The sequence below is a fragment of the Megalops cyprinoides genome, chromosome 13 (genome assembly GCF_013368585.1).
Source record: "Megalops cyprinoides isolate fMegCyp1 chromosome 13, fMegCyp1.pri, whole genome shotgun sequence".
NCBI lineage: Eukaryota > Metazoa > Chordata > Actinopteri > Elopiformes > Megalopidae > Megalops > Megalops cyprinoides.
In genome coordinates, this window is record NC_050595.1 from 11,153,831 (window position 1) to 11,298,009 (window position 144,179).

The 144,179-nt window shown below is 45.6% G+C and overlaps 3 protein-coding genes across 7 annotated transcripts in view; 1 reads left to right on the top strand and 2 right to left on the bottom strand.

Moving 5' to 3' along the window:
* The first annotated feature begins 21,418 nt into the window (after positions 1-21,418).
* LOC118788286 (ATP-sensitive inward rectifier potassium channel 11-like) lies at positions 21,419-23,010 on the top strand. Its single transcript, XM_036544244.1, has one exon. The coding sequence runs from the start codon at positions 21,850-21,852 to the stop codon at positions 23,008-23,010; it is 1,161 nt and encodes a 386-aa protein (XP_036400137.1). The 5' UTR covers positions 21,419-21,849.
* A 3,456-nt stretch (positions 23,011-26,466) lies between these two features.
* LOC118787745 (MOB kinase activator 2-like) lies at positions 26,467-89,424 on the bottom strand. Of its 4 annotated transcripts, none has more exons than XM_036543380.1 (5): positions 41,690-41,805; positions 31,477-31,637; positions 30,137-30,230; positions 27,243-27,367; positions 26,467-26,818 (listed from the first exon to the last, which is right to left on the bottom strand). In XM_036543380.1, the coding sequence occupies exons 1-5, from the start codon at positions 41,803-41,805 to the stop codon at positions 26,550-26,552; spliced, it is 765 nt and encodes a 254-aa protein (XP_036399273.1). In that variant the 3' UTR covers positions 26,467-26,549. The 4 variants fall into 4 exon arrangements, with proteins under 4 accessions (XP_036399273.1, XP_036399277.1, XP_036399274.1 ...); XM_036543384.1 differs by lacking the exon at positions 41,690-41,805 and adding an exon at positions 88,972-89,424 and having other exon boundaries at positions 26,550-26,818; XM_036543381.1 differs by lacking the exon at positions 41,690-41,805 and adding an exon at positions 61,294-61,466 and having other exon boundaries at positions 26,550-26,818.
* Positions 89,425-101,954: 12,530 nt separating this feature from the next.
* Positions 101,955-144,179, bottom strand: part of LOC118787772 (dual specificity protein phosphatase 8-like) — a 54,469-nt gene continuing 12,244 nt past the window's right edge. The window contains exons 2-6 of one of the 2 annotated variants that reach the window (XM_036543442.1): positions 141,878-142,016; positions 107,328-107,494; positions 105,903-106,062; positions 105,491-105,614; positions 101,955-105,235 (exon numbers count right to left, since the gene is read on the bottom strand). In XM_036543442.1, coding sequence (XP_036399335.1) covers positions 104,128-105,235; positions 105,491-105,614; positions 105,903-106,062; positions 107,328-107,494; positions 141,878-142,016 — 1,698 coding nt within the window. In that variant the 3' untranslated portion in view covers positions 101,955-104,127. Of the gene's footprint in view, positions 105,236-105,490; positions 105,615-105,902; positions 106,063-107,327; positions 107,495-115,003; positions 115,513-141,877; positions 142,017-144,179 lie in introns of those variants that run through there. The other variant, XM_036543443.1, reaches the window with a different exon arrangement.

Below are 144,179 nucleotides of genomic sequence, written 5' to 3' on the forward strand. Positions count from 1 at the left end.
CGTCAGGTCTACATTAATGATACATTGAAATGTAATTATATGGACCAAATACATACACATTAAATTACACTTCCCATGAATTCTCAATGATCTATACCATGACAAAACCCCTAATGATGTGTTATGCATTAGTTTGGCTTTGTAAGGTTTGTGACAAATGTACATCTCACATACAGTCCTCCCTCACAGAAACATATTTCTTTGTAATTACTGAGGGAAAATAGGATGTTATCTGAGTGGGATAAAAATTACTTTCCCTGAAAGCCAGTCAAATGAATTCCCCCCTTTTGCACGCTCCTGCTCTGTCTCTGACCCTCTCCAGGCCACTGACCTTTGAGTCATAGATACGCATGGCTGAGTGAGGTAAAGCCTGAGTGATTCGAGCCATCCCACACGGGCTAATGATAGCCTCTTATCTCACTTTTTCGACATATGGCAAGTGGTGCGGACAGGCTGTAGTATAGCAGTGTTCACCCCCCCCCCCCCTCCTGGGTCGCGGTGACATATGACATCGGAGGCCCCCTCGGACCGAGCCCAGCGCAGAAGATCAAGAACCTCATCTCTCCCCTCTCACATCTCGCTGTAGCCCATGGTGAGGCGAGACAGAGGGGTCAATTGTTCTCCCACCCAGAAAAAAATCCCACACTAAAACGAGTCCTGAGATAGCACCTTACGCACTCACTTCAGTTTATCTTATTTTCAGAGGACAAAGATAACCATTATTCAACTGAGTTACTGTACCTGGCCTAGGTAAAATGTGATGTTGGGAGAAAATGATATTTATCAATGTAAGATGTAAAGCCTCGCGGGGGCTAATACCATGTTCTTCTCCACAGATAACATCAGTCTCTTTACACAGCTGAAACTGTGCTGAACCCTACCTGTGGCTCTTCGCATTGATGGCTTTAGTGATTCCTCTGATGATGCGTTGGAAGATATTGTTTCTGCAGCTACAAGCGCTTCCTTTTAAGAGTATTCAAATAAACAGAAAAGAAAAAATATTAATATTAACTAAAATAAATTGTTAAAATAATTGTTTTGATCACAGAATCTCCTGCTGGTTGTAAAGAGATCAACCTATTTGAGGCAGAAGATCCTTAAGATAGTATTAGATTTACATTGCCACAATGTAAGTTGAATACACATGGAATGCCTTAGAAACAGAGGAATGTGTCATTTGCAGCAAAGCAAAACTAAGCCCTTGTAACTGAACCGGCATCATTTAATTAATTGTGTTAACGTTTCTGCCCTTTAATCAAAATGCAGAGAGCCCTCACAATCTACAGGACCAAGCTGTGCTCTCAGGTGTCGGATTAATAAAGCAACTGATTAAAATAGGAGAAATCGAAACGCCTCGCGTGCTTGTTTTTTTTACTTAACTCCTCACAGATTTAGGTCTTGACCAAATCAAAATGTTGATCCAAGAACGAAATGAAGAATTAGAAACTCAATGGCAGGTTTTTGTTCTTTTGGCATTGGGGGCAGAGGGGATAAACAGCCATTCACCCAATCCTTACATTACTATCATTGTTGATGTTGTATATTATTTTAATCTACACCTTTGTTTAAGCATTGTTTGTGTAACTTTTTCAAAGTTTAGTTCTGGACAGGTCAGGAGGCTTGTTTGGAAACCTGTTTGGTTTGAATTTTAAGTAGTAACTGTACACTTTCTTCATCAGAATGCATTTTCATTAAAGCTGCAACAGATCACACGGCTTATCACAATGAAATGGCACAGTCTAACCCCCCGGTGCAGGAGACCTCTCATCAGATTGTACACACACTGCTACACATGGGACGTGCACAGCCAGCACAACAATCTCCATTTTCAGCCCAGACACCTGAAACCTGTCTGGGTGGAACTGAAATGCAGGGTTGCTTTCATCCCAAAAATGCTCCATGAACAAAGCTCATGGAAGGGAGCTAAACTACTGCATGCCAATTTATGCCAACTATAAAGTAATATGACGTAGTGCATTACAGTGTCAGATTGAAAAATTACTCATAAAGTAATTTATTTACCTTCACATAACATTAGACTTTTTCAATGTCTCCCTGAGGCCTAAAGAAGCGAATATGGGACCTAGCCTCACCCACAAATACTAATGAACGATGTGTTCTGCTCCTCTGTTGAGTCTTTTTTTTAACCCTCTATAAAAGGGTACTAGTTTGCTGAACTTCACACCTCCATCCGTGCCATCCAGTTGAAGGCACACAATCACAATGACAATGTTTATATTTGACCCAATGCCATGTGTTATAGCAAGGAAAAGGAAGCAAAAGTTGTGTTACTTTATATTCTAGGGAGATGGTGCTGTTCAACCAAATAATTTCATGTGAATTAACCTGGGGAACTTCCCTATTAAATGTAATGACAATATACCTTCAGCAAAAAAGAGACCACATATAATATGCTCAGTGATCCAGGAGCTATGTTATGGGGAGTAAGAAACCTGAGAATAATTACTCTTAAAAATTTGTTTGAAATGGTAAAACTTTCATGTCATGCTCACTTCAGTCTAATAAGATAATTATCAGTATGCTAAGGCGAGGCTGGGATGATTTTTTTTCTTCTTGTACAGAACGAACTCAATTAGATTTTTAAAACTATTCTATGCATTCAACCCATTTAACGTGGTTCCTGGTACTTGCACTTAATGCATTTAACGTGCTCTTTCAATGCAACGTTTCAAATCAGTAGCTCTGCTCTCCTACCTGCGCTCCTTGGGAACCAGTATCCCGTTTCGGCAGCATTATACTGCTGCTTTTGCTGTTGGAAAAAAGAGAACAAGGCATGGTTTGTTCCTCGCAGGCAACACGCTCTTCAGCTGGTCAAAGGGAACACATACTGCGCTAGAAACAAAGACATGTTTTCCTAATATCACCAGAATAGGAGATAAATGAACATACTTGACCCTTTTTTGTTTTACCGGTCCTTAGCTATTTAAAAATAACGGTCACAAACTTCCAAAGCAAAAGATACAAAAGGCAGCAAAAGAACATTTGAAGATGAAAAATAATTCCACAGCACAATTTTTGTACTGATATATGTACTGGTGTACTGGTATATTTTGGTAAAACACCATGACTACTACAATAACTATGAAAATAATAACAATGATACTACTGGCAATAATGATTGTTTTGTTCATCAATAGGCTACTACAGGCAACGTTAGGAACAGAATGTCAACAGTGAAATTAAACTACACCATAAGCGTTCAAGTGATATAATTACTCAGTAAATAGTTTAACTTACTTCCCGAGACCATGCCAGCTAGTTAAGTTGACGCTGTCAATGCTCCAGGAAATAAGTGCTGAAATTAGACGTAATCATAATCATAATGCATCTCTATAGCTAACTTTCACGTTATAAATAGTTTTTTTTTCCCAAGATTAAATCCATCCATATTGAGGTTAACATGCAGCATGTTAAAATTTCATTTAAAAATTAGGAAACATGTAATAATCAGCGCAAGTATGTAAATACGTGAATATACAAAATGCGAATACATAAAACCTAGATACATACTACCTGTATATAATAAATAAACGAAGACATGACCGAAGCACTATCTAGTGACTTACCTTGATATATTAAGACAAAATAAAATAATAAAAAATATACATTTCGTTTTATGGCGCGAGCTAAGTTAGGCTCCATCCGTGATTCATATGTCCCACGTCTTTAGTGGAAACGAATTCTCCCCCGCCAGAAACGAAAAAAAAGGACTTAGCTACACCAAAGACACATATTTGTAAATTGCCAGGAGGTTTGGTGTCTTACATCGCCCTTCACTCCTTCTCTATTAGATTTGAGCGCATCTTTGCTCCTTAGTTAAAGAATGTCTACTCAGGTTATTAGCATAATATATTCAGACAGGTAACCGCGGTGTATGTAAATGAGGGAGTCCATTCGTTGCTTCGAGAAACGCGAACCGATCCTTCTCCGGATAGAACGGTGTCTTAACATATGAGTGATCATGCTGTCCTACATTTTAAAACGTCAGTATTCTGTTAAGTGGATGAAATTGAAGACACGGGGCTTCCATGGCAAAAAATAATACCGTCGTTTGGATTTAAGCGATATCTCATTTAACTACTTCGGTTGAAGGGGCGAGATGTGTCACTTCGGTTAATTTACCAAGCTTGAAACGTGAGTAACAGTTCGATGAAAAACTATCAGCTTTGCACCCGGCGTTTTTGGTTTAGGGATTACTTTTTACCAAAGAAAAAAAAGAATGAGACCCATTGGATTTATGTCAGCATTCTTAACCTGCACGATTCTTAACCCGATTTCACGAGGATTAGTCTTTACCCGGCCACAGCACGGGGGTGTGCACAAACTGTTTGACCGTTGTTTTTCAGCAGGTTATGTATGAAGTTTATTTTCTCTGAATCTGAGCAAGAACGGGCCACAGGGGGGATCTGTTCAAATACAAATCCGAGTACAAGTGTCCGCTGATGTAGCGAGTACAAGACCGTTTATCGATACTGATCAATTATGCGAGACTCCATCTCTTTTGCTTCCAACTGTGTCTGAAGGCGATTGCTCACGCCAACAGTCCACTGCGCAAATAATTTAACTCGGATGGGCAAACGACTAAATTCATAAATTCACTCAAATCATAAGTAAAAATAAGCAGATCTGCGCTGTTCTTACCACTCCTGGACAATCAAGTTTAGGTGTACATGCTGGGCTGGTTATAACAATGATTATACTCCTTTGTCTACCTTTTTTGTTGTTTTTTTAATTATATAGAATTAGAGGGAGTAACTGTATTCACTTTCATTATCACCATCACATCAATGCATCATTTCCACCTCCCTAGAACATTTAGGACAAGTGGACGTTGTTTTAAGCGTTTTTTTTTTCTCTTTCAACTGAGAAATTACCTTAGCTAGAATTTTTCTGTCATGGAACTTACATTGACAGAATGTTAAATGGCTCTCCCACGTTTTTTTACATCAAATATTGTTTGAATAATAGATACTGATTTTACTAAGCAGCTGCCAAACCAAACCTGTTAGCCTTAGTTTATTTCCTCCACAAGCCTGTCTGGAATTTAGGGGAAAACCTGAAATTCTAAGCTTTGCTAAGAGAGCACTATGTGACATACCTTTGTGCTGAAGCGATGTTGTTATTGACTTAATAACGGAGCAAAAGGAAGGGCTTGAGGTAGCCTACTGGTGATGCTCTCTTTATTCACCTTAAATGGATTTGTATTGTACGCAAGGTGGCAACACTAATCAGAAAACATGTCGCTTTTACGCGTGAATTAGGTATTGTAACGGCACTGTCCGATGCACTGTATATGAAACAAACAGAAGGGGAAACATTCCTGATAAATGAATAAGACAACACAAAACAAAGGCATCAGCCCAAGCAAAGCTAACTGCTCAACGCAAAAACTCCCCCTCCGCGGCAGCCACTCACCTGATTTTAAATGCTGCTATTAAGCAGGTGTGGCTCCTTAACCAATAGCCTGCCAGACAATTACAATCACAGACAATTACAAGGTGTTTGCAATGAAGCTGATATAATGCATATCTGTTATTGGCAAGCAGAAATGAATTGTAACACATTTTACACCAGCATTTAAAAAATAAAATACAATGAGCTCATTGCTAAATAAACATTGTTGGCCAACAGTTCTGAGTATAAGTAAAGGCTTTCCACAGGTATGAAATATAATTTAAAACTTACATAAGTCCATGGGCAGCATTGATACTGGTGTGTATTGACACTTCAGAATGGATATTATTGCTTGTACAAGGTGTTTAAATCTGCCTTGTGTTTTCTGACTTTTATGTTTTCTGGAATAAATTTAATTAATTGTGAACCGTATCACTTTACCCTTTGCAATGCTATTATGATTAAAGTATAACATTTTTAAGAATTTCTATTGTGCTTTTTTTCATCAGGGGTATGAAAATGGAGGGCAATATAGCTAGCTAACTAGGATATCTAGCAAGTTAGTTCGGCATAAACAGCTAGATATCAAGATGATTAATCGCATCATCATTCCCATATGTTGATACATGCTGTACATCATAGCTACCTGGTGCTTATCAGCTGTGCATGTATCCTTTTCTCCCAGGTACTGCTCACTCCGTTTCCTGGCTCTTTTTGTTAGCCTCTATCTCTCCCTGTTTCTCTCTCTCACTCTTCCTCCTTCTATTTTTGTAACCCAAAAAGTGTATGTGAACTATTGTCATTTTTATAATGCGATACGTCTGCTTTGCATTAATGCATTTTAAATGTATTCGCAATGGATACTTTGGCTGACCAACATATTTTTCAGTATGTTACAATTTTTTTTTTTTTTTTTTGAGGGAAAATGAGTAAGGTGATGCCTGATCATGCTTGATCATGTATGCTGCATGCTTGGTCATGGGATTGGCCTGAAATGAACATTCAATCATTCCCTCCTGCTGTCCCGGTTTGACCTCACCTGCTGGCACATATCCTGCCCCAGCTCCAGGTGGCCCACACACACTTCATCCCAGAGATGTCACCCTGAGCAGGCTGCAGCAGCATGAGGAGGGACTGACCAATGAGCAAGTGTCGAGAGGAGCGGAAAATGCTTTGATTTGATCTTCCTTTGCTTGTAATTGCCATTTTTCAAGTTCACTGGGCCATAGCTAAAGAGCAGTAGTGAAAAGTAGTGCTGCATTGTGTTTGGTATGCCATGTGGAAACTGGCCAAGCCTGGTCCATCATGTACACCTGCTCTACACCTGTTTTTAAAATGATTTTTTTATTCAGCCTCTCAGAACACTCTGCTATGAGGTCAGACTGGTTCAGTTGGAGTTCTGATTCTGCACACAGAAAGTCCACTGAGGAGATTCAGCAAGGCATGCCTTGGTATGAGGAAAAGACAGTTGAGAGGGGAGCATGACTGACAGATGAGGAGTAATTAACCTGGAGGCTGTCTGTGTTAATAATGTACACAGCCTGTGGTCCTTCTCCATAGTATGATGGATGTGCAGGAAATGATTCATCCATTAATCTGTGTCTCAAATGACTATAAAACCAGTGGAGCAACCCATTTGAAATTGCTGTCTGCTAATGCAGCAATGAATATCAGCAAGTTATGTGGCTGTGTCTGATAATTGAACACATGGTTTATCACTGATTGCACAATCCCCCAAATTCTCTCTACCCCTCCTCATCACAATTACTCTCAGTCGTGCAGGAGGCTTAAGGAGGTGTCTCAGGACTGCAGCCCTTACAGACTGGGACCAAGGCCAGGAATCTTGCATCAGTATCTCCGGTCCTTAAATTTGAGTGGAAAATTTATACAGTGGTTAATTTTTAGAAATTTTGTTATAAAAAGTCACTGAAAAATGTTTTAAAAAAACAAGACTTGGTTGAATTTGTTATTGAAAGTTATGAAAAGTTAAAGCTCATTGAGGTTAGTCTGAACAGGGCCATAAGTGCACAGGGAAGGCTGGAAATGGGTTGTGATGTCTCTCTTTAACAGAATGTCTCAGAACTCGGGCCTGCAGGTGAGTGAACCAGCATCGCAACAGCATCGCTTTATTCATCTGCGGTCATAACTTTTCTTAGACATCCACTTCTCTCTCATGTGCATCAGTTTTGCACATTATATTTGTTTTTCCCTGCAAAACCTTTTGTGTACAACCTTACGCAAGCTCATCATGCATTACCGAAGAAAAGACAGAGGCTGGGGACAAATTGCAGCAGCCCCTATGCTGGTATAAAGTATGGTCCTGTGTGAGGAGGCATTTTCAGTGTTAAAGCTCACACAGGGAAAGCAGGGGCACTTGGGCTCAGGTCATTGACCCTCCCCAGTAGCCTCAGTCTGACCCAATCTTAGACCAGGGATAGACAGCTCATTGTCTCACAAAACTGCTGTTTCATGTCGCGGCCAACTGTTTCTGAAATTTCATCCATTGGGGGTATTTGCAGGAGAATTAGTTTGCTGAATCTCTCCATGCCTTTTGTAATCTTTTAAAAATGCAGCTAATCGGTCCAGATTTGAGAAGGGGTTGAGGTGGAAGGGGATGGAGGGTGGGGGGTTCTTAGGAAGGCTTTATCAGCTTTTGAAGCGGGACTCATTCCTTTTTTATCTTTGTTATCCACCATAAGGTATTTCCTGTTGCCGTTAGCTGAGTTGTGAGGGATTTCATACTCTTCCCTGTGTGCTATTTTTCACAATGTGCTTTTGCTGTGATCTAATGCTCAGGGAGGATGGCTTATGAAGTATTTGAGGTGATGTAATACTACAATGATCCAGTAGATGTCACAAACGTGTACATGCTGCAGAGACATACAGATTTGTACTATGTGCTTATTGTACGACATGACAGTAATGCTTGTATTGATGTTAGACTAAGTTAAAAATATAAAGAAATGTCCTCATATTTAGTATTTAATAAGTGTGTGAGGAGACTCACCACAAACTGCTGCACTGCATTAAACATTTTGATTTAATTCAAAGCACCGTTAATCCCTTATTTCAGGTCATTTAAAACATTTGATCACTCTTATCTACAAACAGAATGTCCTTGTAAACCATGAACTTTCCTTAAACCGTGGCTCAAAACACTATTTCCAGGCCTGCTAATGATTTCATTAAAAGCCCCTTATACAAAACACTCTTTTACACGTGGATCAACAGGGCAACTGAGCCAATTTGAACAAATTACTGAAAAAGGATAAAATATGTCCATCTCTACAGCTCTGGTAGCGGTGACTGTTATGGTGTTTTTTCTTCTCCCAGAGATTAGGGATGAGATTGTGGGAATCAATGGCTGTTCTGTTTCCTTCTATTACCACGAGGAAGTGTTCAGCTTTATCCACACCAATAAAACTATGCCTTATACCCTCCTTACACTGAAGCATCACAGAGACCCTTCCTCTGCACTGTCTGTTGTATACCTTGAAACTAGACCAGATCAAGGGGAAGACTTATGGTCTGCATGCATGGATTGTGTAGCTGAGATGATCTCGAAGGCAAGCGTGTAAGTTACATCCCAATAACATTAACAGTCTCAGTTTATCCTCTCAATAGAACTGTTGCTGCATTTTTTCCTAGGGATGTTAACGCTCAAAAGCTGACCCCACAGCAATCAGAGACAGTGGAGGAAGAGGAGCATGCAGAGGAAGAGGAGGGCAGCGTAATGAGTGAGGAAGGTCCATGGTGAGGAGCTGTAGTCCTTAGACACACGCCTACCAGCAGACAGACACAGTCACCACACCAATGCTACATTTCTTCTGAAAAACCAAATGCCATAGTTTACCCTTGCACTTTCTATTATTACCATTGACAGTAAACAGCTCCTCATTTCCCAAACCCCCACTATTGCATTTTTTTCCTCTTTGTAATGCCCCATTTTGTTGTCATTTGTAAGCCTTAGCCTCATTGTGGAAAGGGCCAACTGACAGAATCACAGTTTACATCCTCCACTTATGGTTGGTCCTGTTTCAACATCAGTGAGATACTGTACATTTATGGGGTACTTAAGCTGGCTTTTAGTGTTTTTTATCAATATGAAGAACACAATGCAAATGGTACACTGAGCATGGACTTTGTCTGTTGTCTGGTATATGAGCACAGTTAAGTACACTTCATTCCGTTTCATATTCTGTTTAAAACTTGGGGCCAACCTTATCTGTTTATCTCATTTATCTCTTTATGTCTGTGTTGACCTCTTATACAGAAGATGACTCGTGTTACTGGTTGCTTTTTATAAATGGTTTCAGTGGCATACATGGTCTCTGGTATGAAGCAGATACAGTTGTCTATATGATGTCTCGATAATGTATGAATGAGATAAGAAAAATAAGTTTGATGAAAAAGATGAATGAATATGTTTGGCTAAAGCTCCTATTTAAACATGACTGTTTATTCTTCCATGCAGCTACTGTGCAAGAATTTAACCAATGAGTAGCTTCTCACTGGAATGTGAACAGAGATGTTTGAAACAACTCACATGTCAGAAAGGAAATGACCTGATGTCTGTTATATGTAAGCAGGACTCCCAGAGAGTGCTTTGATAAAAATCTTCAGAGAAAGAGAGAGAGAGAGAGAGAGAGACAGGGCCGTGCATTGTGCACCTGGTTTCATAAGCGGTAATGTGACCTAGGTGTCAGAGACAGAGCAGGAGGACCTGGAGGAGTCAGAGAAGGTGCAGCGCTGATTAGGGCAGGGTCCCCTGTGGTGCATACCAGCCCCTCACATAAATGAACTGAATGGCCCCTGACGTGGTCCTGAGCGCGCCATGTGTATAGTTGTCTCTCTCTGTTTCGCGAACCCTGGCGCCTGCTTTGTGCAGAGGCATTTCTGCAGTGACCGATCTTTCCACAGGAGCTGAGGACTATAGGAGATGAAGAGAAAAATCAATAAACTATGCACGTTGGCATTTTTTTTTTAGTTTCAGCAGTGACTGACTGGAGTAATGTTACCCATTTGCACCAGCAGGGAGCGCTGTAGAGAAAAAGGCAACTGTCTGAGGGCACGATGCTAATACAGCTGGAGTGGCAGCAGCATTGTGGTGTGGAGGAGATCTTCGAATGTCTTGTACGTGACTATATGTGAGAGTAAGAGTGACTCTCCTGTGAGACTGACACCCTCCCTCATTACTGTATGGCAATTCCTTGAGCAACTGGCCATCCAAAGGGCTTACAATGCAAAGGGTGTCATGTGGAAAGAAATGACGGCACTGCAGTAGAAGCGTCACATGATTTATGCTTTATGTGGAAAAAGTCATGCAACTGTAACTGGCTAATCATAAACGGCTCAAGATCTGATAGGCCACCTTAGACCACAGGCATCCGGCTACCTTATCTCCTGGTCCCAAATCCCCTTAAGGGATTTTGGTGCTCAGTTGCAACTTTTTTTTTTTTTTACAGAATGAGCATAGGTAAGACTCACAGCTGTACCTCAGCACATACATATTTGGTAGTGTCTTCTTGGAAGGTGGGAATTCAGTCAAAGCTCATGACAGAGTGTAGACTTGGGATGCTGTATTTCCTGCCCTCATACTTATTTCTCTCCCAAGGGGGTGACGGCCCATTGACCTGATCTGCTTGGAAGAGAATCCGTTGAAAAGGCTTGTGTCCGCGCTGGCACAGTGTGAATGAGTCTCTGTCCGCTAGGAACAACAAAGCTCCCAAATAATGCTCTCTCATGCAGGACGTTGTCAGTGATCCTTGCACATGCAATTTTTTTTAACTTTTGTTTAAACAAGAGATATCATTTAGATTAAAACCTCTTTTTCAAAACAGAACTGGTCTACAAAACTGCAGTGACAATGTGATGTGTGCCTTATATTTGTTCCCAATTTTTGGGTTGGTTAGTTCCAGAGACACATACACGAGTAAGTTGTATTAAAAAGATGAAGAGAGTTGGACACTCCAATTTCTATTTATTAAAGGTGATCTGGACCAATATTTTGTTTTAACTGTAAACATGTAAAAAGATCCTAGCGGTTATCTGTTTATAAGGTATTTGGATTGATACTACATTTAATAGTATTAATTAATAATTAAATAATTAAAACTTTAATAATTAAAACTTTTCCTGGACTCTATGTTTTTTTTTTTTGCATGTGTTTAGAAGACACAGATCCATTAACATAAATGAAACACAAAGAGATGGATGTCAGGGCCAGGATGAGAAGGCACTAAGTTGACATCTTGAGGTTGTTCAGCAGATGCGATTGGTTATGGTACTGCTTTGTGAAACCTGAACCTGACTTTAGTCACCTATAGAGGGCAGTAGTGTCTTTTGACCCTCTACATCTTCTATTGCCAAACCCTCAGATGTCTTTATTACATGTAACTAAGCATTTTAGTTTAACAGTCTAATTAATCAGTTGTGTATGATTAATTTAATGTGTAGTAACTACATTCTAGTGTATGGTCACTGAAGTACTCAACCTCATCTTTCTTCAGATGGTTATCTGTCTGCTGGTTTATTGTCTTGACCATTCAGTGAATGTACAGTATTGCATTTAAAGTCAATGAAAGAAGTTGTATGACATTTTGAAGCACACTGTTGGGTTTTTATTCATGCCTGTTGATGCAAAAAATTATGTTAATGACTGACTATACATATATTGTTTTGTGACACTCTTGCCATTGTGCCTGCATTGTGGACTCAGAATAAAGTCAGAATATGCAAATAATAAGATGCAGTCGAGGATTTTGGGTAAAACCTGGTAGTGAAACCTGGTATTGACAATTAGTACCATGGTAATGCTCTGACATCACGGAAAAACTGTTTTCAGTTGTTGTCTTGTCGTTGTTTTGCCTGGTGAATTGGTCCGTCAAACAGCAAAGCCCACAAATGTATGTCTTCCCCCATGTATTTGGTGTGAAATAAATAGTCTGCAGCTGTTCAAGGAACCTCATTAACACCAGTGCTCCTGGTATACGTCCACAGTTGCAATGAAACTCTACAACCCTGAGTAATGACTGTTTTGTAATGCTGACACACATGGAGAGGTGTTAGTTAGCTGAGATGTTAGATTTTTTCAAAGCCCAAACTCTCAGGCAGACGATGCATTAATAATGCAAAAATGCTAAATATAGCAATGCTAAAATGGGACTTTGTATAAATACTTTATCTGAGACTTCTGGTCTCAAAAGGTGTTGACAAATCACATGAATCTGTGCATTTCCAAGTAGACTAGGCTCCATGAGAAGTAATTACATTCTTATCACTATGAATTTAGCCCTCACAGACACCTTGTGGTAAAGCTAATTTAATCTTTTTGAATCTGACACTTGTGTTTTAACAGTGTCCCCAAAGGTGGGGTGCTAATCTCCTTTCCTTAGGGAGGTCTGTGTTACACAAAGGGTACGTGAGAAACTGCAGCCATTAGCAAGGAGTGTTGTGATGTCTGGAATTGCATTGTGGAAGATGGCTGAGGTTTTGCTTCCCTGCCAGGCACTGTGTGGGTGCATAGAGCACTGATGTTTTACTGGCTTTTTCCATTCTCCTGCCGGTCAGATACAGCAGCTCTTTTCTGCCAGGAAAGGTCACCAGTTCCACCTGTTACCTCTCTGGTCAACTACCTCGAGCTGACATGACATTTAGATTTACCTTCACATTTTTGCAGATACTGTTACCCCGAGCAATATATAAAGCAATAAAATATATGACCCACAGAAATGGAGTACTTACAGGAAGTTCATCATGCTTTGTAAATGTGATTGTTATTATGGGAATGCGTGGCATTAATATTGGGTGCACCTGCTCACCTTGGTCATACAGGGGTCCTGGGCCTCTTCCCCTCCTAGAACCCCTAGAAGGTTGGTTTGAAAGTCTTCAGAACGCCCTTTAATGTTGTCGTCTTCTTAGGCTACTCCTGAACCAGCTTCTGTAGAAAATAGCCTACAAAATTTCCACATGGCATGTTTCCTGGAAGACCATTGAGCAGTTGAAAGACATAATTGTGGATTAACTCTCACCAAAGGGTGTACTTCATCTGCTGCCATCATGGAGGTTCACACATGCAGGCCCTCTGTAAATAATTTCTCAAGTTTTATAGAGGCATACATTGAGCCACTGAGGTTGTTCAGATCTGTAGTAACAAATCAAAAATGTTCTGGCAAGATCAAATGGTTCGTGAAAGCCAATACATGCTATACCCAATTGTTCTGGGGAATGGTTTGTAGAAAGGACTGAGAAGAGTTACCATGGTCTTTCAAGAAAATATCTGTAAGAGAGGATAAGAAGTTCTAGCATAGTCGCAGTGAAAAAATATGTTTAACGTGAATCGTTATGTGTCAGCAGTTCTTGGTTTTTGTTTGTTTTTAATAATGCAGCACATGACGGCTTGAATTGTGGCCATGCCCCTATTAAAAGGGTTTATGGCACAATTACCTACTTACCAAAACTGTAATTACCACTGGCAGTAAGGGAATAGTGGAGGAAAACAAATACTGGAAACCAGACATCTGGCACGGCAGCGACCAGTTTTCCTCAAGTCGATCAGAGAGATTCCAATGCTCTTTGATCCGCTGATCACACACAACATCACCTGATTGACAGCTCTTCAATAACAAACCGATCACGAGCACAATTTTCCAGTCAAGCCTGGTCAAGTACTTGAACAGCTTGGCTTTTGAGACGTAATTCTAGTCAAACGTTTCCGGTAAAGGATGGTGCCCATTATAAATAATGTGACCACATCAGAACACTCTCCCGGTGCTTATCTAAATTGAAGCTATCAGGAGAACTATAATGAGATGGATAGGCTGGGCTTCTTACCAAAGACGGGCAGAAAGGCAGAGCCACATTCAGGATGTCAGTGGCACTGCGGTGACATATCACAGAGCTCATCCCCTCTTATTAAGTCAAAATGAGTGCCAAGGCTGAGGCCAGGCCAGGTCCTGTTGCCCCTGGCAGTCCGGCAGATAGCCCAGCATCCAGTCGCGGGTGCCTGTCTGATTTGGGCTTGCATGCCTGCTCTTGGCGGGATGAGCAACCCTTTCCTCCAATTTCATGGGGTATAATGGCCCTTGATTGGGACACTTAAAATATGTTTGCTGGGCTGGCCTACTGGCCTGGCCTGGAGGGCTGGCCTACTTTTCTGCAAATTATGAGACAAGTTCAATGAACTTGCATATTAATAATGATAATCTTAGCATTTCTATTTGTATCTGGGTTTTTTATGACGAATGTTGCATTACACAAATTTAGTTCAAATAAATGTGAAAAGACATGCATATCTTGTTTATTTGTGCTTTGTGCGTGTGTTTGTGTGTGGTTTGTGTTACATTACACTCACCACTTAGATCCTCCGAGTCAAATAGCAGGAAAACAGTTTGGTTACGGACTAGAGGTATTATTCATTTGCTTTTGTACTTTTATGTTAGGTTCCTCTTATTGCTTCTTTTTCTCAATATAATTTAATTCAGCTGCACTACACATAGACAAAGAGCATAAACAGTCATCTTTTCAAGAGAATTAAATGACTTGGGTTGTAAAACACAAATCTACAAATCTAATTAGATTTTCAGTATGTGCTGTGACAAAATATGGCATTACTATAACAGCCAGTTGAAAGTAATGCTTTGTATATCAAACCGTTTCACTTTCAAGTAGTTGTGCTACAGAAATAGAAGGTAGCTTTTGTATTCTTGGTAAAGGTGTTGCTGTTAAAAGGGTAACAATCTACTTTTGAGCTTTGAAATACTTTTTTTATTATTTCAGTTGTTACCTTATGCAACAGTAGATTAAATCTGTGTACATGTATAACTGGTATACTAACAGACACAAGGTTTCCCATGTGAACTTGCTGACCAGGCCAAATGTCCTTAATTCTATTGTTGCAAAAGTAATTATAGAAATTATCGATCTGTTTTCCCCAGGTAAAAGCTGTCATTGTGAGGGTAAGCCTTACTGACATTGCCACAAGGGGACCAGAAGGAGACAGGATAGAGTGTCACTTCTCTATCTCAGTCATTCTGACTGATAGCTCAGGGCATGTTCACAAATAAACTCTTTGAGGCTTCTTTAAAAGAGTGCATCAGTTTTGTTTTTTTACCATTGAATATCCTGCTGTGGGTCCATCTATCAAAGACACTGTTGACTTTTGACAGTGTTGTTTCTTTCTTTAGAATTGGACTGTTACTCTGGCACAACATCACATTGTCTGAGTTGCTAAGAGGGGATTATGAGATACTGAATGCAGACCAGGTCACTAAAATGAAGAGCTCTTCAGAACTATCTCCTTGCTCTGTCTGTCATATTCCTCAAGTGTATTCTTAACTTGCTTGAGTGGCTGTTACAAAATAGTGACCTGGTCATTGATTTTTTCCTTTTGCAGATAATAGTGTACTGTTAATGTGTGTGTGTGTGTGTTTGTGTGTGTGTGTGTGCGCGCTCACGTGCATGTGTTTATGGTGGAATGCCAAATACTGCAATTATCAAAGCTAAAGGTCCCTGTAGTGGGTATTGTCCCTGTAATTGTGTTGTCCCTTTAGTGTGGTTGTCACTGTAATGCTATTGTCCCAGTGGTAGATGCATTTCTATCTGCAGAGACAGAATTATTCCATTCCATTGGCTCTTCACCAACAGTGCCTCTGGGGGGTTATCTTTGCCCAGCCATCAGAGGTCACATGTGGTGCAGATCCAATATCTAACATGCAATCAACTTTTTACGGGAACCCCTGATTGGCGACTGGACGCCTGTGTTGGCCTGCGTTCTCACATAAACACCGGGAAGCTCAGCATCAGTTTGGATGCTGTGCTGTCCCAAAAGCTTGGGCCATTCTGCGGTATTCTGTTCTCTCTCTCTCTGCCTCACCCCTTATGGAGAGCTCCTTAACTCTGCCTCTGCCTCTGTGGTGACATGGCCGAGGAAATCAGATGCTTTAGAAAACCTCCTCTTCCCCTGTCAGTGCCTCATACTCTCAGTCGAACAATGCCTGTACAACAGTGTGGCCAGTGTTCCTTATCAGGAGGCCAGTCTGGTCATTCTGGCGAATGGAGTGCTTTCAATAAAGCCTAGTTAATAGCTTGTCTCTTTTCCCTTTCGATCTCACTCTCACTCTGTCTGCATTTGACTGGCGTATCTGAGGGCAGAATCAGTGACATCATCAGACAGCCGTGTATGGGCTTTGATTCTGCATGTCCAGCTGTTTGATTCCATCTCTCTTTTATAGCAGGTGTTAATGAGACACTATTCCTCACTTGCATGTAGGGAACCTCCATTTCTGCATTTGACTCACAGCTCCCCGGGCAGGCTGAGGGTAATCTGGGGTGTTACATTGTATCAGAAAAATGAATATGCACTGTTACAGGCATTTCAATTGCCTTCCACATTTCTGTGCCCAAGTCCTGCATGGCTTCCGTAGACTGAATTGTGAACCTGACTCAAAAGTGCAGGTCCTTGTCTGTTTATGATGACCTCATCTAAGGTTTGGACAATTATCTGAGCGACCACTTGATGCAGTAAACAACCCCAAACTTGTTGGGGCAGAGCACTGGTGTTGGGCACTTTCAAGCTGGAAGCCCTCCCTCCTATACCCAGAGAGAGAGATGACTCCGACATCCTGTCCCAATCTCAAGAGAGCTCTTATTTTTAAATCATTCTGAAATAAAAGGACAATGTGATGTCACATGATTGTTTAACTAGCACACAATATCTGTCTAGCTTAAGTGTCTGCAGCTGCTTGTAAACAGGATGCTGTTATCTGGAACAGCATGAAAAAAGTAGCCATATTATCAAAATAACTGTACGCACTTACCATTAACATAAATACAAGAGAATGGTGTGACAGGCAGTGGTCTGTGCAATACGTGTCAAATCTCAGGATGTCACCTCCTCAGCCAGGGTTGCTGTCCTCTCCAAGGCACTTTGTTTATGTGACTTATCTGTAATACACCGACAGCATGATCAGACACATCGCCTGTTGGACATATTTTGTCAGTGTTGTTAACTCAAATTTGAAAAACCACATTGATTGACTTCTGAAGTTTGCTCCATGGAAAAAAAAAATATGAAGCTATCACATAACTCTTTGATGACCAGAGAGAATATTGTATTGTATTGCCAGACTATTTTGATTATGAAGATTATTTATGCTTTTCAGACTAAGGCTAGTAGTTTGTTTCCAAGAACACCGAATTATCATAGATGACATTCATTTCACAAAACTGCCTCCCCAAAGATTCTGATTTTGAATGTCCATCGTATTGAAGGATCTGATATTCTATAGCGTGAAAGTCCAGTGAAATTACATTCCCTGGAGCTGTTTGTTGGGGCTGTTTAGATTCTGCATTTTATTCAAAGTAATGATAGTGCAACCAAAAATTCTGACAAATTTCTTCATATACATGAAGACTACTTCCACCCATACTGAAGTGTGAGTGTTTTTGGTGGCTTTTTCGAAAAGGAAAGGAGACAAATCTCTCACATCTCATATCTTGTTTCCACTACATTTATCTGTCTCAGTAAACAAACTTCAGAACATCAGAAGCGGTTAACATGAAAAAAAATGTTAAGTGCTGAAAATTCCATTTGTTCAAGTGCAGGTCCCCTGAGACTTGCTGGTATAAATAGACTCCAGGTTTCCCATGAGACACAGCATGTCTGAAGCATTAAAGCAGATCTACACATTAGATCTTACAGTGGCTGGAAGATGTAGAAACACAATCCCTTCCTGGTGTTTGGTTGCAAATGCCATTGAAAGCACAGAATCTCAGCTTCTATTTTAGTTACCACAGTTCTCAGCACTCAGCAGTGCCACTCCAGGTCTCATACAATCCTATGTACAAGTGTCATTCACAGCACAGCGTGAGAGATGCTAGACTTCACTGAGGTCAAACTTAAGGTCCCTGCCCTATCTGGGATCTTTAAAAGACTCAATATGCATAAAACAACAACAGCAACAAACTAGCATTGTACCATACTAAACAAGGGTACTGAGGGACCAAGTTACGAAGGGTACAATTTCAATAGCGTAAAAATGTCTCATACCTGAAAGTTGGCGTCCTCTGTTAGATGTACATTGAGAGTTAGTCACACTATCAGCTAAAGGCATGCGAGACAGTACACTGGAAAAGATGACCTGAGGCCGTTGTTCCTGAGAAGTGGCCTGGGATGACCTGCTGTTATTAATCAAAGGGATGTAAACGACCTGCTGGCATTGCCTGTAAAAATTCATATACTCACTTCTGAGCTCTCAAGTGTCCAAAAAGAGGCTACTTACAGTTTTAAGTTCATTGTCAGGTAAGCGTATGATATTATGAAATAATTCAGTGATTAATCAAAGGGATTACCTTTTTAGGACATTGACAAAATGCTGGGTCACTTCCTCATCTTAGAAATGCATATGGCACTTGATCTCTGGAAGAGAGAAAGGCCTCTGAAAAGATTTATCTTTGAATTGACATGCCTGCTATCTCCACGTCTCACAGCGCCTCGCTGTGCTGTAGGTGGTGGTGCTGAGGGGAGGGGAGACTCCAGCCGGGGGCAGTGTCAGCTCTCCTGCCTGGCGCAGGCATCGGAGCGGAAGAGCAGTGAAGTGATGACACGTGAAGCCGCCGCTTCTGCAGAGCTGAGCGCGGTGTGAGTTGGGGTAGAGCCCTGCAGCAACGCACTGTCTCAGTGGCTCCTTTCACTCATGCACATACACATACACACATAAACACAGGCACACACACACACACACACACACACACACACACACACACACACACACACAGGCACACACACACACACACACAGGCATACACACACACACACACACACAGGCATACACACACACTGCCACACACATGCAGGCACACACACACACACACACAGGCATACACACACACACACTGCCACACACATGCAGGCACACACACACACACACACAGGCAGGCACACACACACTGCCACACACATGCAGGCACACACACACACACACACACACACAGGCATACACACACACTGCCACACACATGCAGGCACACACACACACACACACAGGCATACACACACACACACACACACACACACGCATACACACACACGCAATGACACACACACACGAATAGACACACACACACACATACACATTCCGCATACAGGCGCACACACGCACAGGACTTCCTGTCACAACAATGGCTACACTGCTCTCACGTTTCCCTAAAGAAATGGAGCATGTCTTCATTTAATGGGGCATTCAAACCTAGGACAGTTTCTGTTCCATCATTGCTTCCATTTAAGTGTTAAATGAAGAGCTGGCTGTGCATTATGGCCATACCTCAGCACCTTGGACAGAGATCTCTGGAGCCCCGATGTTTTAACTGTGTATCCACTTACAGCCCAATTTACTGTTGGCTTTAACAGAAACATTCCGCAGAAAGTTGAGTATCGCTGACACCACTTCAATTCTGTATAACCGTTACTTTGTTCTGTGTCTCTGTGCAATGACTCACACACCTTAAGCGACATTCAGGTAATTGCAACTTAACATTGAACAGCTACCACTTTCCTTATGGAGCTTTCAGTTGCAACGAAAAGTGGCAATTATAGCAAGCTATAGCATCAAGCACAATCTAACTTTCAGACATTCCAGTTGCCTTGAAGTATTGTCTATTTGTAATTCCTGTGCCTTCGGAGCAAGAAATAGCAAGCAATCTTTTCTTATGTATTGAACTGTCAGTGTTCACTAAGTGGGGTCATGTTCCTTCAGCCAAAATTCTGTCAGGAGTCAGCAAAAAGCCCATTCATTGTGCTGAAAATAATGTGTTCCAGGGGTACTCTGTAGGCTGCTCTGGTTTTCAAGGGCCTGAATGTTTTCTGTTAAGTACCCTTACATAACCAACACATTCAGACCTTGAATGATGATGATTGGAATTCTAGTCCATGAGGATATTTTAGACACAAAAATGAGGAATGACATGAACAAGGGCCATTTCAGTTCTCAAGCAGCAAGCGTGTTGTTCCCTAATGTTATCAGTTGTGGCTGAAAAAATCAGTTAAAAATGTAAAACATACTTTTGAAAAATTAATTTCACATTACACTACAGCAAGGTTTGCAGCTCTCACAATATGGATATAAATATGTATGCATCCATGTGTAATTATGGCCTTCAGAAAAAAATTGTGTATATTATATAGTATATAGTATATAGTATATAGCAGTTTCTTCTTCATGGCAACATGTACGAAATCTCTTTTGATATCATATTGTTAATTGTTTTTACATGCAAATTCTGAAATCCTTACTAAGGCTCTACCTCTTCAGATAATCTTGTGTTTTGCTGGACTCAGCGTACGAAAACATGAGACCACTGAGGAACAACAGCGCGCAACTCTGTGACTTGTCTGCGCAGCCAAGGTCGAACTCCGAGAGAAACAGACCTGATTTACGCATTAGTTTCTCATACTGCGTGCAGAAATGGTCCTCTGTAGAAAAGGGGATGGTACTCCTAGAACTCTGGAACACCTTTTGGATGGAGTCACGGGGGGTGCTGTAACAAAGGCTGTCCATCCTTGCGTCATTGCGATCCATTGGGTCACTCCCGAGAAGTTCTGTTTGGAGACATTGGGATAGCGAGAGAGCATCACGATGAGTTAAATCCAACTCACAAACTGTGTTGAACCCGACTGCCCTTACCGGACTGTAAGCCGTTAACTATGTTCCATTATCTGCGGTCCTGCGCGTCGCTTGTTGTACATACACAACATGAATGCTGTGATGCTTATTCATTATACAGTGACAATGATTATCAAGCGCTTATAGTGCTGATATCTTATGTTTGAATGAGAAAATTTGACATGACTAAAACTGAATGAGATATGTTTCACAAAGTCCGTGTTAAAGTATGCATTTTTCCCCACAAAAATCTTACCAGAGCACGCATTCTCAGACACTGTACCTACAGTTCTGCACCCTAGAGCGAAAATTCCTTCCACTAGAATGACATTACATGGCGTTTATTGCGATCATTTCGTATTACGTCACACTTTCCTGGTTGGTTTTTAATTATGGACTTTACCTCGATTTGTTGGTGAACTTCACGTCCGTACTGTTGAATTTAACTGCTTTAACCTGTAGGGTTTCAGGGAATACGCACCCGGCTTGCTATCTGCTTGTTGGTGACTGGCGTCAGCAGCTGCAATACTGAAAGCGGAATCCTCTCCTGGAAACGCTGCAGCTTCGAAGCGCCTGATCTGGCGATGGAGGCTGCACGAATACTTTTAGAAAACAGATGACAACACTTCACCCCAGTCAACTGTCACTTGGAGGAACACCGTCACGGATGAGCAAGGTCCGTTTAGACCACACTGGAAAGGGTGTCCCTACACCGCAGTTTACCAGTCTATTCGATGACTCCATAGAGGCAAATCGGTCCTGTGAATAGCATGGGATGGCTATGTTGTCCAGAAAGGGACTTATTCCTGAAGACTACCTGCTGACGCGTTTAGCGGAGGATGTCTTGCAACCCAGATTCAAAGCTAAACCGAGAAAGGCTCGGTTTGTGGACAAGGACGGAACCTGTAATGTTGCCCATACGAACATCCGGGAGCAAGGACGGTTTCTGCAGGACGTCTTTACCACCCTAGTGGATTTGAAATGGCTTCACACACTTGTAATATTTACTATGTCTTTTCTATGCAGTTGGCTGTTGTTTGGTATGATTTGGTGGCTCATAGCTTTTGCCCACGGAGACCTATACCAGGAAAGTGAAGATTTCGTCCCGTGCGTCACCAGCATTCATTCGTTTTCCTCGGCGTTCTTGTTTTCAATCGAGGTGCAGGTGACTATTGGTTTCGGTGGGCGCATGGTCACCGAGGAGTGTCTCTCTGCCATCATTACACTGATAGTTCAGAACATCGTCGGGTTGGTCATTAACGCAGTCATGCTAGGGTGCATCTTCATGAAGACGGCTCAAGCCAAACGCCGCGCGGAGACGCTTATCTTCAGTAAGCACGCAGTTATCGCCATGCGGAACAACAAGCTGTGTTTTATGTTCCGCATCGGGGACCTGCGCAAGAGCATGATCATCAGCGCCGCGGTCCGAATGCAGCTGGTCAGGCGGACCACCACGAGTGAGGGCGAGGTGGTTCCCCTCGACCAAATAGACATTCAGATGGACAACCCGATTGGAACGAACGGCCTATTCCTGGTGTCCCCTCTCATTATTTCCCACGTCATTGATAAAAATAGTCCCCTTTACGAGCTGTCAGCAATGGACTTTCAGCGTGAGGACATGGAGGTAATAGTTGTGTTGGAGGGTGTAGTAGAAACAACTGGCATCACTACCCAAGCTCGAACGTCCTACCTGTCGGAGGAGATACTATGGGGTCAACGTTTTGTGCCTGCAGTCTGTGAGGAAGACGGAATGTACTCTGTGGATTATTCTAAATTTGGAAACACAGTTAAAGTACCAACCCCTACTTGCAGCGCTAAGAAACTTGATGAGGACGGGGTTGTTTCTCGATTAAAATGTAATGAGACCTCACCCAAGGGCTCGGTGAGAAGACGACAGCCGCCTTTACGCGTCAAACAAATGAGCATGAGCCAGTAGCCGTTTTTTTTTTTTTTTTTTTGTTTTTGATAACGTTAGACAGCAATTATTAACCGTATACTTTTTCAAGCGTCTTAATAAAGCAAATATTTACACTGATGTGATGTTTTAGCACAACAATTACTCTAGTTTTGAAGTGCTCCTTTCATTTGTATCTGTATGTACTCTGTGGGCCACAATACATGGTCGCGCAACTTAACGTTTAGGCTGCTGAATTCTTGTACGCGCACGGAAAAGTTTCTGCGCCTGTGCCACTTACTGACGATGGACGGAGCTTTGTAGTAAATCCCATGAAGTGCAATCGTCACACACTGTTATTGCTCGTCTCAAGTTTCAGAATAAATACATATGCATGCATATCATGCTGTGCCAGAAGCGAAATGCATTTTTACAATATCATTTTGGTATCTAATTTTGTTATCAGTCAAATGTTGTGACGTGGGGGGTGTTTAGGTATTAGATTATTTAGTCTACTGTTATCGTAAAGCTACCCTATTTTTGGAATTGACACGGCATATGCCTGTGGGCAAGTCTGTGAATGCCATTGAGAACATTACATAGGTGATCACAAGGAGAGATAATGTAAATACACTCTACATGATGCTCAAGATATACGGCAACATCATGAAGTTACCGTGAGGCCAGGAGAACATTAACCACAAGACATCAAATCATGCTGTTGTTTGTTCCTGACTTCCGTAGTGCATCATTATGTAAAACGTATTCCGACCCCCCCCCCCCCCCCCCCCCCCCCCCCATCATTTAAATAAAACTTTTATTTTCTATAAAAGGAAATTACATTATGTGGGCCGATTCATCTTTAGTATTGCATTCTGACGATAATCCCTAAGCAACAGTAGTCGCAGTTCATTGGTAGATTGGTGCTTCAATGCAATCGTAATTTAGCCATTTGTCATTTCAGTTTCAGCTTTCACTGTTGCCAACTTCAGAGGCAACGACCTTGCATCTACGAAAGGAGCAGGTAGCCTGGCAACATTTAAGCGTTGCGTTGTGGGCTGTTAGGCACATCTCATCCCTTACACTTTGACTCAGGCTGGCACTGAGTTCACAGTTAAGCAGAGGAACCTAACCAAGCGTGATCACACCGCGCTAATGGTGCAGAACACTAGACGCAAATATGTGCTGCAAAGGCTAGAAGCAAACTACACTGTGCATCACCAGCTTTGCTTTGAATTTTTACCTTTCAAAAATAGTTGCCCTAAAATTAAAATACAGGTAAACCCTGGAGAGTGCTGTTATTTGTACTATGTGTAAACACACGTGTATAAAGGATGTGACCCAGAGTGCAAAAAGGAGGTTAAGATAAGGGATGGCATGGAATGAGTGTGTCATAGGTGAAAAAGAAACAAATAGACTTGCCCTGATACCTGTTTCCTGGTCTTTTTTTGATATTGCATCATTGCAGCCAAAGGCACACAGAAGACATCCACCTCTTGAAGGAACCGTTGTGATAAACAGTGCTCTTATGTACAACAATCAGCGCCACTTAACTTTTTGGTCGTCTATTATAGCTCTTGGACTTATGACAATTGTTAATAAATACAATATTTTGGTACAACCTGTAATAAGCAGTTGGTTGTGGAAACCTTACGAACACTCTTGATTCTTACATTCTTCTTGATTTTTCCCTTCTGTGCAACACTTCCATCCAGTGGACGACGGTGGTACTGTATTATTTTGCCACTTTTTATATAGGAATAAGTCAGTGGTTTACATTGGAGTACTGCCGCCGTGTGGATGGATTTTGTATTGACTCGTAATTTTGATTATCGGAGCCCTTTGATAGAAATTCAACAAATTACCAACTTCACACATAAACCTACAGGAGACATTTGATTTGTTCATCATAATGATACAACTGATCCAAAAAATGTCAATAATTACACCAGAGAAACATGAAGTGGCATTTTCTTTTATTAGGTTATAATTTGCAGATCTTAAAATATTAAATTGCTTTTAACTTAGATAATTAAAATACATAAAAATGAAAGCCAGAACTGAAGAACCCTGCAAATGTCAAAACAAATACAAATAAATAAAAGGAAAAGAAATCCAACCCTCTGTGACAGAGGCTATCCCAACAGAACCCGCTGGCGATCGACACATTCTCTCGCCAGGGGGTTCACTTTCTTCCACTGCTAGACAAGTGTGCATATTATATAATAGCGGTGTTTCCATTATTCCATGAAGTCTTGTCCTTTTTAATCATTTAAGTAGAATTAAAAAACAAAGATCAGGATATCCTTAAGGTGGGGTGTAGTCACAATACAGGGAAGTGGGCGGACACCAACATGATTTTGTTTTACATACCTCCCTGAACCCCACCACGATCCCCTCCCCCGCCCTTCGCCCCCCCCCCCTCCCCACCCCTCCCCACCCCTCCCCATGTCTCTGTAGCTCAGTCTGAGCACTGCAGCAGGTGGGGATGCGGTTCCCAGGGCCTCCTTATACCCCAGGCTGCCTGACCTGAAACACAGCACAAGCAGGTGTGTGCATCTGCAGACAAGTGGCCATGTCTTTGTCTTTGTGAGGAGCTGCATTGGAGGTCAGGAGCCTGGAGGACAACAGGGGTTGTCTAACCCCCCACCCCCCACCTGTTCCTCCCCTCGGATTCTGCTCCCCTCTCTGTGAGAGATATGATTCAGTATCTCTCTATCGTCCTCCGTGTGACTGCTGTCAGCTCTCTTATACTCCTTTCCTAAAGCAATGACTCAGCTGTTAAAAGGGGTAACGGGGGGTATTCAAACTACAGTTACGAGCATAACACTAACGAAAAGAGAACAGCACTCTGAGCTGCTACTTCCCTCTCTGCGGCAGTGGTGCCATCTTCTCTCAGGTTCTGAGCTGCAAGGCCTCTCAAACGCGGTGTTTTTTTTCCCCCAAACTACGATGACAAAATAAAATGAAAGACAATCTCCCTCCAAGGAGGCAGGAGGAGTCTTACCAGAGGACAGGATGGTCACCATCCCGTGGAACATCATCCCGAAACCCGGGGGGGGGGAGAGACGGGGCGAATGTGGCAGGGTCCAAGGACACTATGATTAAAAAGTCACTCGTTTTTTCTGCTTTAATAACATCGTTACGCAACAGTGTGTTAAAAGAGGCGGCGGCCCCCCACCCTGATGTTGACATTAGGAAGTGAGGAGGGAAAAGAGAAGCGAAACAGAAAACAATGTCCCCAGAAACGAAAAAACAATTAAAACTCGGGAAAGGGAGGGGGGTAAAAAAAAATCAAAAACAACCGAACAAACAAAAAAAGAACAAAATGAAACAAAATATAACAGAACAGACATGGTTGCTTCCTACTGAAAGGGCTGGGTATGCAGGCAGGATTTGCCTCAAGTGGGGGGTGGGGGGTGGGGGGAAGCTCACGCCATTTCCCGCTGGCGTGACAGACCCCTTGCTGGCTGGGTCCTCAGAATAGCAATATTTTTGGGTGTGGGGGGGGTCTCTAAGCCCCCCGCCCACACCCTGGCTGGCTCCATCCCCTCCACGCTGGGCGGCGGGTGAGGGACAGCTCATCTTTCCGTCACATGGTTTTGTGCGGCGGGCAGGGGGAGGCTGAGCACCTCGGACAGGTCGTCCATTATGGCCGTCTCCTTAGGGTCCACCAGGTTGAATTCCCTTATAAATACGATGAAATGTGTGTACAGAGTGTTCAAGTGTCCCTGCAGGTCCAGTGCCACCGTCTCCTTGAAGTGGGCCCAGTAGATGTGCGCCAGCACGTGGAACAGGTACCTGCAGATCTTCTTCACCAGCGAGTCGAACGAGTTGGGGAACTCCTTACCTGGAATGAAGAGCAGGGCGAGGAGGGAGATAAGGAGAGACAGAGAGAAACAGAGGAGAGGTGTCAGATGTAAGATATTCTTCACAGTTGTGGAAACCTCCGACAGAAAAGGCCTTCATCTTTACATTAATTTATTTATATTAAATTAACATATGTTCTCAGATGGCAAGGCGACAATGTAAGATACATGTTAAAAATGACATACTGGATGATGTTCAGCATACATTTTGCACTGTTGAACTAATCAATCGTGTTTAGATAAGACTGCAAAATCATGGAAAATTTTCCAGAGCAACGGAACTGAACATAGGGGGGCAGTGTTTCATAGAACTTACCACAAGTTTGGAAACCATGAACCAAGTAATACCTGTTAACTGCAGTGTTCCGAATTGAACACCGGGGGGCAGTACTTTGTTAAACTCACCATATTTTGTGGGAAAGATGTCTTCGTCTGTCACCAGCTTCTGCACCATGCTCATGACAAAGTCTACATACTGCGGGGCTGTGCACTTTGTCTTCTTCCCCTTTTCATCATACCAGTAGTATATCCTGCGACAGAGACAGAGAGACAGCAGAGTCAGACCACACCCAGGCTGAACAGCATTATGGGCCGATGTCTGGCAGTCAACCCTTCAGAGAGCAGATAAAAGCCAAGGACACTGGCACCACTGTAAACACAGGAAGACAGCTGCTTGATGGCAGAGCTTCCAGGAACACTCTCCCTAAAAACTACTTGTGCTGCCTACTGCGATTAGACCAGGAAAATTATCTGCCACATAAGCAAGTTTATGTTTATGGGATAATCATTAACCAAAACCGATGCCACTGCCAATATCTGGTTGAAAAGGAAACATTTCCCTTTTTACATCCTGACCGGAATGAAGTCCCTTTCATCATAAACAACAGTAAACCCTGAACCCGCTATCACATACATTTTTAGGAAGGCCAGGACTGCTTATGGATTTATTGCCCAGTCCAAAAGTGCAACATGGGTAATAACTGCTGCTCTGGTGATAACTGATGCTTGGACAAAAAGCTGAGAGAAGAGAGAGCTGAAGACTTGCAGTCATTATGAAAGTTCTGGAATGCAGTCTGAGGTGTCCACGCTGCTGACCGCAGAAGAGTAGTAGGGTCAGCTGCCCAACAAAGTGAGGGGATTGTGCTGAACGGGCGAGACACAAAACAAACTGGACGGAGCGGAGACGAAGAGGGACAAAAGGAACCATTCTTTCAGCTCAAGGAAATGCTTCCAGAAATCGGGCGCTTAATTACGCCTGCGGCTCTTCTTATCAGATCTGCAGGCTAATTCTAGTAAACTGCTACTAGACTGGCCGGTGTTCTTGCACTGATATGTGTAGACTTGGCTCGGATCATTAACGGAGCTTATCAGAGGGGCCTGAAGGAGGGCCTTCAGCAACCCGCTACAGACCCCAGGGACGTGCCCACTGGGCAGGGCCTGGTGCCGTCCTGTCTGAAGCAAGCCGACCCAACAGCCCTGAGGAAGTTTCTTTAAATAAAATTAACTGAATTCATCCACAGTTCCTTGAGTTGTGGGACATTCAAACACTCCCAGCCTCCTTGAGGAAGAAAGAAGGTGCCCATTAATGGCAGCAAAACATATAACCACCTGTCACCCCCTGAGGGAGTGTAGACTACATTCATTTTGGGGTTTTATTAAAAAAAACATTTGAAGAGTTTCATTCATCGTCCTCATAACTGATTTGTTTTATTGTTTTTCATATCTAGTAAAATTTCTAGCACTATTCCTGCTGAAAGAGTCATTTTCCCTTGGCAACACAAATGTTCCTGCGTCCCGCCAATAAAGCAATGAACTCAACTGAAACAGAGAGGACACTCAGCTTGTGTTCCACCATTGAAAATGTAGAGCCTATAATGGTTATTGTGACTAGAACAGTTGGGTTGGGATGGCATGCCTGTGTGCCAGAGAGAAGCTCACTGAAGCTCACCTCCACAATGCATGCAAGCAAGTACGAGGACAGCCGTTACATGTCTCTGTCGTGAGCCGTTTTATTAAGAAACCAACTGCCCTGCTGTTGTGAATGGGGATCAGCCGGTGCTGTGTAAAGACAGAGGGCCTAATGCGAGAAGTTAGAAACACCATCTTACAGTGAGTTAATAACTGAGCAGGATGGCCCAAATGTCTGCTGTTGGGAGTTAATTAAGCCTGTCTATGCATACCCTCCCCTGGTTCCGATGCCCTCAAACGACAGCAAAAAGGCAGGTACATCAGATCTCTCCACTTAAATGATGTTAAATGATGATTTGAGGGTGAAAATCTAGAATATGCTAGAACGTCTAAAAGGATGCAGGTGTTTAGGAAAGTTACTGAAGGTTCACCCTATTCAGGGTTCACCTGACAGCATGGTGAGCAAGTGGTTCTGCTATTTGCATCCTGCTCTTCTTTAATTTGGCTTTTTCCCTCACCTGTCGCTGTTCATGATGACTCTGTGGAAAGCGTGGTTTGAATTTGTGGAGGATCTGGTTTTTCCGGGTCTCACAAGTTTATCTAAGAGCAGCTTTCATGCTGGAAGCAGGCTACGCTCTGACAGGGTAAACCAGTTGGGTATACGGCTTAAGTAAATGATCTCTCTGACTTGGGGGCTGGAGGGACTTTTATCGAACGCCCGCAACCGTGCAGTTTATGGCGGTCTGCTGCAGCTGGGACAAACGCTTCCTCAGTGCTGTTGAGCCCTACCTCTTCGCCAAAGTCCTTATGTTTTATTTGCATTGGATACGCGTTCGTGTGACAACACAGGGCCCGCGACAGTGAGTCACAAGCAGGAAGCGGTGATATTTTCCAGCCTCTTTGATGCTGACTGCTGTGGAATATCCCCTTTCTCTCCCCCCGCCCCACCCAGGCAGCTCGAGAGGGCGGGGCGGCTCAAACGGAGCCAGGCGCCGAAGCCAACCTGGCGGCCACAGCACAGCAAGAACTCCCGCAAGCTTCGTTAAGGGCCGATTCTGGCGCCCTTTTGATCCTGGCTCTCTGAGGAGTCTGCCCGCGTCTGTGCCCAGTGCCCATTTAAAGCCCTACGCATTAAACCAAAACAAAACCAGGAAAAACCGAGTACATGCTTGAGCTGTCTTCTGGAGGTCACGCCTCACAGTTCTGCTCAGCGACAGTCTTGCTCCTGAGACCGGAGCTTTGAGCGAAGGGGGGGGGGGGGGAGCCACGTGCACCAGCACCGGGGCTGGCTGTCCCTGTTCTGGGTCATCTGTCAAGCGGGGTGTTGTGTTGCTGTCTCACTATCGCTTGGGAGAGAAGGAGGCGCTCAGGTATTAGGCAGGTGTACTTACGTATTGCAGGCTGTCATGGCTTGACACGTCTCCCCGGTACAGAACTCTGAGATTGTGCTGTACTGCAGGTTTATGAGATTGAAGAAGGTCGTCGCTGCAAGAACAAGGCAATAAAGACAGAAAGGTACAGCGTGAGACAAGGACTCTGAGACGCCACACACACAAACTCACGTACATACACACACACATTCACAGAGGAACACATACACACGCACACAGCACTCGGTCCTGTGTCTTCTGGGCCTCACCAGGGACCTTTTGTGCTTTATGTCACAGACACGTGAATGGAGACTGCTTGATATGGACCATTGCAAATCCTACTTTAACACCACACAAATGCATGGATTAATCCTTACAAATGGGGTGAACCCAAGGAACCAAACTGTGCGTTTTCCAACTCTGTGTGTGTGTGTGTGTGTGTGTGTGTGTGTGTGTGGTGTGTGTGTGTATACTTTTAATGCCCATCTTGTATTACGGTGTTATTATTACACAATAGTCTTTAGAATGAACTTCTGACACAATAGTGACATGAAACAGGAACAGTGTTATTATTATCCTGTTCCACAAGCTGCTGTTTAACCACACTTGGTAAGCCTGCAAGTATTGCTTCAATTAAAAAAAAAAAAGAAGGTACATACTTAAAGCAAAAGGGTTTGCATAACGCATGGCATCAGTTGGGGAACACCCATTACTGTGCTTCATTTTGACTTGCTGAACTTTTGTTTTGCATTAGAGAGTGTTACATCACTGCAAAATGAGGTCCTGAAACCTTTTCCCTCCTTTTCAGTTATTTTCACAACACAGGAAGTCTGAAAAATGCTAAATATGACCAACTTCTCCTTTCATTATTTATATTTTTGTAATTTTTCCCCTTTGTCACTCCACTTTAATAGTGGCCAGTTGAGTATTTAAGCTCATCACCACCAAAACGGCAACCACTGAAACCACACAGGAATGCAGGGAGAGGCGCATGCAATCCTCCAATATACATACACATGCATGCCTTCTGTGACTTTTTCATACTACATCCCACAGCGCACCAAGAGGCAAAAGCCATCAGAGTAGACAGGCACATCCTCCTGACACAGTCTGAGTAACTTATAGGGGCTTACAAAATCCCAGAGTGTCAGGAGTGGAGTGAAAAGGGAACCCTGCCTGACCTACCAGCGAATCCCTATTCTCAGTGGAACAAAGCCAATTTGTTCCGCCAGCATGGGTCCCATTTTAGACCAAATTCCCCTTACACTGTAAGGATAAGCTTGTCAAGATGGAAAAAAGGTCAGGTGATAAGCATATAGCCTGAATGCTTTACAGAACTTGCAAATGAGTTGGTGACATACTGTTGCTGGCGAGCCATTCGTTGAGGTCGATCTCCCGGGGCAACACCACTAGCTCCTTGAGGTCGAAGTCGACGACCCGTACTTTGGTGTGCTCTGGCTCTAGGTAGTGCTTCTTCTCCTCGGTGGGCGGCCTCTTGCCATTGGGCTTCGTCTTCGACTTCCTGCATGAGACACAGACAGGGGAGCAGAGTCAGAGGGGCAGGGAATAGGAGTGGCAAAGCAGAGGTGTTACATCACACACCGAACAGAGATCCTCTGTCCTCCCAGATTCAGCTCCATCTATTGACACAAGGAGCTGCCGGTGAATATTATTATAGCTGCTCCCAGCAGAAAAAATATACACTCGCATTCTCACACCTTCAAGGAGAAACAGTACCATCAGTGAGTTACTTAATGCAATGATTGAATAACCCTCATTTATCCCGGTGAGACAGAACTGCACAATGAGCTGTGGGTCAGTCCAAGGGCAGCTGTTTCCCACAGGGTTTGAAGGTGTCCATAAATTGACACAGAGAGAGTACAACTCAAACACTACCCACATAATGCATTAGGGATCTCGTGCTTGAATAATTGAATATTCCGTTTCCTCCATATAATTATCGACCACAGGTACCAAACTGCATTGTGTAAAGGCCGTCTAAGTCTGTCATGGGATGCATGTGGGCTTGCATTAAGCGCTGTGTAACCGATGCTGTCCTCGAGGGGTGGAAAGAGGCCATAAGTTTCCACACTGGACCTGAGTGCCGAACATTGGTCCTTGCTGCTAATGCCAAGGTAAACTCCTTTGACTTGCAGTGCTATTTTCAGGCGTCCCGGGCCTTGACTGTGCACCCTGCTGCAGATTGTGGAGCAGCGCGCGGAAGTGAAGGAGCTCAGCCAAAAGGATGCACGTGTCACACAGTGCACAAAGGACAACAACGGACTGTCCTGGCGCAGTCTGTTGAAAGAACCCCTCTGACTGGTTAGGAACCGTGTGAGATGTGCGATTTGTGCCTTGTGTAATTTCGCTGTCCATAGACTCCGGCCTTGTTGTTCTTGTGCGTTGATCCCCTGCTGCTGTGTGAACAGCCAGGGCTGGAGGCCCCTAAACACACAGCGCCCCCCCCCCCCCCCCCCCCAGGTTTTTTAGCTGACCCCCACGCACAACCACAGTGAACTCCTCCTCTTCTCAACCCCCCCATCCACTAACACGCCGAGGCCACAAGCTGGCTCCGGTTTCAGCTCCAAAAGCTACTGTATCTGCAACCCGCCATCTGTGTGCGCAATCGCTGCTGAAAACCACCGTGTCCAGCAGCCTCTCATTCTTAAACGAGCAATCTGGACGCCATTATGTCATGCACAAATCACAGGGAACGGCGACGCAGTTCTACAGCCCCTGAGGGATCTGCTCCAGCCCAAAGGCCGCAAATCCACCATCTGAGCAGCTCTACCTCTGGTTTGGTTCTCTGTTGGCTGTACTGAGCTCAGCTGGGATTTGACCCGATCCACCCCCGTTCTCCCATTCTCTCTCCCGCTCTCTCTCTCTGCTACTATGTGGGTTGTTTGAGGACAAAGGGGGGGGGGGGGGGGGGGGGGGCTTCAGATCCCTCTCAGGATTAATTTATGGTGCTTTTGTCGACCCCGATTTCCGGCCTCTCAGTCCACACCCTCCGTCTAAACACAATAATCCCCCACGACGTGTTCTTGGCCTGTTCCTACCCCTCTTCCTGCTCATTCAAACAAACCGCTCTCCGCTGCCCGAGACCGCGGCACAAGGAAGCCTGGAAGAGGCCTGCTCTTTCAGCCTTAAGCCCCTGAACACTCAAGTCTTTCTGCAGATGCCAACACACACAATTGGGAATGTTCTTTTTTTTTTTTGACAGAGGAAGGGAAAAAAGGAGCGCGGTGGAGATGTTTAGCAGACAAGCTGTGACTGGTGTGTGCTTAACAGCAGCAGAGCAGCACAGGGCTAAGTGGGGACTTTCAGCAGAGCGCCTGCTTGAGGAGCAAGGCAAGACTGTATTTGGGAAGGTATGCGATAGAGTGAGCGGCACCTGATGCCTGCAAACCTTCAGCTCACTTTGGAAAAATTTCGCTAAGAACTCCGCACATGATGAAGCAACGTTTTGCCCTCCATCCCCCCCTCTCACCCCCCTAAATGGCGATGTCACATCTTGAAATGTCACGGGGCTATGAGGAGCCTAAGGTTCAGACAGCTGTGGTCCCTGTGACCACCCGGCAGCTCACGAGTGCTGAGAGACACCTTTGGGGTGGCCACGTGCAGCTGGTGGAGCAATGAAGAGATGGGCCACTGCCAGTCTGAGAGTTTAGCTGGGGGGGGTTGGGGGGGTTGGGAGGTCTCAGCAGCTCGTAGAGTTCTTGCCACTGACTGAATGACTGACTGCTGCAGGTGGGAGAAAATAAATCAGGAACGCTTCAGAGTCCAGCGCCCCCTGCTGGTCTGGAATACTAGCACTAGGGGTAAACCTAGCACTTTTCAATTGCAAACACAAAGGGAATTAAGCATCTAAAATTTTAAATTGAATCCAAGTAAAAAAAAAAAAAGTTGAACACTTATAAAAACACCTAAACCAGGAAACATTAAATGATGTTACTAACTAAGCTTCTCAATACTCAGGAAAGAGTCCATCTGAAAACATTCAGATCCTAATATCCATGAATATGCATAGCATGAGTATGAATGAAGAATATAAATATGTATGAAACAGAACAGGCCCCAAGCTGAAAGCATCCCTACTGAATCATTCACATCAAATCATCTAATATCTATGGATTATGACTCAATTTTTGTCACCGTTTCACTATACCAAATTGTGAAAAGAACATGCCAGCTCTTGAATGATCAACTATAGATCTGTATTTAATAGCAAAGATTCACACTGACTTGATCAATTTCTAAACATATGGGAAAGCCACTAAAAATAAACAAATTACCCATTATACTGCTGTGATATCATGAGATAAATTCAGCCCTGATTACATCAATGTTTCCAAAATAAAAAGTATTCCAAAATAAGCAGACTTGAGACTATGACGCAAAAGTAAGGGCACTCCCTGAAGTTTGATATGAACTTTCATCTCTCTGGTATGTTTTTGTAAACATTTTCATAGTTAAAGGACGCAAACGTTTTCACATCCACAGAGCAGATGCTACTTTTGGGTTAACAGCATTTTGCTCACACGCAGGGAAAGCTGGTTGCATTCCACTGGGATTAGGGCAGACTTTCTCTGCATGTCCCATTCTGTCTGCTTTCCCGTGCCAGGCATTCTGGAATTCACTCTGCAACTTTCACCCATTCAGGGAAGGCTTGGACGCACAGCGCCGTGGACACGGAGGTAGAGCAAGGTTCTCTGCATAGTTGTGTCCGCGTACTGAATCAACAGCTGACGGTGCAGAAGCTGTCGTTTACATTTACATTTACATTTATTCATTTGGCAGACGCTTTTATCCAAAGCGACTTACATAGGTTACAGTTCTTTACAATGTTATCCATTTATACAGCTGGATATTTACTGAGGCAACTGTGGGTTAAGTACCTTGCCCAAGGGTACAGCAGCAGTGTCCCAGCGGGGATTGAACCGGCAACCTTTCGGTTACAAGTCCTGCTCCTTAACCACTATGCTACACTGCCACCCAGTTTACAGTTTGCTAACTGAACTGGAGAAGGCCAAAAAAAAAAAAAAAACGTATGAGCAACCAGAAATATTAGAAGAGATCAGAAAGACACGTTTCAACAAAGGTGACTTTTAATAGGTGGTCATGTCATCGATATTCTGGTGACTGGTGATTTATAACATTGAGCCTGAGGAATCCCCCTTCTGCTCACCGCTTCATATGCCCATTGGCTGTCCATGCTTAAACACAGCATTAAACATGTGACTCGGCGCCCAGCCCAGCTCGGCTGGGCATCTCAAAGAGGACTCAGAAACACATGACGAGGAGATAGAAGGTGAAGTGCCCGTGACCACGTTAGTCACTCCTGCGATTCCGCCATGTAGCCGCTGTCTCAGATCTTACCCACAGTTCCCAGCCCTGTCTGAGCCCCTCCTGGGAGACGCTGGGATGGTTTTGGCTGCCGTTCGCAGCCTTCTATCCTGATATCGAGGCACGCATGCCTTTTATGGCCAGGTTTTCTCTGGAAGAGACCATTACAGAGAGGGAGCATGGTGCTGGTGAGGGGCCTGGATGGCAGCTGGCAGCAGGGAAGCTCTTTTTATCCTAAAATACACAAATGGCTCGCAATTTGAGCAGGGGGTGGTTTTTGGCAATGAGAAACGTACAGGGAACACTTCGTGAAAACATAAGATTTGTGATAACTGCAGTTCACTCAAGTTAATTGGAATTAAATGATTTTCCCACAACAAATGCACAAATATAGACGTTCCCCTTACACTAAACCCAGAGCTCAGTGCCAGAATTACACGCATGTGTTCTGTGGAGTGGGAGAGACTCCGGTGGGATTTCTGTGCAACAGCCTACCTTTATGACCCAATCGTGCCCAGTTGGAGATTAAGAGAAGTAGATAACTCCCCCAGCTCTGCAAGAGACACTCTGTCTTCTTAATGTTAAGAACAAGAAAAAAAGAGCAAAAGTGAAATAAGGTTTCCCAATCTGAGCCAGACAGAAGCAGCTGCTGTTAGTGCTCCAGCTGCCAGACGAAAGACAGAGGGGTGATTTACTAGCACGTAAGTCCCCATAAGGGGACACTTCCTCCTGCTATGCTTGTGGGCACCAGCCCCTTCCTCCCAGTCAGACGGCATAAGGAGAGACCCCAGCTCAGTCCGTCCAGGCATCAGCCCCTTATCCACTGTCCAAACCCAAACTCGGAAGAACTAAGGCTACTGACCAGCCTACTTTTTCCACTGTCTTTTGGAAGGGACACAAGGGAGCCAGATCGGTTAAGCAATGCTAGTGACCTTGCTCATGCCCTTCAGCCAGGAGGGGCTGAGGCCGGAACTGAGGAACGATGCAGTTTTCTGTGTTTTAATATGTAACAGCTTAGAGCAGTCTGCTTCTTTTAGATGACCGAGTTATCGCGCTAGTAAGGTTGTGAGAAGTTGATCTGTATGGCACCAGAAGTAAAGAAGCAAAGACACATACTGAATTTGTGTTACCGAAGCAAACTGCTTCACAGTGTAAAGTCGGGGGCCACAAAAACATGAGAAAAACACAGGATTGTTGGGCGAGTGTTCACATCTCTGGTCTGACTGCTCAAACAAGAAAGCCTCTCATCCTTGGAGAGATAGCTGGACCAAGGAGAGGCGGCAGGGGAGGTCGACCACAGCTAACACATTTCTTCAAGGTCAACCTGCCCTGGAAGGAAATGTTTGGTGCCCGAGATGCATCAGAAAGGAACGTCAGAACACTAAGGGTGTGCTGGAAATGGCTGATGCTCTCCACAGTACACTGATAGCTGTGGGTTTCAGTACGCACACAGCTTGTTGGAGCATGCCTGAGGAAACCTAGTATTCTCCCAAATGCACTCCTGCTCTGTTCTAGTCCCTCCTTGGTATATACACTGCACTCATAATACAGGCCTGAATTAAAGCACAGGCACCACAAAAATATGAGCCCAAACCAGGCTCAGTGGTCTATGATTAAGACAAATTAGGTTTTTTTGACAACCTGCTGAGTAAGCAGCGACTAAAAATAGGCACCACACAGTAGTTGAGCCGCCTGGCTGGCACAACACTGCCTAGCCTGCATGAGATCTGTTTTTAATTAGTTCAATTATGGCATTTGGGACGTGATTAGGGAAAACGTCAGAGGCCCGGTTTGTGTAACTTACACCTATTAGCGGGAAACAAAAGATTCCTTCATCAAACATCGATTTCATCAGCGAGTGATGTTAAATCATGCTGTCCACTTTTCCAGCGGGGCCTTCAAAACCCACCCAGTGGATATTTTCCTTGAAAACGCCCTGCTTACCTACCAAGAACCGAAGCACTCAGAAATTCCGCTGGCTGCACTGACGTGCGTTCTTCTGGTTTAAATGCCAAGAGGAGAAAATAATCCAGATTCCATGTTTTATTGCTATGTTATGCAACCACAAACATTTGGCAATTCTTCTCTTCCTTTTAAAATATCCATTTATTGACTCCCTTTTTCCTCCCTTGTCACCGATTCCCGCCAAGCCCCAGATTGCGACACCAGGACGACGTGAAATGGTGGACTGGCAAAGAATCTGACCATTAGTATAAGGACAGGATTACATCAGTCTGAGGCTAAGCACTGCACCCAAGGACCAGCAGAAAACCAGATGACCTCGGTGCTGTCAGGACCAAAATATACAATAACTACAACAACCTCACATGAAAACCATGTTAGAGTTCATCAGTAAATCTACAGAGACTACAGAGAATGTTTTGTTGGAGGTAACGCTTTCTGTTGCCCAAACAGCCTAAATTATCACTTGCTCATTCTCAATGATAGAAACAGGCCTCTACATTAGAGAAGAACCTGCGGGTAAAGGCATGGAGCGGAGCTCATCTAAGTTTCCATGCAAATGGGGTAAAAAGCAGGTTTGAGGGAAACATGCCCTAACCTGTTTCCCATTTGGGAATGTTAACTATTTAAACACTCCAGAGAGATTACAGGCCCACGCCTGCACTGAACGACCTTTACAAAAAAAAAAAAAAAAAGAGACAAAACAAGATTAGGTGAAAATAACCAAGAGGAAAACAGTTTCCAAAAATAGGTAAGTGTAATGCGGTAGAACCAGAATCAACCGCATTGGAGAGGTGGTTCCTTAATAGCATGGAATTTTTTTTTTTTTTACATTGTAAAAGGTACCTACTGGAAGAGCTTCTACTCATCACTGAACAAACCATCCTATTACAATCGACAGGCTGATAAATACTATCACAGTGAATGGAATAAACCCAAAGGTAGCAAAACGCCAGAGACTTTGTGCTGAGTTTTTGGGGGGGGGGGGGGGGGGTGCGGCCATTTTGTGGACTGGATTGGCTGGCTGGAGATTGCGACTCGCCCACCACTGCCTGAACCCCAGGGCTCTGGAGCTGCTATTAAGATCCCCATTATAGAAACACTGAATGAGCCGTTTTTCCATGAAAAACCACAACCCGAAGAGCGACGCCAGATACGCCAGAGCCAGGCCTGCTATTATGGAGCTAAAATTGGGGCTGGATGACCTCCAGAGACTCTCGCAGCCCTGTGCAGAATGTCAGTCGCTCTCCCCTGCATGCGCTTTCATTAAGTAGATGACGATGCCCACAGAAACGCACAAAGAGCAGGGACCCATAGTTTAGCCTCATTAGATGTGTTAAACTGTAAACCTGTTTCTGTCCTGAGCTCAGAGTAAAAGAAAACAGTCAAACCCTTTCAATTCACCCCCTTGCCCTTCACACACATTACAACGGAAAAGTGGCTGCTCTGTTAGCAGGCAATGGTGCAGCCAATTGCTCCATTGGCATCAAATTCAAATGACAATATACGACAGAGCTGCAGTCAGTTGTCAGATGCGCTTGTGCTGAAACGCAAACGCCCGACACAGCTCTCTCTCCGAAGACCTTCAGACTGGTTTATCAGCGAAAGGGGCAGTAACTCTATCAGCTGGCACTGGGACATCAGTCACTCAAAAGCACTTGATCGCCGAGCTTTGTGTGCATTTACGTCACTGATGCCGACACTCCAAGGCTACTTTATCAACAGCCTGTAAAATTCAGGCCCTCTTTCAAACGGGATGTAATGTACTCTTGAGTGAGAAAAACAACTGCTGTTACCACAAAAAAAGGAAAAAGTCAGATTTTTTGACTCCAACATGACATCCAAGTGGATGTCCCTCTTGAGCAGGGGGCCCTTCCCTCCTTGCACTTGCGGCTGCAGCATGTCAGAAACGACACCGCCATGTTAAAGGACGAGATCAACCCTCCAGAGATGGTACGCTGGGGTCTCAATCATAACAGCAGCCACCCAGGACAGCAGTGCTGGCCTGCTTTTAGCATACAGTTCATCACTCAGTTCCTTCCCCACAGTCCCCTCCTACCCCCCTTTTTGCATCACTTCCTGCTGCCACACACATTAACACCTGTATGCGAGCCTGTTCAAATGTAAACACCTCTCTCTGTCTGGGAGCTGGGGACGCAGTGCCATTTCAACATCAGTTAGCATAACTGCGGTGTCACGGCCTGACCTGTTTCTTTTTTGCCTCTTGGCTTCTCGAAAACTCGGCCATGTTGATTTAATGTAAGGGTGGAGCGAGATTATTGACAGAAGGTGGAGAGACTGCAGTTTGAAATGGCAACCGGTTGGACAACACAATACACAAAGAAAAACATTACAGCTTGGTTCATGACTCAGTTTCCTTTTAGCTTTAAAGGTATCTCTTTGTTATCCAGTCTTACCTCAGGTTTATGACACTTGAGCCAAATAGCATTACTCATATGAAGGGAACGTGCAAAACAACACAATGTCACTCCTGCATGAAGAAAGTTGGGGCTAAACAGCTCCCCACCATTGAAGTCCTGTGCAGAGTTATAACCAATTTGATTTAATTTCATTTAAATTGCCAAAAAGCAGGTATGGCACTGGATTATGATTTTTGATAAAATAAAGAGTTGATTTTAGTCAATATTTGACGTTTCGACACATGCTGTTATCTTTCTAGACTTTGTGTCGGGCAACTGTTTAAATCATTATGATGTCATAATTGGCAATCACTCTATCCACTGGATCAGTGGGGAAGTCAGCTGCAGTGATATGGTCAAAGGCTGAGCGCTGAGATTTGAGATGAACTTTCAGCACAAGATGTGCCGGCCTTGGGAAACTGATGAGGTAAATGGGACTTTTAGACTCAGAGATTAGAGAGAGTGTCATGTGTAGCCTTGTGCATCTCACCACCTCACACGTTATCTTCACACAGTGACCACAGAGCTGCCCTTAATTTCAGTAACCTCTTTCAAGAGCACACCACTGCCCTGAAAGATAAGGCTGATCTCCACATCTCCAGACTTTCTTTGTGGCACATCTGGCTGTACATGAGGTGGGCAAGTTTCATCCTGAGTGGTCAGTAAAAACAAATACTATAAAAACTGTGTCTAATGATATTTTTTGTAGAACACATGACTGTTTCCCAGCAACCAAAAGGAAAAAAAAATCCTTGTATTTTTTAATATTTTAGCTGTGTCTATCATCTGGGGTAGCATTCACTGGGAGAATGGTGTAGAAGAATTACAGCTGATGTGATTATTGCACAGTTTCACATAGACAGCACATAATCAAATGCCAATACAGAATGGTTGAAAGCATTCTCTTCACACATCTGATAGAACCCAGGGCCTTTAATTATTCAGTTATACACAGAACTAAATCAGAACAATCTTACTGTGCTGAGCAATGAAAGCAAGCTATTCCACAGGCAGACTGAGGGGAATACTGTGAGGGGAAGTTCAAATCAAACACAAACTCAAACTGCAGCAGGAATTTGATTATCTGATGACCCAGTTACTGAAGGCTTGGGAGACAAGTGGACTCTGGAATCTGTCCCATTATTACAGGGACATAAATATTTTTGCCCCATACAATAACAAGTTTAGGGAAATGCCGCATATCTATATTGGACTGTAAATCAACAGGTTTCCAGGGAAGTAGCCCTTCTCGCTTCAACAAAAAGGACACATAACCTTAACCAACATGTCACAAGTTTTTATTTATGAATGGCTTCTCTTCTGCACTCAGTTGCATACAATGCGTTTTGAGCCATCAATTGTCATGTTAAGAATGCAGCCAGATCAAGCTTGGTGAGATCAATGTCGTTGCTTAACGCAAAGTCAAAAAATAGGATGAACCCATTAAGACTTAGCCATCGTACCAATTACAACATTGTTGTTAACTACTGTGTAACCATTACAGACGAAGGGTTGTCGGAGCAATGCGCTGTCTGGAATATAAACATCGTTTAGTACCGATCGTGTGGTGTGTAATATGTTCATGTTCTCTCTGTAACAGAACAAATGTAAGCCTATCATGCAAAAAGCTTCAGCGAGAAACGGTAGAGAGAAAAGCGCACTGAACACAAATCGCCAAACTCGACCCGCACCACTCGTTCATGCGCTTTCGAAATGGAAACTTCCACTTCCAACACCGACCACGCTGCCCTGTCACGCGCCGCTGCACGGACATTAAGACGCATTAGCAATATAACCGTTTAAATCAAAACGTAAATAAAATGCAAAAAATATCTTTAAGCGTTACCTCAAAACTCTGCCAACTGCCTGGAGGACCATTTTGCAGCTTAATCCGCTTTTGGGACTTCTTTGGGAGTGCAGAGCCGCGCCGTCTCCGGAGAGAGTACAGTGATCTCCAACCATGGTAACGCAAACAGCTCGGGCGGAATGAGGCTCCTGACCGCTTGCGCTCACTCGCTGGGATGAATGCGAAAACTTTCCTTCTTGATCCCAACTACAAATGCAAGTGTTTTTCATTTGCATGTGGACCGCCCCCGTTCTCTTACAGCCAATCGGCATGGAACAGGCGGAGCCATAGTTATTTTTTTCTTCGTTTACTTTGGAAGAACTTCTCCTGAGGCGCCGCGCAAACCCTTACTGTAGTTTCACCACCAAACATTTGTATTTACTGAAACATTTCTAGTTGAAAAATGGTGGGGAAAGACAGTACGACTTATGCTTAATTCTAGATGAATCTTCCAAAAGATGTTTTTTTTCCGTGACACAGGTAAATCAGAGAAAGTGAAAACTTGTCTGCAAACGAGCTGCATAGCCGGTCCCAATTTGCTGTTTACGTTATCGCCTATGAAGACAATGCGATTACATCCTTCAACATTACAGAAAAAAATGCCCAGGTATTACAGCAAAGCCCTTTCTCCTCTTCAAATGAAATAATTGGACAGCCATTTAAAACGGACTACCATTGTGGATGCAGCCAAATATTTGATTATTCAAATATTTGACCATGAGACCACTACATATCACTTGGATCATTATGGGTGTGAACAACAAAAAAAAAAAAAAAACTTTAAAATGCAGACCTGTATTCTTGCAATATTTACAAGTATTAGAACCATACATAATTGATTTAGAATTTTCACTGTTATGCATTATGGTGTTAGTAAACAGAACAAATGACTGTTTGCAGGGAGTCTTTATTAAGAGAACTGGGGTTGGGAGGAGGATGGCTGCTTGATTATTCAATCTCGGTAAAAGTAAATATTCGAACAGCAAATGAATTCAAAATGGACATCCCTAACCATCATTCGAAACTCGTTCTTGCTGGAGCTGCTATGTCAACCTCAAGGCCTCCTTCACAGAGCCTGCTGATATCAGGAGTCAGAACACATGCCACGGGTTTGGCTGACCGTCTGGACAATTACTGGGATTCAGAATCAAACAAGAAAATGAACCACTTGACCTAGTTTCTTCTACGGCTGAGATGCACCTCTGAGTGATCTGCATTTCGCCGCGCAGAATCCCGTTGGCCAAAATTGTGCCGTGCACACGTGTTTACATTCACTGTGGAGGGGCCTCATGCCTCATGACATTAATTTAGGACTGGGTATCCAAGGACTGTGTCTAACCTTGTTCTCGGGGGAAAATTGGCCTCATATTTCCAGCACCTTTCTTCTTCGTCTCTCATCCATCTCATTTATCACAGTGGCTGTCCCCTCTTTCCTTTGAAGTGCTTCCTTTGGCTTATCCGCAGTGTGTTCAATGTCTGCTGTGTTCAATGAGGCCCACATCTCTGCAGGCAAGTTGATACAGTTACAAATTTTTTTTATGACGCTTGTTATTCTCAGTTGATAAGTAAATAAAAGGCTGGATTTGTTTTTTTTTTTTGTTCCTTGAGAAAAGCACGTTATAACACGGCTCAGGTTAGAAACTGCTTGTCATCCATGCAAGCAACCCAGTCAGGTCCCTCACCTCAGTCAAAAGCAGCTGAGCCTGGTTTCCAGTGAAATGATGCACAGCAGATTTTGGCCAACCATACTGGTTAGAAGTCAGATAGTGATCTGAGGGTATGGTGATCTTACATCAACAGGTTGACCTGTCTTCCAACCCGGAGTATTACTGTGGAACAGCAGAGGAAAGCAAGCAGGCAATTTGCTGGGGGTGCTCAGCTAATGCCACTTGGCTTCAGACGACCACCTGATTTGGATAAAGGAGGGTGACAGAGAGGGACGCATGGTGGGAGGAGCAGAAGGGGGAGGAGGAGGAGCCAGATGGGTTGTGGGCGGGGTTATCCAGTTCTTCAGACTGAACACAGATGCTGGTGGGTACAAGGACAGGGGGGTCAGCGCAAGGTGGGCTCGCTGTCTGACAGCTAATTATAAACCCACGTGGCCATTGAAGGATGAAATGTGCACAGACTGTGAGCAGTGTGCTGAGTTAAGCTTCCCACTCTACTGGATCTGTAACCTTCGAATTCCACATCCGCTACAGTGAGGGAGGGTAGACTTTACTGGGTCCACATGATAGTTCTTTCTGACCTTGTATGTTGCAAGCAGATAAGACTTGTGAGAATTTGTCAGTGTGGAGATCAAGAGAACAAACTACCACTACGTCTGAAAACATACACACATACATATATACATAATTTTTTAACTAAGTATGAAGTGACTATTTTGATGTCCACTGAGACAACAGGATGACAACACTCCCCTAAGGGCAGATTACAGTTTAACATCAAGAGGAACCAGGAGCACTCCTGAGGATCAGTGATCAGTGACCGGTACATGTGATCTGTCTCCGTCAAGTGGCTGATGACGACATATACGCACGCAATAAACTATTATGAAAACATGTCTAATAATTTTTATTACTGACCAAATTATCATTGTCACATTTAATTTACAGTGTATTTCACACTTCCCTCTCTTTCGCATGTCGAACCTCATTTTGCATGCCAGCAACCACTGCAGTGTTGTTGGGGTGAAGTCCCTTGTGGGCTCAGATTCATTATGCAGTGAGTATTCAAGTCTGAGGATAAATTGCAACATCCCCCCGCCTAATCCTGACCAAAAAAAAAAATCAATGCCGCTCTAGCTGGTGCACTGTAAAACCTGCATATTCTCAGCACCGCTTACAGTGCAACAGCACTGTACTGCCATCACAGTAATGTCATCATGGCATGACTGTCGGCAGTTGGTGGGGCAGGAGTGCCACGAAGGCTGCCCCCAGGCTTCACAAGACCTCCACAAGGGTGAGCAGACCCCTCTCTCTGTGTCTGTCTTTCTTTAATGGGGTCTGGATGTGGGCAAGAGAGAAAACATGTCCCACTGCATGTCCCGAATTCCTTCACTGCCCTGGTAATGAGCTCACACACCTGTCTGTTGTTACAGGAACTGCAAAGAAGGGCACACACAGGAAAAAAAGGGAGACTAGGGGACCCGTGAGACTGAAGAGGGTAGACCAGCTTTACGCTATGCACATGTGCCATTCTATCCTTTCTGTCTGTAGTTACCATCCCCTGAGCCCCTTCCTTATCACTAACTGTGGAGTGACTGACAAATTTGAACCTACAGACTCGTATGCATTCTTTAACGATGTACCTGATACTCTGTCAGGAGGACAGTTTAATCCCAAAACCTATTTTCAGTCACTGGAAAGAGGGAAGATATGATCTGAAAGTAAATGAATATTCAAGAGGCACTGTGACTAAAAAAAATAACCCTGCACAAAGCTCATCCTGACTGACTAGCCAAATGCCCACTGCAGACTAAGTATGAAACTAAGGAGAAGTATGAAAAAATATGAAATAAAGCGTAGGAGCAGGAACTAAATAAAGCCTAGTAAAGCATTTGTTTTTCCTGACTATAAAAGACCAAAAGGGTTGAAGAAAGAAGAAATGAATTAGGAACAAAGTTCCCCCAAAAAAACCCCTCGGGCTGCTGGTGTGTTTATTACTTAATTGCTTTCATGACTGCACTTAAAAGGTTTTAATCGTATAATAAGCAGCTTCAGTGTGCAGGAGGGAGAGAGGAGAGGAGAGGAGGGCTGTCAGTACATGCAGACGACGCTGTGAGCCAGGCCCTGGGGCTAGCACACCATATGGATGAACCACAGCAGATGCTGGCATCGTGCAGGATGGGGAGTGGGCGTCCACGTGACCCGCCCATGTGTAGAGAGCCTATCCACACTCCTCCCTCTCCATCGCTGCTATGGAGATGGAGGCGTGGTCAGTACCAAATAAAGCCATCCATCTCTCTCCGCCCTGACACTAAGACATGGAGTGCCAGTGCTCCCTCTAGCGACGCTCGCCACTTATGCTGGTGCTCAGAGACCGGCAGGTGTGGATGGGACCTACGGGTTTTAGGTGACAGCTCTGTCATCCTAATTAGAGGACTCTGTGTACTAGAGACCGGTGTCTTCTCATGACACAAGAACCAGCTCGTCAAGGGGACGTCCTTACACATCGACCCGTGAACACACAGGACAACAGTCAAACATCATTTCAAATTCCAACATGGTGATCAAATTCCAACATGAAATTCCATGCAATGCCCGATACTGTGCGCAGCAGAATTTCGCAGATGTTTTAAGCATGCACCGAACACTATGTTCCTTACGCTGTTCATCAATGCGGCAATGGAACCACTGTGACAGCTCTGAGAAGTGATTATTCTTCTTTAAATTTCATTTGGGGGGGGAAACATTTTCTCATCAGTTGGGCTTACGGAAAAGGCATACGATTTCTCAGAATTCCTTTAAAATGAAAACCCAAATACTTTTCCTCCAAATGGGTCTGAAATGCTAATGTTTTCACCCTCCGGCTATGGTGGTGGCATTAAGCAAGAAGGGTCACCACGGGTCGGCCCAGTTCACAGCTCTAGCCAGGGCTTAGAGTGCATTCAGTAATGATCCCAACTTAACGTGCATCAGATGAAGATCAAAAATTAAAAGAAATGCATGGAGTTTCTAGGGCCAAGTAACTAGAAGAGCCTAAAACAAAATGCTGTCCACACACAGCAATAAAAATGAAGGCTGCAAGACCTGCAACATTTTCTATCACACTTTTAACCTGGGCACATCTTGCACTCATCACGTAAGCTGATGATATTAAATACTATCGCTATACCTTGGGATGTTCATACTTGTTGCATTGTGGGGAGGGTGCAGTGCTTGCTTTCTACTCTAATTTGACACAAGCTAAGGGGAAATATTGCTAGGCTGTGGAAGTGTGAATGTGTGGAGCACTGACCTGCTGTTTATGATTTAAAAAAAAAAAAATGTCTGTATGCAAAAAAACTGAAGCCGCCAGTGCTGACATTTTAAACAGATGATGCTGGCAAGCAGTTTTACGCACGTATGTATAGCACAACAGTCTCAAAATAGCAGACACTAATGCATACAGTGGAAACCAGAGTGGAAATGCAGGCTATTTTTAAATGTGGCATCAGCTATATTCTTCGTCTGCTGATGACATTCTGACATAACACAAACTACAGCGAATTTATGATACCTACAGCAGTATCTTAGAACTTGTGACCACTTATAGTCAAGGTAGTCATTAACACACACACATACACACACACACACACACACACACACACACACACACACACACACACACACACACACACACACACAAAAATGACAGATCTAATCTGTGCAAGAGCAGTACTGGAGTATCCACATAGCACTAAGCTGTCTCATTATGACCTCTTTCATGAATTAAAATGAATTTTTCTTTAAATTTTGTTTTCATTTGGCACTGATCCAAATAATTGATTTCTGATCTGATGGTCAAATGTTCAAACAATCAGTTTCATCCCAAATTTGTACAACAAGAACACAGTGGCCAACCACATCTCCAGTCAGACTCGGGGTCACAAACTGTATCGAGTGGCAGTGACGACAGGGGACTGCAGAGAAAGAGGGACATTGTGCTCAGAGGGTGGGAGTGTACCTCACAGCAGCCCCCTCCTCCCCAAAAACTAACACCCTGCAGAAGTGTGCCGGAGGAGCCGGAGGAGTACAGTGCTGGCTTTTCACAGCGGCTCAGGTATTAAAAAAAGGGCCTTGCAGAAGCGGTGATGTCAGAGGTGAGAAAAACAGAGGGTGTGGGCTGACTGCAACGCTCTGTCTGGCCAAAAAAGTGTCCCTCCTACCAAATAAACAGGAGCGCGGCCACCACACCCCAGGGCGTCACACAAAGCTCCACTCTGTCTCCAGATTTCCTCAGCCGGACTCTTGCGGGCCAGGCCCGAGTGGTGGGCAGAGCGGCAGCCCCTCCCAAATATGATACCACAGGTACCTGCACAGTCTCCTTCCACACTACCAACAGGTAACAACCAGAGCCAAGAGCTTCAATTTATCACATCTATGCCTGACGCATGTGCCGAATGAGAGATAACCATGGTAGCGCTATGAAATGTTCCTGTGTTAACATATTTGGAGGCCACAGTGGGCATAGCCATGGATGGAAATGCAAAAGTATTTTGCACACATATATGGACTATGGACAATGAAGTATGTCACATCGTCCAAATCTGGTTATGCTGTCAGGAGGCAAGCGAGGGAGAGCAACCGTGGGAGAGAAAACAAAAAATGGCACAAAGTACAGGTTCGCACAAACAGAACACAAAGCAAAGGGGGGGTTTTTTACTTTGCGCGGAATGAGGAATGTCCCAAAAATGCAGGGTATGTTCCTTATATCTGTGCAACCATAAAAGGATGAACATTCATTTCTTAAGGCAAGTGATGGATACACATGCCTGTCGTTCCTGCATCTCTGAGGAATGGAATGATTAAGCTAATGAAGACCAGTGAGGATCTGACAGATGCTAAACATGACAGGGAGAAAGATGGAGGCTATAAACTACAGAAAGACTAACAGAGATAAATTAGACCTGTGTTTCAACCATTCCTGAAATACCATTCTTGTTTTTATTGGGTGTGTGACCTTGCGCTTTATGTAGCGTTGTGTGCAAGAATTACTTAAATCCTTCTTAAGCACAACATAAACATTCATAAACTTGCCAACGCAGACTGTCATAGCAACACAGACCTAACAAACCATATCAGAATTCCGCTGTAATATCACTTATGACATGGATGCTTACATAATACATTCTGTGTGTTCTGGCTGGTGTAACTGTTTACATGCTTTTGAGAGTATTTTATATAAGCAGTACTAAAGAAGGCTTTATGTAGCTCCTGTGTAGGACTTTCATAATGTGTTACTGAAAACATTTAATCAGCTACCACAATTTAAAGCCATTGCTTCCTCCAACAGGATACTCATTACATTCTCTCCCTGGTTATAATGTGCACTGAGGTCGTGCCAAACAGGCAAATCAACTGGATCATTTATGGCTTCATTTAACTTACAGCACACTGGCATGTAACCCTGCATTCTTCTAGTGTGTCCCCAATTTTTGAACTTCAGCAGTATTCATATGTTTTTTCTGCATGTCTCACTAGCTGGCACTAGTCACACACACTGTTTGCCCCATCTCATCCATCTGCAATAAGCAGATTTTTTCCTAATCGTATGTTTTTGCATCAACTAGAGCTCTGCTAGCAGTTTATTGATAGCATTGCTGAGGGGGATTAAAGCTGTTATCACAGGAGGGCACCTTCTGTAATGTGGACATCCACAACAAGAAACAGTACGTGATCACGTGGTCTTTCCATGGTCACGGTTTGTAGGAAACTGTACATCAGTGCATCACCCAATTCAAACTCAATATTCAGGCTCAAAGATTTTGATGGGGAACAAACAGGCTACGTTAACCCTTGGCCCCCTCCCTTCTTGTCTTTAAATAATGATCCTTTGATCCAAAGGGGGACACATGTTCTTAAACTACAATTGCAAATACAATCCACCCAACAGCTAGCAGTATGAAACTCCACAGCAGTGCCTAGACCAAACTCTAGACTCAACAGCCCTCAAAGACAATGCAGAGCCTGGTCATTAACAGATTGTCCTTTTATAGTCACAAGACAGAGCACCAGTTGTTTATAAAAACTACACTCTAAATATTACGAACATTTTTCATTATAACAAAGAACTAACTAACTATGTAGAATACTGTTGATTATTGAAATGCAGTACATGATTCTTCCATGTTACATAACTTTGACTCTTCAAATCAGCCTCCCCCAGATTTAATCTAAATGGTGGATGGCTGTTGCCTTTCCAGCCCTGGCTAAGGACTGAGACAGTGTTACAGCTCAGTCTAATGGAAAGAGGGACTTGTCAACTCCTGCCTGGCAACAAAAGGTACAGAGACATTTGTGGAGACAGATTACATTACATTACAGATTACAGTACTGCATGTTATGAGAAAAGCAGTCATGCATTTTGAGTAAACGGCACTCTGGGATAAGCATGAGAGGTGTTCCGTAAAAATTCCAAGATTTCAGACAAGACAGAATCAGGTTGGATGACAAGCTTATGAAAGACCACACACACACACACACACACACACACACACACACACACACACACACACACACACACACACACAAAGTAAGAGGTGCATAAACCCTTGGCCAGCTTTGGTGACTGCAAAGACTCAGGTTGCTCCCTGCCAAACCTCTCTCATTAGCTTCCTGCAAAGCCACCTTCCCGGAACTTACATAATACGGCCTGTGCTTATTTAGATAATGAGCTGCCCAAACCAGAACCATTTATGCCAAATGGGACGGGTCTTCAAAATGATTTTCAAATAGTCTGTCTTAAAGTCAAACATTCCATGAATTTTGCCATCTTGGCATCTCTTACAGTCTTGCACCATTTACTGGACATTTACTGGCACAATTACAGTCGAACACCTTGCCCCAGGGTACAACAGCAGTGCCTCACTGGGGAATTGAACCTGCAACCGGTTTCAAGTGCCATTTCCTTCAACTACATCACACTGCTGCTCCCACACTGCACCCTTGTTATTCAGTGTAAATGTTCCAGATGCGGTGTTCTGCGGAGACCCGCTCACAAGCCCTCTGTGTTCATGGGATATGTATGGCACCCACATATCATGTATTGCATGTAAGAGAGGCAACATAAGGCTGTACATGAACGGCTTCCTCCGACTGCCTTTGGAAACATCCTGAATATTACGCAACAGGCGCCAGAACACAAAAAACAAGTAAATTGCTCGTCATCAGCAGGGAGACGCATTTTATTTTCGGCACATTTTCCACATGTATATATGAAAAAAAAAAAAAACACCCACACGCGTCATGGAACAACTTTTCCACTCATTCGGGCCTGGTTTAAGCAGGGCACTCTGCGCCTTTTGCAGCCTGTCATGAATGCTTGATGGTGTTTGGGTTAGGAGTGAACCTGCTTCAGCGGCTCTGCTTGCCAGTTGCTTCAGCATCATTTAACACAGCTATCAGGGCTCCACGGTGCAGAGAACCCGTGTGCCCGCAATAGAGGATACTGGGAAGGATCCAAAGAGCTCCTCTGAAAATAAGAGTGCAAGGATCTCCCACGTCCAACAGGTGAAAGGTAACTGTACCTCCACTGAGTCGGTACACAACAAGCAGAATGATCAGGATCCTTCGTACATTCGTGCTCTTTCTATGCAGTGTGCGGGAACCACAGACAGCTCCACAAGATCGCTTATTTGGGTTACGAGCAGCGCCGCTGACTCAGTCAACACGTTATGTAACAGCAGGTGCGCTCCGCCGTTCACACTTCACCTGTTTAATATGAACAAATATTTTGAAAATGTTTTCGCCTGGCCTTTGAAGAATGTCGTTTGATTGGGGATCTGGCGCTTTAGTTACAGTGCGAGGCTTTCATGCCACATCTCCATCTCCGTATAACTTATCACCTCTGTCACACTCACCTCCAGCACCAATCCTGTCATACCTGTCACACTCAACTGCAAATAAATGGTATGGAAGAGATCTGCAGACAAAAAGTACAGAACCCCCAAGATATAACTGAAAACAATGAGATTTTGAAATCATTGCTCCAGTTTGGACCAGGTTGTGCCTGACCAGATTTTTTTTTTTTTTTTTTATAGAATAACATAAAACTCAACCACACAGTGGTTTTGACTTCCATCTTTATGATAATAATGGTGCATTGTGTTCAGTTCTCTCCTAGCGTCTTCTCCTTTGCTTTAAAACAGCCCTTTGTTCGGCATGTACCACATCTTGCGTGTACGTGTAGCATATTGCACCTTGCCTAACACCCATCCCCAATGGCAGACGTTCACATGCTGCCTTGGAACAGTCGCGGAGGTTAAAGGTCAGCCCTCAGGAACTCGGACTTTCACCATTTCCTGCTTCTTCAGGGGAAAAAAAAATCCCAAGGAATCCAGCTCCTGCATTGTGTGGGTTCATGAGTCCCGTTTCCTCTCGTGTACACAAATGGCTTTCCTGTGTTTATGTGCCCCTGCGATAAGGAGCAGGCCGGGCCCCGAGGCGCGTGAACCCACCTAGACGTTCTCTCCAAATATTATTGTTAGAGGCAGCTGTGCCAGACTCCAGCCCTGGAACAGAGTGTCTCAGCCAGGGAGCGCAGGCCCCCGCTTCAGCATCGCTGTGGTATTGTTTTAGGCTCCATTGTCAGGTGCTGCTACTGTACTGAAACTGTGTCCTGAATAAATATTGTACTGAATTACGTAAGTACTAATAAGTAAATAGTATAAATAATATTTACAGCAGAGTCAAGTCCAATTCCATTTCAATTCAGTGACTTCAGGGATTGAACTGGGATGTAGTTCATCTTTGAAAAAAATTTTTGCAGAAAATGATGGGCAATTTACATTTACATTTATTCATTTGGGAGATGGTTTTATCAAAAGCAACTTAGACGTGAGGTGCAATACAACACATGCATAAACCCATGCAGAGTCAACACTATTAGAAGCACTGCTTGACCAGGTTTCAGTGGTTGGCCAGAAAAGGTACAAACTAGGAGGTAAAGCTAACGAGTGCGTTAAACCATTAGACTACATTTTTAAAATAATTTCATTTTATAGTTTAGTAGGAGACAGTTTGAGACATCAGAAGTTCCTTTAGTTCCTTCCAATTTTCATGTCATTAACTGAATTTCAAATCATTTCCTGAATTAACTTAATTAAAATGGAATTGCCCCCAACCTATAGTTATTTAATATTTTACTTAATTGCAATAGACTGTCACATTAGTTAGCATTAATTGATGGGTACCAAAAAATGACTGCCTTTCACACAACGCGGTGTATCTCCACGGCTGGGACTGCCACTGTAAAGTGCCGCAATGCTGGGTATATATCCCAGAGTCCTCCCCCTCCCACAGCGCATACAGTCCTCGCAGGATCAGAGTGTTCACTCTCAAGGCAATGAGAAAGTCCTCATTACTCATGTCATTTTGAGAGAACATGCTGTGACTTCAGAGAAAGAGATGACACAGCACCACAAACCGTCCGGAACGGGATGCCCTTCACACATCGGCTTGTGCAGACCGAAGCAGGGCCCGCGCCATGCTGGCAGCGGCGTCTGATCCATCGCAGCACCTGGATTCAGAAACGGGTTTCGCGAGCCGTTATGCCCTCCCAAAGCAGAGGATAATGGAACAAAAGAGAAACATAACCGGACAAGTTGAAGGCATGTTGAGAAGGCCTGCCACAAAACTAAAGCATGTGTGAAGTGTTTTGACTGGAAAACCTGAGAAGGCCAAAGAAACAGAGACCGCTATGCAGGTGCATAGTTCGTGGAAAGAGCGATATCTTCCGATCAGCATACTGCAGCAGACAGGGGTGGGGGGAATGCATACAAAACCTCCCTCAACTGCATAGCTCTCAGTATTTTCTCCTCTCCAATTTGAGATTTAGTTTGGCAACAGCAGAAAAGTGCAGCCCGGCGCTCCAGATGCTCAAGTTCACCTACAGCAGTTCACCGACTTCAGAGTGCACCCCGTTGCCGTTGACTGCAAAGGAATGCAGCGGTTTTTTTGTTGGTGTGGAATGTGCATGGCTTGCCACGGAACACACGTGTAATCCTGTACCGCTGTACAACACGTCTGGTCTTTCAGCATGTCTGTGGGGAGGCCAATGACAGACGGCCATCATCGGAATATTTTGTTGGCAAGGCGTAAGATTGACTGACAGTAATGATTTTGCTTTGATGGAAAAGTACAGGTACAAGCCCCGCCCCCTGCCCACACAGCTGAACACCTATGAAATGCGATGGCTGTGAGCGCAACACAACATCCACGCGCGAGGTTTTCCTCTCAATGGGCCAGCCTGGGCGACGACCGCTGGGAAGCAGCGATTTAGAGGGAGAAAACAGGCAGATGAAGGGGGGGGGGGGGGGGGGGGAGAGAGAGAGATTAAGGCAAATAAACACAGCAAGACAGCCTGATGTAGACAGAAGGTTGCCGGAGTGTCTGGGGCCAGCTGCGACCAATGGCAAACTCCCATTTCTCCATGGCAGCCAGCGCGTTGGCGGAGCAGCGGCAGCAGCTCCTTGTTATGTGGTTTCCGAGCAAAGGGCGGGACAGGAAGGGTGAAGGGAGGGGACGGGCTGGAGGCTGACTGCATTGTTCCATTGTTTGCACTCCATCCCTCCCTCCCTCCCTCCCTCTTCTGCATCAATGTTCTGTTCTGCAACTAGCCAGGATTCAGTTTTCATTGTTACACGCTGACAAATGGCAACGTCAAACTTCAGAGCAATGGAAATAAATCTCCACAGACAAAAAATAATATGTAAGCCAGACTGACCGGGAATTACGCTTGAAACCTGTCGACGTGCTGCTGATGTTTTGACATGTGGTGAAGTCGGCAATCCCATGAAAACAAGCTGTTGGGCCAACTCATACAACAAGGGTACTTACGGAAGTCAAGAGGATCACTAGACACCCAGAAGCAATTGGATTCATGATTCATTTTACACCAACAGAGAAAAAACATTTCACAGAGTAAAATATCTCAGGAGAGATATTAAATGGCCAGTGTAGTCTACGGGAATGTACCATTACTGGAAAAGTAAAAACGGACAATGAGTTCTCAGAAAAGAAGATGACTGTAACTATCAAAAATCATTATGGACATAGGCCAATTACCCTTGCAATGTTGACAACATCTTGAAAAGAAATGGCAAATATGAGGGCTTGCTAACAACTCCCCCCCCCCCCCCCCCCCACAGCGACTTTATTTAATGACAATCTATTTTCATATGTATTTTATGAATGGTTTTCAGTCAGCCAGTTATTGTTAGCCTGTTGAATGAAAGTTAATGTCAACCCAATGACATTTAACTGCCATATGTTACAAATGTACTGCTTTGTGGGTAAAGAGAATTCATGATTCATGGATTCAGTGATGTATGGTGAAAATGCTCCTTGCATGCTCCTAATATGCAAAATGATTAATGGGTACTCTATAGTCTTTTCTTTTCCATTTTTCTCTACCCCTAGGCCTGGCTATTTTTGACATCATACTGAAATTACATTTTAAAAAGCAAAAGAAATATGTGCTGAAAATAAATGTCAAAGGGAAAAAAGAAAGCTGAACCCTGGCAAAGATTACATATAACACATCACAAAGAGAAATGGCAACATAATCTCCTTCCTGTATCTTTGCATAACCAAGGAGGCTATGTATTATACATCAAAGAATGCAAAATCAATGTGTTTGGGGAAAAATGAACAGACTTCCTGTAAGAAGAGACTGCACACGAGGTCATGCTAAAGACAGCCTTGTTTCCATGCCGAACTTTCCCGCTTCCTGTGGGACTCTCAGCTGCAATGTGCCAGATCTCAGATAGCTGAAAGAAATGGGAGCCAAACACACAAAACGGTTCTGAGGCAATTACTGAGCTATGCGGAATAGCTCCAGCCTGCAAAGCACAGCCCGGCCTCCTGATTGGTCATGTCCCTATATCCACGTCCCGTCCCCGTTACCAGGAGACAGAGCAGACGGACAGGTGTGGCCTAAGGCAGAAAGGCAAACTCTCCCCGCGAGGAGCACCACTCAGGTGGAGTAGGTGAGAACCCACGGAGGATGTCACAGCCTGGTTTGAAATAACCTGGCTTCTACCAAGAGGGGCGCGAGGAGGTATCAGGTATTCGCTGACCCTGCGGTTCTAAATGCAGACTCCCTGCATTCTTTTCTGCACCCGGTGCCTCCCACCTTTCATACCCTTCAGCACCAGAAACGAAACATGGAGGCAGAGATCTGAGGAACGCTGCTGCCCACAGCCTGGATCCTCCCACTTGAGGGGGCGGTGCTGCACGTATGCTGTAATGAGACTCGTGTTCTGCCAGCCGGCTCAGAAGGGGGACCATCCCCGGCCCCAGATGGGGCTGACGGGAGGAGGAGGAGTAGAAGGGGGTACGCTTTTCTTCTGGGGAAACTCAGGAAACCAGAGCAGGTTCTTATCTGTCCCAGACGTGTCTGTTCCATACTGGTGAGCAATGAAACGAACATGTTTAAGTGCCTTGCTTCTATTTTTGGAGTGATCTGGGGGGAGCGTTAGGCTGGGGAACATTGCGGCCGGGCAGAGTCCTCGTGCCATGACCCCAACCCCGTCTGATGGCCGCCCACTGGTTTGTGATGAATCCAAGATCTAAAGACCTTTACTTGCTTTCTGTAAAACACTCTTGACCATGTTCATGTCCATGTCCATTTACAGACTACAAGTACTTCTGACTGTGTTGGTCCAGGCCTCAGTGCCCCACAAGGTATGTGTAAAGACCCAGCAAACCTGAAAGTCTGGTCCATGTATATCGAAATCCGCAACACTCATTGCAGGCCTATAGATTTAAATAGGTATCTGGCTGATTTCCCTTTTTTTTCAGCTAAGATCCAGCTCTCTAAAGAGGGTTCAGTTTGAATTGATCTTCTGGCCGAGACGCAATTTAATTAAATTGATAGCTGAAGCCAAGAAATAAAGTTTTAAGCCCCTTGAAGAGGAGGAAAAACCTTGTTCAGCATTTGACAATGCAGAAGCCAGCCAAGACTGCCGTATATAATAAAGTACTTAAAAAAAAAAAAAAGATGGATGGCACTTCAGTACAGGACTTGCTTTGCCCAATCAGACACTTGGAAAAGATCTCTCCTTAACCAAAGAAACCTCTCTGGTGTCAGAGGGGCCCCATCTTAATTACGAGAGCAAGGCCCAGCTTTTTGTAATGCCCAAATCTGAAACCAGAAATCCTGCCTCAAAGTCGGATTCATAATATCACACCACCAAGGTATGATCCTGAACTTCTGAACCTGAGGCAGCGTCATGAAAAGACTTTCCAAAAGCTTACGAGAAATGCAGACAGTGAGGAACCTTCCCCCGACGTGCACCAGTTGAACTACTTCAACTGAAATAAGACAAAAACAAACAGTGACCGCTGATTCACCAACGGGTCCTGCCAAGCCAAGCACATAAAATTCCACACCTTTCAAATCATCATACATCTTGAAGGACATGAGACTGTGTGGGCCATCTCTGGGCAAACAACAAAACCTGCAAAATACACTGATAACGTAAACAATGAGGCTTCACAGACGGTCAGACGGCGGAGACCTCAGACAGCCCAGTCATGGCTGGTTTAGATTCTTGCGGTGAAGGAGACCCGGCCCTGACCGTCTCCTGTGGGCAACCGCAGATGCGAGTGTCCATACCTGTCTGTGGGGGTGGATAAGTCTCTAATACTCCCCCCAGCAGGGGACGACTCCTCCCGGGGCCCTGGCTGTGCTGACTGAGCGAGTCACCTTGTCTCACACCAGATTTGCCGTCTGTGCCCACCGTGGTGCTGTGATGCTAAGGCAGAGCAGTCGCTCTTATTGGCTGCTTCCCCGGTTCCCCTGAGGACAGTGGGATGAGCCAATGACATGCAGGGTTTTCCCTGGGCGTCTCTGCCTCCCATCTCTTCCCTCGGTTTGTAGAGCTAGAAAACGCCCACTTTCAGTGTTTGTCAACAAGCAGTGAACAGACACAGAGTTGAAAGCGTGGCGTCACTCTGGCCACCATGGTAACATCACCCTATGCTTCCCACCCCCACCCCAACGGCCCTGGCCCTTGTTACTTCCTCCCTCCTGACCCTGTCTCCGGGTGACGGAGAGGCATGGGACCACGAGCGATCTCACTCCGGCAGAGCGCGCCTGCAGTAGCTCTGATCACTGCATTTTGCTTGGCAGGGACGTTCACCGTGTCCGTCGCAACACTTACCAAACAGCACGGAAAAGAAAGAGTGAGCAAAAAAAAAAAAAAAAGAAGCACAAACTTGCTTTCCAAGTTCCGGCACCGGCGGATAGACACGAACCAGCCGAGCGACAAAAGCCAGACTGTTCTCAACGTCAGAGAGGGGGAAAAAAAAAAAAAAGGAGGGAGCGAAAATAGAAGCATAAATCGCAGTGGATTAATCCACTGCAGCTGGGTCTGCTGCAGTTTGGCACGCATCAGCAGAAACATTCAGCTGCAGCAAGTTGTTATACGTCTGCATGAGGGTATGTGTGTAAGAGAGAGAGAGAGTCTGCAGGTATGACTGCATTAGTATATCTGTGCCTATAAATCTAACCTCGAACTGCGCTGCAGCAGATAAACCTCCCTAAAAACCTCATTTAAGGCAGCCTTGATACCTGGCAGGATAAAAAGAGTAACACCTTGTGACCTGGTAAGGCCTGCTCTCTTCATGGCACAATTCAGCTGGTATTCGCAATGAGCAATTTCGTTTGTGCTTTTCCCAGGCTGCAGAGAGACTGCTGCAGAGATCTCAGCCAGATGAGATATCTGTGCTTACCTGAGCAATACAGTCTGCTAGTCGCACCAAAAGGGCCCAAAATGAAAGACTGCCCAATCAGACCCTGCATCTGAGAGGCACACCCATGCTGGGCTTCAGCCTTGGCCGCCCGCCACTCACCCAACCACTGGGCCGCGCTATAAAGCCGTCTCGAGCAGCCTAAAACCACACTCTCCTATGAATAAACAGAGAGCGGAGCCCACAGCCGCCCGCCGCAGCTTCCCTCAGGCGAAAAGCAAGCACGGGTTGCAGAAAGTTACAGCTAGCACAGCCTCAAATTCTGCAAAACAGGACAACACAGCAAGAAAAGAGAGTCCGGTACCTATAGAAGAAGCAATCACAACAGACCAGAACCCCCATGCAGGTGGCAGAGAGGGTAGCGTGGGGGGGGCGGAATCCCTTTTCCCTGCTTGTCCCGTCGTCTTTACTGGTGGAGCAGGGCAGGCGTCCCGGTAGAAGACATTTGCATGGTACACTCCTGTCGACCCCCCTTGACCCCTGACGATAGTCTGATCTCTCTGGTTGGGAGGAGGGGTGATGGCGTGACAGGTATCTTGGGAGAGCTTGAGGTCGGCGGTGATGTGTGACGAGTTGGCTGATATAATGGCGCTGGCAGCAGACGTAACAGCAGCAGAAGAAACAGTGGAAACAGCAGGAGCTCGACGCAACCTCACAGCGCTGCAACTCTGTCTGTGCAACTCCTCACCCTCCCGCTCCCAACTCGGCTCTCCCTCTCTCACTCTCTCTCTCTCTCTCGCTCGCTCTCTCACTCTGGCTGGCTGCGGCTTGCAAGGCGGGAAGATTATGTTGGCAAACAGACCTGCAGGACCAAACTGCTGACTGCAGGGCCGGACTTTCTGTGAGGGTGAGGGACGCAGCGTTTAAAAAAAAAAAACAAACAAAAAAACTCACTTTCTAAGCAATTCCTACTGTCAAGTCAAGAGGGTAAATGTCTCTGGAAATTCAGCTCTCAATTTTCCCCTGCTACCTTTGCACATGATGTTACAGAGGAATACTGCTGAGAAAACTCATTCACTGGACAGACAAGGCAGAGAAGAGACATACAAAACCAGCATACGATCATGAAGCAACCTAACTGCAACTTCTGTTTAACTGCTTACTGCCATAAGTCAGAAACAAACTAACTTGACAATAAGTAGTGAACATTAGGAATATGCATTTTGAATAATATGCTATTCGCAGGTTCTATGGCAAAACTGCACTACCAGAAAAAAAATTTTTTAAGACAACCGGGCAAAAAATTTTGCTGCTTTTCAGTATTATCAGTATATCATATTTCATATTGCAGGTCGTTAGTCTTCCTATGAAATCAGAGGGGGTTGGCCACTAATGTGTTTTGGCACATCAGCATTTGCTAGGGTGTAATGCATGCTGGTCCTGAACTTAAATACCAATCAACATTAAAGAGTAATCAAGGAATCAATCAAGTAACACATTCACTGTGGTGTTGCAGTAATGGCCCTGCTGTGGAAGGGGTCTGCCGTGCTGCACTTACACACTAGTAATTGTGTAGAGGTGCACTCTGAATACCGTCCAACTGCTGCTGTTACTGCTACATGTATAATATTGCAATGCGTCTTAAGGGACAGGGACAATTGATTATTTCAGTGACTGAGCAAAGTCTATTTATACAATGTCCACTTACACTAGTTGTTGCCCAAGAATGCTTGAGATGTTATCACTAAAGTCTAAAATGGAGATACCGAACACATTACGAGTTTCAGACACCATATGAGACCCAAATCCCTCACCCTGTGGTACATACACAAAATTAACGTCACAGTATAGAGTTTTTATTTCCACCTTACAAGTCCAACTTAAAAACCCTTCAGGTGAAAATTAATTTCATTATTACCCATTCAGATATTGCTAGTTTTACTGCAAATCCATTTAACTGTCGATTTCTATTCACAATAGTGATAGCATACCAGCAATTTATTCCCTTTTCACAGACACATTTTGTACTGCCATCAGCTTTCATTCGCCTGTTCTTCTTTACTCTACCTGCCCAAAGCAACAAGGATGGTGTGGATGACAAAAATCTCTCACTAATATTTTTAAAACTTACCACGTCTGTCCAGAAAGAGAGGTGCAGTGTTCATTAAGCGCACTAGTAGCTCATAAGAGGCTGGATAAGCAACAATAGAGCCAACGGCCAGCAACAGTTCAAAGCAACAATGGTGGGGGCAAAAAATGAGCGGAGGAATCCATTCTTGCTGCCTCTTTCAGGACAACCCACAGAGTGCCTGACAAACCAGGTACTTGAAATCATGTAAGTGTTAACACAGCCTTAATTGCGAAATTGCAAAAGAAGAGTTGGGGGTTTAATTAATTTTTATCCAGAGGGAGGTCATGACCACTCTCATTTCATGACTTTAAGAATAACGGCCTTAGCTCCACTCATGAGGCATGGGAACAGGGCAGGCATTATGGACACATGACCAGACTTAAGTTGCTAAGTGATGAGAGAGGGAGGAAGGAAGGGAACTGGAAATTGAGGGGCTTGTTTCTTCTCTGTCTATGTTGAGAGAAACAGAAACGTTGCTAAAAATCATGGGAAGGATTCAACGTTGTGCTCACCCCATCTGTACGATGTATGCAGACAAAAAATAGTAATGTAACGTCTATTAATGCTAAAAATCGTGTTTTTGCGAACTAACAAAACAGTTTATTTGAAACAGTAGGCATACTGGGCGTTTTCTTATTTCTTTAATCACGCGCACCGTACTCGTTCAACACCTGAATTTCGGAAATGGTTAAACAACCAACAACTCTCGGGGGAAACGGGTTTAAAAACTATCCTATCCTAAAACTATACAGATCACGGTTGTACTTGCACCGGGTATGTTAATTACAGATCAGTGATACCCCAGTTTTCAACTGGCGACATTTTATCTCTTGATGTCAAACTCTTTTGGTCAATTTGGTTAACGCTCGAAACATACAACATATTTGACACAGACACAGTCTCGGCAAGTAATAGACTCGACTAACATTTTAACGATTGGGCTTGAGTGAATATCCTTAACAAGCTGAAGAGCTAATAATTCCATGCATAAAATGCTTTTATATCTGAATGATGGGGGAAGAAAAACAAACTGAAGGAGGTGACTCTAGATTATAGAATCGTTTAGAAGACCTTACCGATTCAATGTGTAAGAACCGTTCCTCTTCAACCTCATTCTGCCATTCAGGAGTCGGATGAAGTAATCCAGAATTAAACAGGTTTTATTCGCGCTCGCACAAAGAAAACGATGGCTCCTGTTCCGCGAAAATGAATCAGAGGAGCTTCCTAAGACTACGTCCTTTCCGTTTTTCCAGTTCCTTCCCCGGATCACCACAGGGGAAAAACAATTTCGTATGATGGGGTTCAAATGAGGCAGGGGGCGGTGATAGGTGTGGGACAGCGGTTTCTTATCTCCAATGTTGTCGACACGGATGCTTTCCAGATTCACTTGTCAAACGCCTCAAACAATGGGCGTAGATAGGCTATTTTCCGTAACGCTACCTTTGTTGATCTACGCCAGCTATGTGGTCTTCAGTCGCCGCAAAGGATACGTGCTGTATGTTTTGGCTTTTTATGCAAAACAAAGTACCTTCAGTTTTGAATTAAGCGGATCTATCAACATTGAGGACTCCACCGGAGTACTGTTATTTCCATTAACATTTTTACAGTCAAATCAATACAGGCATATTTAAACTCTAAACGAAGATTAAGATACTGTAACCATCGGTACTACAGTCGCTACTTTCTTAAAAAACAGTACCATACCCAAACTTCCTCAAACAATGGTCTCAAACGCTACAATGCTACTCGCTTTCCCGCTAGGGCAAACTGGAAATCATAGCAACACACGGTCTAATTGGGCTGCAGCTGGTAGTCAAGCCGTTTAGCAACGACAGAAAACAAAGCAATGAATAAAACTGGGAGTCCTCTGAAGAGTCGCTATTATACAAAGTAAACAAACATCCCATAACAATTAAAACGCTCCAATTACCCTAATGTTCACTGTTAGAAATGTCTCGTACAAACGAAAATCGCCCCTAAAGAATGGTATCTCCCCTTCTTGTGCCCCCTTTTTTAACATAAACATGCCAAAACGACTTCTCAAGTTTCACGGTCTTCTTTCTAGCCCATGGGTATTTTTCGCCATGGTACACTGGCAGACGAAGAAACTGAGGCCCCAACTGTAGACGTGCCAGATTCTGACAACATTTCAGACTAATAACAGGGCTGTGAATACCCTTTAACCCTTCACTGTCTGCGGGGGGAGCTATAATCACTTATCCATTGTACTCACAAGTAAAATGGCTGAACATAACTGGTGTCACATCTACCACAATATTTCCCATAAATTATTAACTAATCAATAAATAGTACTGAACTGTTATTAGAAACTATGTGTAATATTCGTTGGCCTACCTGCAATAATCTGGTAATACAATACAACAATACAATACAATTCATTACACAAGAAATTAAACGGTATTGTATTGGGGGAGTGTGTCCTATCACTTCTTAATGGTGAACCTGTGCAAGTCAAGGCACCTTCTGTGTAAAACAGTCTCCAGCATGTCAATTCCCCTTTGGGATTATTTGTTCAAATGCCTACATGAAGAATAGGCTTGGGCTGACATTTAACTGAGTGTTTTCCCAAATCATTACAAGGTGACCCCCATCTGTGTTAGGCTAAATGGTGAATACTGACTAAACTGCATCTTTGACTTTAGTAGCTATCAGAACTGATTGTTTTTGTATGTACATTCACAATCCTTTGACAGCACTGGATCTTCCCTTGTATGATATTGGAGAAAATAAATGTGATAATCAAGGATAAATATAGACCTACTCCAGAGACTTACTTGTTCAGTTGGTAATTTGACTGAAAAAATATTCTTAGTAACTCTGGTCTCTTTGCAAGATTTATTTGCTGAATGCAATGAAAAAGACAGCTCCTTACAGATATCTCTGAGAAACAGCTTAGCTATACCTCTAGGTTATGATATAAAGAGGCACAGGCACTATGATGTCAGCTATGTATCAAGGCTAGTAGCCTTTGTTGAGTATAAAATGCAATGTACACCAGACAGCTAGTTCTATGGGTGAAAGCAAATTTGTGTACTTTCTGTCCCGTGTCATTTTTACTTTGCATACTTTTTGCACATTTTAAAACCGGTGTGTTACTGCATCCATTATAGCAATTATAAGACAGGAGTCGTTACTGCTACCTCATTAAATACAACAATGATGTACAGCACAGGTATTATTGTTGTTTTAATATGGTCATTACATATGACATATTAACATTTTAATTTAAAATCATTTTTAAAACATGTTCCAACAGTCCAGAAAGTGTCCAAATTTTGGATCTGACTGACCACCAGCTCAGGACATGAAGTGTTGCATTTATAAAAATTGTTGAAATCGGGAGGGATGAGGCCAATCAGAACCCCTGTTTCATCTGGGCCAGCCCATCAACGGCGTCCTGCACTGCGGTCAGTGTGTGCATGAATGGGGATGAGACCCCGCCCACACCCGCTGCTCTGTTTAACTGAGCTCAGTGGAGCGTTCCGTCCAGGGGAACAGTGCCAGGCCCAGGGGAGCGGCCAGCTCCAGAGGCCTGAGCTTTGGCGACTGGCCCCACCCCGGCTCTGCCTGGTATAAAACCAAATGCAGCAAAATTTAGCAGCAATCACACACACACACCGGAGCCAGCATCGGAGGGTGGGACTCCAACATCCCGAAGGAGGGCTGGAGAACACAGTGCCATGCTCCCCATCACGTTACCTGTGGTGGTGCATTTAATCTATGCGCAGAGACTACCACCAAAGCACCGAAACCAAATGCAGTCACTCTGGATAAGAGCATCTGCCAAATGGATGTATTGTAATGTAATGTAAAACACCAAAACAAGCAAAACAAGTACCCCCTTCCCCTCCACCCCCTTTTCCAGGCACTCCCTCTCCCCCTGTTGTGCTCTTCTGATTGTGTCCTTTCCTGCATCACAATGGCACACATTAAAAACTGAAAGCACCCTTCCTCTCACGGCCACAAAGAAAGGAAGTGCCAAGTGGGCCTTAAGACGGGTCTCGCAGGCTCCTGTCCAGTCACTATCAGTGTGAGAACAGGATCGGTTATGTGTCAGCGCCACCTCAGACTGAGTTTCAGGCCCTGTCACCGGAAGGCGGAGCTTTGACACGTCCTCCCTCCCGAAGGTTCATTTCGCCGTCTGAAGACTTTCCGGTGAAAGCAATCCACCCGGGACGGGTGCCAGAGGTGAAAGTGAGGGTGAAACCAAATAGCGCTGTCTCCTTCCACACGACCGCGAGCGGGCCGTCTGAAACATTCATGGGGAAGAAGGGGTCAACAGTGCCGCCCACACGCCTCCCCAGAGAGTCTTCTACCTGTCCCCAAACTCTACACTACCTCTACAGTGCCCCACATGTTTTCCACACAAACAGGTGAATTTCACTGCGTTAAAAAAAAACACATACACAGCTGCATTCTGCTACAGTCAGTGGTGTCTTCCACACAGTCACCCCCTGTATCACCATTTGGCATTTTTCCTTTTGTGTGACGGTCCAGCTTTGTGCCATTTCTGTCATGTCACATGGTGATTTCCACCCAACCATAAATGGGGTACCCAGCAATTGCCTGTAGGATCAGCCCCCTGAGCTCCTTTCAGCAGCAAACACCAGGCTGTGTCAGAGGCTACATGAGGCCCTGTGTTTAAAGCTAGCATCATTCATCGGGGCTTCACCCACGGCTTTGGCAGGCAGTGTCCCACACAAGGCTCCTGCCTCGTCACCACACCAGCGCTGTCCCCAGGACACGCCCGCCGGAGCGGCCTTCGCATGCCGGTCGTGATGAATGGCACGCGTGCCTTTCGCCCGCCTGAGTCAGAGCGGCTGGAAGACCGCGGCCGTGGTCCTGAGCTGTGTATTACCATAACAGCACAGCAGGCATTACTCAGCCTGATCGATCCCCCCACCACCCCCACCCCCTCCTCGGCTGCAGTCTCCAGTGTTACGCAATATACCCACAGTGCCAGCGCTCTGGGCTCTGCAGACTTTGGGGAATGGAAGGGGGGGGGGGGTAATTATCTGTTTATTTACTGTGAAGCTTGCTCACTCCCCCCAGCTCAGATTTTGCTTCTCAAAGAGCAGTGCCACTCACTCACACACACAAACACTAATGATTCATTCAACCTCAACAGGAGTCTCATCTTTCTTATCTAATCGGCCACATTCTTAAGTGCTGGACTGCTCTTGAATACTCAAAACTATTTTAAGTGGACGGCCATTTTTGAGATAAACAAGACTCTCTGTCTCTCTCTCTCTTTTCAGCTGTGTCATGACTTTCTTTTGGGCTACAGGGGTGGTATGATAAACCCCACCTCTGGGCTGGGAGAGGGGAGTGAGGGGGATAAGGATGTTACCATCCTCCTCTGTGTACCCTGGGTGCAGGCACATCACGGGGTGAGAGTAACAGCGTCTTCACAAAGTTTCCAAAGGAGGATTCGATACGGCAGGTGGTTAAACCCGACACAGTCCTGCAGTCAGTCACCGATGGGCCCCCGAGAGGCCGAGAGGGAATAAAGCTGAATCCTCAACAGCTAATGAGCTCTGAGTCAAGCCTAATTTACTAAGCAACATCGGGTCTCTCCCCGGCAACAGCCAGGAGGGTGGAGACTGGGTTTCTCATTAGGACTGGAGGGGGGCGGTGTGCGCAATTGTGACATCATAACGGGAGCTTACTTAGAGCGCCCCCCCCCCCCCCTTCCCTGTCCCTGCTCCGGTGAACAATGACAGCTAATTCCAATCCTCTCAGGTCTGAGAGCGCAGGTGCTTCATCACTGCCACCACACCGGCCCCGGAGGGGGGAGGGTCTGCCATGGGCACTTACAGCCTCCAAACCCAAACAGCCCCACCTGCACCGTGGCCGTTTTCCAAACAGGACTCTTCTCACTCTGTCTGACATCCTGCCTCAACGGCATCAGGATGCCCGTATCTCATTCGGACGGGGCTCAAAACAAGCCATCTGCAAGACGTCCTGAAAAAAAAAAGGTTCCTTTTCGGCCACATCATCCGCACTCCTCTGATCTCCCCTACACAAGAGCTGCAGGCTGGAATGAAGCCACCCATCTCAGCCATTTCCTGTCTACAGCCCCGCCCCACAGGAAGTTCATTTGGTTCATCTGGTCCATTTGAGCCGTCTGGGACAAGCCTAATGAGGACTAATGGCCTCACATTGAAAGGTACTGAAGACAGACAGGCTGTTCCTGGTGGACATTAAACTTGTCACGAACAGGGCGGAGAAACACATGGGAGAGTATTTTTAGCTTTGAACGCATGTTTCACGACTGACCTCAGAACACTGTGTCTCCCAACAGTACTGCTGCCTGAACTACATTATAGCCCACTCAGATACCTGATTGATCACATGTTGAATAGCTTTGTGTGTCTGATCTCAACTGGAGATGAAAATCTAGGGTCCTAACAGAATGAAAGCCCTCAGCTTGGGAGTGTTGCTCCCCCCAACCATTAGAGGGCACTCAACTTCTGGCATTTGGAGTTGATATTAATACACTTGTGCATCACTTTAGTTCCCCATATTCACTAATTCAAGGTCAGTTATTCAGCATCATTTATTGTCTCCCCCATACAGTCTGTGCAGACATTTTGAAACATGACTATTTAATCTAATCATAGTCTCTGAGGTAACCACACCGTAATCGTCTTTCAGACAATTGAGGAGTGTCACTGTCAACTGTCCCTGGCTGTTTTTGCCCCATATCTGCACCACTGTGACACAGTCCTGTCCAGAGACCATACCCAACATGCAGCTCTGTGTTGCCCAAACGAGCTGGACTTGGTGCAGTATGGGAAGAGCCCAATCAAGTCCCAGCAGCAAAACATCAAGACACCCCCTTCCTCCAGCCAGGGACATGCAGTGTACTTCTATGTATGGCAGGTAGGGGGACAAGAATGAGACTTCTACTTCATCGCCATCATCCCAGTTTTGCTGTGAGTTTGGACACCGCATTCCACTGAGTCCCTCCAATGTAGTCACATGTAGTCCAAATAAAACATTGCCCCGTTTTCCCAACAGGGCTGCCAGGAATAAGACAACATTACACTGCAGAATTCTATAATTGTCTCTGCCTCTATTTTACCCCATCAACCAAAAAAATGCTTTGCTATGGTTTTTCATATTGAACCATGCAATTCAGGCTATATCAGCTGTGAAAATTACAGAGCATAAGTTTTGATAGTTGATTTATGGCACTTTCACACCTAATTCATTCAACTGTTTGACTCAACTAGAAATGCAGTTCAGGCTGTTAGGCAAAATAGTTGGCAGTGATGTAATTGCACCAGTATGCCACTTAAAACAGCAAAACTGAGACCGCTTGCAAGAGGTTGTCTTGGACCATTTGGATTTGGAACTGATGATGACAAATGATGAAAGTAATCAGGTTCTGCTTCAGCTGGACACAAGCTGCTCAAAAAGGGCACCAAACTGTTGACTTGACATTTTGTGATCTGACTTGACCTCAAGAAAAAGAATCAAAAAGTTGCAATTCAAGTTCAGCTGAATCTTCCTTATATGAAATTAAGCAAACCCACACTGGAAAAATGTTCAACTGGAAGGAGAGAGAACCAGAACAAAAACCACTCAAGCGAATTTGGTGTGAGAAAGCCACTAGCTTCAGTGACAAATGACACAATTCTCTGTGCTCTGGTACCATCTAGTGGTCACTGCCTGCACCTCATTAAAAAAGGAACAAACTTTTACAGTGCAGTCAGTTTTTCCACACATTCCAGTCGTTTTTCAATGACAGCCACACTCTAATTAAAATAGAAAGCATCTAACATGTTGAAGCACAAATTTTACTTTGCTTTCATGCATTGAAAATAGGCACCAAGCCTGTCTTCTCCCCTCCAACCCATGCTTCAAATGCTGTTGGAAAGTACAAGCCAATCAAATCTCTCCGAAAGTGAAACCCGTTCAGGAGGCGGGACTTGCCAGTAGCTTAGGCACTACCCTCTGAGCTGTAACAACACACCCTCATGCATTGGCTAAAATTCTAGTGTGAAAGCACCATTCTACAGGAAAGACTGAGGGGAGCTAAAGGAGATGTGACTGGGTATGTGATCTGCTGGTGTGAACTCAGGAAGGTTGCTTGTGTCATTAGAAACTGCAGTGGGGGCTCTCTCCAGTACTGGGAGGCCCAGAAGCTGCCGTTATGTAACGTGATGATCTAATTTTACGGCCAGTGGTTCCTTCGTGTCTTCTCTCAGGATCGGGCAATCGGAGCATACCACTGTCACCTCCCCTTATCCTGTGCTCTCAATTATGTACTTTCACACCCACAAAGAACGAAAAATATTTATTCAGAAATGGAAAAATACTGATTTAAGTCTGCAGTACAACACAGAGTGTCAAAACGAATTCTGACATTCTGTTCTTGGGTTGTTGTTCAAATATTCTGAGCCGATTATGGGCAGAGAAAACAAAAGTTTTCCACTCATGGAGACTGGAAACACCTAAAGCCTGCTGCCCCCTTGTGGTTATAAAAGAAGTCACATCCATGCACCCTATATGGACTGAAGCCCTGAAACCTAATCTGAACCCCCAACAAGACCCTACGAAACCAGTTGCTTGCATTTTCATGCAAGCACCCCCCTCGGGCCATGTTCTGGCCACAGGTGTTAACATATACAGTCCATCTTACCGGGTTTGGGTCAGGTATTAAAGTGTGTGTGTTGGGCCAGACTCAGGTTTCAGTTTCAGGCCCATGCAGACCTTAAATCCAGACTACATGACATAACAGACGGGATAGTTAAGAACGTTTGGACAGCCCAAGTTGAAGCCTGAAACTAGATTGCCTTCATCTGTGTAGTGTACGCAAGTTTTTATTAAATGCTAACAGTTCCATTCCTGATGTGCACATTGTTTGAGCACTACATCATTTTTCATCTCCGTTGGGTCACTCCCCCAATCGGCCCCAGCAAACCTCGACTGCTGCCAGTGGGCTTCACAGCTTAATACCGCAACAATGGAGCTTACTGCGCAACCGCCACTGTGTTTTTCCAGCTTCGCTACCGTGCGGATCTGTAACGGGCGAGAGCGATGGCGGTAGCGGCACAAGCACGCCAACGGAATACCGCGGACGAGGAAAACCTGCGCAGGCAGGCCACGCCCCTACAGTTGGCAGCGCTCTCGGCACGCTAGGACAGAAGCGCTGCCCGCTGGTGCAGCCCGCCCGGTCGGCATGGCACGGTGAACGCGTTTCGGGCTGGTCGAGGTTTACAAGGATTTTTCAATGGGACCGCTCTATTGGCTAATTCCACTGGCGCTGGGATCCTGTTTGGCTGAACACAGAGGCAGCGGGGCCACGCCCACAGCAATGCTGGAACGCTGACGCAATACATTAAGTGCTCAAACTCTCCCGTGTCCTGCTGTCGGAGCTGATATAATTTTTTGATGATGTAAGGGTCTGTGATGGTACCCTCAGCGCGATACAGTTCCGTTTCTTGTTACTCACACCATACGTGTGTATGTATGTATGTGTGTGTGTGTGTGTGCGTGTGTGTGTGTTTGTATACACGGTCTGGTACCTTCAGTGCAGCTCGGTCCTGTTTTTGTGCTCGATTCACTGGCTTTACTGGATGCAGGCCAGGTCTACCAACAGTAAGGTGGAATAAAGGAACAAACACATTACAGGGGTTTAAAGTGCCCTTCGATTATGACTCAGCAATACTTTTCACAAGCTGAGGCTTTGGTCCAGCGCAGAGTCTTACACGAAGAAGGTTTACCAATCTTTAGAACACCAATCCACTGCAAAGGATTGTGAGGCCCCAGATGCATTGTGGGAACCTGTGGGTTCTCACTCAATAGGAGACCAGACAGGAATCATAAAATGTGCTAATCCTAATGACAGCAGCATTGATACCGTACATTAATGCTGTAGCCTGCTGTAGTCCTGACTGCATGTTACTGTATATCACCGTCAATAAGTATACACTCTGATTTAAGATGAGTACTGAGAAATAGAAGGATGACTAGCAGTGCTCCTCAGTTAGCAGAAACATGCACAGGAGGAAATTAAGGACCAGTGTAACACAGGAGTATGTTCATGTCAGAGTGTGCAAATATTCTCAATGGGAGTATGAGTGACACAAGGCCTAGCATCACAGCCTCTTTCTCCAGCCCCCTCCACCCGCCTCCACCCGCCTCCGCCCGCCAAACCAGAGCAATCAAGGAGAGGAAGACTGGCTACAATTTCCTCCTCCTCTCCTCCTCTTCAGTCCCTTAATTCTTCTGTTTATTTCCACATTTAAACTCGTCTCTTTTTATTTACTGGTACACTGGAACATTTATTGGATATTAGTGTGCAATTATACAATGAGAACAGCTGCAGGTTCACCTAAGGACTGTGTGTGGACAGTGTGGGGACTGCAGTGACTTTTGGCTGGGACTGTGTAGGGATAGACTCTTCTCTCCTCTCATGTCTCCATCTTTGGCTTTCCTGTGGAATGACTGTGGACATTTCCTGCACACACACTCGACTGTCAGGTTCATATGAGTCCTGTTCATACAGCTCTAATCCATTCACATACTTAAGTGCACAATGAAAACAACACACACACACACACACACACACACACACACACAAAACACCTTGAAGCAGGAAGTGGCAAGAAATAGTCAGCTCCTATGCTGAGGTCACCCTTACTGAAAGTCATGAGGAAGAGAGGGAGAGTGAGAAAGAGAGAAAGGAGGCAGAGAGAACAAATAGAGAGACAGAGAGATAGACCATGACTCATTCACCCATCCACATGTACAAACATGAACATGTTCTCTTTTCACCCCACCACACGTCACTGCAAACTATGTGGGGTGAGCCATGCTGAAAGGGCTCATATCCGGTGGCCTGCATTTTCTTACCGATCTCAGATCAGTCATGAGGAGCACCTTAAATACAGAGCTCAAACCACATCCTCAACCAGCACCACGACACATGATCTATTTTTCAACCAGGACAGACAGAAAGACAGCTTGGCCTGACCACTGAGAATCTATTAGTGTGATACTGACCTTTGCTGGTCGCAGTCGGATGAGACAGAGCACCCCAGAGGGGGACTGACTAAAAATAAAGAATGTAGTACAACACTGCTAACCCACCCAGACAAATTCAGCTCGCATTAAAATACAGCAGCAGTATGGCATACTGGTGAGGAGCAGGGCAGCTAACCTAAAACGTTGCTGGTTCAATTCGCCATTGGGGCACTGCTTCTGTTACCTTTGGACAAGGTACTTAAACCAGAATTGCCTCGGTAAATATCCAGCTGTATGAATGGATAACGTGTAAAACGGTAACCTATGCAAGTCGCACTGGATAAATGCGTTTGCTAAATGACAATATTGTTACTGTCATTGTTATTGTTATTTAACACGTTTTCTTGGTTCCCATCTCCTCTTTAATGGGGTGTGCTTAATGCAGTGCCTCCAACTAAACACTTACCCTGTTGGGCGTTCAGACCTAAATACCATTGCATCTCTGGGCTTAACACTGAGCATCATGCTGAGGTGCCCCTGTGCAGTGACAGTCTTGATCTTCAGTTATCCATGCAAGAATGTTCACCACTGACAGATGCAGAGATCCCCCCCTCCATGGGGGCAAGTCTCATTGAACACCCACGCAAGGGCACTCCTGCAACGCCTGCCCGTGTCAGCCACACTGGTCCCCCCGAATGCAAACAGGCCCGACCTTTTACACATCACCCACTGGGAACACCCTGAAAAATCACCAGGCATGGACCTGCATAAAAATGCTGCACGAGTCCTGTGATGGTTTCCTCCAGGTAGGTGAGTGCTTGGCTCCACCTGACAGGCGAAGGTGGTCAAACGTGACCGGCTAGAGGACTCATCGCTTTCAGAAGAGAGGGGGCAGGCTGAGGGCAGGCCGGGGGCAGGCGGTTCACCTGCACTGAATGAGGACACCTTTCTCCCTGTCTTTCTATGCACATGACCCAGAATTCCCCAGCCTGTTTACAGCTAGCACAAAAATCCCTCTGCACAAAAAGAGGGCGAGCTTGTGGTCCAAAGAACCCATCTTTTTGTGAAACACCTTAAGCAGAATCATACTCAGACAGAGACTCCCTGCAGACTCCCTCCCATCCTCAGACTCCCTCCAAAGATCCCTTCGAGCTGCAGCTCTGCACTGAGGTATATCGCCCATCTTAAGGAGAAAGCACTGCTGATCCATCAGTCAACAGAGTTATTACGTCCTGCATGTCATCGCTGGACTCGGCTCTTGACAGCGGAGTTATCAGAGCGCTGCAGAGAGCAAGCAAGAAGGGCTTCCCATAATGCAAACAGCCCTCATACACAAGAGAAGGCAGTGAACTCAGTCGAACCCCTTCAATCACTCCTCTGCCCTCACTCTCCCTCCACAGGGCTGGCAAGGTCGGCTTTTGTGCCTCAGTCCACACCCCATAAATCAACCCATGCAATCCTCCTCTCGGACGGGTCCCCGATTCCTCATTTAAAGCAGCAAACGCACACTCCTTCCTCCACTGCTTGCCGAAATGAACCAAACTGGACATGCCGTCATCACAATGTTTAATAGCCACTGCCCAACCTACTGAATCATCTTAAGCTTTGGCATGTTTTGAAGAATTGTTTTAAAGAAGAACAGATGCTTCTAAGGTAGCCAATTCAAACAAAATGTTATGTATACCCCTGCAGTGGCCATCACTCTCTATGCATTTAGACCCACTTTTCCTGAAGGGACAAAACCCAGAAACACTATCAAATATCCAGGATGGAGGCGTTTCAGAACACTGTCCATTACCAGCGTTTAGCCCCCATCGGAGACCCTTTAAAGTGCTCACACTAGGGCAGTCATCAAAGCCATGCCAGCCTAACAGCATCTGCCTTTACGGTCAGCAGCAAAAACTGGACCCATATGGCTTTTAATATATCATGTTTAATTGCCCTGTCGAATCATACACCCTGTTCATTGATCTTGATCTAAAGCAGCCTGTAATGTCTGAGGCTACAGCTCTGAAAGAGCTTGTAATGTATGAACCTACAGCTCTGAAACAGCTTGTAATGTCTGAGACTACAGCTCCGAAACAGACTGTTATGTCTGAGACTACAGCTCCGAAACAGACTGTAATGTCTGAGGCTACAGCTCCGAAACAGACTGTAATGTCTGAGACTACAGCTCCGAAACAGACTGTAATGTCTGAGGCTACAGGCTATGAAACAGCTTTAAAGAATAACACAAGCATACACCTAAACCAAAATGCATCACAAACAAGTTTAATCCTTTGTATGTCAATGTTTTCACCGACTACAAAGCCAGTTCTTGGATTAGATTGGACTAGTTTGTTAGCCACTAATTTAGCCGTATAACCTGATTTGCACCCCCAAAAATCTGCTTCTCTCCAGCATACAAAATGAATGAATAGGTCCTGCTGTGCTAGGACACAAGGATCATCAGTGACTTGTCTTGTATTGAATACTCAACTGCAAGTCAAGAAAAACTATAAACATGCTATACAATGCAGAGAATAGATAGTGATCTAGCATCACTGAGAAGCATTTGGGACAGACCCTGTTTCCTCTGAGGCCATGTCAGGCTGAAGACTAGAGCACTTTCATCTTTGATATCATTTTGGAAGGTACACAGGACAACTCAAGCCCACATCAACAAAACAACATTCTCTGATCTGACATTTAAGGTATGGACATTTTTCATTGGTTCATCCATGTTGTTGCCCTGGTGATGCTGAACACCTGAGCACAAACACACTGATAACAACAGAGCTGTTAGTGTGAGCTTTAGCAAAGCTTGATTAGGAGCAAGATTACACTCTGAGAGACTGAGGTCCCCTGCAACTGTTGCCAGCAATCCTGCTTTTTTAACAGCAGATGTAGATTGATCCCATGATCAGGGCTTTCCAATTCCATCCATTACAGAAATGGACAATTTTAAGCCAAGCTGTTGTTTCCAAACTGCAGTGGTGCCTGTTACAAGCAGAAGACGTACTTGCCCTCCTACAGAAGTCATTACTTTTTCATGAGCCTGTTTATTAGGTCTCCAGAGTCTCTCAGCTGGTCCTGTGCTTATAAGGCCAAATAAAAGCGCAGAGGACTCCAATGCATTATTCAACACCAACGATTTTTAAAATGAGGGAAAAAAACGCTGTCAAACAGCCTTCACAGACACAGGAACGGCTGTCACAGGGCTTCCACAACAACAGGTGAATTTCACTGGATTTTAAAGAAAAAATTCTAATTCCATCAAAGTCATCGTAGTCAGTGATGTTATCCACACAGCCCTCACCGCTGCCACATTGCTGCCTGCTGAGCTATCAGCTGGCCCGCTCAAATATATGTCACTTCACTTGGCGATTTTGAACCTTCATCATGCCCCCCCTGCCTTAACCTAACCTGACCCAACTTTTCCCCTTCCTGTTGGAACAAGTGCAGGAAACTATGGACCTAAGAGTGTTTCACCATCCAGGTGAAAAAAATGATGCAACAGAATGTGACTCTAGAAGAGTTTCAGGAGAGCGGTGATTGGACGGACACCATGTGGAAAGAAAAAGCAGGACCGAGAATGATGCACAATAATAAGGCACACCACTGAAAGCGGCACGAGAGAGTTTGCAGTCATAAACAACGGAAACGGCATCACCCATGCACCTCCATCCCTGACCCACCCCAAAACTGGCTGTGTTTATCTATCAAAGGTAATGTAAACGCCTCGTCCCACGCAGGCATTTCCAGTGAAACAAAGCGGGTTTTCATCCAGACTGTCAGTGCACTGTGATGAGAAGGAATTTAACACCTAAACAACATTAACTTGTAAACATGAACAGCGAAAACATACTGTACCCAGTTAGGGCTTAACTGGATTATGACCATATAGATGATCAACACTGTGTCGCACACAACTCTGGCGCCTCTCACACTCACGCTCACACTCACACACAAATTCTCCCCATTCATCTGCGAGAAAGTCCTTCCCCTTCTTGTGCACCACAGGAAGCAAAGCAGTGTAGGCAGGACTACAGCCTTCCCCTCCGTTCCTTCCAATGTGGGCGATCACATTTATGTACCTTTTCCATTAGCGGGCCGTGGCATACCTACTGCCCAGGCCATTTCAAAGCAGGCAGGAACCGTAAAGAGCATCCATTTGGCACGACATGCATCTACCGGGGACGTGGGAGGAGTTACTATTTAGGGATGCGACACAAAATAAAAGTGGTAACATGCTACAAAGAACAATCTGAAACTGCAGGGCTCCCATGCATCAACGTGCACCAATGGCTATGAAGAGTGCAGAGCTGGTTTGTTTCATGCGGTTACGTGTCCGTCTTTATCACAGGGGGAGAAAGCTGGAGCAACAGTATGTATCTGGCCTGCTTTGCATGTGATGCCAATGCAGACTGTGCCCTTTGCCAGCTCCGCCCACGGTCTCGGTTCCAGTGAAATAGTTCTTAGTAAGTTAAGGGGCCAGAAATTTCCCTGATCGTTCCTGCTAAGCAACACCACCCTGAAGTGGACACAGCTAACAGACTTTCTCTGAATGGCATGGTGTGGCACACTAGTGGAAAAACGGCCCCAGAGGCCCATTCTGAGAGAATGCTAGGCAGCAAGGCAGGGCAAGAAGAGCTGGGAGAGGATCCTGACAATTGGAAGAGAAAATAATTTCACTGTCCACAAGTGGAAAATTGCCTTTGGCCTCACTGAAATGAGGACAATACCGTGACACTAACTAGAAACCTTGATTAAAAACATCAACTGAACGACTATCAAAATCCATCAGAACTATGGAAACCAGCCAGCCACAGCATAATTATAGTGCCACAGTGGGTAAAGTGTAAAATTATAAAATTGAGGAGGGCAGAGGAGGGTGGTGTGCTGCCCTGTGAGAAGGGGGCGGTGGGGTTGGTGTTGGGTCCGGCTGCCGGCGATCAGGGTATTGGCTGCCGCGCCTACACAGACACGGCTGGAATGCTCGGCTCCGCTCAATCCCTGATCTCGGGGGATTTGGAGAAGTCTGCGACCAGCCTGATATAACACTGAGTAATCCAATTAAAGGACCATCCTGCTTGCTGCAAGGGCAAACTCGGCGCTAGCAAACTCCGGCAGTGCGGCTTCAGGTTACTCCTCTCCATCTTTTGAGCCGGTCGATCGGAATCACTGAGCTCCCCGCCGGGTGAGTGACGGCAGCAAATGCTACGTCACGTCAACTTCCTGACCGAACGTACACTAGTGCTTATGCGTGTTGCATGATCTGCTTTTCAAAATTCTCTGGTATTTTTTTGGGATAAAGCAATGAAGAATGACAAAAAAAGAACACGGCTATCTGCTCCTTCCCTGCAAACAGCCTCCCCCCTCCCCTTCCTGCACCACTGAGCTGTGTGCCTAAAAAAAAAGCCACACGCCCAGGGGACTCCAGGAATGGGTCCAGCCTCGTCCGCACGATAGGAGCAGGGACACGCGTCCCCAGCTGGCAACCCTGGGGGGGAGTGACGCAAAGGTAGTGATGGAGGCGGGTGGGGGTGGGGGGCTGGGGGTATTGGTTGGGGGGTTGCTGGGAGGGAACTGGCTGACTCATAGGCCCCATCCCCATAGCTGCCCTGGAATAAACCAGCCCCATGGAGTGGTGACCAGAGCTGATGCTGCTGCATGTGGATCTGCCTCTACGACACGCAATTTGATGAGGTTGCTGAGTGTTGCAGGTTGTAGATGAAAAACGGAGGTGGTGGGGGGGGGGGGGGGGGGGGGGGTGCATCATGGACCACATCCTGGTTCAAGACAAAGGGGACTTTCTGTTTTATAAGCTCTTTCTCTCCTTACAGTACGTCGGATCTTCACATCATGCTGGCTGTTCTAGCATGGCTGTTGAAGCTGACCTGATAACAGTCCCTCCACACGAGTAAATTTCACTGGGACTAACAAATTTTTCAATACAATACACTCCCACTCCATTGTAGCCAATGGCGTCTTCCGCTCTGCACCTGCTGTTGCCATGTGACTTCTTCCCTTCTGCACGATCGCCCAGCTTGGTATGACTTCGGTCTAGTCGTGCCCCTAAGCCTCGCAGACCAACCCACAAAGAAGCCCCAAAATGGCAGGCGATGTGCAGTGCGACAATCACGGCTATGACAAATGAATTCACAGGCAAAACTTTAGTTTGGAGGGGGACGTGTCACAGGGATGGCTGGCAACTGTGGGACTTGTTTGAAGCCACTGGAGCTCAAAATAGGTTCTGTTGTTTCAGGATGAAAGGGATTTGGCACGGATCCCCTCCAAAACCCCTTACTTATAAAAATAAAGCTGTGCTGGGTGCAATGCGGAGGGCACCGCGCTTTGAGCGCGGGCTAACTGGCACACAAAGGGGAGCGTGGGCCGGCGAGATCACAGCTCTGTGCTGCTTTGAGCCGCTAGGGTTATGGATTAGAATTAATGATTACATTTGTGATGGTATCTCATAGTACACACTACACAGTAGTCTAGACACAAACACGCATGTACACACAGGTTTTTTACATCTGTTGTCAAAGACTGTAGCACAGCAGTTATGAAGAGTGGTCAGTGGTGAGGATAGTGAAGCCAATGTTACCCACTAAAACACGGACTTAAAATGTTGATTTTCTAAAATAGCAATCTTTTTTCTTCTTAATATTATGCACAGTTTTTCTTTTATAATTCAGGTTTAAAGCTTGAAATCAGTCAGTCTGTAAGCGCTGAGCTGGTATGTCTAATCCCACCAAGTCAGACTGTTCCTTTGCGAGTACAAGGGCCCCTCACAGAGGGGAACTTCACACGTTCACCCCGACACACCCACTCGAGGACAGACATGTGACCTTAAACTTAATTAGCATAAGGTTAGCGCGACCAGGCAGGGTGAACTTCTGCTCCTGTGCTCCGTTTCAGTTTGCCTTTGAGCATGAGGCTCAAAAAAAAAAAAAAAAAACAGAAATACAGTAAGTAAGCAACTGGGCTGGAATCCTTCCTACAGAGGACAGCTGAACCGGAATGTTCCTCACAGGAGTACAGAAGTGATTTAGAGCATGATGTGCCTAAAGAGGCAGAGGCTGAGAGAAACGACACCGAGGACTCTCGCCCCCAGGACACGTCCTGGTGTGCTTTCTTTCACACTGAAAGTAACTGCTGCAAGGAGCTACAGTCTGTGCCATTTAATTCACCAGGCCCGACTGTCATGTCTGCAGGGTCCCCAGTTATTTCCCCCGCGGCCACCGGTCCCTTCGCTTTATGACTTTCCGAGGACAACGCTCACTACCTTAGGTTAGTCTACAAAGCGAAGGTAAACAAAGAGAAGCAGAGTCATTTTTCAGTAAAGTACGATGGTGGCTCTGCTGACAGAGGTGCTGCAGTGTTTTGGGGATATTTTTGTGTGAAATTACAAACTTGAAGAACAGGAGCAAGATTACCTGTATTTCAGTATAACTGCATCTTGACAAGGGACTCAAATGAAGCCCTGCTGACCCTGTACCAGACAGAAAGGGGACACTAAAACGCTGCCAACCCAGCTCAGAGCGCTAGGCTGGGCTGCATTTAGGGGCACCTGATCAGCCGGGCGGTGTTGCGTTGCATCTTTCTAGGCAGGTGTCGTTCCGAGAACACCAAACCGATACAGTCCGGGTCTGACCTTGATCCCTCTTGGAAAACTCCCACCCGATGACAAACATGGGTCTCTCCATCTCAAATGCTCCACAAGACACCTTGGTTTCTTTTTTTTAAGGAGAAGCTGCCAACTCCCACAAGATCAAGCAAGAACAAGACCCTGGTGGCTATCTGATGGCAGACGTTCGGCTCTGAGCTGCATATCCTGAAGCCAGTCTGACTTGTAGCAATTAGCCATATGAGCACTTGCGTGCAGAGAGTATGAGAACCAACAGGCCAAACATTAAATCGTTACTTCTGCTACAGTTTATTTCAGTTTCCTCCACCTTGTGCTCTCAAAGCAAGCAAGTAGAATCCACAGCCACAGCAAGGGTAGACCACCATGAGACTGCTCATGGAAAACACAAGCTAAGGTGTGCATTAATATCTTCTGTTATTTTGTTTGCTTAGCAGACACTCTTATCCAGAGCGACTTGCATAGCTTTCATATTATCCATTTATACAGCTGGGTATTTACTGAAACAATTTAGGTTAAGTACCTTGCTCACAGCAACACCCCACCATGGCTTATAAGCCCTGCTCCTTAAAACTATGCCACACTGCTGCCCACACCAAAAGCTTAGTGTGGATCTCCTCCAGTCTGAAATACCACAGCCTCAATATGAACACACTGTCTGTGGCCCCTCAACAGTGTACAAAACTATCTGTGCTGTACAAGGCTCTGAATTTGGCTCATCTTAAGGAAGACAAACTGTTCTCTCCCGGAAGGCTGCAATTTCAACATGCGTCTCCCTTCCCGGCAAAGAGAAAAAACGCAGGCCCATCAATTCCGTGACAACAACCATTCCGCACCTCATAAGAACCTACTCTACACTGGAAACTGTCCCATTAATACGGTTGCTTTTTTCCTGCTGCTCTCAATAGAGACTGCAAGTAATTTCCTACATAATCCCCTATATAAACTGTCTACTTCTGAAAGAGAAGCTAAATGAGAGAGCAAAGGGTGAGAGCAGTGTTTATGGTGCCTGTGGTTTTAGGCTATAATTAAGACACAAGCTAAACACGCAGCCCTGTATTTACCTCTGCTTTATCACTTCCTCCCAGGTCATAAATCTACTCCACAAATAAGCTACACATTTTTATACACTGTTCTTATCCGCTGCCATCCACAAGCTGAGCTCTCATGAAGTTGTCAGTCACCATGAATGAGGGTCTCTGATTAGCAAATCAACGCTTACTGTGATCATAATAACAATGATTAGCCCTCTTATTCAAGCTCTCTGTAAAATTAAGGCTTTATCCAGGTTCAGTACAGAAATAAAGCAGGTGTACTACGGGGAATGCAGACCCAGGCTTAAATATGTAGTGTTCTCCAAATGAAACAAAATACACTATCCAAAATAACTCTAATTATGGCACGATGCTAAATGAGACAGCAAGTGAATCAGCACATATTACGGGACATATAACAACTGGCAATGGCTTAGGCCTCCAATGGAGAGGAATACACCATTCTTCCCACCAAGAGAGCTGCCTAAAGCTGGGGATCCTAAAAATGACAGCAAATGCATGATACAACACAACAGAGTGACCTTACTTCCTTCATAACAGCTCTTTCCTCCACCACAGTCCCAACAGCACCAACTGAACAAGACCGCAGATCTGTTCCCAAATCACAAGCTGAATGTCTGGGTACATAAAGGTCTGATATTGATGCAGAGGCCTAAGGCGCACCTGCTCTTTCTGAGCTGGACCCATTGCTCTTTCATTACCAGGCCCACTGAAGAGTGTAGAAAAAAGGATTTGATGAGGCTCTGCTGGCTTAAGGCTTTTTGTCCCATTCAGAACGCCGGTGGATCTACACTCAGATTTAACTCCTGGCTTTTCTGTTGACAAGGCCTTTCCGGTTGAATAGGCTTCCTCTCACTCTCTGTTTTCTATAGATTCCTGAGGGCAGCAGTTTGGCAGGCCTGCCGCTGGCTGCCACTCCACCGACAAGACCCGGCCTGATGGTACAATACACAGAAACCAAACACAGCCTGAACTGCTGATGCACGCCCCCAAGGCACCTCGTTTAAGTTTTAATGAGCCTTCAGGTGACGAGGCTACCTTTATCTAGCACAGGTCTCCACAGAGACACATCTCTGGCTCAGGGCTCCTCCCAGCTGAGGGAACGGGAGTGTAAAATAGCTATGCCATCACTCCAGGATATTTCAGTAAGGGTGCACAACGTACCATATGCACAGAGAATTGCCCCTAACCAATATAAACCAGCACCCCATATGAACCCGCGCAAGATTAAAAAAGGCTTTGGAGCATATGTTAAATGCTCAAAACGAAAGTAGGCCATCTCTCTAGGAGATGCCAACAAAAGCCCCTCTGACGGTTAGAAATAAAATCCCACAATAAACAGTTCTCTTAGAGATTTAGTTGAATTGTTAAAGGCCCCACCCCCACCCCGGTGCCTGTGCAGGGGGGGTGCTCTATGCACGGGTGCTCGGCCTTCCCACATCCGTGCCCCATCTCCCTTAATCCCGATCCAGCCCCCCATCATGGCCTCACACTCATCACTGCCATCTGCTTTAAAGAATGACCCACCCGAAACCAGTCTCCACCACCACCCAATTCCCCTGCAAGCTGCTATCTCTTAAGACCCACAGCAGCTCAACTCTCACCAGTCCCCAAGACACAGAGCAGGACAGAGCTGCTAGTTCGTTTCTCTCCCCTGTGTTACTGAAGCAAGCAGCCTGCCCCCAATCATTCCGTGTTAACAGAGGCGAGAAAACATGCTCTAAGTCTGAGCTGACTCTTTCACAGTCACATTAGCTGCATGATTTTTCAGATTTTTCAGATTCCAGAAACACAGTGTGTTGAGACAGTTCAGGAAGCATGAAAAGATGAACGTGCGAATGGAAATTAAGATGTCAGAACGAGACTGCAGCCCCCGGGCACTTTGCTAGTCGGTGCCCGGTGTTTACTTGTGCGGCTGCTTCTTACTTTACTAGCTAGCTAGCTTACTAGCTAATTATCGGCTGAGAAAAATATGGCGTCTGTCCTGTGCAGTTCTGTTCAAAAACACAGAGAACATAGCATTATGTAATCTGATAACCACCTTAAGCCCCACTTCCCCCTCTTGGCTCAGGGGCATGGGCTAGGCCGTGAGAGAGGCTTACTGCCCTGAGTTGGTCTCACTTGTGGCCCCACTAAGCCATGAAGAGCACAGTGGAAATACTAGACAGACCATTAGCCCTTCAAGTTTTGACAATGCATATGTGACGATAAATACTACCACTTAGCCAGGATCGGTCTCATCCTTTTTAACATAATGGGTTGGGCTGTTCTTCTTGTGGATCAGATGTTACAGCCAGAGAGTGAACAGGGTCTGTGATGCAAGAGAGCCTGTGATGTGATGGTCGAAGAGATGCCTAACGCTGCTCACTGCGTCAGCTGTGCCACCAAACACACAGGATCTAATGCAATTAATTCCTGCAACAGTTGTACAAGTGATGTTTTTCCCGGGTGTCAGCGTGTTGGCTTTGGAGTTCAGCCGGGGCCAAGAATTCGAATGTCTGGCCTGATCAACGTTCTGCTACAGCGGGGAAAGCTCCTGGCAAAAACATGCACGTCAGTGCTATCTAGAGTGGTGAGTAACAGAGATGAATCTGCTGTATGTACCAGGACCACAAGCAAAAATTCTGCTTGAAAGAACTGCATCAGCAACAGTGGTTCTGCCAGCAGCTGTCCTCTCCATCTGTCAATCATTCCTAATTATGCTGGAAATGATTAAATCTACACTGATATGATGAGAAACATGATTCCCTTCTTGGTGTCAGTTTAAAGTATCGTATAAGTGAGGAGGCCATGCTGGTTGCTGTGTGCCTCAGCTCTACAAGGGCATCTCTGCCCTGGAACACTATTCCCCTCCCAAACCCCCCCCCCCCCCCCCCCCCCACATATATTCTCACTTCAGTGCTGACTTTCCCAAAACTGCTCCCTAAGGGCCACCTCCAGGGCGGCACAGGTAACCCTTTTCCACACCTGTAAAGGTCACCGCTGTTGGGATGTGCCAGGGGTGGATGTCAGTCTCAGACAACAGGGCGGGACAGTTGCCAGGACTCACTGGTGTGTGACATGCATTCTGACACCACAGTGCAGAGTCATCACTCACCCCTGTCCTACAGCCAGGCTAGGCTACATACACTGCACAGCCAGAAGAACCCATTCTCAGGGTAATGCTAATCTTACCTTTTCAGCTGGTCATGGCTGTGCGGTCAAGGATACGTTTCTTGGAGGTAATCCTAGACAGAAAGTACAGCAGGGCTGAACTGGGGCACGGTGCGGTCTGCTACTGCAGCCTGAAGCATGTTTTTCTGGACACTACAGGATAGAAGCCGGGGGACTTTTTTCCCCCTTTATTTGGGCTGTGTATGGGAGAAGGGCAAGGAAGTATACACAATAAACAGAAACGCAGGTGGACATTTGTTTTTAATCAGGCCTCTGTGAGAGCGAATACGCCCACGGCTATCTCAGCGGCTCACGGGCCAATGAGATTTTTATTATGATGGGTCTGGATCCGACACACCTTTCAGGCAGGTGAATTCATGCCTGTCTGTCTGGGAGTCCTCCCACGCCTGACGGCAAGCATCCAAGTCTGGTTTGAATTGCCGTTGGTTTGCATTCCAACCCCCATCACGATTGCTTAGTTGTTGGTTTTTTTTTTTTTTTTTTTTTGGGGGGGGGGGGGGTGTTTGTTTGTTCCAGCAATAATGAATTCGGGTTGTGAAATATCATCTCGGTCTGAACTGCCGCAGTATCTGCAAAAAAGCCCCTGAAGATTGCAATGCTACTAAGATCCCAATGTAGAACACAGGCAGAAAAAGGAACTGTAGACAGGGTCAGGTGACACATGTAATTTTTTAAGACATGTTCACACGGTTGCAATAATTGTTGAACACAATCTCAGAGACAGCATCTTGGTGTGATATCTACCCCAAACAATTTCTGTGCACAAAATTACCAAAGCTGAATTCTGCTGAGGCCAGTTTCAGTGACACATTTTCCGTCCACATCATTTATGTTGCATATGTAGCATAAAACCTCCGTTTCATACTCCTGGAAGAGGAGATGCAGCAAACAATAAATATTTGAGCACGCCCTTGATTCCAATGTGAAGTCAGAAGCCTCTCTTCAGCCAGCACTACTCAGCTCCTTTACCCATTACCAAGCAGGTTTACCAGTGCTGCTTAACCCACTAACACTATTAGTGAAGGGGAAGGGGCCAGCTTCTCACATGGTTCAATCAAACCAATGCTGAATGCAGTCAGCTGGCTGTGCGACTGGCCGGGGTGAATGCTCGCAGTCAGTGTGGTGCTCTGGGATCCCGGGCTGAGCAGCACAAGGCTAGGGTACATCCAGCTCACACAGCTTCCTATGAAGTAATGCTAATGCCCAGTCACGCCTACAGCTCTCAGTCTCAGTCACTTCAGGCAACCCACAGTCAACCTACAGGCAACGCTAGAGCTCCTTTGTTTTCCTTGTTGAGCAAGACCTATCCATCATTCCACAGCCGCGGCTAAAAATGACAACCGAGTCCACTTCCAAAGACAAAAAAATGACACATTTTCAACGATGTGTCTCACTAGTAATCCAAAGGCGCAGGTCAGTCTGGGTTTCAGATAAAGGTAGCTAGACAGGCGTCTGGCTATGCTGTGAAGCCTGTTTTGTCAGAGAGCACTTCCTGGCTGCAGAGCATCTGAATGCTTTCCATACCACATCACAAACCTGGAGCCCAGAGACGTATTTTCCACCTATGAGGGGTTTTGCGGTTAGACTCCAAAGACCACCGACCTTGCACACCCCCAACCACATAAGATTATCATATTGAATTATATAGGCCATAGCTTGCTCAAAAGCTAAAAAGACAATACTTCTTGTTTGCATGATTCAATGGTGGGTTGAGGAAAAAAAGCACAAAAAATAAATGAACAGAACTGCTGAGACACAGAGCCTCAATTACTTGGACCTTTTTCCCGTTCGTTTGTGCTTTGAAACTCCGAGATTCGGGTGCCGCAAAGCCACAGCAGCCCGACGCGCATCAGGGCCGCCGCTCGGACGGGAACCATGCCAGTGAGGCTTATGGATTCAGACGGACCGACACATGGAGGGCACCGCAGGTAGGGTCAGATGCATTTAAATACAGATGGCCTTTTGCTAGCGAAAACACACGTCTCAAAATGCAAATGCCACAGAAAACATGCTCGCCGTGCACCCAAAATCTACGACCTAAGCAATACATCAAGGCTTGGTCTCAAGTACAAATGAGGAACAAACTGAGGGATTCCAACCAAGACAAAACATATGGGCCAAAACCTGCATGAGCCAACGCCTCAGTGGGGAGTGACACATACGTAAAAACACAACAACCATTTCCAATTATCAATCATCAGACAGGGATATCTGATAACACTGTATTCAGAAAATTTCATTGTCATTTGCTCTTTTTGATAGCCTCACCTTTTTCATGTCAGCTTTTATTAAATAGGATCCCCTTTTGGATGTGACCAAACTGAAGAACACACCCTACAAACACACCATTGTGCTAGCTGCTGCTCTATTTTCAATCTGCAAAAATGACCACAGGGTAAATTCTCAAACAGTACAGCAAGTACTAAAATTACAAAAAAGTAAAAGAGTCGTATTCCAGTCATACTAATGATTTGTTCATGATTGTGACATAATTACGTGAGGTAAAATGAGAACTGCAGTAAAGCAGATGACCTGACCTTATTTGAAATAAAAAATAGCCTACTTAAAGAAGCAAGGACAATAAGTTTGTAAGAATTATTAAGAAAATAAAGCACTCAATAAGTAATTTTAAGGATATGACTGACAAGCTCTTAACCTTGATATTGTATAAACCTACAAATTCCTTCACTTTTGTTGAATTCCTTCAATAAATTGCATCAGACTCAGAAGATGTCTGCAATGCACTTAAAAGATTAAATGTTTCAAAGAACCCATCATTCAATTCTGTGTACTGTTGGACAGTGCTATGTCGACAGCAAAAACAAAAAATATCTGCCACTGCGGTTAGGTGTATTGACAAACTGTTTTTCAATCCAAAACTGTCATCTTAACGGACTGAGCGAGCACATGAGAGGTGCTTGTGATTGATGGGAACTGTAAATAAAGTGCGGCGGAGCTGAGAGAACTGTGTGATTAGCTGCCGTGCAACCTTGAGGTGAATATAATGACCTCTGTAAATCACCGGACTGCCTTTGAAGAGGCTCTGAGAGCACCAAACTGTGACTGCGAATGGGAATGCCTCTCGTTCATCACATCCGAGTGCGAGAGAGGGCAAAAGTGCCACTTAGTATATCAAGTTTAATCTTCGGTTTGGCGTAACCCAAATTGGGTTGGATCCGACATCCCCCTCATAAAATCTGTTACAACAAAAGCATAACACTTCTTCGGGAGAATCCTAAGCAACACAGGCCCAAATGAGATGACAGCCTGGGTAAATACAGGTGAGACAATAGTCCTGATAAATACAGGTGACAGATTCCAAGTAAATACAGGTGTGATGGTGCAGGTAAATACAGGTGGAATACTTCATCAATAACAGACTCGCATGAGAGAAATAGCCTCCCACCTAAATGGCTTCTCAGTATTAGACCTGGCTCCAAACCTTTCAGGTCAGTCCTGTGGATTATTAAGGAGGTGTACCTTACTAGAGGCACTGACACACAAGCCTTCCACAAACCCTCCAGCAATCCTTTACACTTTCGTTAGGTGAAGCCATAACAAAAGATTATTCTGTATTCTCGGCAGCTGAGTACACATGCCCTCATGTTGACTTTACCAGTATTGTTCAGCATCATTTTATTATCCCATCAGTCACTTCACACACACATATCACACACTGTACTGTTTGACTACTGTAAATACAATGGTACACATTGAATATTACTGGAAAAGTTAGGACTACAAACATTCTAGCATCTGCCCATACATGCCACAGCTGGAACATTTAATGGACTTTGTATAGCCTACACTTTGTAATAACTCAAGTTCTGCATCAACATCAATGGCAGCATTTCACACTATCAGTACTTTCGCAGAAATTACATGCCAGGAAGAGTATAACATTCAAACATGTTTGCAGTGTCAGATCTTGGTCTGCACTGGAGAAGACATTCACCTCCCCAATGCAATAATATATTTAAAATACACTTTATTTAATCTTAATCAAACCAATACATAATCACACAGAAGGTGTAAATACCAGAAAAGAAAATTAATAATAACAATAATAACATTCAATTCAGCTGCTTGATTGCAGGGTGTGCTCTGTATGTATTTGACAAATGTATCCTATCCTAAAAACATTTCTAATACAAATGGGGAGATTATGAACTGAAATTAATTATTTATACATCCTGTTATGAAACAGTCTAGTTTTGTACACAACCTGACTTGCAAGCCAAGTATTTTAAAATCTCTCTGTCTGCATTGTCTACTATATGAATGTTTTTTTCTGACCATATGGATACCTACCAGCTTAGAGGCTGCATTATGGACGTTTCTGATAGGAAGTACTAGCCCAAGACACTTTTTTAGATTTGCATAATGGATACACGTTTATCTGAGTGTACGCTAAGGGCCAATAATCCTACTGTAAAAGGATACTAGAAACTCATTTATTGTTGACTGAATTATATCAGCAACCTAAAATTAAATCCCCTCGGTCAAAGTCGAATTTGAGTGGTATTGAGAGTCGCCTCTCCTTCCAAGTTTGTGAAGAACAGATATAGAATCTCTATCTTTGGACGGCACGAGGGCAGTAATCTCACGATTACTGCAGTGGAAGCAGAGAGGAGTTGATCTTCAGCGTTAGAGGGATGCCAGGCGAAATCTATGTAAACGAGGTTAGTCAGAATTACTACGGAATATAGATTCGACAGCTTAATTGCACTGGACAATCCACTCCCCTGTGACCCCTGGCTGAAATGGCAGGCTTCTGATTACTACAAAAGGCAATTCTTAAGGATTTTGCCACGAGTTATACGACTTTGCCTGAATGCAAAATGCTTGTCTGCTTTTAATTCTTTGAAAGATGAAACAAAATCGCTGAACGGTTCTATTGATTATTCATGAGATACGATCTACTGTCATGTTACATGGAATATTAAGCCGGCACGGACCAACCCTGGTCATTGAGGATGAATCTGACGCTAGAAATGCTAATTTTAAGGCTGATGTACCACGGATCTGATTGTTGTTACTCATGCTTTTCCCCAGTGAAAATGCTGGAATTCAAGCAACACTTCTGCGCGTTGCATAGCAGCGACACTGTCAGAATACCCCGCGTCTAATTCTTAAACGTCTATGAAGCTGCAGTATTACTCAGACTCGAGTACCATAAAACTAACCATTACAGATCGCATCACGGCTGGAGGGACAGCTATGCTCGTTACAACTGTGCGCCTATCAACGCCCAACCATACATAAAACCTTTGAAACACGACATGTCCGTTTCTCTACATTGCTCCTTTTCGGCCAACGACGGACATCATACATTTTGCCCTTAATTTGCATTTTCTTGTAAGTGTTGACGTATAATCTTGATATCAGATAACTAGTTACAAATATCTCTAGTTACACACACAAAGGTGCTGGAAATATGTTGCCCTGCCAACAGAAAATCCTGCAGCGGATGGAAAGATCAAGACACCAAATGCACCTTGCAACAGCCTCATGGCACACTCTAGAAGCTTGCTAAGTCTGCGTGGATATAAATAAACTATAGCCAGCTAGCCTACGTGACTGCGCTGTATAAAAATAAAATTTCTCGACCTACTCTGGGCTCCGTGTCTGCAACAGGCCACGGAATGGTGATATTATTTCGAAGCACGAGATTGTCTCCGGAGTTGAACTAACGAACAAGCGAAGTACAATCGCATGACATGAGGTGACGTCGATATATGCCCGAGAACACTGATTGTGTGTCCTTGTTTGCTTCTTTGCTTGTTTGTTTGGGTTTTTTTCCGGACAGTCAATCAATCAAACAAAAAGCACCACTGTGGGCAACGCAATGTGTTTTAATATTGTGCGTAGCCTACAGAACAACTCAGTGTACTTACCCCATTAACCAGTCCATGGTTGCTGAAAGAATAATTCCACCGTAAACTGGAGGCGTCCCCTTGCCGAATCCGGGTACCCCCCACCACTTCTATCAACTCCTCTCTCCGCGGATCGCTCTCCCTCCCTTCCAAATTTCCTTGTATGAGGCTGGGCTCTGCTAACAACAAGCGCATGAATCGAAACAGCGGGACCGGTGGAGCTGCTCTTGAGGCGGGCGAAGGAAGCTGGGCTGCATTGACTTTGAGCGCGGCTGAGGGCGAGCAACTATCTCGGTTCTACCGGCTGGATTTCACCCGCGGGTTACGTTTTAACCGCTGGTGTGTAGCTGCTCCTCTTTAGCAGGCTGCAGGACCAAACGTGAGTGAGTGGGGAGGAACCGCTAGTCTGTCCACGATCGTGAACCCTCGCATTGGTTCCAAAGCTGCTAACTCCGGCGCTGCCGCGATCAGGCTTCTGCCACATACAGGAAATCCGGAAGTAAACATAGATCCGACTCCCCTCCCTCGTTGCCCGGAATGTGTTCTGTTCCGACGCAAAGCGACCTATGCCGAATACGTCTCTGGGACATGTAGTTTTAAGAGATGAAAGTCTAATGCTGAAATTTAAGTCCTGCGAAAAATACTACAACTGACTTGTAAACCTGCAAATTATCTTTAAACTGCAATAACTGCAAGTTATTGCAGTTTACCAAGCAAAACAAATCTATACCAACATTCTGCTTTCTGGATGTTCAGTAGAACAGTTTTCTTTTCCCCTGTGGTATAAATGGAGGTAACACTGAAGAGGTTCATCACTGATAGGCTACATTAAGGCATGTATTAGGCTACCCTAGTTAGATCCAAAAGCTCTCTGAAGACTGCAGGTAAATGGTCGTTTACTTTAACAAGCTGGAAGACGGCTTTAAAAGAATTCACAACAAGCCGGATCTATTGCTTTCAACTGCAGTGTCCATTATTAAGAAACTGAAGGCTACAGGTATAGTGGCAATTCCTGCCAGGAAGAGGATGCATCTGTCTTGCCACCATCATGTACTGTTAGACAAGTACCTCGGGAGGCAATCCAGGGGCATTAGCTGGAGAATTGCTAAACACACAGGCATCTTCAGGTTCCAAAGTGTCAAAAAGAGCTATTCAAAGTTGCCTGCACGAATGTTGCAGTCATGGCTAAGTTGCAAGAAAGAACTTCCTGAAGACAAGCCACAAAAAGAGTCAACCTGAATTTGTTAAATTACATCTGATTGACAGCTGGAAGCATGTCAACGAAGGCCCACTTTGAAGGGCTCATTATGTTTATAGCTTCTTTTGCATCTGTGGGTCCTGGAGCCCTTGTTGAGATAAAGGGAGTTATGCAAACCTCAGACACAGCATTTTTTGGCCAAAAAACTGGCTCTCTCTGCCAAGAAGCTCAAACTTGTCTGAAAATGGAAATTCTAACATGATAATTATCTGAAGTAACCACCCAAATCTACAGAAGATATTAATATCTGAGCACAAAGTAAATGTTCTCATTTAATCATCTCAATCTCCGGACCTCAATACAGCTCATTCTTTGTGGTTCAAACTCAAGAAAGCATTTCACGAGTGAAAAACCAAAAGACCTGAAAAAACCAAAAGGATGTAGAGCAAATTGACCAAAAGGCATGGTCAAAAATCCCACTCATAAGTGTCAAAGCTTCATAAGGCCCTGCAGGAAGTGTAATACATTCTGGAAGATGAAAATATTCATTACAGAAATATGAATAAAGGTGGGCATCATATTTTCAAGACTAAAATCTATCGTTTGTGAGCAGTCAGAATCTGCTCTTTGTAATGTTATTAATACTAAAGTAATGTTATAACCTTTAGTATACCTGTTTGATATTTTATGTTCTTGTGCACACTTTAAAATCCTAATATACATTTGATTGTAATATAAGAGAATAACATTAGTTTGCATGGTTAGAGCTCTCATTTAAATTGAAAGCATGTCCTAAAATGAGCGTTGTGGGGTAACTTTCAAAACAATGTTACTGGACTAAAATGGGCTTTATTGACTTGAGGAACACTGTTTACTGATGGTTGGTAATAATCTGAAAAAAACTAAATGTACATTTTCAGGAGGGATTTATACAAAAATATATAGTGATGATCCCACATCAGAACTAAACATGAATGTGTCCTCCAGGCTGCTTTATAAAAAGGCAGATTTTGGAAGGGCTGTAATTGACAGTGCTAAAGAAACATTCCCTTGCTATACTATATATATCACTTCCTACCAGTTACACCTAAGTATGTCTCCAGAGGACTCTTAGAAATATGGGAACGCTGCTGAGGTGTCATTACTGCTCCTAAGTCGCAGCTCCAATCAGCACTTATCGGGCGGGGTTAATAATGTGATTGACAGTAGGGTTGGAATTCGGCTAATAGCATGCAACTCCACTGCAGTCCACTGGGTGGCACTATGTACTTCTCAGTGGGGCAGCTGCGCTTTCTTTTCAGCCATCTCAGTGAGATTCTGCTGGGAGGCAGTTATGGCCCTTGCAGACTGTAAGACAACTGTGATATTTTGAATATGACGTGCCTAGGACGTTCTGTCTATCCCTCTAGTGTATGTCTTTAGTTAAATAGGCAAAAAGACACATTAACAAGCTTTGGTTTAAATTATGTATTGTGTGTGCCCACACATTAGCCCAGGTTGTCCATATACAATATGGACCTTGATGCTGACCACATAAAATGCAAATGTCCCTCTGACTCTAAGTTAGGTGATAGCAAAAAATAGACGAAAAACTGTTCTTATGTGAAGTCCATAGGGTGTTGTGAATAAGCACAAACAGACGTCAGCAGTTGGTTTTTGTCAATGATGTCGGGGTCAGATGTTTTGGTTGTGTTTACGTGACTTCATTCAGATGTCATATGCATCACCATTTGCATGCTCCTTGGGCAGTGTCATCAGGTGAGGTACTGTATGAGCAGATAGAAGCCCACACACAAACAATGTCTCCACGACAGTGGAATTTTCACAGCCTGAAACATACTGTCAGGACTGAAAAACTGCATCATGGCCATCAAGAACAGTATTTTCATTTGTATTGTGAGATTATTAAAAGCCATTGCTTAACATGTCCCTCTAATCTGTAAAATGCACTTGTGATAATAAATAACGGATATTTCATTTGCAGATAAAGGACTGATTAAATTCTTGGGCATGTTTGTGTGTGTGCATGCTTGCATGTGGGTGTGCAAACATGCATCTGTGTAGCATTTATATGTTAATTTCTTCGCTCAGAAGCATGTGAATTCATGAGTTTATGTGTGCACACGTGTGCCTGTGCATGTGTCCATTTGTCTGTATGCATGTTCATGCATGTGCCTGTGCAATTTGTGTGTGTGTGTGTGTGTCTATGAAGATGTGTGTGCACACACATATGTGTATGTGTGCACATGTGTATGTGTATGCATGTGTGTTCATGCATACATGCATTTGGTCAGGGTGTTCTGGAAGACCCTGATGACTCATCACGGTGGTGCCACTCTGGCGACGGCAAGGGCTGGGAGCCCCTCCCACCTGCCTGTAGGGTAGCGTCCTTATCGGGGCAAACAAGGTCATTTCCTGAAACCCATCCCGCTACTGATACAGAGACGCTAATCAATACAGACACATCTGCAGCAACAGCAGCACTCTGGACCAAGCTCAGCTATTTCTGAGTGATGACCTCATTGCCAGGGGACTAGGTTTCACTCAGAGAGGGTCTCACCCATTCACAGATCCTGTTCCCTCGCCCTGCTTGCATCCTGTGGCCTTTCTTAAACCTCTATACCTCTCCCAGTGGATGGTGGAGGATAAGGGAGGTTTGGGGGCTTGCAAAAATAGGTTTTTATGAATACTCCACGGTGAAACATTGTGAAATGCTTATGAAATTTCCCCTATTGAATTTGTTAAATCAGATATTTTTCCAAAGCCCACACACCTCTGTTCTGGGCAGCCAGCATGCGGCATGCTGTACACAGGTTTATGGATTGCCATTGTCAGCAGGAGGAATTGAACTTAGCATAATCCCATCATTTATTCATACCTGACGGTTGTTATTCATGAATCCATTAGAGGACATTAAAGCACAGACGTCTCACATTACTCTCACATGAATAATAAATGCTAAGTGGAGGTAGGCCTCAATCCTTTGCTTTCATTAAAAACTAGAAAAAAGTGTATTTTTAAATACAAATGCTTGATTGTTTGTGTGTGCGTGTGTGTGTGTGTGTGTGTGTGAGAGAGAGAGAGAGAGAGAGATACCCCCTGCCTATAGAGATCCTCCACAGGGCCCTCATTAGTCGTGTCTGTTCTTACCTGTCCGTACATTACACACTGCAGGGAGACACTGGGGCTGCATTGAAATGATGCTGGTTCTGTAATTACTGTGCTGTAATTCTCAGACAGAGACAAGCCCTGCTGGTCATCATGTGCAATGGAAAAAAGAGGCAATTCTAGTCCATTTTAATTTACTCCTGTGAGACACCCATACCATTACATCTCAATGCAATTACCTGTTTGCCAGGCACTGTTGAAGATCATAACGTTCTTAAACGAAGACTGTTACTTCAAGTACATGGTTGCGGCTGTGGCCAAACTCCATCATGATTGTGGGGTTTGCAGGACCACCAGAAATATTCATAGGCAGATAGCTTACCTGTCATTCTTCATGCAAAAACTTTGGGATGATTCACCCAGCACTCATACAGCACTCATATATCCTATAAATATAAATGTAATTTACATTACATTTATATTTATTCATTTGGCAGATGCTTTTATCCAAAGCGAGGTAGAGTACAACACAAGCGAAAAACCATAAGGAGTGAACAATAACTGAAGCACTGCATGACCAGGTTTCAATGTTTGGTACAAGCTAGCTGGTAGTGTCAAACCATTAGATTACATTTTTTATACATATAGTTTAGTAGGAACCAGTTTGAGATATGAGAAATTCCTTTTAGTTCCCTTTAGTTTCCACCTGAGTTTCAGGTGCTCGGGTGAGAGCGGAAGAGCTGTGTCTTCAGATGTTTCTTGACGATAGAGAGGGACTCGGCAGAACAGATGAACCATCAGGGAACAACGGCAGAGAAAGTTCTGGATAGTGATTTTGCACCGCAATGCAACAGGGCCACCAGACACCGTTCAGTAGCAGTGTAGCAGTCGGGAGGGATCATAGGCTTGCAGTAGTGAATAGACACCCTCACAGTTATGCTAACACATTTCCTCAACATCGCCGTGCTGTAAAATAGTAGCAAAGGCCCTGTTGAGACAACATTAGAAATAAATTGCTAGAGTTAGCGAAGAATGACCCCTGTGAGGTCAAACGTGAGCTCCACCCACCCCTGCAGTAAGCTTTCCAGAGCTGCGGATGAGAGGTTATTGGATACACGCCCACACACATCTTGCTGAAGTAATGCTCTCCCAGTCTGGGCAAGCGTTCGATTGATTGTTGTCCAGGCGTCAGCAAGTCATCTGCATTTGTCAGCACTTTGTCCTCTCTCCTCTGCTATTTACTCTCTCTCTCTCACTCTCCATCTCTCCTTTTCTCCCCATCTTTCTCTCTCTTTCTCAATCCATCTGTATGTTTCTTTCTTAGTAAACTGTCATTCTTTCCCACTTGAACGAGCTCTAATGTGAAACTTTGAAAATGAGCAGGAATGTGATATAGTTTTGCAAGGGTGTAGTTTTGGTCTCAACATTGGTAGGGACACAACAACCGAGGGGACATTGGAATGATGTAATATGACTTCACAAGATAATGCGAACGAGTTCACTCAGATATTGGTAGGGACATTTCCCTACCGTCCATATGCATCCTTGTAGTTTTGTTTCGTTTTGTCTTGTGTTTAATTGAAATCATAGCTACCACTCATTTATGCATTCTCTTTTCTGCTCCTTTTCATTGATGAATTGAACAAAAAGAAATCCCATGTCTCAGATCAGTTAGGAAACTCATGTTGTCAAATCCAATGAAGTCAAAGCCCTGGTCCATTTAAGTTGTCAGTGTGGCAAATTGACCCAAATATGTTTCAAATGTATTACATTGACATTTTAATTTTAAGGAGAAAAAGTATAGATGCAATTTGTTAAGGTGCATTTATGATTTAAGGAGTTTAACAGAATTAAAACAAATCATAAACACAATAATTTAAGCCGTAATTTAAAATAAAATTCAACAACAACCAGCTCATATAATATAAACTATACCAGTTTCAAATACACAAGACAGAAGACAGACATTGTTATATGAAATTCTATCCAGGAACTTTTCCAAAAGCTGACAGTAGATGGCAGCATTAATTTACTCAATGCATGACCATGTTCATCAGGGTTCATATTTAACAGAATTAGACAGAGCTGCTAACTATATTTACAAATTAAGCACCATCATCTGTGAAACCAGACAAACAAGCCATCAACTGTTATCAGACCAAGCACATGAACAAGTAAGGTATAAATACGGACATTATTGAATGTGGTATAACTTTGGGGAACAAATCTAAACATTGTTTCTGATTCTTACATATCTTTTACAGAGTTGAATTACTGACTGACACTTTTACCTACCGGGACTTTGAGTACCAGTTTCAATATATTAGATTATTTTCCTGAGGTCATGCTTGTTCCCTAAGTACTGTGACAACATGACAATGTGCAGCTCTGTTTCAGTCATTACGTATTGTGTTGTGCAACATCAGTCAGCTGATCAGGTATGCCTCCAGCCCCATGCTTGAGCTCCAGCAATTCTGAACATTTGGAAAACAGTGCATTAAGGCGTGATCCCAAAATCCCCATCACAGGGCTCACTGTCCCCCCCTGCGAATCCTCTAGTCTCACTCGCCATAGGCCCTGCCATTTAAAAGCTTGGATCCTGTCTTGCTTCTGTCGGTACTGTTTAACAGAGATGAGCCGAGAGATTTTCAGGGTCTCAGTGGTCCCCTAATTCAAGTAAATGCAGAACACACACAAAATAAAGGGGGGTTTGTCATATGTAAAAAGTGCATTTAAATTTAACATTAGTGGCAATTGGGCTGCATCCAGCATTCACCCAGACTGAAAAGCTTTCCTTTTTGGTGAGGGCACACTTTGATTTTGCAGCTTGCATGAGGAGTACATGCACCCCCCAGCCTGCTCCAGTATTTTTCCTCTGTAATATCAAGTGAAGAGGAGCAGTGCATGGGGCCAGGGTTATGTAAGGACGAAAGAACCTCATGGAAACAAAGTCCAGCGGTCCCGTTTAGCTGTGAGGCAGCGTTAGTCACTCGCTCCGGAGAGTGGAAAAGTGAGGAACACGCCGCTGACGTAAAGACTCTAACTCTTTCCATATAGAAGGTCTGGGTTCAGGCACCAGGCCTGGGAGCAATCAGCTTCTCTACAGCTCCGCTTCCACTGTCCGTGCGCGCACAAACACACAATGTCTTTGCCTCGCACACACATACATGCATGTACATGCATGCGTGTGCACAGGCATACACACACACACACACACACACACACACACCACACACACACACACACACACACACACACACACACACACACACACACACACCACACATACACACACCACACACACACACACACACACACACACACACACACACACACACACACACACACACACACCACACATACACACACCACACACACACACACACACACACACACACACACCACACACACACACACACACACACACACACACCACACATACACACACCACACACACACACACACACACACACACACACACACACACACACACACACACACACACACACCACACATACACACACCACACACACACACACACACACACACACACACACACACCACACATACACACACACACACACCACACACACACACACCACACACACACACACACACACACACACACACACACCACACACACACACACACACACACATTTATTACATTATTGTCATTTAGCAGATGCTTTCATCCAGAGTGACTCACATAGGTGACAGTTGTTACATGTTATCCATTTATAGCACTGGCAATGTTTGGGTACCTTCCCCAAGTTTACAGCAGCAGCGCCCCAGCTGGAAATCAAACCGAAAACCTTTTTAAAAACGAGCCCTGCTCCTTAAAACTATGCTACACAGACCCTAAACCGAGCTGGTTCCTTCCACGTAAGTGAGGGGTTTTATGAAAAAGTGATGAAGAAAAAAGTGAACAATATCAGTGCCGGCTAATAACATCGGTCAGAGCATTTCAGCAATTAGCAACATCTGCAATGCAGAAGATTTTTTGCTGCAGTGTCAGTGTAGCATTTTCATGTTTAGACACCTATTTCTAAACTGTGATATGAAATTCTCACACTGTGTCATAACTCACACTCTCAGCAGGGCTGTTAGCACTGGCCAAGCAGGTTTGGTAAGCTAAGTTGTGTGTTTTCCTCATTCATTGTTATAAAATAACTCCTACCCTCCACGCTGAAAGAATAACATATACCATTAGGAGAAGTCATCCCTTTTTTAAGGAACTGACTAGGTATTCCTGTCAAGGTCTTGCAAGATTTGGTTCAAAACAAAACTAATGATGTTGCTTCATTAGAACAATCCATTTAAAAGACTGGAGGAGTCGCCCACCTAAGACAAGTGTAGTGTAGTCAAAGAAGGGGCCTGCCAATCTGCATACATTACATATATCAAGTGATCAGTCAATAAACTTTCGCGAATATATAACTGTCATATGAAAAATCAACGTATCAAAGCGTGGAATCAATAAAGAGAGCTGCTTCAAAGGAAAAGCTATATTTTGCTTTTTGTGAATTTATTAATAATTGAGGGCAGCGGGCGGGTAAACAGCTTTACTTTAGCACCAGAAGGTTATGAGAGGTGCGCTTGCATAAACAAGTTCCAATCCGATGCAAGGACACCCCACGCCTATCCAGCAATTCCTATAAGAGCCTGAGCGTCCTCACTCCTTTCATGCGTCTGTAGCAGAAAATATATCCTCCACAGATTCTCTGTGCGCTGAATTTAGTGTTAACCGTTCAGCACTATCCTACTATCACACTCATCCATTTATCTCGTTTAACGCTGGAAAGATAGTGAGGTAATCGCGATCAGGAGCCTGAAATCCACTCACGATTTCACAATGGTGCGGCACATATCCCAACTCAAAGATGAGACTCGCGTCCGTGATGATCGCCGCGGCCGGTAGATGCGCAGTTCATTTGATATTGATCGCCCGCAGTGGCTGCATTTATCCACTGCAACGCCTCTCGGAGATGATGCGAGGGAGGATGAGGGAGAGTGTGGGGGACTCAGCCACCCACCGGACGATGGCGTGTTGTGCGGTTCTACGTGCGAGGAATTCCCCAGAGGCCCCTCACAAAAGCCATTCTGCGGAACACAATGCTATCTTAATGAGCCCGATACGCGACTGAATGCGAGAAAGGCCGAGGTAATGGCATTACGTGCCGCAGCAGCTGAATTTAGATTCAGATAAGTGGGCTTCATTCATTCATTACTCTGTGATTCTTGGAATAATGCTGGTTTCTGGCTTGAGGCCAGATGACATTTATACTGTTACATATCGTCCAACCAATACGGTCTGGCGGTATTAAATACGCCTTTTTAGAACCATAGCCAAAAACGATTAAGTAAAACTGCAACAGAAAGACTAGCCATAATATTTAAAAGCTAAACCCTGCTTAACAGGCTCGGTGAGTACTGTATATGCCCCCAAAAACTGGCTTTCCCAAAGTCAACGCAGTTACTTGTCCATTATGCAAAGGGAAAAGAGCTAATGCCAACGTAATTTTTAAATGATATTCAAACCTAAACAAACTACGTAAATGTGCTCAGATCTGAATAGTGTGTACTGCACATGAATGTTGTGTATGTGGCCAGTGTTTACCATTTTCTGATGCCAAAAAGGTTTATGACTAATCTATATAAGTTTTAGAAATAAGGACAATAAGGAATGACAAAGGTTTGTTAATATGGAAAGCATGACTTCTGTAGCTTTGGGAAGACGTTTTGCTTAATCATCATGACACTTCAACCCAAAATGCCTGTGTATGTGTGTGTGTGCGCGTGTGCGTGTGTGTGTGTGTGTGAGTGTGTGTGTGTGTAGGGGTGGGGGTGTATATGGCCTATATATCTATGCTTTTCAAGAGCTTTTATACTGGAGGATTTATGTTTACTGGTAGTACATTGGAACTCCTAAGTGCACAATATCTCACGAGAAAGACAGCATTGCAGTATGAAGTCAGCTATGACAGCCTTAATGGCTGAATTTCACGAAGAATTATCACTTCCTCTGATAAACTGAAACTGGAGTTCAGATGCATGACATCATGGCAGATGTGTCAGTCATCCCTAGTGAATTCTAACTGCATATTGACCATTCATGGTCAGGCATTTCTTGGAAAACAAATAAGCCTGATCTACAAGTGTAATCAAGCATGGATACTGGTGTGAGTAGTAGAACAGGGTAAAATCAGATGTTGGCTCAGAGTACCCAGAGCCAGGAATTAGCTGAGAGAGAAGAAACAACAGGAACAAGGATATTAGGCTAAAGCTCTATTGTTGCAGAGTGAAAAAATCACAAGAAAGAATATTAACGAAACACCTCAGGCTTAGCGGAAATCCCACAACAGCATAAGGAAATACAGTACTGCTGTAGGACCTTCCAGGTTTTGAGGATTGACTAGCCGTAGGTCCCTGCTGCTGCCCTGCAACAGAGGCTGGAGAGTGAGAGTCCACCAAATCCACACCTGATGGTGATACTGTGTGCTGTCAGCCACTGACTCATGTAAAATAATGCAAAGACATTCTCCAATGGAAAAGAAACACTATGATTGGTTCATAAAGCCTCACTCTATCTCCCTCCTAGCGTCCTCTCTCCTGAGAGCCTCATGCTGAGATCTGCCCTGTGAAGGTGGAGGGATTTTCCTGTGGCGTCTGCTTTCACCTTGACCTGGAAGTGGTGCGCAGAGGACCAGGGCTTTGCTGAGCAGCGCTGCCTGTCCTCATGCCTTATCTAAACGTTGCTTCCCCCTGTCACCGGTTAGGATTAACCCCCATTTAGAGGAGCAGGCAGACAAAAAAGTCAGGGCCCTCCTTTAGCCTGCGAGAGGAACGAAGATCTCCGCTGAAGAGCTACCAGTTATGAAGAAACATAAATCTGTGTTTCTGGGGCTCAAAATTAGACAGTTAAAATGAATGCATAAATCAGAGTGGGGCTCTACTTTACAGTTCTGTACATTCCTGGAGTTCCAAAATAAATTTCATTTATGTAATATGTTAATGTATGGAAAGTGTTCTTATAGGACATCCCATGTGGAATGTGATATGTGAAGCATTCTGAGGTAGTGTTTTGGTTGAGAGCATTGTACCAAATAAAATTTGATTGATTAACGTGTCAAAAGTGGTAAACTCATGTCGCAAGGGTTTCATGCTCTTCAGAAGCCTTTGAATCAGTGAGAAAGCAAAGTAATTCCTGCAAATGATGCTATTCCAGGTGTCATCTTTGTTCCTTCACCTAGTTTGCTGGTGTGAAACGGATCTGACATCCCACCAGCAGTGACCCTCAGTAAACAGCGGCATGCTTGTCTAAAACAGGGCAACTGCATACTTGTGCGTGTCACATCTTCCTGGTTTCTCATTGAGTGTAGAGAGTCAATAGATATCACTGAAGAGGTGGACAGAAGAGGCATTACATCTTTCTGGTGCGAGTGCTGAGCGGATACAATCTAATTATATGATATTATCATTGAATAACCTGGATCAGCTTAACAGTCTCAGTGCCCTACATGCTTTACTGAGTGCTCCTGCCCCATATTTATGAGGGTTTACTTCCAGCATTCCAGTCTTCAGTGACAGGTGTTTGAAGTTATATGATTTGTCTTTATATCAGATATCCTTTGATGTCTTTTTTACTCCCATAACCTTTTGACTATGAATTTCTTTGTGTATTAGCTGCATGTTACACATCAGGCTCAATTAACAATAAGAATAATGAACAGCATTGAATTTTCTTCTGAACTTGAAACCCTTCAGTATTTGTGGTGCTCAAGGGGGAACATTTTATATTCTCTTCCTCCACTGACTCAGTGTATAGCCAGAGGTGTGAGAAAGGTGAATGTTAACAAAACAGCTCTGTTTTGAGATGCTGCCTGCCAAGACACATCGGTACGTGACAGATACATTGCATTCTGTGATACATATGCACTGTTACATATTGGAATCACAAGTTACTCATGGTAAAGCTGGAATACTTTAAATCTGAATTTGTTTTCCTTGACTAAAAGCTTGTATTATTTAAAAGATGATAAAAAATATGATTTTGAAGTTTTTATAGCGTATTATAAACATCCTTAAATAGTACATGAATTGTTAAATAATGCCAAGTATCCTGTAGAATGTGACACATTTTTAAGATAAAAACACACCTGAGATGAATATGGTTTGTTTTTTTTTTGCTTGTATTTTTTGTTTCATTTTCACAAAACAAGTACAAGGGGAGGAAAAAGCCTTTAGAATGAACCTGAGGTATTTTGCATCAAGCAGCCTAAGGTATCTGAATTTTTTTTTATAAAGTTAACTAAATTCATCCATTTTAGGTATGTTGCTATGTACAATATAATAATAATAACAATAATAATAAACATCAATAACAACTATAATGATCAGGACAGCCTGCATCTTTTCATTACATAGGTTTTAAATAATAATAATAACAATATTTAAAAATATATTCAGAGGAGAAAACAAAGAGAAAGAAATGTCTCACACAAGGAAAAAAAACAGGACACAGTCAATCCAGGTCTGAACTTACAGTAGCACAAAGAGGTCAAAGGTCAAAGGTTGCCATACAAGAAGAGCTTAAATGTAAAATATAAAGTGTTTGATCTGCAAGGGGAGCGATGCCATTCACGTCTGCGCAAACCAAACCCTTATATCTTTGGGAGAGAGTTAGTGAGGAGCGAGAGGATGACAGTGGGACCTGTACAGTGCTAATGTACTCAGAGTGTCTGAGAGTGGGTTTGGCTCACTGGAGATCCCCTGAGATCAACAAAAGTTAACTGTGGTTTCTTTTCCTGGGAGGTTGCAGTGCAGGGTGCAACATCTTGGGGGGGGGAATACTTTACTGGCTTCTGCCTGTTTCAACAGCACCGTGCTGAAGAATGCAAACTCACGTGGCACACGCCGTTGGAGGGGGAGTACGTCATACAGCTTGTAGTGAGATGCATCCTACTGCAATTGGGTTTTGTTATTAAATATACATTTTAAATACAGTGTCTCAGAAGCACACCCTCCGATCCCATTGTGTGAGTCAGGTAACTGCAGCTACCAGCTCCCTGCAGTAGCTATTTTCAGCTATTTTTGGAGAATGCATACTCCGAGCCAGTCACCTTGGGACAAGTCTTGCACCTCAGACTGCTTGCTCTCCTTACCCTTTTTATTTTTGCATGTTTGAAGCTTCTGTGCCATTGCTGTGCCATTGCATTGAGTGAAAACTCCAGGAAGTGCTTGCTTTGTATCTAATGCCATCTTGTAATGTTGTCTCATCTTGGTGAGCACAAGTTAACAAATGTACATATATATATATAAACACAATGCTGAAATAATGGATTAATTAACTGGAACAATCCCATAGTCTCCCTGTCACCCTTCCTCGTCTTAAATGCTGTAAGTACAAAACAAAAATGATATTACAGCATTCAGCCACCTCTAACCCTTAGGTGTGCACAATGCTTGGTGGAAGGGTTGATATCTGCAGTGCAAAATTCAGGCTGATGCAATGTTTGAGTAGCCAGCAGTACCATGGGAGAAACGTCAACTTGCAGCCAACTTTGGGATATCTATGAGCAATGGATTCAGTTTGTTTTTAAAAGAAAGACAAAAGTGCATTAAAATGCCAGACAAACACCCAAGATCTTGATCTCCACTGCTGACGAAGAAGGAAAAAAGAGAAGATAAAGAGAAACACCTTGTATTGCTTGAAGTTGTCTGTGTGTGTGTGCGTGTGTGTATGTGCGCGTGTGTTTGTGTGTTCATATTGTGTTTCATAAATACCATACAGTAAAACTAAAAAGAAATCCACAAACATTATTCTATTTCTCATTGCCAGAATGAACAGATAAAATAAATTAAAACCATAATGGAGAAAAATATCAAATGTCCATTAAAACTGCAGTAAAATTCTGAATGCATGTATATATAAAGCTTAGTGCTGTTTGGACACAGCTTGTCTGTCGGTACCCAGCCGCTCTGAGCACGCTCAATTGTACATTTGGAGTTGTGGGAACTTCGCGGAGAGCGCATCGCTGGTGCGCCTCTCACTTGAATTACAGAGAAAACATCTTTACATCTGAAACTTTGCGGCTGTGAATTCAGTAACACTGGGAAACAAAGGTATGCCGTGGAACATTGTCGCTGCCTGCATCCTTGAAATGCATGTGAGCTCCATCTGTGTGCATACACCACGGTGAGTTCTACAGTTCAGTGTGCCTCGCTCACCGCTGATTTACAAGGGGATTGTGGGAATTATGCAAATTCTCACATAGAGCATCCTTCATCTGGTACAGTACCAAGTGCCATTGCAGACAGACCATAGAGAGATAGAGTCCTTTGCTGTTCCTAGGCCTGAATGCGTGGCACTTCTCTGACTCAGTATTTTGTAACACCGTTGCAGAAGCGATTGTGACAGACTTGGCTGTCCTTCCTTCTCCACACCATGGCATTGGTAAAGCAGTGCGCGAACACTGTTGTTGCATCCCATCCTGAGGGGGGGAATCGAATGGGTTTTCCTGATAGGTGTGCTTTCGCTTAGCATAGTTTTTGCAGCATGTGACTGCCAGTGTCAGTGCCGTCCTCTCGGATCCGGCGTGTCTTTGTGCTTGAGACATGCCGGAGACACGGCCGTCTGATCCCTCCGCTGTTCAGGCATACTCAGAGGCCTACAGCTCTGTCCAGACCTGTCCTACAGATCTGTCCATTTGTCAGAGTCAAATTTCTTTGAGTTTTAAACACAAACAAACAAAAAATATATTTATAATATAAATTAACCCCCCCCTCCCCAACCCGTCCCTCACGTGTCCCCATGCCTCCCGATAGCAGTCCCCGCTTCGGTGAGTCCTTTGCAGTCTGTGGGCTGGTGTGTCAGGACACCTCGATGACCTCCATGCTCCCGGAGAAGCTGGACTGCTTGCCAATCTTCCCCAGCTCCTCGCGGGACCGCGTCTCGGAGATGCCCTCCTCGAACTCCATCTGGCAGCTGCGGCGCTTGTACTGCTTGTCAGTGCCGCCGCCGCTGTTGCTGCCGCCGCTGCCGGGGGCGTCCTCGTGCCAGCTGCCCCGCCCATCCCGCCGGTCCTGGACCTTCTCCCGGAGACGCACGGCCTCACAGCCGCCCGCCAGCCCGCTGCAGCCGAACGCAACATAGGCGGAGCCGCTCCCGAAGCGCACGGCAGCCCCGCCCGCCGCCGCCGGCTCTGCGCCGAAGTACCAGGGCGCGTCGCCCGTGGGCGTGCCAGGTGTGGTGGCCTGCGCCGTGTCCCTGTGCTTGGTCCAGGCCCCACCGGAGCCCAGGCCGGGCAGGGTCAGCAGGAGCGAGGCCTTCAGGTTCTCGTCCAGGCTGGGGCTCTTGCTCATTGGCCCACCACGGCCGAAGCTCAGGCTGAGCGAGTGGGCTGGGGAGCTGCCGGCACTGCCCGCCGCCTTCCCTTTCCTCCTCTGTCGCGGCCTGGACTCCCCGCCGCCCGGAGACTCCCCGGGGCTGTCTGCCACCGGCGAGAACTGACACACGCCGTTGGACGCCTCCGGGCTGTCCAGCTTGCAGAGCTTGGGGACGTCCTCGGAGTCAACAGGGGTGACAGCCAGGGCGGGGGTGGCCCGTGGGCAGCTGCTGGGGGCGTAGGCCGACTTGATGTCGAGGGAGAAGGAGCGCTTGAGCCGGTTGGTGTCCTGGATGCGCTCGGCAGACAGGTGCAGGCCGTTGAGGCCCTGCTGCAGTGAGGTGGGGGACGGCAGCTTGGACTCGGCCTCCTGGCTCTCCTGCTCGCGCTCTGAGAGCCTGCTCTCCAGGACAACTCTCCCGCTGGTCTCCCAGGGCTTGGGCTCCGGCTCCTCCTCCTCCTGCCGCTCTGCCACAGGCTTCCCGGGGCCCGAGGACAGGGCCTTCAGCAGCCTCAGGCCCTTCTCGAACTCCAGCAACTGACCCAGGAAGTTGAAGTTGGGGGAGATCGAAGGCCTGCGGTCTTTCACGAACCTTGAAGACAGAATAACAGACTCAGCCACCATCTCTCTAAGCACATATGGGCCCTTGTGACAGCACAAGCTGATGTTCTCTGTGTATTTACAGCAGCATTGTCTGTCCTTTGTCATGTCTTTACATTGCTCAACACACAAAGGGCAAAGGCTTATGTCATTTAGTGTGACAGACCAGCACAGAACCTGCATGCCAAGATGCCGACGCTTCTTTTTAAATGAGCAGTTTAAGGTCAGCATTTGAGGAGTGCTTTACCTGTAGGCGTCATCCGACGTTAAGCCCATTGTCTTCATGATGTAGGCGATGGCGATGGTAGCCGACCGGGAGATTCCCGCCAGACAGTGAACGATGACCCGGCAGTTGGACACCTTAGCTTTGTCTGCAGGAGGGTAGAAAAGTGTTAACAGACTAAAACAGATCAGGCATGTTCTGTAACAAACCAAGAGCAGGCCAGAACACAGCAAGTTGACAGCGACAATGACACCTTTACAGAACATGATCACATGTCCCTCTCGTCAGTGAACCAATGGCAAAGCCACGCAAACAGCCCACTGCGCATGCCTCCCCGGCCAGTCGCAGCTATCATGGAATGTGGGCTGTGTTTCACGGTTGTGCTCAAGATGAGGTCATTAGGGGTGTGCGCAGCGGTCTCAGTGCACCTCCTTACCGATGAAGTCGTTGGTCTTGTCCAGCCAGGGCAGCAGCTTCTCGCAGTAGTTGTCATTGACGGGAATGCGCATGAAGTGGCTCTCGCAGATGAAGTCCGGCTTGGGGCACGTGTTGCTGGCGTTCAGCACGTACGTGATGCTGTTCTGCGTCATCAGGTCCTGGGTTTGAGAGAGAGAGAGGAAAAGCAGGGGATCACCTCTGTTCTCACCACGCCTCAGCCACGGGGAAATCAAAGACGACACATCCAGGCACTTATCCTTTCAAGACTTGACAACTCAGGCTGACAAGACATTCCCTTCCACAGGTCGTTTGTGAATAATTCATGCGGGGAAGGAGTCTGCAGAAGGCATTTGTGTGTGTGTGGGGGGGGCTGATGACACGCGATGATAAAATGCTTTACACAGCCGTCGGTCATCACTCTGACAGGGCTGGTATTTAAAACAACCTTACATCAAAGATGCCATCTCTGTGGCATTGCACGCTATGTTTTCTTAATGACCTCACTGAATTCCACACACACATGAGGTGGAGACACCTTCACAAGGCTGCCCACAGTTTCAAACGGCAACATCCCTGTAGGTCTAAACGCAGAGCTGGAAGCAAAAACGCCATGAAAACATTTGCCTCCTGGCTCAAGAACTAACTTTTACACTGCATATAAATACCACCATTTCCTGATTTTATGCAAAAAAAAAAAATGGTAAGCAAGGTAATGCAGCTCAATTAACAGGTTAACACTTGAAGTAACACCCGCACACCTCATCGCTATACTGATTTTTTTTTTCATCAAAATGTGTTAGGAGGCTAAGTTGTTCTAATTTAGCAACAATAGCTGGGCAGACTCCAAATACGCAATTAATAACACACCACATAAAAAGAGACAGGGGAAAAAGGGGGGCGGAGGACTCTGTGGCTCCAACTGGCATCTGGCTGCTGCTGCAGGTTACCTCCTCTGTGCTGCGTTTTAAAACGTTCCAGAACACCCCACGCCCACCTAATGATGTCATTTTTTCCACACTAACACCCATAAGGGAACCAATTACACCTTTTTGAAGTTCAGATGTGCAGAGCGCTTTGCAGAAACCACAACCTCTCCCGTTCCAGATAGCTCAGGAAAAGGAGAGACACACTGACGTTCGCTAACCCTGAGAGCACACTGCACCCCTGATTTTACATGTGTGGCAACTGCACACTGAAAGACAAGCATGTGACATTTTCGTTTGCTATCCACATTATTTTCCTGGGTGACTTCCATAAAAAAATTAAATCCTAAATTATACTCAAGGATTAAATCCTAAATTGTACTCATCCTCTGGGTAAAAGCCTCAGCTCCTCAGCCACTATGTTACACAGCAGATCCTTACATGAGATTACTGACATCTGCCTGGCCTCAGTTGTGACTGGCTAGTGCCTTTCCCCTCACCTTGTTGAGTACATCCTTCTGAGAGCCCAGGTAGAGGTGTGGCAGGATGCGCGTCGGGCCCACGTTGGCCACCGGTAAGCAGGGCTGGGAGAGGCTCATGGGAAGGATGGTGGCCGGCTTGCCCTCACACAGGGCTGGGAAGCAGGAGGAGAAGGCCGCAAACCCCCCTGTGGATCAGACACAGACAGAGTAGCATGGGTCAATTACTGGTCTGACAGAGGACTACATGACCATGTAAACGTCCCTCATTAAGGAACAGAGAACGTTCCACTCATGGTCAAACACAGCGCTGTCGGTCCCTACAGATATGAGGCGTAACTACTAAGAAATAATCGTCCCTATGAATAATCAGGAGGATGTTCCAGTGACTCAGTCTAAAGTAGCTGCCAGCAAGCAATAAGCTTAAAAATAAGCTTACAGATTTAAAAACTTAAAAAATTACACAGCAAAGACAGCGATTTAATGACTTTTTAGGCTTCCGCCACTGGTAAAAGCAAAGTTTGACCTACACTTTATTACTTTAAGAGACAGGCATAATTGTCACCTTGTCACCACTGGGAGCAATGTGATGAGTGCTATACAGTGATGGTAGAGAACCATGCCGGAGGCAGTGACACAGTGGAGGAACTGTCAACAACAGTTGTATAATTCATGGCTTTGAAGTCACACTTTACTGTGTGCACACTGACGATCAGTTGTAATTCTCATACCAGTCGACCCTGTGAATACAGGACTGGTTTGAAACCAAGAGCCTGACTCACTCTACTGTAAAGGGCTTCCTCTTGTATCAAAATGCACACAACTGTACCAGTATTCCTATGGGAACACATTCCACTTCCACACAAGAAGACAACATCCTGCCTGCTGACCAACATGAGGCGTACCAAATCTGCATTCACAGGCCGGCATTGTTCAGCATTTGTGACCCTTCACCCAAACCATTGGCACTGTATGTAAAAGTTTGAACGTTCAAACCTACACGATTTGTTTCAGAGTGGTTTTGAATTTTGTAGAAAGTCTGTGTACATATTTCAAGAGTAAATGAGGAGGGCAGAGAGAAGTGAGTGTTTCTTGGGCAGCAGTGAAAGCAAAACGCGGGCCCTTTAAAAGTGGAGCGGATCTGGTTTCGGCGTCTGTTTCTCCCGGCTCTCTTTCCTGCATGACCTCATCTCCTCTCCTTGACAATTGCATCAGGATGAGGGAATGAAGCAGGCCACAGGTGCAGCAGCACTGAGGAGACCTCTGCAGAGAGCCCAGCCAATTCCCCCTGACAACCACACACACACACATGTATACACACACACACACACATGTATACACACAGACACGCAAACACACACACGCACGCACACACACACATGTATACACACAGACACGCGCGCACACACACACACAAGCACATGTGCACACATGCACACACCCACACACCCTTTATTGTATATATGTAGCATATACACTCACAAACATATCAGAAGTACTACTATCCTATAAAGATACTTATAGTTAGTTATTATCCTATAAAGATACTCACAAATGTATTTGTCCCCCATTCCTGCTGTCCAACTACACACATGCACTTATGGGCACGCATATGAATGCACCACGCATTAATAAAGCACTAACGGCTCACAAATCAGCTGTGCTAGTTCTAAAACTGGAGGAGAAAAAGGGAAGACAGAATGACCTTGGTTAGCACAGGGAGCACTTTGAGGAAAACATGAGCCAACCAGATCCATTTAAAAAATCTGATCTGGAATCAGCTTTTCAAAATCTGGGACACATTAGCCCCGCTTCCAAGTAAGGCAGGCAGTCGGAGCAATGACATCACCTCGGATTACTGCTCAACCTTGGACCGCAAGTCTCCGAGACACTGAGTCCATAGAGAAAGAGACGCGGGGCAGAGCTGAATAGAGCCCTGACTTAATGCGTGCCGAGAGAGAGAGAGAGAGAGAGAGAGAGGGAGAGGAGCCGGACTGGGGGAATATAATTAACGAGGGATGAAAGACGAGATGAGTTAAGGCGAGATAGAAATGCATGAGCTAAGAGACAACAGGGGTAAAAAAAAAAAAGAAAGACTGAAAGGAAGAAGGAGGAGAGATGATAAAGGGAGCAAAGGGAAAGAAAAGTGTTTCATGTGCTTGTCGTTCTGTCAGCATGCTGCCCCGTGCACCTGCCTGACTCTTCTGCCCCTTTGCCCCCAGCTGTCTCGGGGGGCCAGACTCTATGTCAGATTCCCCCCTACCAAACCCCCCACCCCTCACTCCGGGAAGAACGCAGCTGCTCTAGGCACTTGGATCAGACACTCTGCTGGCTTGAATGCAATACAGGAGTTTTAAAAATGACATTTAGCCTTTCTCCTAAGTATGTATAAATATGTTTTTTAAACCTCACAGAAGGTTGTCAGTATCTGTTAATTGGCATCTGTTAATGGTATGGGCCTAGACGAGGACTTGAATGCACGGGCCCCAATCCCAGCGTACAGGTTTTGCAGGGCAGGTGCTGAGCTGTGAGGAACGCCCTGTGAGATCACCGCATGAGGCCACGCGTACTGTTAGCGCGCTGATTCTCAGAGCGCGGGTGAATCAGACAAAAGGGAAAACCGTCCCTGAGCTTAATGAGTCAGTTTGCGTAATGAGAATCTGCCACAATGACAGGCTCCATCAGGCCTCACCAGATACACAATCCATGTCATTATCAAATAAAGATACAGGCCTTTCAAACCCCCCCCCCCCCCCCCCCCCCCCGTCTGGCTCCCGGTTCATTGTGCGCCACTTCGGGCAGGGGTTTTAGATGGGGGTGCTGATGATTGGACGAATGTTTTCTCAACCTCTGTCGTCAGCCATTATTGAGCGCTGCCTGACGCGTGCAGACGTGTAAGGACTGGGGCTATTGCAGTGCAATGAGCCTGTAACTGCTGTAACTGCTTGTTTTTCCTGGTGACTGGCCCTTTAAGTCCAGAGTGAAGGGCTGTCTGTTTCCAGCTATTAATGGCAACGGCCAAGCGAGATGACATCATCTCTCCACATGCATGCAGACAGGCAGGCAGGCAAGCGGGCGGTATCTGGCCTGTCAGTTTTTTAGGAGAGGACCCGTATTGGCCCGCTGAGTTTTTCACCCTCCAGTTCAGCAGCTGCTCGCTTACCTTTGCGCAAATACACGCTGACACACGCTGTCAAAGTTCACCCGCCATATGGAGCCGTGCTAAAGCAACCCCCCCCCCCCTTTTCCACCATCCCACTCCCCACAACCCCTTCCTTCCATCCCCCACCCCCCCCCCAAACCCCACCCCCCCCAACTCTCCACTCACACCCTGAGTAACCCCATTCAGCGGCAAGGCCCCAGTGACATCATCGCTCAGGAGGGCCTGTTGTCATGCCGATGTCGGCGCTAATCCCAGCCGGGGAGCTGCAGAGGCTTTGACTCAATTAGCCCCAGCATGGGCCACTTCCCCCTGCCACGGCCCATTCCTTAATGCTGATATCACACACTCTGGGGTGGGCCCCGGGGCAGGCTGGGAAAGCGATACCCTTCCCCCGGCGGATCCCGCGCAGCCCCGGACCCTCCCACACCCACGGCGGGGGAGGCGAGCGCGCAGACCATGACGTGCGGAGAGCGGGGAGAGAGAGAACGGACAGGATGCGGCACGCTGCAGGAAACTATTCCGTGCTCTCTGGCCTACATACTCACAAATTCATCACCGAACCATGATTGCGCAGTCCTTCATTAAACGAAGCGCAACCGAGAAAAAGGAAAAAAAAAAAAAAACAAGAAACCAAGGTTTGGGGTTTTTGGACTGAGTGCTTCACATTTTCCGATGTAAAATGCTGTTTACATATTTCTGGTTAGAAAAACCCTCTATTTGCTCAAGACCACTCTGTCCCTTTAATTGAAAAAAGAAACCCACATATGCGAGGACAAAAAGGAGGGGTTGTGCTCTGGAATGAAGTCATCGTATATAAATGCCCCACAAGCCTCCAGGGTGTGTGCGGAGAGAGCAATGGCTATATACAGAACAAGAGGGGGCCAGGCCTTATTTCAACTCATACTGCTAGGGGAGTGCATAAATTATTACAAAGTACAGCTACTAAATCTGTCATTACAGGGCAAGTTTTTATTTATTATTTTCTGGATTGTTTTACATGATAAAAGCCACGAGCTTCAGTTTATATTGTAAGCTGTGATTCACTGAAACTGATTCATTGTAACATTGAACGCCGTGTATACACGCTAGCTGGGCAGTGTTCTTGATTCCTCTGAACTCTGTCCACGCAAGAGCAGCACCTCTACTGAAGCCAAACAATGGGGGTGTCAGTCACCACAGCCTGTCACACATCATGTAACCCCTATATTCATTGTCACCATGGGAACAAAGGAGGACAGGGTGGCCACTTCCTGTAGCTGGAAAATGCCGTAATTTCAGGGGAAAAAAGGCACACAGGCACACAGCCACACATGCACGCACAAAGGAACACACGCCTCAGCACACACATCAGTTTGGGAGAATCGGAGCACGTCAGCCAACACCTGCGGCCCACACTCCTTCACACGTTTCACACATGTGAGCGTGTTTCGTTCATGCGTGTTTCATTAGCAGCTGCACTTAACCGCACAAGCCCTGCGTGCGGAGGCACCCTCTCCCTGTCCTCTCCCAGACACACGCACGAGGGGCCAGGTTGGCAGGATTTGCTCACATCATTAAATTCTGGCCTAAGCCGAACTGCCGTGGTTGACTACAGCAGGGTCGTGCTCAGCGGCAGCTTCTCAAAATGGCTTTTCAAAAGGCCCGCCGGCCGAGGCCGGGCCGCGGGAACGCAGCTTTGAGAAGCCGACCCAAGCGGGGCCTGTTCAGTCCCTGCGGCTCTGACCTCCCGCGCCACTCCGCTGTGGCTGCACACCGTCGGGAGGGCCTAAACTAGGGGGATTAGGGGGAGCCCACCGCGCCTTTGGAAAAGGGGGCAGTGTGTCGTGGTGGCTGAATTCCTTTTTTTTCCAGCACTTATGTAACAGTGCTCTCCGCACTCCTCCCCTCGTGCCCACAGGGCCCCCCCTCCCCCCCTTCCCCCCTTCGCTAGCTCGCTCTGCCTTTTGGCAAACGCGGCGCACCGGCGATGAATGGTTACGTTCAGCACCGCGGCTGGTGGTGGCCTCTCCCGAGCCTTGCTCGCGCTCGCACTTCATCAATACTCACTGATACGGCTGGCCCCCACCCCACACAACCTGGCACCCTATGAGGAGCAGTGACACCTCTCTTACTGCCGCGCCCCCCCACAAAACCCCCTACTGCTCACCCAGTTCAAAACCGCCGCCCCCCCCCCCCCGGTCGAAACCACCCCCCAGCCCAACTCAACCAGCTATGCCTCTATGTCCCCATGCTGTCTCTCCACAGTTGGACAGATGTGACATGAAAAGCCATTAAGCTATTCTGTTACACTTCCACATTTATAGCGAGAGGCTAATTTACTGACAAAAGCTCAGCTTTTTGTAACCCTTGTTGTGTTCACTTTCGCAGATTGCCACTGGAAGTTCAAAATGCTTAATCTGTTCCTATTCATTTTGAAATTACCAGCAGGCCTGCGTTCATGTCTCTTTCAGGGATAATCACAGATATTAGTGCCTTGTGTCCCCAGTGCAGCTGAGGCCTGAATGTGGTATGAGAGAGTGCTCTGGCTATTGACCGAGCTGTAGTGACGGAGCCTGTCTCTTTGTGAAACCAGCACTGTGCAGCCTTTCAACTCCTCTGCATAAGATGCCTTTCAGTGGAAGGGGGGGGGGGGTAGGTTTGGGGAGGAGGGAGCCACAAGCCCTGCTTTCACCCATGCACCCCTTACTAGCGCCATTGATCAGGCTGAATGAATGACTCGCCTGCACCCCTTCCCTTCGGGGGCGGGGGGTTGGTGCATTACAGCACAGACACGGTTTCCCTCTCCCTCCCCTCTCCTATCGCCTTCCTATCTACACCATTCTCCATCCTGCGCCCCCTCCCCCTCGAACATTATTATTATTACAGTCCATCCCAGTTCGCGCATAAATAAATGACATCATAACGATCGCGGCACACATGTACACAAACACAGTCAGGCAAGAGGCGGAGAGCATATCTGTCTTGCTCAATTTGGCGCCGACGTGTCCAGCAGTGCCTCGTGTCGTCACCGAACTAGACCTGCGCTTTTCCCTGAGACAGATGCAGTGCGGTCGCATGCAGATTTGATTAGCTCTGCTAGAGAACACGCACACATGCAGCTTTGCAGCAGACAGGTACACCCCACGGCGGCGCTGCCTCTAAATACATCCCCACGCTTACAACACTGCTATTTTTACACAGCAGCGTGTATGAATCCCCGGTCTGCTTTTTTTTATTACAAGAAACACAAGGAGTGAAAAGGGCTAATCCCTAAGTAAGTCTGCCTTCTGCACTGATGTGGGGACGGTCGTGTGTCACTCCTCTGTGTGACAGCGGGTTGTGACTGCTCTCTAATCTCCTGCTGCAGAATCACACTGCTCCCTACCCTCCAGCTTTCAGGTACGGACACTAAATGTGACAATATGGTAGGAACGCCCGGCTGTTAAATATTCGGATTACAGAAAATGAAATCAACTTTGGGAGTACAGACCCTACGCGAAGTGAGCCCAAGGCAGGTCAATCTCTTGCAAACAGATGACTTCTCTTGCTTGGGAGAGAGATGGAGATCAGCAAGGTACAGACCAGCACAAAGCCAGTGGGGCTACTATGTCCAATCCTCTCACACAGGGGGGAAGGACAGCCCTGCTGACGCCTGTCAAAGAGAGGGGTACCCGCACAAGGAAGAGAGCTCCCAGAACACCCACTATACAGCATGGGGCACCACGCAGTCCAAAACTCTGCTCCACTCTGCTTGCCTGTGCTCTAAGGGACACAGGCAATAAACGCCACTGCTTGTACATTCTGCCACTGCATTCTGCCATTGCACTCCCTGTCTGCAGAGAGCTGTGCAGCTGTGGAGTCAAGCACCTGCATAATGAGCTGCAGCCAGCCCTCCTCCGATGTTGCTCTCTGCAATGTAATAACCCCCTCAACCCTGCCGGGCTGTGGTGTGCTGACTGATTTAGTGAGGGCTGCTGCCGAGGGGCCTCCAGGACATTTCACTGTACCTGACATGGACACACTGTTCTACACTCCGCCCCCCTCCGCCCTCCACCACCACCTCCAATCCCCCCCAGGTACTCACACGGAGCCCTGCCAGGTTGCAGCAGCCGTGTCAAAGCGAAAGGAAACCTTGCAAGCCAAAGGCTGCTGGGGCATGCGGAATTAAAAGCATTCACAGACACTCACGCGCAAAGAAAATCTGTATTTCTCTTCCCCAAGCTGATGCAAAAGAGTACGCCTGAGAAGCCCCCCCCCCCCGCCCCCCCCCGCCCCCCCCTTTGCCCCGTGGAGAGGGAAAGTCAAAGGGAAGAAGGCCTTTTGTGAGCTCTTTTCCATTTCAATGCTCGCGCGCTGACAGATCGCGTGTGGCGGCTGACAGGGGAGGTCTCCCCTCCTCTCCCCTCTGTTCAGCCAGAGCTCTATCCCTGCAAGCAGTGAGTGAGCCCTACTCTAGACGGTACACTGTTCAACCCCCTCGCCTGGTCCTGACACCCCCCCAAACCCCCGGGCGCCCCCTGCAGGTGGAGGGAGGTGGTGGTGGGGGGATACGCACCTCTGAGCTCGCGTCCCTCCTTCATCCTCCGTACACGGATCTTCAGCTTCATCTCACTCTCGTGCATTTCCTGCCAGAAGCTCTCCTCCGGGGGGGCGATGACCATGTCCACCGGCATCTGGGCCGAGCGCAAGTCCCGAAACAACCCCCACGCCCCACTCCACAGGGCGAAACAAAAATCACGCTCCTCTAACCCGCAACACTCCAAAAAAAAAAAAAAGGCAAAACTGTGCGAAACCCAAATCTTCCCGGAAAAAAAAGCCCACAGAAAAAAAATGTTACGTGTGGGGCAAGTGAGCACTGACAGTGCTGTAGGAAGGACAGAAACAAAGTGACCTCCCAGAGGAAAGGGCTCTGAGCTTCAGTGGCCGCCCGCTGCAAGCAAGCCTGATCCCTCCGTGTGTGTGTGTCTCGCTCTGTGTCTCCGGCTGGAAGTGCAGATCCCTATTGTTGTCAGCAGGCACCACTCTCTCTGTCTCTCTCTCTTGCTTGCTCACACTCCTCCCTCCCTCTCTCTCTCTCCCTTGCTTGCTCGCTCGCTGTCTCCTCCCCTCTCTCTCTCCCTCTCTCTCGTTCTCCCCCCCCTTCGCGGTGGAGCTCTGCTCGGCCCCAGTGCTCAGCGAGTGAATGAGCTCACTTGCCGTGAGCGCGGACTGTGCTCCTGCCTCGCAGAGCCAGGGATCAGTCGTAGCTAATGTGTAAGGCATGTAACCGCATTCCTTACTCACCACACAAATATGCGGCCACCTTAGGGGCCTACTCGCAGGCTCGCGGCAGAAGTGGCGGGGAAGGTTCCTGCGCTCGCTGGCTCAAGGAGGGTCGGCGAAGGATTTTGCCTGGGCTTCTGCGTTGTTTACAGATTTTTACCCTTTTTTCGGTTATTGTTTCCGAGATCGAGAGCTGGGAATATGCAGCTGGCCACCAGGCTCCCTTTGCCTGGAGATGACATAAGCACTACTGAACACTGAAAAGTATTGCTTCAAAACCAACTTATTTTTAAATTGAGATACCACAAGTAAATTATAAAAAAAGTGATTTCTGTTTCAACATGCTTCCAATGACATGAACCCTGACTCCCTCCTTATTTTTGGCTTTAAGAGGGGACCCTGTCCTCTAACAGGGACACGTCATTTGGGGGATTCAGCTGTCACGGGTTGCGTCTGTCACCCTGCCAGACTTCTGCCTCTTTGTGTCATTCTTCTTTCTGCAAGGCCACGTGACCTCTGTTGTCCAGGGGAAGGCAGCGAGTCTCTCCTTCAGACGGTGAGAGACAGCCTCCCTAATCACTCAGACACCCCTCACAAACAATTAACCCATCAGCACTCACCACGCCAGGCTCCCAGTACCCCCCTCTCTCAAAAAAAAAAAAAAACACAGCAGAAATGACACACTGCAAAATAATCCTGTCTGAAAAACCTTTCTCCTGAAGAGTCAGAACAGACCTCAACACCGTTATATCTACTGGTGCTGGTGTGAGGATTTAGCGTGGGGAGAGGGGGGGGGGAACGTCATTTCTCACAGGGTCTCTGGCCTGAAAGACCTCAGTTCAGGACGGCTCTGTAAGTGTAGGCCACCCCGGCAGGAGGACTAAGAATCGGCACATTCTCACCGAGGGGGCGGGAGTGACCCCGGAGCGGCAGAAAGTCACACAGCCGCGGCACTTTACTACGGAATGGTAAACATGCAGGAACGGGGAGCGCTACGGCCACAAAGCACCCCATTGTCGGTGGTGAATTAAAACACAGATGAACCCCAGGCAAGGCCAAACTCACTTCTGATTGCTCTGTGAGTGCTTCGGATTCATTACACTCATTCACAGTCTCTGTTCGGTTGGACAAAATGGCGCCCGTGTCAGAAAGCCAGGCAAGGTGTTTAATATTCCCTCAAGGTGGGGTAGTGTACAGTAGCCTTTTTCAGTGGAGAAGTGTTTTGACAGTTTATGCATGTGAATTTCAGAGCGTAACAAACAACAATGCATATGAAAAATAAACAAAACCTCTCTTTAACACAGCAGCGAGGTGGGATGTCAACCTCACCCCCTCAGCAGTCACGAGTTTCTGAATTACTGCTTTGATAAAATTAGCAGTTCCGACTTTGCGCTACGTGCTGCTTGAAAAAGAGAAAATGGGTCACACGGGTACACAAAAAGGCCCTCGTTCCAGTGCAGTAAACATTTCCCCTGCGAGTTCATAAGCCTTCAATTACAAGCAACCACCAGAAAATATGATGAAATATGACAAATATGGTGAAGCTGGAGCCGGCGCCTCCTGCTGGCCATTGAGCTGAATTGTGTCTCTTGTGCTTCAGGCTGCTGTTCTCTGAAGAGGCTTAAACATTCAAGCAGTGTTCTTCATGGATTCAGCCCAGACTTTTTGTGAGGCATGAACAGTCCACCCTAAGCCCCCTGAGAGGAGGAGTGTGGGCCAGCACCCCAGGGGCCAGAATTCTGTGGTTAGTTAGAAGCTTACGTGGGCAGCTTTGCATGTTTGTTTTTTTTATTTGTTTAGCACAGGGGTATGTCATCAGAGCCCTAAATAGGTGTGGACGTCACTCCTCCGGTCAGCCTCTATTCCTGGGATGGCAGCTGCAGGCCTGCCCCCCTCTTGTGTACAAATAAACGACAATCACCGCGCGCAGCCGTTGCCAGTAAACTTGCCACATGACTAAACACAGCAAGACAAAGCCGCATGAGCACAGGAGCTCCGCTTCCCCGTGTCCTCTTCGAGGAATTAAGCAAACAAGCTGGCTTAGAGGGTGAGCACATGGGTGACAGAGCCAGGGGGGAAACCGATAACCCTGCATCTGAGCAGGGAGGCCAAACACTCCCATCCCCATCGGGACAGATCATTTTCTGCCATGCTTGTTTCCTTTTCTTGTTTTTCCAAAGACGGCAGAGCACACCCCGCGGACACCAGGAGGTCAAAGCTCAAGCAAAGGCTTTCTGTGGTCATTCAGCGTGAATGAGGCCCGCGAACCGGCACAGCAAGCGGAGTCAAGAGGAGTCTGCACACCGCGGCCTCACCAGAAGGCCTCTCTCAGTATACAGGAGGAGTCACCTTGCAAACAATCGCCCCCTCCAACCCCCCCCAACCCCACACTAGAAGAGCACCCCACCACACATAAATTCAGCTGTCTACAGAGATATAAAGCAGCAGAGTGGTCCGTGAGGTGAACAGTCAAGCCAGATACACGAGTCAGAGTGATTATAGCTGGGCCCTCACGCGTGCACTGCAGAGGTCTCCTAAATAAATCAGCCCCATTCAGACGAACACCAGCTCCAGAAATGAGGTACTACGTCACCTGCATACCCCTCAGGCAAACTGATTTTAACTGTAACTGTTCAGCCTCGTAATGCACACGCTGTTCTGGCATAATTCATCCATTTCTTACATAGTTTTCAATTGCTAAGATAATTTTTTTTTTCCATTTGGTGTTTTGTTTGCTCACCGCCTCCCAGATTCATTTTTAGTTGGCATTCTTTGGCTGCACATGGTTTGGTTACGCTCCCGTATACCTTAGGTGGTAGGTGTACATTTACCTCCTGGTTGCAACTGCTATAAACTGATCAAGACTAATGGAAACACAGCTCACAAAAGGCACCATATGCTGACTTCTGCCTAATCCCATCCCCCTCTCCCTCTCCATCAGGCAAACGCAGCTGATTTGTCAGGGAAATGCTCAGGATGGTGTTCACGGTGAGGGGTGAGAGGTCAGGGGGTGAACCATCTCCACCACACACCAGATGGAAAGGCAGGGAACCCTGCTGCCATACTGCTGGGATGTCAACAGCCATGATAGGAGAGTGCCGGTCCATGAACCACAAAAAAATATGTGGAGCTAACACGTCTTACCTGCGACTTCGAGGTGGGAACCAATCAAAGTGTTTTACTGCAGAAGGAAAAGTCTTTTGATGGGTTCAAACCAGCAGGTGATTGACAGCGCCCTGCGGGTCTACCCATCATATGGTTCAAGAACCCCCCTCCCATCACTGGTCAGCAGGCGTTGGGTGGGTGCATTCTCCACACGGTGAGATAGTGGGCAGGGACCGGGGGGCTGTGCCTCCAGAGGACGAGGACCAGGCCCTGAAAGGACATGGCACCTGACACCGCCAGATCCTCTGTCATGATATCAGGAGAAAGCAACGCCGCTCGCGAAATTTACGGCTCCGTTAAAGAGCAGCGGGTGAAAAGACGGGAGATAAGACGTGGAGAACGGCTGGGGGGGGGGGGGGGGGGGGGGGGGAAGGCAGTGCCCCCATGTTGACAGGCCTTGTTGCCAGGGTATCAGTAACAAGCAATTAATATGTAATCGCATCAGTGAGGTAACACTTGCAACGATCCACAGCTGAAGTGCCAGGGGCATGATGTAGTCCTCCTGTTAGGGAGCTGATTGGGTGCCCGCTGAGAGAGTGCCATCACTGAACAATCGCAACCCCCCCCCCTAGGAGCAGCTAACACAGGCGCGGGTACAAGCGAAATGCATGGATCAGATTAACATACAAACGGACATGGCTGTGAGACAGCTGCATCCAAATGGTGCTTCACACGCAAGATGAGCTATTTAAAATTCATGCAAATTAGAGATGAAAATACTAGCGTTCTCCCTTTTTTGTCATTTTTGACACTCAAATACAAAGCTTTTCGCTCTTTCGTCAAAAGCTTAACACAAAACAGAATTACAAAACTAAATCGGTTTATGTTTACACATGGCTACATATACACGTGTACTTTCTACATAAAGTTCATAAAGTTTATAAGGCTCGCAGCACATATTTTTGTATAATATACATGTTAGCACATAAAACACAAAAACCCATTAAGTTCTTCATACTGTAACTCTATTATTTAAATAAAGCTTTAAAACGTCAAAACTTTTCTGACAGTGACTATTTGGCCAAAGAAACAGCAGTTCCTCTCTCACTGACTGACTCCCCAAAATAAAATAATTTTACAGCATGTAAAGGAAAAATAAAATAAAACCATATACTACTATAGCATGACACAAAACCGTTACAGAGGTGAAGCAGGCAAGGACCTTTGCTCTGTAAAATACATCCTGAGACTATATATTACTACACTGTAACCTTGGCAAAGCCAGCGCAAGTCATTGTGAGGGACACATGTAATGTCATTAAACAGTAGTGGTTCAGGTGTGGTCTGCAGCAGATCGGCAGTTTACAATAATGGACCCATCACTGAAGTATATTCTGTCCTAAAGTATGAACTCTTTGCTCTCAAATGACAGGTTTATGAACAACATGGTTTTGAGCAAATTTTACCTCTCTGGACATCAGACAATGTGTACAATGATATTATGGACGATATTCTAGACGTGGATTCATCATACATGTCATTTCATCATACTTTTTTTTTTCTCGGTTCGTCAAAATGATTCATCAACCACACGCACATGCGCGCACACACACACACACACAAATTTGCACGAGAATTCATAGGATGTCATCAGCAGGAAGTTAAGCTGCTGCCAAGGATTTTCTCCTTTCTGCTGTGACTCACTGGTCACACATGAAATGTGTCACCTACTGTATGAGACAGCTCCAGTTCCGCCTGACTGCACCCGACAGGTGTGGACCAGAGGGCCCGCGCCTGCATCGTTTGCGATAATTAAAACTGTTCGGTTCCAATCGTGGGGAAGCGGGGAAGATCACTGCTAAAGTCTATTTGAAAGGACATCCCGAAAACCGCACTCTGTGTAGAATAATAGGGGTGAGGTGGAGACAGAGCTGTCTGTAAGGGTACATCTGTAATTCGCAAGAGGACTAGGGTGTACTCCCTCTCTCTCCCACCTTTCTCTCTTTCACATATGTTACGATTTTGCTCTCTCTCCCTCTCTTTCTCTTTCTCCCTCTCTCTCTCTGGAAACCAGTAGCAGAGTAACGTTCATTCACATTCTCTGTTTGGGAAAACCAGTTTAACAGGGCGTGGGAGGGATCTCCTCAAATCAAATTTTCTCAGCGTTCATTTGTAAGTCCATGTTAAACAAAGGGTTTGGTAAACCTTGGATTCCGACTGGTTAACAGCCATGCAATAATGGGCTATTAATGTGTGGTCAGGCGTGTATTTGCATGAGGAGTATACCATTCAGACTAATCACAGATCATAGGTATTACTCATAACATTCCACATACTGTTTGAACTTGACATGACTGAGCTTGGCATTACATGACATAGCCTCATTTGACCAGTGAATAGTTTTACAAAAATGGTTACAATGGTCACACATATCAGTAACGATCAGAAAAGAGAAACCACAGCGACATGAGTGGCCAGCAAGTCAATATGTTTACCCCTGTGGAGATATTTCACCGTGCTGCAGGACATTTAGATCAGCCAACAGACAAAAGAATAGTAACCACAGAGATTACAACCGAAACTATGATGCCACTGCATGTTTTTATAGGAGGGGAATCCTATCCTTTTGCTGGTATTTTTTTTTAAAAAGCAATTCAATAAACAGATTGTTGGCAGCACATATGTCTGTCATCCATCCAGCCTTTGTGTTAACTAATGCCTCAGAGAGGGCAAGCACTAAACAGTAGTCTATTTGAAGTGTCTTTTCGACTTGATATTTGAGCATATAAACTATGGTTATATGACATTCTGCTCAGTAACCCTACCCATGAACAGGCAGACTACAGTTAACACTAATGACACTACTGTATCAGATTCTGCCATTGGGTTTGTTTTCTCTGCTACTTTCTTCTACCCAATGCCAGTCAAAGTGAGACTGCTTGGTTTCTTTTGTGCTGTTTTCCTGTGAAGTACCATACTCAGAATGTCATACACCTGGGGGGTTTTAACACAGCCCTGCTAATGTTCATCTTTAAATGACGGGTTTAGGAAAAACAGGCTCAGTGACAGCACTCGCTAAATCAAAGAAATGATGTCAACGGAATGATGATGTTGGACAGAGCACTGGGGTTCATGGGAAATTCTAGGGAATTCACATTGGCTATGCCACTGCTAGCATTCTTTTGGTCCAACATTTTATTTTTCATCCTTTTATGTCCAATTTCACAGAATTTTTGAAAATTGCCAAAACTGTGATAACACATAACGGCACACATAAAAAGTAGGTAAATACTTGCACATGGTTTTGTTTGTCTGTTGGTTCATTTTCCAAATGTCTGTTGCTGTCTTAGCTAGCTACATCTGGTAGTACAATGCAGTGTTTATTAAAAGGGGAGAAAAAAAATGTCTTGAGTATCATTACTATTCAGAGTTCTGACACTGACAAGGCAACATGATATCTAGAGAGGTGTAAATATGTTTTGCCATCACCCATCCTCCCCCCACCCGACCCCCAAAGGAATATAACACACTCCAAAGCAGTGCAGAGCCAGGGATAAAGTTATTTGGTGTAACTATCAGGTGCACAACAGGCATTTTGGAAGCAACAGTTACTAGAGCTTAAAGCCTTACATTTTTATGTCAATGCACAGCACCAGGTAACCCATGCCGCAAACATTTAGCACTTTTCCACACTTATGGAGCAGGGTCTATTTGCTGCTCACTGAGATGTGGGAGACATGCTGTCAAGGTCACAATGTCCAAGTCTGCAGAGCTTCCTGAGTTGTGTTCCCTACCCAGAAGAGTGGAGGATCTCTGCTGAGGACTGGGGAAAAACACAGTCAGTTTTCACAGTGTTTTACTTTTGCATGGCCAGTAAACCTTGACTGCCCGGGAACTCACCACCCCTTTCACTCAGGCAGAGGAAACCATGACATCTCCATAACCGACAGTTACGCTGGTGGAGGGGGAAGTGGGAGGGACAGTTCATACAGGAAAAGAGTCCTCTGTACAGTCAAAATGCATCACATCATTACCTCCAATCATTGAGTCATGTCTGCGTCACGCTGCCATGACCATGGTCAGTGGAACATGTAAAACGTATGCCAATTACTTTGGACTAGTCAGCAAAGTAAGCCTAAAAGGAAGCACAAAGGAAAACTATTATAACAGCCTCATTTCAAACTGTGTCACTTCCTGAATTCTGTCTAGTGTGACAGAGAAATAAAAATAATGTAATGAACCTTCCAAAACCAAAATATACATGCATAGTCAAACTGAACTCATTTTATCCTAGAAATCACTGGGGATATATGTAAAACACCATCTAACAAGAGGAACAAATACTTTACAAGTGCTTACCTTACCTTAAAAGGACCTTATAAATCACACGAATACATTGTCGAGACTCAGTTGCAGTTTAGCGTTAAGTGTACTAACTTTCATTTCTGCTGAGCTGTAACCTGAACATTCCATTGTGAAAGTAACCATATTACACTTAAGGTGGCAGTAATGCAGATTTATGAATACAGCTTCCTACACGGGGTGCTGCTCTACATTGTCCTAAATCTCTGGAGGGGTGTGCTGGTAGGGGCGCGGCATCAGGAAGGCAGCGGAGCTGTAAGCGAGAGCCAATCGCCCTGCCCAGGAACACCAGGAATATCTAGGTTATCTCTCCCTGCAATGACGTGGAGCACAGGGCAAGAGATAAGAGACACATCATACTGCTTACGCCACTCGCCCTGCACCGAAGAGTCATTTTCCATATCCCTTTACCTTTCGAGCATTCATCTGTGGCCTAGCTTAAGCAGATGTGTCAGGCCTGCCTTGTTTGTCCAACCTTATGTATACTGGGTGACCACCTAGTGCTTGGCTGAGATAAGCATAAATGGACCATAATTGCAGGTAGACTTTTATTTTGTTACCTTGGTGTCTCTCATTTTCCCAAACAATCATGATCCGCTCACACAGGCTTTTAACTCTAATGAGTAATGTTTAACGCGTGCCAATCATGCTAATTGCTCACTGCCTCAGATTACTTGGCCTGAATTCGCTATCTCAGTTTAGAGCATGGCTGTCACCAGGTGTGATGTCAGGCCCGAAGCATGGCTGATAAGGGGAGGCCGCGTGAACTGTGAACCGCTTTCTAGGTACATGACATCATCTCCGAAAGCTGTCATTGGTCGGCGACTGGCCATCTGCCTCCAAGCATTCCGCAGTGCTTACATCATATGCATCACACTACTGCAAACTCAAAATGTCCACAACGTATTAATATTAAACCAAATTCCTTCCAGATAATTGCTGTTGGGATTGACATCATACCATGTGGTGCCAATCAAGAAACGCCCGGGAATCAAATTAAACGGACGTATTTGGCTCTTGGGGACAAAGATGCTTTAAATCACCATCTGCTGCAGATCCATCAAAGGGCACAAGCGCAAATGCATTTTTTACGCATACCCACACCTTTAATTGCCACTGTCGCTCACCAGGGCATTGTGTCCGGTACAAATACCACATTATAATATTCATAAACTGCCGGAGGGTGAACATCCCCGCAATCCAATTTAGAAAAGACATCACTTTGTTTAATTTGGCATTTTCAGACAAAAGCACCACACAGGGTGCCCGTGGCAAGGACAGAGATGGGTCCCCTGGAACTGGGGCAGCTGTCTGATGTAGAGATGAGGCGAACCTTAACTGCACCCCCTCCCACACACCCCCTCCAAACGCAGGGGTAATGCAATGTGTGAAGGGGGGTTAGGGGAAGCCAGCTGAGCCCAGCCCACAGGCACCCTTCCCCGCAAATGGAGCGGAACAGCAGCGGAGCATCTCTGTCTCCAAGGTATGCGCTCTTTGTGCTCTTTCATCAAACGTTGGGAATGCGAATCTACCGCGCAACCTGCCGCTGCCTCTGTTCCTTATCCTGCCTTAATCAGACAGGCCTTTTCCTGTGTACATATCTGAGCACTGAGCACATCCAGGCCACAGCCAGGAAGGAAGGGCCTTGGGACCCTGACCACTTCTCTGCCACTGACTGCCTACAGTCAAGACTGCCCATCAGTCCCTGCAAAGCAAACAGACTTGAGAAAACATCCACTAACCACTGGTGAAGAGCAGCACTCGAGATGGTGAAAAAGGGAAAGATGAACAGATGAAATGTGCCTCGATGGTGCTGTAGCTCAGGAGATTAACAGTCAGGGAGGGGTTTTTGTTCAACTCTCCATTGTGAATAAGTGGCCCTGAGAAAATGATGATGTCATTCTGCTGCTGTTCAACAGGAAAGGAGTCACCAGATGGGTTACACAACAGGGAGGAAATGCGTTGCTTCTGGGCTTCAAGCAATAAAGGCGATGGAGCACCATGTTAGCTGAATGGCTTTTTATTCAATCAATTTTATTATGAGCTTGGTGCATACGACTTTTGATGTGAAAGACAGGAATTTGAAAAAGGCCTACAACAGAGGATGAATGAATGGCTAAATTGCCACCACTGGCAAAAACCAGCCAAGCGTGAAAGCTGGCACGCTCGCACATTAAGGGCAACCTAATCACATGCCATGAAGTCAGCTGAAGGTGAAAAGGAAAATGCAGCACATCCTGTGATGAGAAAATTTCAAGAAGCGCGTATCACGGCTTGCACAGCAAATATCCTGGATCCTGCCGAAAATGAGAAAAAATTGCTAAACATTCCTGTGAGGTCAGTGTGTAATGGAGTGAGGACATTGAAATGGCAAAAACTGGGACACGTAAAAAAGGGGAGGGTGGGGTTCAAACAGTCATCCATCTGAGGTAACATTTGGCAACTTCACCTTTTATTTGCTCAATGAATCAAAGACAAACTTTAGGGAATTTAAAGGCTTACAGTACGAGGTCCTCTAAAGGACAAAAAGAGATTAAAACCATATGGGTATCATCAATAATTCATTAAATTACTGTTGTGTGCACAACACCGTCTGGTGTATCGTTAATATAACAAGTAATGCAGTATATTTCCATATGGTAAACATTGGAGTTAACTTGAACCAATTCTTACAAAACACCTGGTTGCTATGGCTACTGTTCTGCTCATGATTGTTGAGTCTGGGTAAAAAGTGGGAGATGAGTTTCATGTCACCATTTCTATAGCGGTATGAATGCAGCCCTGGGTTGTGACAGATATTCATGAGTTCAGCAGTAGCATCTTGATCACTGAGGTACGGACTGCGCATAATAAATAAACAAATAAACTACACTGGAAGTCTGATTTCCCAGAATGGACACGCCACCCTTACCAGACAGCAAGTGAGTCTAAACTCACTTGCTGTCTGGTAAACACTCTGAACAACTCTGAATTTGTGAAACCAAAAAATAATAATAATCAGGATGAACTGCATCGGAAGATGCTCATGAATTGGATCTGTCAAGATTTTATCAGGACATCTGGTCAACTTCTATTTAAATTAAACATCCTATGGAAAACCTGTGCCATTCTCTAGTATAACAGTACTATATCATTTACAGGAGTGCAGAACCAAATGTGTCTTACCTGCTGTAACTTACACACCTGGGAGAGCCAAGCAAGATGCAGTGAAGTACAGACACAACCAGAGAGTAAAGATTAGGCAATCTGAGTGGATAGTTCATTACCCAGTATGGAATGCTGGGTGGGATAGGGCTGGCAGCCAGGGGGAGAGGTTCAGAGGATGAGGGATGGAGGTGGACTTCTGGAGGAGTAAACTACATTTCTTCGTGGGCCGAGGATCAGGGCGAATGAAGACACTATCGGGAATACTTGAAATGATGACAAAATCTGCATTCTTCACACAGGGGCCTTGGACCGAGGAGGGAACCCAAATTTAGCCTGGTCGGAATGGAAAATCTTTATCAGGAAATGAACACAGGGGCTGCGTCATGGGCGGGTTAGGGGGGTCTGGGGGGGCAATGACGTTCTCTCTAAGAGGGCAGAGAAAAGCCAAGCAGGAGAGAGACAGCGTTTTTGGTTTTGGTATTGTGAGAGTTTTCCGAGACTAAAGGGGCTGTAGAGAGTCCTGCCAGCAACACGCTACACCATACTTCCCCAGTGTGTAAAAAGGCTGCATATGTGTTTACTGAACAGCTAAAATACAGGGATATTCAAATGGCTTTTCAAAAATTCAAAACAACATACAGCTGCCTGGATGACCATGAGTCGTTACATACAAAGGGATGGAAATGTCACATGACTTTCTCTTGCCAGAAAAACAGACCTTTTCTATACACTGGTGTTCACACAGGTTTCCCACTTTTGTTTTTTGGTAGTAAGTAAGAAAACAAGTATCTAGCGGAAGAGGCACGTCTCTAATCTGATCGCAGTGTACGGCCAATGGAAATTTGTCAGAATGCCGGTAAACATGACAGCAGAGGCTAAATGAAACCAAAAATGCACCTCCCACGCTGTATTCCTTCATGATGAAACCACTTCCAATAAAGCAATGAGGAGAATGGCCTGGGAGGAGGCCAGGAAAGAAGCGCACCTCGTTACGGGGCAGTGTTTTTCTCCTCCTCTTGCTACTGTTGTGTTGGAAAGGCACGCAGGAAAGATGCATGCCAGCTATTCTGTTTAGTCTTGTTATCATGTTAGAGAGATGGGGCGAGCGCAGAGCAGAGAGCCAGAGATGGCAATCGCTACTCACCCCCCCACCCCCCCACCCACCAACTCCTCACAGCTAACTCCCGTGGTTCCGCTGTCCGGGAGATTCTCAGCTCCATTTTTAAGATGGAATGATAACCATGTTTGCGTCACCCGGGTAACGGCACAGGGAGCAACACCGACAGAGAGAGAGAGAGGATGCCGGGGCGTGCAGCGCTCAACCTCTGCAGATGTCCTTCTATTTCCAGTTCGCTGCGAGAGAGAGAGCGGGGATGTGCGATCATCTTTCAGACGCTGGCCGTGGAACAAGGTTCCTCTTCCATGTCTCGAAATTGCTCCCGGCTCTCCGCTCTTCTGTAATGTCTCTCCCCTCTCCGTCCCCCCTCCAGCGTTCTCAGAACACCCCACAACAAACTGTTTATGGGGTGAGATTAACTTGTTATAAGACCCCTTTTCTGACACCGTAAATCTGAGTGTGGAATTGGCTTCGGCCTTTGTGTTACTACCGCAGACTTCTGATTCCAAGTAAAAACTTTCTCCCTGAGCAACTAAGTTGATTTATAGTACAATATATATAGATAGTACACATTAACTGCTTTCATATGAGAAATGCTAGAATGTTTTCAGGCGATGCAACACAGAGCTTCCACCTTATCACTTAAACTACATTCGAGTGTGTTCTGCCATTTAATTTGGACCCTGAGGGGTTCAAGTCATTTGCCGTAACTGCACCAATCAGCCTGCTGTGGATTTTCAACAATATCGCAGAACTTAACACAAGCAGCACACATGCTATAGTCTTTATCTACTATTACTGCCATCATTTCTTTAATCATTTATTTGGCAGCAGCTCATATCCAAAGCCACTTGCACTTCAAATGCAGTAGTACAGTCAGTAACACAATGAATGACCATCAAGCTGAATAACAATGATCATTTATGAGCATAAAACAGTAATTACTTTTGCTCACATACAGTGCCTAACAATCATTATTACAATACCACTAATCACTATGTTAAGAGCGATAAATAACATGCCATTAACTACAAAGAGAGATATTTAGCCACACAGTCTACTCATGTGCCCAGCAAACCTAATAATTTATATTACATAGCACAGAGTAGCCACATTAGCACAGGACATTCCTGTTGGATCTGTGCATTTGTGATTAATTCAAATCTTTGCATGTTTAACTTACAAACACACAATTAGCAATTAAAGATGAGGAGTAAAGCTATTAAAGATGAGGAAGAAGAGGAGGAGGTGGGGAGGGATGAAGAGTGTGCTTGTTCCCCCAAGGGGTTGGGCTTTTGGGATGGAGGGATATGGGGGGGGGGGGGGGGGGGGGGGGGGGGGGGGCAAAATCAGCTCTGCTTTGTTCCAGCGTGTGCGTGGTCCCTTTAAGACGGCAGAGGTTAGGGAACAGTCAGCACTGCCCCAGAGAGAGCAGCAGGAATGCAGATGGATCACGTCATCCCGGAAACATTTGGCACCACTGGCCCGCGAGCTTATTTTCATCACACACACGCACACAGACACACACACACCTCCACACACACACACACACACACACACACACACACACACACACACACACATACACACATACACACACACACACACGAACACAGAATGTGAGGCCTCGGACACAGAGCGTGGGATATTGATTTATACTTCTGTGCATGTTTTACAGCTTTTCCTCAAGCACCTCCTGTATTTATGCTGGACAGAGAGAAAGAGAGAGAGAGTGAAGAAGAAAGAGAGAGGGAGATGGCAAGAAAAGGAGAAACAGCGAGAGGGAGGGAAAGAATGGGTGAGAAACGTAGAGACAAAGGGAGTGAGAGATAGAGGAAGAGTGAGCAGGAGGAGAGAAAGGGAGGGACTGAAAGATAGAAGGAAAGAGAAAAAGAGAGAGAGATGTAGATTTCATCGTGCAGGACTGGGGGGATAAGACTGGTGGGCTGTCAAGCCTGGAGCAGCATGGGATGTTCTCCATACAGCCCCCTGTGTCTTTCCTGCCAGATGTTCTGATCACGATTTTCACAAGTCTTTCAGCATCTCGACATCTACAAGATGTCGCCACGAGACAATATTACATGAAGGGAGATGTTAAAGCATGGCGCAGTCTGCTCAAAATAATTTACACCATCTTACTGTAGCTCTTTTCCTGTTTGCCAGATAAGAATGTACACATTGGGGAATAAAAGGAAATGTACGCACAGCAGGAAATACAACGGAACAGATAGTGATGCCAGAGCTGGGTGGAAATATTGATTTGCCCTCTACTGATAACAGCTGACGTAATTACGATGACTTTCTATTCTGTTCTTCAATGTCTGTTATTCTAGGAAGTCCTTCCTTGACTGCATTGCCTTTTGAAAATACTTCAAATGCGATGGAGTCTTTCACATTAAAAAAAAGATGGTTATTATGAGGCTACAGTACAACGCTCCTCTGCTGTCCACACTTTCCAGATAACGAGTTCCTCTAAGGCTGAGCAGCCCTGCCCTAATGAATTAGCATGTCTCAGTGGCTGTGTGTGCACTGATTAAGCAGGCAGTCCAAACAGGCTGGGGCTTCTGCCTGGAGAGAAAGAAGGGGAAAGTCATGCTCTCTCAGTCTGGCTACTGCGGGGTGAAAGTGGGGCTACATGCTCCACTGCACTACGGCACTGGGCAAAAACACATAGGAGAATGAGGGAGGGAGGTGCAGGTTATTCCCACACCCAATAAGCTGAGAGAACCCACACCACACAGAGCATGTCCCCTGCAGCAGCTCGCTGAACGACGCCGAAGGATTGGTAAAGTAACGCAGTCACCTGATTCAAATGCCCTGCTCTGTCCTCCTGCTGTTTTCGCTGTCTCCCTTGGAACGATTTCCAAGGCTTGCCGTAGCACTGCTCGCTCTGCCAAGAAAATGCTCAAACCCTGCAGATAAAATGAGGCAATTTTGCAAGCACTCCCTATTTTGGAAAATATAGAGAGCTGTGGCCTATACCTCCCAGAGCACACTGCACCCCGAGCGTCCCACCCTGAGAGCATCCCAGGCAAACACCCGCCTTGTCTTCACCGGTGTGTGTGTGTGTGTGTGTGTGTGTGCCTGTGCCTGTGTGCCGGAGACGACCTGTCTGTGTGTTTCTGTGTATGAGTGACCAGGGCCATGGTGACGCAAGCTGCTACATAAACAGAATTTCAGAACCAGGAGAGTGGTGGCAACGCTCTGCATGGAGACAAAGCCGTGTTTACAACCCACATCCTCCCCTGCCTTTTCTCATCCTTGGAATTCTTCGGAGAGGAAGAGGCCTGCCAGGAGCCAGGAAAGTGACACGGAGGCCTACTTTATTTGACTGAGCACCTCGCTCGCATGCAATCCGCCCCAGAGCCCCGGGAAACACTCAAAGAGCGCTGTGGGACTGCAGAGTGCTGTGAACGGGCGGTGCAAGGAGACCGATTCCTAGATGGGAGAGCACTGCACATGAATGGGGACACTCAATCCCTGACGGGACTTTAGATGGATACTGATGCCTAAATGAGAGAACGATATACACTCCTCTCTGCGCAGGGGTGTCTGCAGGTGGAATGCACAGCTGTTATGGTACGGGGAAACTGGGAAATAAGCATTTATGTGACACAAAGCATCTTTTGCTCAGTTGTATTAGCGTGGATTACCAATACCAGCTGCAGGTGGAAAAGCCATGAATGAGTATTGCTTGTAACTAGACAAATCAAGTTAATAAAAATATGAACAGCTGTATTTTTTGCATGGCCCATCAGACAAAATATGTGACAGCCCCACCCAGGGGACAGCCACTCTGCAGAAAAACAGCCCTGCCTGGCAGACAGAGCAGCCGGGGCTCGTCTTCTAACCTCATCTCCCTCAGATGGCCCAGGGTGATAGTGAATGAGGGAGAGATTCACATCTGACAGCAGCAGCTCTGTGCCCCCCCCCCCCCCCCCCCCCACGCCTAAGTGCTTACTCTTTGGGAGTTACTGTGAATCAGCTCCCATGAATTTCACCCCCCCCCCCCCCCCCCCCCCCCAACACCCCCACCTCCCCAAAAGTCCAATGCCCAACAGCACTATCTGTCCTGTACAATGTCAGAGAGTGAGGACACCGGCATGGTTGCTATGCAGTGATGTACTGTACAGTGATACAGAGAGTTGTTGCATGGCTGCAACATCCCTACACCGTGATACAGACTGAGAGTTCTTGATTTGCTACCACATCCCTGAACAGTGATAGAGAGTGAGAGTGTTTGCCTGGCTGCAACATCCCTGAACAGTGATAGAGAGTGAGAGTGTTTGCCTGGCTGCTACATCCCTGAACAGTGATAGAGAGTGAGAGTGTTTGCCTGGCTGCCACATCCCTGAACAGTGATACAGAGTGAGTGTCTGCATGGCAGCCACATTACATTGCTGTTACATGGCAGCCATGCCAACGCCCTCCCTCGATCTCACACTACAGCATTGCGTGTCCACTTTTTTGCGTTTTTAAGTGTTGACAGGAGAACTGGCATGGCTGCCATAGCCAGCCAGACCCAGAGAGCTAAGCCCTTATCAATGTTCAGAATACAAAAAGCTGACATTTTCAAACGGGAACAGGTTTACGTCACTCACAGTTCTATTGAAAGCATGCAATAGATTAGGGTAAAATGAATCTATTCATCTCTGTAGAATAGAGCATTTGGGTTTTTTTGGGCTGTTTGATAAATGCTGGGTTAGCAGGCAGTCAGATAAAAAAGTGCACACCCAAGGTCAATGATAAGGAAAAAAATAACACATTTCATATCAGTTTGGAAATGAAATTTCAAAGAAAGTGACCTTTGACATAGTTTATTCAATCCTATCAGCATTCTTCTACGATAGGATTTTTTTTTTACCATGGGAACACAAAACCCTCTTCAGCTTTACAAACTAGTCATCTGCAGAGTTTAGGTGTTAACATAGACAAAAGTTTTTACAAAGAGTACGGTTGCATGGCAAATGTTGTTTTTAAGGCTTTGAGAGATGCTGGGAGAAATACTTCAAATGCTCCTGTATAATCAGGGACTCACTGAACGACCCCGCCACACACACTCTCCTTGGCCAGCATGATTCGCTCAACACTTAAAACTGACCTCAGTGCAGTGCTTCAGCGTGCAGTGCTTTGACCTGTTAACCATTAAAAGTCAAAGGAACAGGTAAGTTCATAACTTGTGAATGCATTAGCACTGGTAAAAGCTACAAAGGAACTTTAGGTGTCCCCATTTCATACAAGAAAAGGACAAGCTGTCAGACAAAACAGTTATGGTGGACTCCAAATGTACTTCTGCCCTTGCTAAATGTAACAAAAAGATGAACTGACACAAGCAGGCGCACAAACCTTTCAATTTCTCAAATAAAGAAAAATTTGAATACCTAAACTGCTCAGTGCAAAATGTGCCATATGTCATAAAATGTTATGCATTTTAAAAATGACTGCCAGTCTGTGTGGTTTTTGTTTGGTTGAGGAAAAGAAACCGCATAACATGGGAACTTATAAGCTGCTAAACCTCATATTAGTATTATTATAGACTTTTGAGAATGTGTATGTGCGTATGAATCTATGAGTGGGGGAAAGTGGGGAGAAAGTGGGGAGAAAGTGGGGGGGGGGGGGGTAGTTAAAGGTCACCACTTTGACCTCGATATCCTCCAGAGAGCGTGCGGACCAAGGTCGGAGCCGAGGTGCAGGAGGGACACCAGATGTGACGGCTTCGGCCTATAAATAGAGCCCCATTCTCAGCCTGGAGAGGGTGGGAGCGAGAGAGAGAGTGAGAGAGAGAGAGACGCGCCAATTCACAATAATGGGCCGGGGGGACTCCAGGGAGGTTACCTCACCTTCCTCTGGCACCGGCGGCTTCTTCTCAATGGATCCATTGATCTGCCGTCCTGGCCCCACCAGTAATGGATACGGCCTGGAGGAAGCCGCTAGGAAGCTGCACGGGAGGGGACCGGCGCTCTGACCACACACATCCAAACGCTTCCTTCCTCCTTCCACACACGTACCCGTCCCGCCACGTCGGCGGTGCAGGCTTAAAACCCAAGCAACAACTCGCATCAGGGAAACCTTATTGGGTTCTCTGGGACAATACAACAATGGAAACGTGAAGATGAACCAAGAAGTTATAAATCAGCCAGGTCACTGGGCCATTGTGACTGTTTTCAAGCCGACTATCACATTGTGTCAGCCAGCGTGCAAATACTTTTTAGACACTGGCTGATATGTTGCAGTACGATCGAAGGAACCCAATGTTTTATGACTGTTCAATGTGATTTTGGCAGTCGGTCCCCAATTTAAAAGCTCTCACTTTGCACAATGGCATGACATCACCAAGAAAGCAACCCACGAGTCCTAAAAAAACGTGATTTGGACAGAGCTTTAAAAATAGTCATCGAACATGCGTCACCACCATGACCTTTACAACTGCAGCGTAAGCCAATGGCATGACTACAGTGTATGTCTCACAAGGAGTGCTGTACAGGTGTAACCTATGATACAACACAGCTTTGACAGTACAGAGAACTTAACAGCTTCCCCTGCTACAGAGTGAGGCTCCATGAGAGGAAGAAGTGGGTGAGACAAGCGGGGCTCTTCTACAGAGAGGAAGTGGTGACCAAGCTCATCTCCACAGCGGGATGAGTAACAGCATCATCTCAGCTGTACACCCTGTTCCAGTTCCAATTCCACACTGACTGCAGCACTGGTGTCATTATATAATAGTCATAGTAACAATAATAACAAAAATGATCCTGATGTTAAGATAATGATAAGAAGGAGAAGAAGTGTGTGCTAACACACTGAGCTGTAGAAGGTGTCAGGTGTAGTGCATGACTTGCCATAGCGTTGCAAATGAAAAGACTTATTTCAAGTCACCAAAATCAGAGAAAAAAAAAATCCCTCCTTGTGTGCTGTCATTAACATAAGCATACAGACTGATCCAATCCTGACAAGAAAACTCTTCTGAATGCAAATTTTATACTTGATATCACATGGTTCACTTTATTCAGTCAATGAGATGACTTGAAAATGCTATCTGAAACATGCTAAATGCAAATTCATGTGTTAAAAGTACCTATGAATGGCATGCATCATTGGAAAAGCAAATACGACTTTCAGAAAGTTTAATAAGTACTGTATAAATTTTTAATCCTGAGGAAAAAAAAAAAATATTATATGCAGCATGACATCCACAGCTAAGCTTTGCTTCTGCAGCCAGTTTTGAACGAGTCAGGCAGGAAAATAATCCCCACTTCCCAGGAGGCTGGGTCCTCCTCAGTACTTCACTCAGCATTTTGGACAGAATGGAACCAAGAACGAGGCATAAGACTGCGTGCGGATTACCATGTGAGTTATCAGCTATTAGCACCGTGAAACCCCCTGGCCTCAACGATTCGGCTAATTACAGCTTTTAAGAACCTCGCGTCTGCAAATGACCAATTTCAGACGCGTTTCTGGCTTAATATTGCAAAACCACTTTGGATGGAATTCTCTCTCACGCACTTTCTCTCTCTCCCCCCTATGTCACTGGCAGCGTTGGAGAGTGGGCCGGGTGCAAGGCTCAGAGCATAAACAGCTCCCCATCTTACCTAAACACTCCACACCAGTTTAATCAAGCCGTTTAAATGGAGACATCCCAAGGGCCACCGCATCTGACCTCCAAATATTTACTTTAGCTTCCTTGTGGGAGAGTGAGCATTTTTCAAAGCGTCATTAACCGCCATTAACGCGCTGTTAAGAACGGAGGAATTCTTTCCTAATTTCGAAAATGAGGTTCATTATTAAGACCTCAATGTGCAGCCATTATGTGAGCAAACGCTGGTGGCTTCCTTGTGTGCATTTCGAGCTTCGTTTCTGAACATGTGTGCATCCCAATTTAGGGAGTTTTATGCTGCTGCAGCTAACTCCCCCCAACGGCACAGGAGAGCATGTGAGATTGTTCTTGCATTCAATGTCGGTCCTGTCCACGGGTCCTTCAACCCCAACCCCCCCCAGCCACTACCACCCCCCATTCCCCCCGTCTGTCCCTTGGAACGCAGTGCACGTGAGGCAGGGGGAAGCGGCACTAAATTAACCGAAAACGCAGGAGAGGAGAGGCCCCCGCTCTGGCGTCACCCAGGTATGAAGTCATCGCTGGCGTTAATGATCTCATAAATCAAGTCTGGCCTGGAGGCGGCAGATTGAGCGGCGGGGGTCCCGGTGCTCCAAGACCACTGATCTCATGCTCAGGCTCCGTAGGGAACAGTGGAGTGAGCGGGGGGAGACCCGAGTCCAGACAGCAACTCCGACCCAGGACATGGGCATCCCTCCGGAATGCCGCTGATTTACAGATTTTCAAAACCTCTACTCTGCTACTATATACATCTATACATATTTTACTGTACATCTGGTGATAATATGAGATTTTTCACTTGGGGGAAAGGGGGACTTGGGACCATCTGGTGTCTTGGGGACAATAATTCAGGTGAGTGGGTCATAACGTCAGGACAACCTGAAGCCAAAGGATGGAGGATAGTGGCTAATTTCTGCTGTCTGCTGCTGTTTTATGCTTAAATGCAGAGTGAAAATATGAAAAGTGTACTACAATGGCAGTGTTGGGGATCTCAATCATGCACCATTCTCCAAAGACAGAGGTGTGAGATGGAAGCGGGAAGGATTTGGCATGTTTATATATGCATTAATTAGCATCCAGTCCAAACATTCTCAAAGCTACACAGTAATCTCATGAGACAGACAAACACACAGACAACCCAAAAACTTGATCCTCGGTGTTAATCATCCCATATTGCAGTTCTGCAACCAAGGCTTGGCTGGTGAGCTCAAACCACGTCAAAAATTAGCCACTGCGATAACGCAGGTCCAATCTCGGAGACTTGGAATTAGGAACAAGTATAAGACCAACCTACCATGGGCTGCTGTTTATACACATTCATCATCCTTCAGAACATTTTTCTACAACTTGTGAGTATGAACAATAAGTGTTTCACTCCTGAGTTAATTGGGCCCATTCATAATCCTGACACTGGTGTCCTCAGAGAGTGGTATACTCTCACAGAGAGGTGACACAGAGCGACTACTCTGCCTTTCGCTCCACAGGGTGACAAACCCATTGATCTGGGCTGGGTGACCCTGTGGAAATGAGGACATTCACAGAGCCCAGGATCTCTGACTGTGACTGTTTTCCTGGCAGGAGTGAAACTGGATTCACTGTGTTCTTAAACAATTTACTCGTGTCTATTTTGTCATGTACATCTAACATTAACACTGAGGAATTTCCCCTAAGGTAATACATACACAAAACTGTTCATAAACATGCACCTTAAAAAAAAACAGTGTAGCTCTGCAAATGAGTTATATTCACTAAATCCCAGTGGCACACAATGATTCAAAGAAATTTCACTTTTGTAGTTCTTGGAAAGTAGAACGATAAACTCCATGGGCCTTGCACGCACACGGACACATGCGCGCAAACACACACGTACATACAAATACACGCACACAGACAGCAGAGCCTTGCTTTCCCCATTAATTTGTAACCCGGAGCTCAATTGGAACTTGCACCACCGGCTCCCTGGTTCTGACAGTAAACCAGAGCGCCTGCTCATGCTCCACTGGGCCCTGCCCCTGGGGCAGACCGCTCTGGAACATCACACACAGAGCAAACCAACCATCACGAGTGCACGCACGCACTCCACAAAGAAACCAGAGGGAAGGACCCATCCAGTCAAGCCGTACAGCAGATAGCTGCGTTCCGAAGGACAGGCCACAGGGGACGGCTGACATCAGGGGACAGAGTGCCTGAGGACTCTGCCAGTCCGTCCAGACATATGGCTCACTCCAGAGAACAGGGTCACGCTCACCCCCTCTTTCGGGTACAGCCACCGGGATGGTCTCAAGGACGAATGCCCAGCACGGGGTCCGGCATGAAGGAGAGACAGCCATGATGTCACAGCCGGTGGGGGGGGCAGGGGGTTGCAGGGGGGCAGAAAGGGGGGTGGAAGGGGCTCAGAGGAGTTCTCAGAGGTGAAGGCAGCAGAGGAAAAAGCACCGGCATAGCACGCCTGCAGTTGGACAGCTGGCATGCCGCGCCCGCGAGTCAGAGTCCCCGCACGCCCGCGGCATCCTAATGAAGTGGCGTTAATTGCACTGCGGCAGCGACCCGCCGCACGCTCGTCGCCATCTGCCAGGACCTGCGTGCGCCCGACCCGCAGCAGGCAGGTCCCGCAGAACAAATGCCATCAACAAAGACCGCACACATCCCGACGTGCAGGTGGGTCGGCACGACTACCTCACCCTTGCTTTGGTGCTGCTTCAAAGAACTGAATGGCCATTAGCATTCCAAACTTCTTATTCTGCTCTCAAGAGAACTTTAAAGTAATGTATCTCTATTTAGTTCAACCGTATTAATTTAGCAGAGGGGGAAAGTGTTTTTACAGTACACCCCCCCCCCCCCCAACAAAAAAAAGAAAAATACACTATTTTTGTTTTTCTGAGTGGTATATAGTATGAAGTGGGGTTCTCACAGTGTGACAATGGTGTGAGCCTCAGTGTTAATCTGAGCAGGAGTGAGACTCAGACGTGGTTTAATCTTCATAACCAGAGACACGGAAGGAATGTAGGGCGCCAAGGTTTCATAGAAACAGCTTGCAACATCTGCATTTCGCAAAATCCTGACACAAAATAATGGGTTCTTTATTAGCAAAGAAATATCTGGGGCATGATGGTTTCCAAAATACATTTCCATAGTGTGGCAGGCTAAAACTTATAATTCAGCTGCTTGAATAACACACATTCATGTTCTTTTGCCTCATCCACAAGCTATGCTTCAATCCTTTTCTAAACCAGTGTGTCAGCCAATGAAAATGCAGTGCATCGACCAGTCCATATATGTGCTCCTGTTAATTGCTGGCGTGTCTCCAGCCAGCCAAACACTTTCTGAGAAGGCCAGTGTATTAACTGTGGTTGAGGCAGCCACCAATATATGCTTGTATTTTTTTTCACTCTTCACCGTTCAGCATAAATCGCCATGATTAAAGCACCTCACTCTCCACCTACAATACCTCCACCTTCAGTCCACAGCCAGTGGGGCGGGGCAGCTCGGCCCACTGCACCACAACCTCTCTCATCACCGTGGTGACGGATGCACATGGCAGGCATAGCTGTAAATCTTCACCCTCCGTGTTATGAAACAAAACATGGCCATGAGGACAGGTAGCTGCCTGGAGCCAGGTGGTTTCTTTAAGCAGATGACAGCAGGAAAACAGGAGTTAACCACACTGCAGCTGCCGGGCTCTCCGCTCTCTGCCTCTCCAAATGCCCCTAATGATTATCTCCCTCAGCGTACCCATAATGCACAGCTCCAGCTGCGCGGGGGAGGCAACTGAGTGATAGGAGCTGTGTCAACGCTCCGCTGGCTCTGACTGGAAGGGGCTGGCACATCCTTGCGTGTCAGTGTTGGGGTCTGACCTTTCGGGAGTTGATCCAACACGTTCGTCTGGCTTGGAGCTGATGCCGAGGTATGAATCAGCCCGCACTCCAGGGGGCAACACTCAGCATTCCTATCAGTCTCTGTGACAGGTTCTCCTCTTGGGTGACTAGGTGCGGAGAGTTTCTTTCGATGGCTTTGACATGCAGGGTTGACAGACGTTTATCACATACGCCCAGCTGAAGCTCGGTCCACTGTGTCTCTATAGCAGCTGCTGCAAGGAAGACACACCCTTTCTGAAGTGCCTGAACACTTTCTACAACGTGTCCTACATAGGAACTACACAAAGGCCTTTATAAGCACTGCAAACAGCTTCACAAGCACTACGCAGACACTCATAAACCTTTATACCAACTAACACAGACTGCCATGAGGTATGCTGCGTCTCCAACGACCTCGTAACTGACATTACCAAAGACCATTATGGTCTCTAGGCTAAGGTGGGACTCGGGGAAAACAGTGGAATTCTCACCCAGGAGATGTGACCAAACCCCCAGTCAGACTGTAGACAGCAGAGAAGGGAATTTACCTCCCAAGTTAATATGAGGATTTCCTGGACAGTTAAATGGTCTCATAAAAACAGCCTCAGGAAAAAATGTCACTTTAAGGTTTGTAGACACAGATGTTCAGCAATTGCACACATCATCCGTGTAACAAAGAATGTGAATCTCAATAGGAAAAGATGTCATTTTCACATTTTACCATTTGCAATAAAGCATGAGTAATGTGCCAACACATGCTTATTTCAGCTAGGTGCATGGTTGTCACCAGGCGTCTGGAGCAGTGAGGCAGGCCTAGCATGGAGCTAGTTACACGTAGCTACAGTTCACACTGTACAGTCGTTCAAAGAGAACCAAAATATCCACCAGCCTTTTACACACAAAACACATTGTTCCACAGCCCAGAGAGTGATCTGATGGCGGATCCACCACGACAGACATGTTCAGTGCAGGGAGGAGGGTGCTCAGCTCAAAAGGGACAGGATGAGGGCCTTCTGTCCTACTAACACTCTGGAGGCATGTTAAACCCCCTCCCCAGTGTCCTCCTCAAGAACAGGACATTCCAGGATGGCCCACCCCACCCCGCTGGGCACTCTGCATCATGGGACACATTCACAAACGCGGGCGCACACACGCACACACACACACACAGGGCCCGTGTGGGAGACTCCCCTCCTCCATCCCCCTCACCCCTGGAATCCGATGACTTCACCTCAGCATGACTGTGGCTTCTCATTCCAGCAAGTACACAGCTGACAGTGTCCTGTCAGAGAAACACAGACACACACACACACACACACACACACACAGTCTCTCAACAGACAGACTCACTCAAACACACTGTCCCTTCCACACACAAAGCGACTCTCCTACTTGTAAACACACACACAGTGCGAGAATTCACACAAATACTGACTTTTCTCTTATATGCACATGCACATTGCATACAAAATCACTAACGCACACAGAAATGTAAGTGACAAAACTGTATACAAACTGTATGCACACACACACACACACACACACACAAGCACACACGCGCACACACTGAATGTGATGCAGGCCCCACAGGGAGTCTGTTGTGTGAGACTCCGGAGCCCTGTGGCACACTGTGTTTAAATGATTACATAAAGCCATTACTTCAGACAAGCTGTAATCCTCACTTGAGCACGACGTCATGCCCCGATCACAAGCCCCGGCCAAGGGCCGCTCTGTTCCCCTCGGCCCTCGCGAGCGTGGAGAACAAGGCATCCACAAATACAGAGCGCGAAAACAAAAGACGAGACTTATCTACGGGCGAGATCCGCTCCCTTTGAGATTCTGCAGCGAGGGGGGGGTTACGTCACCCTGTGGGAACCACTCCTGAGCATGTCCCTGGCTGCTCTGCTCTATTGAAAGGAGACACGCATCAGGCCACAGAAGCGCGCTGCGCTGGAAGCCCTGTAGGTAATGCTTTTATTCTGGCAGCTCACCCTTGCAGCATGTAGGCCATGCTCCTCTGGCAGAGAGAGTCGCCGGACTCTCAGTCCTCCTCGCCTGACATCTTAAACCAGCACTCCCGACTGCGACGTGACGCTAACGTCTACATTTCCAGGAGGTTTTACTCACGGCTGTTTGTTTTTTTTTTTTCCCCTTCAGTGTATTAGGTTTATTGTTCTCTTGAACTGAACCAAAACATATGCATCTTGCCACACTTTCTATTTATAGAGCAAGCGGCAAATTGTTTCTGTTGAAATAACCAAACTGTACTTCATCTGAAAACCAAAGCAGTTTCCAGTGAAATCAACAATCATAACCACAACCATTTGCATGTTTCTGATTTGATGAGACCCAATGGGCATGCTCAGTCAGGGTCGCCTTCAGACACTCCGGTACACATGCCTTGTCTCCATGTGCTCCCAGATAAGACTTTACAGAAGGTGAGTGAGAGTTAAGAAATGAAGCAATTGGCACCCCCTGCTGGTAGCAAATGCACATGGCACACACTGTAGTCTAAAGACCAGGTCCTCTTCCAGCCTGTCACGCCTTAGACAATAACAGTAAATATTCAGAATAAAACACAAAATAATAAAGTTGCATTCTATCACAGTCATACTATAATGTAATATAATACTATAATGGAATACAATAATCATATACTGTGTCTTCTATACCTCTGCTGCTCTGACGCAACATTCTCCATTCTGCACAGCTTGATGTGAATAAGTCGTGCTGACTGCAAATTTCTGCTTCACAAGGGAAAGAATCCAACAGCAGCCCCCTACCAGGAGCACGCTCCATATTACCCAGCATAAGCAATTCTGGTATGAAAACAATATAACAATCAAATCTATCATAAATGAAGTGTCACTGGCGAACTTTAGGCTGGGGAATGTCGGTCCTGGTGAGACCTGCGGGAGTAGACACGGCTGAAGGAGTGAGGGAGTAGGAGGGGTGGGGTGAGTTGCCTACCTGTGAGCAGAGACACCTGTTGGAAGCTGCCCTCCAGCTTGCCCAGCAGGATGCAGATGAAGCTGTCTTTGGAGAGGAGGCTGGCGTCTTTGGTGCTCTGGTCGTACACCACCACTTCCTGCTTCCTGCACAGGTTCACCTGGGCACACAAGGCCAAAGGTTAAATATAAGGGTTAACATTCAGAAAAACAAAATGAGACAGGAAAAACTAGAAGAGCATCAATACAACACTGTGTTGACAGGGAGCATTCTCTTGCCAAAAATACATCCACCTCTCATTTCATAAACGAACGAATCAGTAATTATTTCAGTGTTTTACAACGCTGACGTAAATTGGTTAAGTCTTCAAGCGTTTATCTCCATGAATGATTGGAATGCATTAGGATGACACAAACAGGTGAAAAAAAATCAAGTGGCTGGTTTGTTTTTGTTTGATTTAATTTACCGGTTAGTGCTATGTGAAAAATAGCCTTTGATGAGAGCTGTTAAGTGGAGTCACCATCTTCAGCAGCTGCCAGTAATGCCATCACCAGTGACACGCTCAAAGAACAGGGGGTGGGTACATACACTTTGGGGACAGAGACACACCCAAACTCTTGAACATCTCAAACTCCAAAAACTGTGCGTCTTTGGAGAGAGGGATACATCTGAACTCTGCTGTATATACAGGTACACATACACAGCACCGTACATAGACAGCACCACAGCACTGCCGTTCACAGATATTATTCATGCATTTCTTTTTTTAACAGTTTGACAAAAACGTTGACATCAGTTATGACTGTTTTCCCGGGGAAGAAGCCGCATTCATACCAAACTGAACTGTGTTGTGTCGCTACATCTGGCTCTGTGCACGCATGTCCAGTACATATACATTTGTGTGGGAGTGTGCACGAGCGAGCAAGCCTGTGTGTGTTTGTGCACGGCTTTGCCTGTCTGTGTGTGCAGCATCCATGCGTGGTTTAGTAGTGCGTGTTTTTCCGCGGCCGTCCCCCCCACCCCCACCCCCATCCGCCCCCCCCGTCCGTGTTGTCAGGCAGCATTTATATCACGTGACACTTGCCCAGGGCCTGCTGCAGCAGTGAGTCACCGCATCACAGAGCCACAGGAGAGAGGGCAGGGAAGGAAAGGAGGAGACAGGAGGAGGGAGGAGCAGAAGAGCAGAAGAGGGGGTGAAAGCCGGAGAGAGAGGGAGGAGTGGAGGAGATGGAGAGGAGAGAGGAACGTGAGAGGAGGATGAGAGAACAGGAGGGGGGATGCCTGGACTACTGCATTCTCTTCTCGCCAGCCTCCCTGCCTGCACCAGCAAACCCCTGCAGATAATACAGAGAGCTGCCGTTTGACTTGTTTTCAATCTTCCCAAGCGTGTCACACCCCTCATCTCACTTCACCTGCTAGCTGTTAAAGCTCACATCAAGGTTAAAACCTTAGTGGCAGTCAGTGGAACAGCCCTAGCATCCTTTTGTAGAAACTCAGGCTACAGCATTTTGTGGTTCTTGTTACAGGACTTAAGGTGTTATGTTTTTATTATTAAGGCTTTTTATGGATGTTATCATTTTGTACTCAGGATTTGTATTTCAGTTCTGGTAAGCACAGTTAACTTGTATTAGTGCCTTGGTGATATTACACATATTCTCGCAGGTCTGGAAATATTTTAGCCAGATTTAGCGCTATTTCTCATATCAATAAGGTGAACGCCCTAATAAACTTCCACAATGTAAGATCCTCTGCATAACAGTGTGTCCTAAATGTCTGTAATGCAATGTCGCTTAATGGGGAAATACAAGGGGAGAGAGTGAGAGAGAAAGAGGAGAGGAGAAGAAGGCACGATAGCCCTGTGGAACTCTGGGAAACTTCCAGTCCTATTCTCTCTCTTCAGGATATTCATTGTGATGTCATTCTGATGTTGTCATATTTCAAATTGAACCTGCACCAACAATGCAGAAACAATGCACTCCAACTGCAAACAAAAGTCTCTCCAGCAATGCCACAGTGCACCCCAAACACCAGCTTTGTAGCAGCTTGAGTCCATGATGAAGCACCACATTTTTCCACTAGTTCCATTCGAATTTCCTGCCGGGAAAACACTCCCCCACAAGAACGAACTTCAATTAACTTCTGTGACCCTGTCGTCTGGTTACAGTGTGGTTTCTGGAGTAGCATTTTGTCCCTCTCAGCAGCACAAATGGTCCCAGCTCTTTCAATGCTAATTGCTGCATTAGAGGACAGCCTTGCTTTCAAAACAGATGACATCATCCATGGGCTCTCAAGCTGCTCCTGTCTAATCTGACTCCATAGAGCA

Coding starts and splice junctions, on each gene's coding strand:
- LOC118788286 (XM_036544244.1), top strand. CDS start 21,850: ATGGCTATGTTGTCCAGAAAGGGACTTATTCCTGAAGACTACCTGCTG.
- LOC118787745 (XM_036543380.1), bottom strand. CDS start 41,805: ATGGTTGGAGATCACTGTACTCTCTCCGGAGACGGCGCGGCTCTGCAC. Junction 31,638..41,689: donor GCAGTTGGCAGAGTTTTGAG/GTAACGCTTAAA, acceptor TGTCTCATGCAG/GAAGTCGAAGACGAAGCCCA. Junction 27,368..30,136: donor GCCATGACAGCCTGCAATAC/GTAAGTACACCT, acceptor TCTCTGTCGCAG/GATATACTACTGGTATGATG.